The sequence below is a fragment of the Myotis daubentonii genome, chromosome 3, assembly GCF_963259705.1.
Source record: "Myotis daubentonii chromosome 3, mMyoDau2.1, whole genome shotgun sequence".
NCBI lineage: Eukaryota > Metazoa > Chordata > Mammalia > Chiroptera > Vespertilionidae > Myotis > Myotis daubentonii.
In genome coordinates this window covers 195,088,888-195,218,993 of record NC_081842.1, presented here as the reverse complement: position 1 = coordinate 195,218,993, position 130,106 = coordinate 195,088,888, and the positions used below count along the sequence as shown (strand labels likewise).

The 130,106-nt window shown below is 52.6% G+C and overlaps 4 protein-coding genes across 9 annotated transcripts; 1 reads left to right on the top strand and 3 right to left on the bottom strand.

Moving 5' to 3' along the window:
- Positions 1-7,878: 7,878 nt before the first annotated feature.
- On the bottom strand, positions 7,879-30,646 carry RSPO1 (R-spondin 1). The gene is made up of 6 exons (XM_059690140.1): positions 30,339-30,646; positions 25,403-25,746; positions 13,223-13,414; positions 10,870-11,019; positions 10,448-10,636; positions 7,879-9,484 (listed from the first exon to the last, which is right to left on the bottom strand). The coding sequence occupies exons 2-6, from the start codon at positions 25,494-25,496 to the stop codon at positions 9,297-9,299; spliced, it is 813 nt and encodes a 270-aa protein (XP_059546123.1). The 5' UTR covers positions 25,497-25,746; positions 30,339-30,646; the 3' UTR covers positions 7,879-9,296.
- Positions 30,647-69,229: 38,583 nt separating this feature from the next.
- Positions 69,230-75,228, bottom strand: AIRIM (AFG2 interacting ribosome maturation factor). Of its 5 annotated transcripts, none has more exons than XM_059690136.1 (5): positions 75,060-75,210; positions 74,530-74,804; positions 71,836-72,040; positions 69,683-69,801; positions 69,230-69,528 (listed from the first exon to the last, which is right to left on the bottom strand). In XM_059690136.1, the coding sequence occupies exons 2-4, from the start codon at positions 74,802-74,804 to the stop codon at positions 69,703-69,705; spliced, it is 579 nt and encodes a 192-aa protein (XP_059546119.1). In that variant the 5' UTR covers positions 75,060-75,210; the 3' UTR covers positions 69,230-69,528; positions 69,683-69,702. The 5 variants fall into 5 exon arrangements, with proteins under 5 accessions (XP_059546119.1, XP_059546120.1, XP_059546122.1 ...); XM_059690137.1 differs by having other exon boundaries at positions 69,683-69,805; positions 71,861-72,040; positions 75,060-75,209; XM_059690139.1 differs by having other exon boundaries at positions 69,232-69,528; positions 71,861-72,040; positions 75,115-75,228.
- Positions 75,229-75,355: 127 nt separating this feature from the next.
- CDCA8 (cell division cycle associated 8) lies at positions 75,356-88,940 on the top strand. Of its 2 annotated transcripts, XM_059690132.1 has the most exons (11): positions 75,356-75,494; positions 75,658-75,770; positions 75,905-76,033; positions 77,694-77,734; positions 79,791-79,863; positions 81,156-81,244; positions 82,605-82,669; positions 83,811-83,906; positions 85,409-85,535; positions 86,245-86,331; positions 87,627-88,940. In XM_059690132.1, exons 2-11 carry the CDS (start codon positions 75,674-75,676, stop codon positions 87,669-87,671), a joined length of 849 nt encoding a protein of 282 aa, XP_059546115.1. In that variant the 5' UTR covers positions 75,356-75,494; positions 75,658-75,673; the 3' UTR covers positions 87,672-88,940. The 2 variants fall into 2 exon arrangements, with proteins under 2 accessions (XP_059546115.1, XP_059546116.1); XM_059690133.1 differs by lacking the exon at positions 75,356-75,494 and having other exon boundaries at positions 75,518-75,770.
- Positions 88,941-92,537: 3,597 nt separating this feature from the next.
- EPHA10 (EPH receptor A10) lies at positions 92,538-128,410 on the bottom strand. The gene is made up of 17 exons (XM_059690131.1): positions 128,246-128,410; positions 126,055-126,119; positions 124,624-125,302; positions 119,727-119,882; positions 118,923-119,270; positions 109,561-109,694; positions 107,149-107,320; positions 104,321-104,429; positions 97,856-97,914; positions 97,588-97,713; positions 96,521-96,706; positions 96,006-96,067; positions 95,585-95,788; positions 95,171-95,320; positions 94,763-94,956; positions 94,008-94,163; positions 92,538-93,881 (listed from the first exon to the last, which is right to left on the bottom strand). The coding sequence occupies exons 1-17, from the start codon at positions 128,349-128,351 to the stop codon at positions 93,767-93,769; spliced, it is 3,021 nt and encodes a 1,006-aa protein (XP_059546114.1). The 5' UTR covers positions 128,352-128,410; the 3' UTR covers positions 92,538-93,766.
- Positions 128,411-130,106: the final 1,696 nt, after the last annotated feature.

Sequence of the window (130,106 nt, the reverse complement as noted above, 5' to 3'; positions counted from 1 at the left end):
CCTGCACTGGGAATCAAACCGTGACCTCCTAGTTCATAGGTCAACACTCAACCACTGAGCCACACTGGCCAGGCAGTCTGTACGTTTTTAAAATAAGAACATTTTGTGACATGTGAAGATGACATGAAATGCGAACTTCAGGGTTTATAAATAGTTTTATTGGAACACAGCCACGCCATTTGTTTACAGATGGTCTATGGCTGCTTTTGAACTGCAGTGGCAGAGAAAAGTAGCTGCCTGAAATATTTACTACCTGGCTCCTCACAGGAAAAGCTCACCCACAACTCTGGCCTAGGGCTCTGGTGTGTGTTCTGCGCATGGAATAGGTATGTAACTGACTACCAGCTGACCCTCTAGTTGCCATTGTCCTCTGGGAGTGAACATTGCCTGTCCCAATGCGGAAGAACATTTATTTATTTATTTTCTGCTCTGAGGATTCAGATGAGTGGTCCCCTACACATCTGAGTGTAGCTGACACGTTAGTGGACCAGCAGGGGGCACTCTGCCAGGTTTAACATTTCATGGGGAGAAGACAGAGGAAGCCTGTGAGAAGGAGAAAATGGGGTCTGGGAAGAGCAACACTGGCCTGTCAGTCCCTGGCCCAGCCTGGGATTTTTGTGCTTTTTTTTCTGAGCCCAAAGAAGGGGGCTTCAGGCAGAAACCCAAAAAGCTCCTTGGTCCCGAGTCTTTGTGAGACAGGTTTTGGTGACCTTGAGGCAAAGCATGACACAGGTAAGGAAAGAGACTATTGGCTCTGCCCAACTTGGTTCTGGTGCGTTGGAGTGTTCAGGGGCTGCAGCCAGGGTGGGCAGCTTCAGGAGTGTCCTGAGGCCGTCCCCATGGCCTGAAGGCCCAACACTAGCTCACATGCTGACAGCCATGCCGGGGTCTGGAGCAGCTTCATGAGTGAGGATGCTGACGAGGGACTGGAGTGGAGAGGGCCTTGCGGATGCCCATGAAGACCTTATGGCATTATTTGTGAGCACATGTGATCCATCCTCTGGTCCCCCGCACCCCCCTCCGCCCCCCACTTCCAATAAACGAGCGAAACTCTGAACAGACTGGGTATCATGGCACACAGGTAGGGAAAGGACATGCAAAATGTGAGTTTTCACACAGCTAGGCAGTAGCACAGAGAAACTAGCTGAGTTCAAATCCTGGCTCCACCGTTTAGCAGCTGTGAGCTCTTGGTCACATCCCTTTACTTCTTTGTGTCTCAGTGTACTTGTCTGTAAAATGGGCATAATAACAGTATCCACCTCTCAGGGCTGAGTTGAGAAATGAGTGAGGCAATGGCCAGGAAAGGGATTAACAGTCTAAGTGCTATATCAATGTCTGCTATTGTTATTATAAGTCATGTCTCCAACTGCACACAGAGCTTTGTGAGACTTGAGAAAGGACAGGGGATGCAATAATGAATCCCACAGCCCCTGTTCTCAGGAGTTGACATTAGGCTCGGGGCAGAGAGTTAGATGTGATAGAAGTGTGCAGACAGTCCATAGAATCACGGAAGGGGGAGCAACTGCCAGTGAGGGGACCTCCTCACATAATAATTTGATCTAGATATGAAGTATGAGTATTAGGGGGAGGAAACAGCTTGAACAAAGACACTGAATTTGAAAATTCATTTATATTGGGCACCATTGAGTAATTCTGAGAAGTTTAGATGGGAGGGGGTGGGAGTGGTAGGAGATGATTCTGGAAAAGCTAGGCTGTCACAACCCGTTGTGGCCAAATGACAAAAAGATCAAGGTCAAGTTGCTTTTGGTCTAGTGCCCTAATGAACTTTGATGCTGGCCTTGTTTTTCCTCCCAGAAGGAAAAAGGAATAGGCCCTATCAATAACTATGATCTCTAGGAATCATATGAGAATAAACCCATGCCAGTGGGACCTTTCCACTCATGCAACAAACATCTGGCCTAAAATGACAAAAGACAAATGCAGTTGGTCAAGTATACAGGGGAAGTGGAGACTGGGCAAGCCATGGTTATGAAGAGCCTGTGGCTGCACATGAGGAGGAAAGGGAGACGAAGGATGGTGGTGGGAGGAGGCGTAAAGTTCTCAGGAGTTGAGTAGAAATGCCAACGTTAGCCAACATGGAGAGAATCAGAAGGACCAGAAGGGTGAAACAGGTTTAAAAATAAAAAGAGGGAGTCCGGCTGGCATGGCTCAGTGGTTGAGCATCGACCTATGAACCAGGAGGTCATGGCTCAATTCCCAGTCAGGGCACATACCCGGGTTGTGGGCTCGATCCCCAGAATGGGGTGCGTAGGAGGCAGCCGATCAATGATTCTCTATTGATGTTTCTATCTCTCCCTCTCCCTTTCTTTCTGAAATCAATAAAAAAGAATTTTTTTTTTTTAAAAGGGGGAAACAGGAGAAGGGTAAACCATGGGAATGCGAAGAGAGTATGTTTGTGAGAAATTGAGATGCAATGTCTGTGGGCATTTTGTTGGTTTGGGAAAAGGATTGTAAATATGCATGGTAGGCAAATACCTTGTACAAAAAAATACCTTGTGAAAATGAATGGGAGGGCTCGAGAGAAATCAAACACAGTCTATCGGTAATGGTCCTGCCCTTGGGAGAAAGGCCAAGTATATATTCAAGGCAGTTGTTGCCAGTCTCCCAGCCCTGGGGGCAGATCCAAAGTCTGAACCAGATGGGTTATGTGTATCTCAACTGGCACAAGCTGCTGTGGGGCCATCATCCTGCTTTTCTGCCCAAAGTGGGGAGGTGCTGCTCCCCTCCCTCCACACGGTGCTCAGGCCAGTCCCAGAATGGGACTCGTTTTGGGCTTTGATTGCCATTGGTTCCTCAGTCCCACTGTGCATCAGACCAACCGAGTTGAGAGCCATCTGATGCCCTTTAGGATGTGGTTTCCTTTGTGCTCCTGGAAGCAAAAAGCACAGAAGTGAGACTTGGCCTCAAATCAGGAACAATTAACCGTATTCAAATGCAAAGCCCTCAGAGATCGATCGCATTAAAATGCTGGGCTCTGCAATCATAAGCCTGTTCTTCACTTGGCCTTCACATCTGAGTCTTCCCTCTTTGAATCCTCAAAGATGAGACAGTGAAGTTCAACTGCCTAAATGGGCATCCTCACGTGCCCAGGCCTGGGGCCAGCAGAGCCAGAGCTCGAGGATCTACCAACGCAACTGGCCCAGCCTCGCTCCATGTCAATGTCTTGCTCCAGCTCCCAATCCTTGAGTGGACACTTCCCATGGTCCCTGGGATTGTGACACCCTCATTGTCACCAACTCTGCCAAGTGAGTGTTCCAGGGCTGGCCTGGGAAAGCACTTTTCTTTGTTCCTTGAGCTGCTGGCTTGTTTGACAGGCTTTGGACCTGGTCTGGCTGTTCCAGCATCACTTAACCCCCTCCACTGCCCCAAATCCCTGTTCCCCCCTCCTCCCATTCCTCTGCCCTGAAGGCCGCAGGCTTATTCCTTTTGGAGATGAACTCATTGTTGACTTTAACTCACTTCGATGTTTCCCAGGGAAGCATGCTGGCGGGAGGCCCACCGCAGCTCCTTGAAGAAGACAGCCGGTCCAGTGCCAAGACTGGGTGCCAGGGGCCTTGGAACTGCCAAAATGCCTCCCATTTTATGGACAGGCCTGGCTCGACCTGAAGACATTCCAAGTATTTAATCAGCAGCCCATGGTACATATTGGGTTGCAGAAGGAGCCCTCAGAAGCTAGCCCTTCCAGGAGATGAAACTTAGCCAGAGGAAGGAGCTGGCCTTCTCCATGGGGGCTGATGCTCAACAGATGGAAAAAGTGCATCCCAATAACAATAATCAATAACCAAAGGCTGGCAGCTGCTGCGGCAGGCCTGGGGGTCCTTTGGGGGGTTGGCTCTGCCCTTGTTCTCACACCAGACTGAGCCCAGCCAGGAACCCATCTCACTGACCTCCCCTCACCAGGCTCCGGGAGAGCGGACAGGCGAGGGAGGAACCATATTTCACATACTTTCTCTTCTAAAATGTAGCCCTGTTTCGCAATTTCCTACTTAAGTTCTGGAAGGCTCTAGGGTAGGACCCAAGCCACCTTCTCCAGCCATTGACCTGGCTCTCTTCTCCTCCTCACCACCAACCTGGTAGGCTAGTGATAGACAAAGGGGCCCAGGTAGTGGCAGTCCCACCATCCCCTCAGCAGATGCTCATCTCAGGTCTCTGTGAAGCTGAAGGAGCCTCTACAAAACCTTCAGCCAAAACCTGTTGATTCTTTATCCTCCGTTGCCTCTTGGCTCTTTCTCTTGGGAGAGCCAGGAGGTTGACCCAAACAGGTTCACCCAACTCTGGTGTTCAGTCTCAGCAACCCCTGAGGCACCTGATCTTCAGATCTCCACTTCCCTACAATAAGGCTTTTGTTCTCACTCACTTTTCCTGGCCGGACAGTCCTCCCCAGCCCTTTGCAATGAACCCACTCAACCTTGGAAAATGGAACCTGTTCTCTCTGGTTTACTTTTCCTTCTTTACCAGCTTTCAGCAAGGTTTCCACCTGTTGTCTGTTACAGTCTGGTCTGGACCACAGCTGGAAGTGTCAGGGGGAAAAAAAGCCAGCACTTAGGTGACCGGCTCTGGGTCAGGGACCTGATTCGGGTCCTAGGAAGCGGACCCTTTTCCTAAATCCCCTCTTAGTCCTTCTAAACCAGACCAAATGGGGGCTGGGGGAGGAGAGAGAGAAATACTTAAAAAAACAAAACCCAGACAACGCAACGCCATCACCCAAAATATTGAAATGGAAAACAAACCCTTTCTCTGGAGACTTGGTCTGAAACATACCGAGCTGACACTGGGTCAGGTGGCCAAGAAACGTGTTAATCTGGACAAGCCTGGGACCCGCAGCGGGTTCTCAACCTGTGGGTCGCGAACAATGAAAATACATCCCGCATATCAGATATTTACATTACGATTCATAACAGTAGCAACATTACAGTTATGAAGTAGCAACGAAAATAATTTTATGGTTGGGGGTCACCACAACATGAGGACCTGTATTAACGGGTCGCGGCGTGAGGAAGGGTGAGAACCACTGCTGTAGAGGAAAAGGCTCACATTTTCCAAATGAACCTGTGGGCAGATAACAGTCACAAGCAAATCATGCGCTAGTGTTGCCCAACTCTTGGGAGCAGGGTTAGGAATCCTGCCATGACTCCCTCTCTCCAGCATCCCACTCACTCTGAAAATCACGTGTAACTTCTGGTCAATCCTTATGGTCTCTGGCCTCGGGGGGCTGCTTCTAGGGCTATGAGCAGGTAACTGCCCACATCTTGAAACTCACACCCCAACTCCTGCTTGGAAAAAAAGTATGCTTACTCTTGAAAGCGCAGAGTGAGACAGAGAGGAGTAGGTCCAGGTAGGGCTGTTTTCAGGGAGGCATGGGGATCGCACCTGGGGGCACCCAACCTGTCAGTATCAGGAGAATTCCCTCCCACCAGCATTTTTGCAGATGCGGGAGCTCATGATGTCCCCTCCCTTCGCTACCTAGAGTTTCAGGAGCAGCTTCGGGGGGCTCAAGGGGGTGATGCAGAGAAGCCGAATGCCTCAGAGCGTCCCCAAGGTGATGCAGCAGATACATCCCGTGTTGGTAAGATTCTGGATTTTTGTTTTGATGCTGTTTTAGAGGAAAGCTTAGGGTGATGCTTCACCAACGTTTAACATGCACAGGAGCCCGGCTGGCATGGTTCAGTGGTTGAGCATTGACCTACAAACCAAAGGTCACAGTTTGATTCCCTGTCAGGGCACATGCCCCAGTTGCGGGCTTGAGCCCCAGTGGGGGATGTGCAGGAGACAGCCGATCAGTGATTCTCTGTCATCATTGACGTTTCTATTTCTCTCTCCCTCTTTGAAATAAAAAATATATATATCTATATATACATAAAAATGTATATAAATATAATATAAATTATAATATATAATTATATATTTATATATATACTTATATATAAATTAAAATATATATATATATTTTTAAACATGCACAGAAATTATATGGGTAATAATTTGTTACAAGGCAGGTTCAGATTAATTCGGTCTGGAAGGACCCTGAGATTCTACATTTCAAACAAGCCTCCCCAGCCCCCTTCCCCCCACTCCCCCTCCCCCCCTCATGACGTTACTCTGAGTAGCGAGGACCTAAGGATCTGGCAGATTGGGGCAAATCAGAGCCAGAGACAGCCAAGACACACAGGGATTGATGACTGATACCCAGAAGAGAGACAGAGAAACAGAGACAAACAATGGCACATACACGTAGAATCAGAGGCTGAGGCGGGAACAGAGAAAGACAGGGTGATGAAAAGAGAGACGGAGAAGGAGACAGTCAGAGAAACAGAGGGCAAAGGCAGAGAGAACCAGACCAGAGATGGAAGACCGACAGGGCCAGAGAGACCGGCAAAGACAGAGCCAGGGTCAGGGAAGGAAGGCAAGGCGAGGAGCTGGGGGAGAGGCCAGAGCTGGCCATGGGCAGCCCGTGATCACCCAGGCTCCTGACCAGCAGTGAAGGGGCTCACAGGTATGGGAGGGATGACCCCGCGGAGTTTCAGGTGTGCAGACCTGAGATGCCCACCTTCCCAACCTCTCACACCCAGACCATGCTCTCCTGCTCCTGTAGGGCTGTCCCTCCTTCACCTGGAGCCTTCCACTGCTGATTCCCCTTGTCTTTCCTGTGTATTTATTCTCTTAACGGATCCTCCCCAGAAGGTTTTAAACATTTTTAAGTCTTTCCCACCTAAAAAAACAAAAACACAAAACACCAAAGTCTCTCGTGATCTCCTCTCTCTTTGTAGTCCCTGTCTTATTTCTCTCCTTTCCTCAGCTAAACTTCCTGAAGGAATTGTGTGCACTGATTTTGACCTCTTGTGAAGGTACATGTTGTAAGCCCAACGGTCAATTTTCAGTCCTCCTTTACTTGCTATCTTAGCAGCCTTTGGGCCTCCTGATCTGCCCTCCTGCCTGCTGGCTTCCAGGACATGATCGTCCCCTGGTTTCCCTATTGCCTGCTCCTTCTCTGACTTTTTCCCACCAAGTCTCCATGATCTGACCTTCATACTTGAAGACCTGAGCTCTCTCATCACCTGGTCCATTTTTTAGTCAACCTATTCCAAACCCCAAGCAGCTTCTCACCAGGTGTCTTCTACACTACAGCCAACAGGATCTTGGCAACATACAAATCTCGTCATGGCATCGGCCGCAATTTAAAAAACCCCTCAGCAGCTGCCCCTGGCTCTGAGAATAAAGACCCAACTCCGGGTGACCTTTCTCCCCATCCTTCTCCCCCAGCCCCACCCACCCCCGCCCATGACCTTTCTGAGGTGATCTCACTTCCACTTGCCCTCTAGGCCTTCTAGCGATATTGGCCTTCTTTTAGTTCCTTGAACACCAGGCTCCATTTTACTGCAGGACATTTGCATGTGCTGTGCCCTCTTTATAGAACTCTGCTGTCCAAGACAGAAGCCACTAGCTACAGGTGACTGGTGAGCACTTGAAGCATGGCTTGTGCAAATGAAAAACTGAATGAATTAAATTGAAAAAACATTAAATATTGGCAAACAGCTATTCTTGAAACAACCTGAGTATGTGAATTCACTTTTCAATTTTAATTTTTATGAAATTTAAATCTAGGTAAGCTATTTCTGGAGAAAATTCAGTGTAAAAAATCCGTGTCAAAGACTCAGTTTGAAAAAAAAATGTGAAAGATCTCATTAATAGTTTTTTTGTATTGAGTCCATTTTAAAAAGATACTTTGCATATATTTCGTTGAATAAAAGATATAATCAAAATTAATCTCGCCTGTTTCTTCTTACTCCTTAAATGTGGCTACTAGAAAAATGTAAATTACATAATTGATTCATATTATATTTCTATTGGATGGCACTGGTCTAGAATGCCGTGTCTTCTCTTCGTCTTAATGCCTTCTACTTGTCCTGAGCTTGGCTCAAATATCACCTCCTCTGAAAAGCTCCCCTGAGATCAAATCTTCTATATTTATTCACTTTCATAGCTATGTGTATGTGCCCGTGGTTGCCTCCCCTTAACTCCGCCCCATTGTAATGATACATTTATTTGAATAATTACTAGGTTCACCTCTGTCAACCCCACCAACCTCTGAGCTCCATAAGAGCAAGGGCCATGTCTGGTTCCCCTCCTGAAAGCAAGCACTTAGTCCAGAGCCTGGTGCATGAGTGGCCACCAGTGGACACTTCCAAATACCACAAGATGTCTTCTACCCGCTGTTCTTCCTCTGGGTCCACGGTCCCCAGCCGTCTCAGAGAGCCTGAGCACCCCTGGCCTAGGAGTTCCACTATGGCCCCTCGGAATAGAGCTGGCACCTCTCCCAGACAGAAAGTCCTCCTCTATGGCTGACCAGCGTCCTGCATCCTTACAGGTAATTAGAGTTTCTCAAACTTGACTGTGCACGCCAGTCACCTGGAGCCTCGTTAAAATGCACACACTGGCTCATTGGGTCTGGGACGGGACCCGAGATTCTCATCTCTAACAAGCTGCCCAGTGATGCCGTCAATGCTGGTCTCCAGACCACACTCTGGGAACAAGGATAGAAAAGCTGGCTCCGCCGTGAGCATCCCCAAAGTTTTCTTCCTGCTCTGTCCAGGGGGCCAGCAGGGGTCTCTTAAAATTCAGCCCTGACTCTTCCTGCTCCCATACATGCCCCACCAAAACCTGTACCCCGAAAAAGAATGTGGTGCCTGGGGCCACTGTGGTCATTTAGCTTTTGTTTTTAATTGGAAATAAACCTTGAAGCAGTTTTCAGAGTCCGGGCAGCCCTGATGTGGATCGTGGATGGGTAACAATGATCAGGTCACACCGCTGGAAATGCAGAACAGTCCTCACGCTTTGGCTCCTGTCTGCCACACGGGGCTGTGCTCCGGCTCCTCCCGAAGGCTCCCCTCGGCAAAGGCTGTGCCTGGACGCCAGGAAATGTTCTCTCCACCGTGTCCACAGGGAGCATCGTAAACCAAGTGTGTGTTGCCGGGGCCTCTTCCTGGCAGAGATGACCCGTCCACCTCCCTGCCCTGTTCATTTCATGATGTCCAAGGCATAGAAGTGTCTTCCGGTCGCCTCGAGTGTGTGTGTGTGTGTGTGTGTGTGTGTGTGTATGCATGTGTGCACACACACGTTTGCATGTTTGTTGATTCCATGTTTGGACATGGGGGTCGCTGTGTGTGTGTGTGTCCATGTACATGTGCAGAGTGTGTGTCCATGTTGCCCTCCAGGGCTCCAGTTCAGTAAAGCTTCCGTCCCTCTTTCTGCACGGGCCTCGAGGCTGAGGAGGGTCACTAGGTGGGCCCTGCAGATGTGAGTGGCCCAACTGTCCCTTGCTGCTGCTGCTGCTGCTGCTGCTGCTGCTGCTGCTGCTGGCCCTTGCGTCTCCGAGAGCCGGTGCCTGCCTCCTTGCTCTCCTTCCTGCTCGGGTTCCTGTTGGCCTTTTCCCTCCGGCCCTGGCCTCCCTTCCTCCTCTTCTGCCCTGCAACCCAACAGCAGGAAGACTCAACACAGGACATCTTGCCACAGGGAAGCCCCAGGCATGGCCATGGGCCCCAGGAGGGGAGTGGTGAGGAAGCTGGGCAGGGGCGGCGAGGGGGAGGCTGGGATCGCTGCCTTTAGGCAGTCAGGCGCCCTGAAGGCCTCCTCTGACCATCAGCCACTTCAGAGGACCCTGGGACATGGGCACTGAGAGGGGTCCCAAGAGCCTTTTCATCCTCCACCCCTGGGCAAACCGCACACCCTCCTCCTCCTCCTCATGCCTTCCTCAGGCCTGGGGTCCCAATGGGCCAAGAGGTTCAGTGCAGCTTTTAGGACCTGCAGGCTGGCCCCACCTCCTCTGGGGTCAGCCACCACATCATTGCCAACTGCAGGCTCAGTGACCTTGATCAAATCACTACCCCCCTCCACCACCATCCCCAGGCTGGTGTGGCTCAGTGATTGAGGGTCGACCTATGAACCAGGAGGTCAAGGTTCGATTCCCGGCCAGGGCACACGCCCGGGTTGTGGACTCAATCCACAGTGTGGGGCGTGCAGGAGCGGCCGTTCAATGACTCTTATCATTGATGTTTCTGTCTCTCACTCACTCTCCCTTTCTCTCTCTGAAATCAATAAAAACATGTTTAAAAAAATGTTTTGAATCACCACAGCCCCTTCCATGCTCTATCTGACCTCGCAGGGCCCTCCCAGTGCCCACATCTGCTGGCTCAGGAGAAATGGAGACACTGAAAGGATCTCCACACGGAAGTTTCCAGCTCCCACCACACAGAGTTCTGGGTCTCGGCCAGGCCTGGCACCGGTTTGCACGGCATGGGCTCTTGAGTTGGGGCTGCCCATTTGGCCTGGCCTGAGACCCTCTCCTGGGCAACAGGCAGGGAGCAGAGGTGGTCCCATCTCTGCGGTTGGGCCTGGCCCCTAATCCGGGGAGGCGGAGGCTGCAGCTCACCCTCAGGACAGGGCGTCCTCCGCACTGTGCACCTCCGGGTCTCTTTGGTGTCGGAGCAGATGGCATGGTCGCCCCCAGGCGCATGGAGCACCCTTCGCGTCCGCTCCTCAGAGCCCCTCCGGAAACCACAGAGCTTCTTCCTCTTGGCGCACGGCCCCCACGGGGACCACTCGCTCATTTCACATTGTGCTGGCAGGAAGGGAGAGGAGAGAGAGAAGAGGAGGGTCACAGAATACCCCAGGGGAGCTTTCCCACCTGCTCTCTACCTGGGGCTCGGCCCAGAGGGCAGGAGAGTCCTGAGAGAAACCCCAGAGGGCGGTCGTGGGGTGAGCTTTCTCTGGGCAGTGCCCCAGCCACACTCTCCCTGGCCCGCCCTCCTCCGGAGGTCCTGGACCCTCTGCCCGCAGTGCCCACGTGCGTACCAGGACTGCTGCACTCCATGGTGCCGTTGGCAGCTGCGGAGCCCTCGGGGCAGGCCGGGTAGCAGCGGCCCTTGTGCAGGTACAGGCTCTCCTTACACTTGGTGCAGAAGTTGTGGCTGAAACAGGCCTCGCAGTGCTCAATCTTGCATTCTGAGGAGAGGACCAGAGTGGGGGCCTCTGGCTCAGCCTCCCCTCATCCCCATCCCAACACCCACCGTGCCGGCCCACCCACACTGAGAGCAGGACAGGGCGGGGGAGAAAGGGCCAAAGTGGTCACTCCCTGGGCGGGCTGGGACTCACCAGGGTCAGCTAATCCCAACCCAAACTCAATTCCAGGCCCTGGAACCCAAGGTAAGATCCAAGAGAGCCAGTTTCAGAGGAGGGGGGCAGGATCCCCGGGGATTAGTGGGGGTGAGAGAGGAGGATCCCAGCATCTCATGGAACCCCAAAGGGCCACCTTGTCAGAGCTGGACTGAGGGGTACAGTGACCCCTTGACCGTGGCTGTGTGGTCTCCTCTTCCCCCACTGCTGGGCATCCACAGGCCCAAACCCTGGATCTCCTCCTGCCTGGGGCAGAAAGAATGGGTTTGGAGGAGGGAAGCCATCCCAGGGCAAATTCCTCTCCCTCCACAAGGCGAGTTCCAGGAACCGCCTTGGTTGGACTCCTGGGTGCCTCCCCATCCCCTCCTGCCAGCTCTCCCTCCTCTGGGGACGAGGGGGGAGGGTGGGTTCAGGGCTGAAGGAGCAGGCAGGGTCTTTCACAATCTCTCCCTTCCCAGATTGTGGGCAGGGCTAACTTCCTCCCCGTCTCTGGCACCTGGAGCCTGGGCTGCCAGTTTCCCAGGAGCTGGCACAGCCAGGAACTCCCCACCCCAAACACCCTGAGGACCCAGAGGGCAGCCCCAGGGTCCTACCTCCAACCTCACAAGCTCCCCACGCCCACCGCACCCTCCTCTGTGCCTCCTAGCCTCTGTGGCTTTATCTCAGCTTCCCTCCCTCCCTCCGTCTCTCTCGCTCTGATGCCTGGGTTTGGCTGCAGGTGAACAGAGTAAGAACAATAACAGCTACCATGTATTGAATGCCAGACTTGAAGGGCTTTACATATGCCTCCCACAACAACCCAGAGGTAAAAGCGAGTACTCCCATTTAAAATATGAGATCTTGGAGAGGTTACGACACGCCCAAAGTCACACAATGAACCAGTAGCAGAGCTGAGAGGACAACCCCAGCAGGCTGATCTGGGGTCATTCGTGTCCCTTCCAGCCTCGCTGTTATCAGCTATAAAAAGGTAGCGTCACCTAGATCCTGTCTCCCTCCAGGGGGTGTCTCGGACTCAAGTGATATGAGATCCAGAAATGCATCCTAAGCTCCAAGGCACTGAACACACGGGAGGGGCACTGGTTTTGTTCACTGCAGTGTGTTCACGGCGCATCCCCAGCATGTCACAGCCGGGGTGGGTGCAGGGGGGACAGCAGGTGCCTGGGAACTGCGGCTGGTGTGGGAGAAAGTTGAAGAGTGAGGAGACCAGGGGAGGAGGAGGGGGAAGCAGGCTGACCGGGCTTGAATTTCTCTGCAGTCAGTAGAGCCAGTGGCGGTTTTTAAGCAGAAGTGTGATGGAATAGGCTGTGTGTCTCAGAGGCATCTTTCTGGCTGTGGAGGCGGGTGGAAGGGAACCACATGAGAATTGGAGGACAGATCAACAGGCTATTGTAATAGTCCAGGAGAGAGATGACGGGGGCCTGGGTTAGACAACGGCAGTGAGGACAGAAAGGAGATGGAGCCCAGCTCAGCGATTGAGCATCATCCCATGTATCAAGAGGTCTCTGGTTCGATTCCTGGTCAAGGCACATGCCTGGGTTGCGGGCTCAATCCCCAGCAGGGGGCATGCAGGAGGCAGCCAATCGACGTTGATGCACTGATGTTTCTATTTCTCCCTCTCCCATCCTCTCTCTCTAAAATCAACACACACACACACACACACACACACACACACACACACAGATATGGAGCACGCATGATTCAGTTATTGGATGGATCGGGAATAGCCCAATGAGAGGTTGGCTCTCAGGTCTGTGGCTTGGGTGGTGGATTGGGACACAGAGTGGCCTGTGGGACTCCAGGTGGGTGCAGGTGTGTAGGGAGGAGATGCAGTTCTGATACAGATGCACTGAGTTGGAAATGTGGAAGGGATATCGGGGGAGATGTCTGACCAGTAACCAGATACTTGAATCAGAAGCCTCATCTCCCCTCATCTCAGTCCGCCCTCCTCCTCTTGCTGGCCACCAACAGTTCAGAGTACCCTCCCCCAGTGTCCGGCATCTCTGTGCCCTTCTCCAGCCCTGCCCACACTCACTGATGCACTTGTTCATGTCGGGGTTGCGGGCATCGAAGTATCCAGGCGGGCAGGACGGCAAGCAGACGCCCACCTGGCGGATGTCGTTCCTCTCCAGCAGGATGAACAGCTTGGGTGAGCACTTGAGGCAGCCGTTGACCTCAGAGCAGAGCTCACAGCCTTTGGCGCAGGCCTGGCTCCCCTCGGCACTGACTGCAAAGGTGGAACAAGGGTGAGAAGGTGGCTGTAGGCGAGAGCGCAATCCTTCCCAGGCTCCCACGAGGATGGGAAGTGAGTGGACTGGACTTTTCTCCTACAGAAAGAGTGTGTTTCTCAGAAAGCACAGGCCAGGCTGGCAGCTCTCTGCAAGACTGCTTTCTGAACCTCGCCAGGGTCCTCTCTCAAGGGAACAAGCACAGAGTCCTGGAGCAAGAGCTCCCATCCATTCTAAATGCCTCCCTAGCTCCAGGCACAACACAAGCTCACCCACCAGGCTCACTTCACCATCCCCCAGAGAAGCAACTGAAGCTGCACCCTGCCTGGAACTTACCCCTACCCTCTCCAGAGGAAGGAGCCTTCTTATCCTTGAGAAAGTTTTAAGGACAAGAAGGATAATGGGCTAAACTAGCTGAGAAAAACATCACCTGCCCAGAGACAAGACGACAACTAGAATAATCTATGTCTAGAACAGTAGTTTCAACCAGAGGCAATAGTGCTCCCCAGGGGATATTTGGCAATGTCTAGAGACTCCCCCTCTCCCCACGCCCAAAATATGTTTTTATTGATTTTAGGGAGAGAGGAAGGGAGAGGGATAGAGAGATAGAAACATGGACGGGAGCCAAACATCGATCGGCTGCCTCCTGCATGCCCTGTACTGGGGATCGAGCCCACAACCCGGGCATGTGACCTACCAGGAAATCAAACCAGGGGCCTCTTGGTTCATGGGTTGATGCTCAACCTCTGAGCCACACCGGCCGGGCTAGAGACATTTTTTATTGTTTCACTGAAGAGGGGGGTTACTACTGGCCTCTAAGGGAGGCCATAGATGCCAGTAAACAGCCCGCAGTGCACGAGGCAGCCCCCACACAAACTATCTGGCTCCAACTGTCAGTGGTGTTGAGGTTGAGCAATCCTGGCTTAGAACCATCCTTTGAGGTAGTGTGATCTCCAGCCCCGCATACCTTTGATCTTGTTTCCTCATCCACTTGTTCAACCAATGCTTACTGAGCCCCTCCCCGGTGCCAAATGCAGTGTGAGGGCTGGGGATGTGGAGGCAAAGACGCCTAGCCATTGTGCCCTGGTCTTTCAGTGACACAGACAGACCCGCAAACAGGCAAATGCTGTCAGCCACCAGACCAAGCAACAGTGGACCCAAAAGAAGAGCGAGAAGGAGTTGCATAGGGGGTGCCATTTGGGCCAACTCTTGAAGAATGAGTGCATTTGTCTGTTAGGAAGCAGAGGCAAGGGCCTTCTAGGAGCAGGAATACAGAGCTATAAAACAACCCAAGGGGAACAGCAGATAATTTGGGCACAGGAGGGATGGGGAAGGGGAGTGGTGAAAGATAAGGAGTCCTACCTTAAAGGGACTTTTAAATCATGCTAAGGAACTTGCACTTGATCCTGCCCGACAGTGTTTCCCAAAGAGTATTCCTTGGAACATGAGTTCCCTAAATCAGTGGTTCCCAATCTTTTTTGGCCGTGCCCCACCTGAGCATCTCTAAAGTCCTGATGCCCCTCGCCCCGTGACATATCATTCTTATTATTCAAAAGTGAACTCCTAGTCACATGGAGGACGCCTAAAAGGCCATTAACTTCATCTCAACAAGCTTTCAAAGAACATGGCACCCATGAAAAAGAAAAGAATGAAAGGACAGTTGTAGTACTGAGGAAGAAATTGTTAAAAAAAATAATAAATACATGAAGTGATATGAAAAAGTAGCAAATAAAGTTTCAAAACATATAATAGAGAACTGAAATGCATAAATATGTCACAATATATGTTTATATACTTTATATGAGGCCCCTAGAACCATAAGAAATGCAAAAAATTCACTGTTTATAACTCATTTTCGAATTCCCCCCCTTAAAAGTCAAATTGCCCCCCTGTGGGGCATGTGCCCCACGCTGGGAACCACTATCCTAAGTGATCACAGGGGACCACTGCAGCAAGTAAGGCTGAGAACCACTGGGTCCAACACGCTAAACAAGACTCTTTTTCTTTTTTTTAAAATATCACTTCTCTTTATTATTATTTTTTAAATATATTTTGTTGATTTCAGAGAGGAAGGGAAAGGGATTGAGAGATAAAAACATCAATGATGAGAGAGAATCATTGATCAGCTGCCTCCTGCACACCCCCAATTGGGGATTGAACCCGCAACCCAGGCATGTACCCTTGACTGGAATCAAACTTGGGACTGTTCAGTGTGCAGGCCAACGCCCTAGTCCAGCGGTTCTCAACCTGTGGGTTGCGACCCCTTTGGGGGTGAAATAACCCTTTCTCAGGGGTTGCCTAAGACCATCAGAAAACATATATAATTACATATTGTTTTTGTGATTAATCACTATGCTTTAATTATGTTCAATTTGTAACAATGAAAATACATCCTGCATATCAGATATTTACATTACAATTCATGACAGTAGCAAAATTACCTTTATGAAGTAGCAACGAAAATAATTTTATGGTTGGGGGTCACCACAACATGAGGAACTGTATGAAAGGGTCGCTGCATCAGGAAGGTTGAGAACCACTGTTCTAGTCACTGAGCCAAACCAGCTAGGACTAAACAAGTTTCTCTACTGTCGGGCTTCTTGCACCCTCTGTGATGCTCCTGAGCCAAGTGCCATTCCAAGATGAGGACAGAGAGAGCTGCATGTCCCAAACATGTTGGCCACAGAACCCTGTTTTGCAGAGTTTTTCTTGGGACCTTTCTCAGAACTAATTAGACAGCAGCGAGCCATTGGCCAGTTTTCAGCAGGAGCAAGACCTGCTCTGATTGACATGGTGGACAGGTCCTTCGGCAGCCTGGGAGGAGACCAGAGACTGAAGGACCATTTGGAAAGAAGCTGACCAGGTCATCCAGGTGAGACAGATGAGTCTTAAAACAAAGTTTGGTTCAGAAATGCTCAGGGAATACAATCAGTAGGCCCTGGGGACCAATAGGAGGAGGAGGTGGAGTCTAGAATGAGGCCCAGTATTCAGGCCTAAGGTATGGGTGAACGGTGGGCCCAGCCACTAAAAGAGGCTCATAGGAAGAGAAGCAAGTTGAGAAGGAAGGCGAATAGGGATGACTCACTTAGGAGGAGCCAGGCATGGAGAAGCTGTAGATACAGGCTGCAGACCGAGAGCTGGGGAATGAGAACAGAGATGGCAGGAGACTGTGCAGGAGGCAGAACTCAGGCTGCAGAGTGGGCCGGACCTGGAGCCAATCCCCAGCCTGTGACCCAGGGTGAAGCACTGCATCTTGTGCGCCTCCCGTTCCCACCCCTGGAAAAGGAAGCTGTGGCTGCCCACTTGGGAGGGCTGCTGGGAGGGCCCCTGCTCCCTGCCTGATCCTTGATTTCACAACAGGAGAAGGAGTGAGACTTAAGAAGGTGAGCAGAAAGGAAGAGGAGGATAAAAAATACAACAATAACAACAAAATCATCATAATGGCAGCTAGTAAACGTCGAAACGAATTCTGTGGCAGGCGCTGCTCTCAGGCTTGACAAGTATTGACTCATTTAGTCCTTGCAACCCATAAAGTAGGTACTGCTATTTTCTTTTAAATCCTCATTTTTACAGATGAGAAAACGGAGAAGCTAAATTACTTGAACAAGGCTTCACAGAGAGTATGTGTTCCAGGCAGAGGTTGCAGAGTTCATGAGGCCAGCGGTAGGACATTACCAGGGGACGTGGAAACTGAAAGTGTGACTAGGCTGATTTTTAGGTTTTTTCCTATAGAGTCAATGTTATTTCATTAATCGATAGATTTAAAAATGAGCACTGTTCTTGGTTTAGTTATTATGAGAGCAAAAATATCCAAATGTTGTATTGGATTCATGAGAGAACCCTAGGGATTATTTTTCCACTTTGGGCCTTTGTTCAGCTCTATTACAAATTAATTAAATCACTGGAGTTATTATATATCATTTCTATTTCAAATATATTAAATCCTCTGTTGCTCAAGGTTTTTACTTCATTCATTGTTGAAATGAATGTTCCCTCTAGGTTTTTGCTTTGGTTTCAATAACCGAAGCCATTCAGGTGTCCCATTTAAAGCCTCAATAGCTATGTTCGCATATTCACTTATTCTTTTTTTATCACTTTCGTTAGGGACAGATTTGCAAAAGGCCTTCTCAGAATCCTGCTGTCTACCTCCCATTCAACCAACAACAAATCTCTGAGTGCATTTCTCTTCAGATCCATGAAGAATATGGCAAGAAAGAGTGGGGCACACCTGGGCATCTGAAATTAGTTCGGCATGGTTGGAACCTGGAGTGAGTGGTCAGACAGGAAGCTGGAGAGGAAAGCAGGGAGGGGCCAGATGAGGAAGGGTCTTAAATGTGTATAGAGGCGTTCGGACATTATCCTAAAGGCCGTGAGGAATCACTGTGGGCTTTAAAATAGGAGAGATGGTCTGGATTCCATATTAGAAAGATCTCTCTGTAGTGTGAAGAATGGGATTGTAAGGAGGATGTAATTGGAGGCAAAAGGACTCCCAGGTTCAAAGACATGGAGCTGAACCGAGAGGATGGAAGAGAGTAGACACGTGTAAGACATTCAGGTGGTAGAATCAGCAAGACTAGGTGATGTCGGGGAAAACACAAGTCAAGGGTGACTTAGAGGTGTTGGGCTTGAGTCACAGGTTAGCTGTGGGCCCTTCACCCTGCGAGGGACCACAGGAGGAAGAGAGGTTTGGGTTGGGAAATGATGACTAGTTGAGTTTTAGATGTGTTGAAGTTGTGGCCCCTGTGGGACACCCAGAGGAAGGTGTCTATTAGGCAGTTGAACCTGTGGGTCTGGAAGTCAAAAGAAACATTATGGCTGGAGATTGAGACATGAAATCCTTAACATGTACTAGTAAAGCCATAACCGGTTTGGCTCAGTGGATAGAGCGTCGGCCTGCGGACTGAAGGGTCCTGGGTTTGATTCCGGTCAAGGGCATGTGCGTTGGTTGTGGGCATATCCCCAGTAGCGGGTGTGCAGGAGGCAACTGATCAGTGTTTCTCTCTCATCGATGTTTCTAACTCTCTATCCCTCTTCCTTCCTCTCTGTAGAAAAATCAATAAAATATATATTTTTTAAAAAAAGTACTAGTAAATAGTCATTAAAGGCATAGAGGTCCATGAGGTGGCAAGGAGAGTGGGTACAGAGAGTGAGAAGAGGAATAAGACATTTAAGAGAAGGGCAGAAAAATCGGGGTAGCTTAGAGGCCGATAAGGAGCAACCAGACAGGTAGGGGGCGCTCAAAAGCATAGTGGATCATGGAAACCAAGACAAGAGTACACTCAAAAGAGGAGGGAGGCATCGCACACCACATGCTGCGGAAGTGTCCCGTAAAGAACAGCAACAAATAGGTTATTGGTGCCTTGGTGGGGGTGGAGAGCAGAGGGTAGTGGTTGAGGAGGAAAAGGAAAGTGAGGAAGCAGGGCCATCTTATTTTAAGAAGCTGGTTGGGGGGCGATTCGGGATCCACCCTGGGAGCCGTCACCGGGGTTAAAGGCATGGGAGTGAAGGCATCCCGGGTAGAAGCTGTGCAGCTGGAAAAGACAGAAAAAGGCTGAGGCCTGGGCAACACTCATGTTCAGCAGTGGGAGAGGGGCAGAGGAATCATTGGAGAGGTGGGAGGAGACCGGGAGAGAGTGGGGCTGGAAGCCAAGTTGAAAAGGGAGAGATCACAGGGACCAGAGCGGGGAGGAGACCATGGCCGTGAGCTCTGAGGCAAATCTAAGGAGGTGACCTTGCATTAGGAGGTGCCCTTGAGAAGAGCAGTTTTGGTCGAGTGGTAGGGATGAAAGCCAAACCACAGTGGGCTGAAGAGTGAGGGGAAGGGAAGGTGGGGGGGGGGGGGGGAGCAAGGAGAGGGGCAGAGAGAGTCAGAGAACATAAAAAAAGAAAAGGGAGAGACCAGCTGGGAGTGAGACTATGACAGAAGACTCAGAGGCAGGCTAAAGGCCCAAGGATATTGGAGGGTCAAGATACAGAGCTCAGGTGGTAAGACTGGCCTTGAGGCCAGGGCCAGGGCCAGGGGACTAGGGAGCTGAGCTCTATGAGGTTTTGGGGCTCAGCAAAGAGGAGACGGGTTTAGCAATGGGCAGGGGTGAGTTCAATGAGGAAAGGAATGTTTATCAAGGGGGTAGGAACCAAAGGGTGTTCTCAGCTTAGCAAGGCAAATGAATGGGCAAGGAGAGGATGGAGAGCCAGGGGATGCGGGGAGGGAGGGAGGGTTAGGTGTGAGTGACCAAGGAGATGGTGGGTGTTAGGGGTGTTGCATAATGATTCAAAGGAAAAAGCCAAAGTTAATTCATCCCATAGATGTTTGTTTACTGCACACCTACCACATGCCCAGGGCTGCGAGGAGCTGGGAATGTGGAGGTGTAACAACAAAACCCACCCAGGAATGTGGGAAACAGGGCTGGCTATGCGCTGTGGTGAATGGAGGAGCAATAGAAGGCACTCCCTTACCCAGCCGGCTAGGTGAAGAGGGTGTGCCAGGCGGAGGAGCGGCCTGTGCAAAGGCTCTGAGGCGCTGAACGTCCTAGATGTTCAGGGATTTGAAAATAGGGCTTTAGCCCTAGCGGGTTTGGCTCAGTGGATAGAGCGTTGACCTTGGGACTGAAGGGTCCTAGGTTTGATTCCAGTCAAGGGCACATGCCCAGGTTGCAGGCTCCACCCCCAGTAGGGGGTGCGCAGGAAGCAGCCGATCAATGATTCTCTCTCATCATGGATATTTCTATCTCTCTTACCCCTCTCCCTTCCTCTCTGAAATCAATAAAAATATATATATTTTTAAAATGGGGCTTGCCCTAACCGGTTTGGCTCAGTGGATAGAGCATCAGCCTGTGGACTGAAGGGTCCCAGGTTCAATTCCAGTCAAGGGCATGTACCTTGGTTGCGGGCACATCCCCAGTAGGGGGTGTGCAGGAGGCAGCTGATCGATGTTTCTAGCTCTCTATCCCTCTCCTTTCTTCTCTGTACAAAATCAATAAAAATATATATATATATTTTAAAATGGGGCTTTATTCTGCTGGCAGGGAAAGGGACCACAGAAGGGCACGGCCAGATTCAGTTTGCTAGGCTCCCTCCAGCTCCTGTCTATGATGGGGGTTGGTGGGGGGCATGTAGAGGAATCGTCTTGCAGGGCTCTAGCTTGGCCAAGGAGGTTGGGTGGGCTCAGTGCAGGGTGGGGCTCAGAGCGGGGTCGCACCTTCTTCCCTCCGTCACAAACCCTCCTCACACAGCTCTGCCCTCCCCCACCCCCTTCTCACTCTGCTCTCGAGCACTCAGTGAAGCCCCTCTCACTGAGCCAGGAAGGCAAGGAGAAAGTGCCCTCCTCACTTCCTCTGCTGCTTCTCCGCCTCCTTCGTCCTCGTCCAAAACCCTCCAAGTTCATGTCCCTATCATCAGGGTGGCTCAGCGCCCCTGCCTCCTTGAAGAATGGCTTCTGGCCACTGACCTTTTCCCCCAAGGAGCTTGTCTTCTCCCGGTTACTCATCTTCCTAAAACCAAAACTGAGGGTGTTACACCCCTGCCTAAAAGCCCTCAATAGCTCCCTACGCCTGCAGAATTAGGACTCGGCTCCTCCACGTCCCCTAAAAAGCTTTAGCCTCAGAACTAACGTCACCTCCCCCAGGCAGTCTCTCCTGATCTTGCCTCCCTGCAGAGTCTGGATGGAGTATTTCTCGGTGTTCCCGCGGCCCCCATACTTAAAGCCATCGTGGTAGTCATCACCATGTGTCATTAAAATCTTCTAAAATGTCTTTTTTCCCCATTAGCAAGAGCTTTGGAGGGCGGAGACTCTCTCATTTTTGAATGGGAGCCCAGTGAAAGGATGTGGGTCCCCACCAGAATGTAGGGCTGAGGATGTGGTGAGTGAGACCGAGGCTCAGAGAGGCAGGTATATGAACGGAGCTCACTGAGTGTTTGATCGATAGAGTGTGGGGAGAGGGACTGGATAGGAATGGGGGCTCAGGGTGGGTTGGCTGAAGGTGAATGAGGGGTGGAGAGGAACTCACCATGACCCCGAGGAGGGATGCCCTTGGTATTGGGGTGGTATCTAGCCTGGGAGGAACTAGATTCAGTAAGTTGGCAGGGGTTAAGTTGGTAGGGGTGGGGGTGGTGGTGACAAGGAATGGGGCCTCAGTGAGGGGGTGGGCAAAGGCCCTTCTCAGGCTTCACACTCTCCCAGCCGACGCATCTATTCCTGGTGCCCAAGGCCATCCCCGGGTATGCCCCCTGGGAAGATCCAGCATTCTTTAACTCAGCTGGGAGCTTAGTTTAGACCTTCATTTTTTCTCACCTGGGCCCAAAGGCATTTTGAACTAGTCTGTTTACCACCCACCTCAAGCCACCTCCCCTCTGTCGGGTAAGCCGCTGGACCTGCTGTTCCCCTGATTACCCATAGCTCCTCATTACCCACAGCTCAAGGCAGGTCAAGTGCAGACTCCTCAGCCTGTAGAATACAAAGCGCCCCTCCCACCATCTGACCTCTGCCACTTCTGGAGCATCAGCCCCCTAAAACACTCCCTAGGCCCCCGGCAGCTGTCTGTGCTCTGTCCTTAGAGGTGTTGGGCTGTTCGTTTTAGCAGCACAACCCTTCTTTTTAATAGGAAAGACCCTCCATGTATAAAATAGATGTGAGCACAGCTGCCCCAGTTAAAGCCCTAGAGCTCCCCCAGAACCCCTCTTAGAAACCATTTCTCCATCTATGACTCCTAGCTGTACCCCATTTCCTGAGCACACAGCCTCTGCCTTCCCGCAAGTCCACACCTGTGCACACGCTGGCCCCTCTGCCTGGAATGCCCTCACCCTCATCCACTCCCCACCCCTTGCCTAGAGATCATCTACTGGTCTCTAAAAACACAACTCGGAGGTACTGGTTCTGGGCCCTCCCAGCTCTCCGCCTTCATCCTGATGGAGCATGGAGACACGGGATTGAAATTGTCCTCCCCCGCCCCCCCCCCCCCCCGCTTCTCCAGGATTCTTTTCTATGACTAGGGCCACGCTCCATAGGTTGAGTGTTGGAGGAATGGCCCATGGAATGAATGGGCTTCAGTGAGGGAAGAAGGACTAGTGATGGTCAGTGCAAGAGGGGACAAAAGCTCCAGATGGAGGATGGGGCTGTGAGAGAGGACAGACGGGGGGGGGGGCAGCTTCTGGAGGAGTCAGGGAAGGAATGGGGGCTTCACGGGGACGGAACTGAACGAAGGGGCCCAGGAATCCGATAGGAGAAGGTCTCAGTGAGGGAGGGCACTCACTGTGAGGGATGGTGAAGGTGTGAGGGCTCCATGAGGGGCAGGAAATGCAGGTGCGAAGGTGGTCAGGAGAGGGTGGGTGCTAGGGAGGGTGAGTGAACAGGAGGCTTGATATGGGAACGTGTCCTCAGTAAGTAGAAGAGGAAAAGGACGCCCTTTGAGGGTTCATAACTCATAGCTAAAGGACTCTTTGCTTGGCCAGGCGATGTGGCTCAGAATTGAGCATCAACCTATTAGCCAGGAGGTCACAGTTTGATTCCTGGTCAGGGCACATGCCCAGGTTATGGGTTGATCCCCAGTGTGGGGCATGCAGGAGGCAGCCGATCAATGATTCTCTCTCATCATGATGTTTCTATCTCTCTCTCCCTCTCCCTTCCTCTCTGAAATCAATAAAACTATATCTTAAAAAATAAGATTAAAATGAGCTTTAAAAAAAAAAGAATTCTTTGCTTGACTTCTGCCCCTCAGTGCAAGGAGGTCATCACTCCTACCCGAAATCAGCCATTTCTGGGCTCAAAACTTGTGTGTGACTTTGGATCAGAATTATATCGGTGGCTACTCTGGTGGCCCCTCTGGTGGCCCTATCGACATGCAGTCACGGGATGCTGGAAAGAGTCAACAGGTTTGAGACTCATACTCATAGCAAGCCTGCCTCGGCCCTGAAGGCTGCCCAGTGCCCTTCCACATGGTCAGGAGGCCAGAGAACCCAACACAATGGTCTGGCTCCTCCCCCCCACCCCCCACCCCCACTTCCCAGGACACCCTAGGGCAAAATGGTCCACACATTGTCTATGTAACAATCACATGCCTCCTGAAGTCAACAGAGAGCTTGCTATTTCACAAAAGATTTACTACACGTGCACATCATCCCATGTAAGCCTCACTATATTCCTATACAACGACACTTGTAGCTTTATGGTCATTCTTTAAGCAGACCATAGCAACATGCCTAGCAACATGCACACTCATCTCTCTCTGAGCTCATGTCCCTCTTAGACTCTCACTGCACCCCAAGTCTTTCCCCTCACCTTACCCCATCCTCCTATCTCCCGATCAAGGATGTCTGTCACACACCACTTGGTAATAAAAACTGGGTTACTGCTGCCAAGGCTGTGGGATGTGGCTATATCAAAAGCGTCATAATTGCTGTATTCGATTGGTCATGGCTGGGGCTGGGCCCTTTCTGATGGCCAGGCCAGTGCTGCTTTTTATTTAGTACAAAGTTTAGAACAACAAGTCTGACCTCTGGTTTAGGTGGGTGTGTGGCTCTGCACATGTGAGGGACCGTGGGATCCCTAATGCACATCACACGAGTGTGAATGGCTCCACTCATACTCTTTCTCTCATCTTGGAAATAGAGGCGGTATTATAAACCGCTAAACTGCATCTGGTCCGTGGAGTCCAAAATGCTGGCTGCGACAGATGAGAAGGGAGGAAAAAATCAAGGTTTCGATGCTAATTAAACCTAACTGTCTCTAATTGTTTGTTAAGCTAGGGATTTTCAGCTTCACCAGTTCTCTGAGCTTCCGTCCTGGGCTGGGTTCTGCCCTTGGCTGCTCCCATCGACACTCAACCACACTCCTCTGCCTTTCGACCTTTACTGGCAGCCTGGGTCTCTGGGCCTCAAAAGGGAAGCAAGAAGGGACTGGGCCAGGCCTCAGAGGGGCTGCCTGCCCATATGCGTGACATCTCTGATGGGGATGCTGAAAGACAGGCCTTGGGGTGGAGCCTCAGGTCTGTGACACAGGCCTCCACCTCACTTCTGACGCATCTCTCACAGGCAGTGGCCACAACCACCGCAGGTACAGAGCCCCCATCCCTGGAAGCATTAGGCAGAGGCTGGAGGACCTGCTCTTGGGAGCACCTAGAATGGGACTCTGAGGGACTCTGTGAGGGACAGCGAGGGCAGTGTGGACAAGTTCAACTTGAACTCTGTCAAGCTCTGTTTCCAAGAAGCCTGGGCTCACAGGAAGTAGGTGTATCCTTAGGACTGTCATCTCTTCCCCTCTCCTCGCCTCAGTTTCCCCATCTGTACAATGATGTTTATTTTGTTTTGAGAACTCTTTCTTCCAATGATATCTTATGTGGAATCTTACAGGAAGTAGGGAAAAGCAAAGTTGCTCTGGTTGGAAGGGTGGTAGGGCCTGACTCCTGCCCACTTGCCTCCCCATCCCTCCCCGAGGGCAACTCCTAGACTCCCCCTGGGCAGGGTTCAACACCGCAGGTGTGGACAGTCTCATGAGCTCCCAGCTCCACCGTGCTTGCCCCATCATCTGGGCAGGGAAGGCTGTTGCCTACCACCAGGTGGGCAGAACTCCTGGCCCAAAGGGTTTGAGGCCACACTTCAGGCCCCAGTGAAAGAAAGGGCCCTGAGCTGTCAGTGAGGAGGGAATCAGGCACCCTGGAGCAGGGGGACGGGGGATCATCTCCATGGATACCACACAAAGCTGGTGTTATGATGTCAGAGGGCATAATCCACACACTGGATCCTCACAAGAGAGGGGTTAATCTAGAAAGCAGAGTCTACAAAGGGGAAAATCTACAGAGTGCACCATCTCAACAAATTAATCCACAAACTGGATAATCCACAAACGGGATAATCTATCGAGTACTCTACACGAGTACAAATCGGCAATGGTCATCACAGAATAAAGCCACCAAAGGCCCTCTAGTCCCCGAGATAGCCCCCGACCATGCCCCTAGCTCCAAGGCCCTCCCTGGTCCAGCCCCGTCATTACTCACTCCGCCTCTGTCTCTTCCCCTTGGTCCCCCGGCTGCCAGCAGTGAGATGCATCCAGCTGAGAACGAGGGCCACCACACACAGCCCAAGCCGCATAGTCCCTCCCAGCTCCAGGCCCCTGGCAGGAGGGGTGGTCTTTGGGGTGATGGATGGCGCAGGGCTCTTGCTAACGCCTCCGGGGCTGGGTCAGCAGCAGGAGGCCCAGGCCTGGGCCGTGTCCCAATTCCACCATGATTTCCGCTGGGGAGTCCACTTCTCTATCAGCCCCTAAGGAGGTCCAGAGAGCTTTCCTCAAAGGCACTTGGGAGAATTTGTCACTTCAGCAAGGACACCTCCAAAACCCAACCTGTTGGGGGAGGAGAGAGAAGGATTAATTCTGAGGGGCCAGGGCAGACCCCCCCAACTTATGCCTCCTACCATCCCATGGTGTCTCCTGTCAAGGAGACTATGAGAACTCAGAATGTTTGGACATTATAAGTTGCCCACCGGGCACCCCTATAGAAGAAGTCTGCTCCCTTTCCTGTGTTGCAGAATTCCCGGGGATTAGAGCTGGCTACTCAAGCAGCTGGAACACAGTGGACCCTCAAACCAAGCTTGTGGGTCGCTGGGCACCAGCTGGCCCCACCCCTGCCCAGTACTGGCCAGCTCTGATGGAAAGCCTTTAGGTCCACTCTACAGGCCGCATGCTGCAGTAACAGCGTGTCTCTTGAAGATGAGTACTCTGTCCTTCTGTGAGTGACCCCTCAACCTTCTTTTCCTGGTGGTGAGTCACCCCGGTGCCTTTCACCTGTCCTGGAGCTAGAACAGTGGCCCCGACAAGGACAAGCCGGCAGACTCTGCATGGCCCGCTGGGCTTGGCGAGAGGAAAGGAAGTAAGGCTTCCCCCGGCCACAGAAACTCTGACACAGCAGGCCTGGCGGGCCTGGCCTTTGTGAGAGGATAAAAGAGGCAGCTATGCCCGCCCTGGTCAGAGACCCAGAGAATGGGGATAATCCCCCAGCCCAGGAAGAGCCAGGTCTCTGGACTGCCGGCTGGTGATGGGGGCAGGGAGAGCTGGCCCCTCCCCAACAAAATGTGTCTGGGAAGTTGGAGCCCAACCTGGGAGTCAGAGGATGAAACCCCGCTGCACACTCACAGGAACACGTGCTCCCAACACACAGCAGAGGCCAGCCCACGCCTGCCCCCCCCCACACACACACACACAGGGACAGGAGGAAGCAGCGAGCCTTCAGGAAGCTTTGTAGATGCCAGGGAGTATCACCCTCCCATCCACAGGTTAGAGATCTTTGGACACGTCACGGCCTCTCTGAACCTCAGTCTCCTCATCCATAAAATGGGGATAGATAGGCCTATTTCACAGGCTTGCTCTGAGAGTTGGCTGAGTTTGGCCTTACAAGTGAGAAATCTGCATTGCTGGAGTGGAGGTGCCCCTGGCAGTCCCTGTCCCAATCCTCTCCCCCTTGGCCTCTCAGGGAGGCCCCGGGAGAGCCCACCTGCATGGGAGATAAATGATTATCCCACAGGGAGCTTAGCACCTCCCTCCTCAGCCTCTCCCACCAGCTTGGAAGGCCAGACACACTCAAGTGGGTAAGCTGCCTGTGAGAAGTGTTTACACAAGGCTGATGGATCCCACCTGGTGCTAGGGCCAGCCGCCCCCAATGCCTGTCAGCTGCCAGCCCCTACCTGCCCCTCCAGCACTCCCTGCACGACCTGCTAAAGCCTTCCCACCCTCCCCAGCCCCACTACACATTTCCATCCCCTTCAGTTTATCAAACTAAACTGTCTTCAGTGCCAAGTATATGGTCTCAGAGGTTGGCCATAGAGCATGATGGTCAAGGGCATAAACTTCAGAGTCAGACTGCCTGGTTTCAAATGTTGGCTCTCCGACTTATTAGCTGTTACCTTGGGCTAGTTGATTAACTGGCCTGGGCCTCAGTTTCCTTATTTGCAAGAGGATTGTTGTCTGTGTGTGTGCACGCGTTATATATATATATATATATATATATATATATATATATATATATATATATATATATATATATTATTATATATATAATATATATAATATATATAATATATATAATATATTATATATTATTGATTTCAGAGAAGAAGGGAGAGGGAGAGAGAGATAGAAACATCAATGATGAGAGAGAGCAACCTCCTGCCCGACCCCTACTGGGGATCGAGCCGCAACTTGGGCATGTACCCTTGATGGGAATTCAATCCGGGACCCTTCAGTCCTCAGGCTGACACTCTATCCACTGAGCCAAACTGGCTAGGACGGTTGTTGTTTTTTATAGCCTAAATGAGTTAATACATGAAACTGCTTAGAATGGTGGCTGGCACAGAGGGAAGACAATAATATTTGTTGTGTTTTCTATGACCAAGACTTTATTTTGTGCCTACATTCCAATGGTCATCTAAGAAGTAATATAAACAGTTTTGTTTCCCTGTTATGCAGTTTCCATATTTGTATTTCTCTCTCTCATGGATCGCCTTGGCCCCAAAGTGATCACTCAAAGTGATAGCCTATAAATGCAGCATACTTCAAACCGAGGTCTGAGGACCCGGACAGATACAGTGGACAGATCCTGGAGGAGAAGACCACACCAGACACACCTGGTGCTAACCCCTGGGTCTGTGAGCCTTTCTTTGGCCTCCCTGTGAGATCAGGACTCCTAGGGTGCAGAAAAGGCCTCCTGTCAATCTCTGAATGCCCTCTGTCTGCCTTGCACGGGACCTGGCACTTCAGGGTCAGAGCTCAGCAGAGGTTAGCTCCCTCCCTCTCCCTTCCTCTCCTTCCCTCTCCATCCTACCTCCACCTCCAATCTCCCAGGTCTTAGCTTCAGCCCAGTTCTTGCCATGTGCACCCAGTCCTGGCCAGTGAGTATCTTATGGTCTATTTCTACCTGAATCACCACCAAACCAGGATCTCAGCTGGGAAGTAGGGAGGAGGATCCGGATCTGAATTTCTCCGGAGCACGGGACACTGGCCTCTGCCACCCGTCGCTAGACAGGCAGAAATACGACTCAACATTGCCCTGGCTTCTGATTTTTTTTTTGAAGTTGAAAACTCAGGATTTTATGTGAAATCTGATTTCAACAGCTGGGTAGGTCTCAGATTAGGAACCCTGCATCACCCATCCCTACACACTCACACACACACACACACACACACACACACACACACACACGGACAGGCTGAGAGAGGAGAGAGGAGCTGATAACTTTCTTTTAAGCAGCCCGCCCGCCTCATTTCTATTAGTTCCTCTGTCTGATTTCCCTGGCCCCTTGGGCTATATGGCACAAGCAGTTCATTTTATTTGAGGCCCATTCCTCTGCACAGGCAGAGCCAGCAATGGGAACTGCTGGCAGTGATGGAGGTCTCGGTCGTCAGTGGGGGTGAGGAAGGGCATTCTGTCTCCGCCAGGGTGGGAGTGAGGGATCCACATCCATCACCTGCCATGTGCTAGGTCCTCATTTACTCCTCAGGGATTTAAGTAAAACCCTGCCCATTTTACTGGCACCAAGAGGTTAAGGGTCTTGCGGTGACAACCCCCTCAGTGACCAGCCAGTTTGCTCCTCAAGACCGGGGAGCTGCAGGGTGGGCGAGAGGCTGGGGGCTGGGGAAGGGGGGGATGACGCAGCTTGCGGAAGGTGGTGGGAAGGGCTGCAAGCGGAGGCAGACCTGGGGCAGGAGACGGAGGAGAGAGGAGGCACGCTAGTGGTCGGGGAAGAGGAGGCCGAGCTAGGGAGGGGGACACAGCTGGGGGTGGAGCTGAGGGCGGGGACTCGTCCCACCACCCCACCACCGCACCGAGGGCTGAAATACCTTTCACCTTCTTGCCTGCAACACTATCAGGATAAATTAGTATTCCATCGGGGCGGACACAGGCCCAAAATGGAAACCATCCACATCATTTCTCATTAGCCCTCCCCGAGACCCGCTACGGGTGGAGAGTTTTGGCCGCCGAGTGGGCTGGCGGGTGGAGGCCGAAGAATTGCTGGGCAGGGGGAGGAACCAAGGGCGTGCCTGTGGGACCTGTGGGGATGAGGGTGTCCCCCAGAGCTAAGTCAGGCAGGTGCTGTCCCCAGCTCGTCCCCCAAAGGGAGAGCAGCGGGGAAGGCTGCTTCTCATCCCTTCATCTCTCCAAGCGTGTAAATTCCCCCCCACCCTCACCCCCCACCATCCGGGAGAGGCCCGACAGGTGCAGGGGAAGGAGAGGCGGCCCTGCAATCTCCTGACCGCCCCTCAAAATCTCAGGGTACTCTCCCAGTCCCAGAGGCCAGTGTCTTAAGAAAACTCCTGCACCCAACTGCTCGCACCCAGAACCCGCCGTTGCCCTCCTGGGAGCCCGGGGCAAACGCACAATCCACCTCTCCCCAGCCAAGCCACGCCAGGCGCCCCTCAGCGCCCTACCCCGCGGGCCACCGAGCCGCGCCACCCCGCAGTGCAAGGGGGCGGCCACGCATGCCCCTGCCACGTCGGACCCGGGCCGAGCTGCGGGACTGGGGTGGGGTTCACCAAGGGCCGAAGGAGCGGGAGAATCCGAGGTGCCGAGACCAGGAATCAAAGCCTCTGGATGGGGGGTGGTGCGAATAGGGCTGGCGGACGTGGGGCGCTCAGAACTACCCGTGAAGACGACCATCGGGGCTGCGGGGTTGAGGGGAACCCGAGGCAGCAGCCGGGAGGGGGCTGCCCGCTGGCTCGAGGGGTGACATGGGCGGGCGAGGGGCGGCAGGACTTGCAGGAGGGGCTCCAAGTGGTGCCCTCTTCCGCCCTCGCTGGCCAGAGAGCAGCCAGAAGTCCTCTCCCTCTAGCCATCTGCCCCCCAACTCAGCTCGCCTGCGCCCCGACGGGAGAGCCCGTGGCGCCCCAGATCCCGGGGAAGGGGGCGCCAGGAAGGAGCACCGGGCAGCTCAGGGGAGACTCACCTCCGCGCTGCCAGCCCGGCGGGTAGCAGACCCGGGAGGGGCGAGGGCGCGCCCGTTCACCCGCCGCCGCACGACTGTCCTGGGCGCCGGGCTCTCCCGCGCTCCGCCCGCCGGTCCCCAAGTTGCTCAATCTACGAGCCGCTCACGCCCTCCGGGGTCAGCGCCCCACCCGGCGCATCGGTCCTCTGGCGGCTCCGTTCGGCCTCGCTCTCCCCAGTGCCCCGCTCGGCGGTCCACTCCCGGCTCTCCGCCCAGCTCGTACTCTCCGTCGCGCCTCCGCTCGCTGCAGCTCCCAGCCGGGAGAGGGGCCAGTCCTCCGCTCGCACGAGGGAGGGAATCCCCCCCTTTGCCGTCCCACCCCCGAACCGGCCCCCCTTCCCGGGATCCGCAGGAAAAAACGGACTGGAGCGCCAGGCCCGGGAGCTCGTAGCCCCCTCCCGCACGCCCTTGCCCGCAGCTGGGGCGCAGGGCTGGCAGCCGCGCGCGCGCGCTCTGGACCCTGGCACAGACCCTCTGCCCTCGCTCCTCCCTTCACCCCCCGCCCCGCACCCCGGGGATTCCACACTCCAGATCAGGGGCTGCAGTTCCAGGCATCCTGGGGGCAGAACAGGGCCGAGGGGCCTCTGGAATCCTCAGTTTCCCCATCAGGATCCTGGAAAGTGGCAAGGAACCGGCGCAACCGGGCCTGTCGTCTGGGCCACGCCCTCCTCCTCTCAGGGTCAGGTCTTCAAGAGCATCTTCCCACTTCGGAGAAAACACGAGGCTCTGGGATTCCCTAGAACCCCGGGGAAGACCCTTCCTCGGGAAACGGGTGTAGGAGAGTGAGGGAGACTTTGAAGTAAAACCTAGATTCAAGTTCCTGCTCCATCATTTACCAGCTGTGTGGCCATGCTGAAGTTACTCAACCTCTCTGAGCCTCAGGGTTGTCATCTGTTTGGAGGGGTCAATGAAATAAAGGCTTCAGCTGTCTGGTGGATGGTAGGGGCTCCATAAATGTGTGTGAATGAGTCCTGAAGGGATGCAGACACCTGCAGATGGTGTTGAAGTTAAGCCTGAAGAAGGGAGGCAGGTGAGATTCACTCTCAGGGTGGCACCCAGCTGCTCTCCAGCTTCATTTTAGCTAGGGGAGAGGAAAATGGGCTAAAACTGTAGTGAGCAGGAGTGAGTTAGAGCAGAACAGCTATACTGATTGTGGGGGTGGGGGTGGTAATGAAGACAGGCTGTGGAATCTCCTCAGGGGAGGAGGGGGCAACCCTGACGGCTGGGAAGAGAGCACAGAGTCTTTCACAGTGACAGGGGCGTCGGTGGAAGGACCCCTCGCGTGTCCGAACGGCCAGGGAACAAGGAGGGTGGAGGGCCAGAGAAAGTGGAGCAGTTGAGTCCCAAATGCCCGACGTCTGGGCTCAGTTAGCCAGAGCATTGCCAAGTTTGCAGGAGGCAAACAGCCACTTCCGAGTTGGTCCTGGGCCCCCTCCAACCCCCTCTCCAGCCCCTCCCCGCTCCCCTCTGCCCTGAGCCTTCCCTATGTCTCACTGGCCCTTGGCTCCGCTCCTTGCCTAATCAAACAGCCCCAAATGCTGAAAACTCAGTGTTTATTTTATTTTATTTTTTTACACACTTGCATAACTCCCCGACAAGCCACGCCAGGCGTTGGGCTTTTTGTTTGGTTTTATTTTGTTGCATTCAGGGAAAAAAGAGAGAAAGAGAAGAGAAGGAATAACACAAACCACCCAGCCCTAGAAGCCGTCTTAGGCCAGGCAGTGGGCTCGGGTTTCCTGCCTGAGGAAAAGTCTGTGGGAGTTGGGGTGGGGGTGGGGGGCTCACTACTAGGCTCAGGAATGAGTGAGAAAGGGAAGAAAGCCACCTGGATCAGAGAAGATAATGAATTAGAACCATGTGACAACAGTGGGTGAATAATAACGAGCATTTCTTGTGCACCTAATACATGCCAAGCACTGTGCTTGCATATACATATTGTTACCTAATTTTGCAACCATCTTTCTTTCTTTCTTCTTTTTCTCATAAATGTGAATTCTGAGCCTCAGAGAGGTCAAGCCATTTGCTCAGAAACACATGACCTGAAAGTGGCTAGCCCAGTTCCCATCACACTCAGTGACTTGTCATTTCCCTGAGAGGACTATGCTGCCCTGAGTTTGTAAGGCTGTTCATTCTGCCTAGAAATTTTGTTTTCCTCTGACCCTTCTCTCATCCTCCTTCAAAATGCCCCCATGAAGTTTTATCCAGCCGCCTGGCACTTCAGCCTCTGGACCATATGCAGACTGTACAGCACTCATCACTGGCCTGCGATCGTCCCTTCCCCTACACTGTGAGCCCCTTAAAGGCAAGGACGGGATCTGATTTATCCATATGATCCCAGCACCAGGGACATACTTATTTGGTGTCTAGTGAACGGAACCCCAAGGCTGCCTGGTCTGGACCTTCTGTAAATCCTTCAAACTTATTCAGATGATGTTTCAAGTCACTATCACTACTCACCCAGGACAAGGTCCTCATTCTCATTAGAAGACCAGAGGTCAGTGGACCAGACCAGGGCAGTGGCGCCCAGAGATCGTTAAAGTTTGTATACTTACTGTCATCCCTTCCGAGGCAAAAGCTATTCTACCACCAGCACTGTCGTTGTGTCAGTATATGTTCAGCTAAGCAATAGAAGACCAACTCAAATTAGCTTAGATAGCGAGGTGGCTTATTATCTCATGAATTGAGAAGGGCCAAAGTAGGAATGATCCCAAAGTTCCGAAGCCACATCAGATTCTTTCATATATTTATACTAGAGGCCTGATGCACGAATATTCGTGCAAGAATGGGCCTTCCTTCCCCTGGCTGCCAGCACTGCCTTTGCTCCGGCCAGAGCCGCCTTTCTGCCTTCATTCCGCCTTTCTGCCTTCCCATGCTGCCCAGAGGCCTGGAGCAGCTGGGGCGCTATGGAACGCCTGTGTCCTGCCCCTCTCCCAGCCGCCCGGTGCCTGCATATGCAAATTAACCTGCCATCTTTGATGGGTTAATTTGCATACTCACTCCTGATTGGCTGGTGGGCATCGTGAAGGTATGGTCAATTTGCATCTTTATCTTTTATTCATGTGGATATATATATTTTTAAAATATATTTTATTGATTTTTTACAGAGAGGAAGGGAGAGGGATGGAGAGTTAGAAACATCAATGAGAGAGAAACATCGATCAGCTGCCTCCTGCACACCCCCTACTGGGGATGTGCCCACAACCAAGGTACATGCCCTTCACTGGAATCGAACTGGGACCCTTCAGTCCGCAGGCTGAAGCTCTATCCACTGAGCCAAACCGGTTAGGGCTTAAGTATATTTTTATTCTATCATCTCAGTGTATTGGCTACTATCCTCGTGGTCACAAGATGATGCAGAGGGTCCAGGCACTACATTTTTACCAACCAGGTCCAACAACAAGTCCAGCTGTCCCTTTAAAGAGTTCACGGGCACTTTAACATGGTTAAAGTGATAAATTCTGTGTTATGTATATTTTACCATGATTTTAAAAAATTTTAAGGAGCTACCTGGATTGCATACCCACCCATGAAGCAATCACAGACAAGAGGGATGATGCCACCAAGATTAGCTTAGACCAGCCAGGACTCACCTGCATTGTGTAGGGAGAGGTGTTCACAGGCAAAAGAAGGGGAAATAGGCTTTGGGGTAGGCAACCACCAGTGTTTGTGGTCATGACTGTTACTCAAAGAAAAGCTGGCTTATTGTCAATTTCCTGCAGATTTTCCTGCAAACCTTCGTCCCCAGGGCCCTGTTGTTCTCTGAGACCTGGTGGTTGTCTCCCTTATGGAGGCAATACTAGTATAGGAGGGTGGGGAAGTGCATGGACACCAGAACTAGCCCCATCTGAGTTCAAAACCCAACTCTACCATGGACAAGCTCAATGTCCTTGGGGCAAGTCACTTGGCCTCGGCTTCCTCATCTGTAACACAGACATGGTCACAATACCCACCACAGTTCTCACGAGGATAACACAGGCCATGCATTTAAAACGCTTACACAGTCTAAGAATTACCGTAAGTAGTTAGCACATGCTGGCTCTTATAATGTGCTATAACTTGGTCCTTTCATTCATTAAATATTAGTGCTACCGTATCCCAAGGAGCAGGCTGGAAATGGAGGAGACAGAAATGAATATCCCCACGGTCTGCTTTCCTAAGGAGCTCTTGGTCTAGTGCAGCGGTTCTCAACCTGTGGGTCACGACCCCTTTGGTGGTCGAACGACCCTTTCACAGGGGTCGCCTAAGACCATCCTGCATCTCAGATATTTACATTACGACTCATAACAGTAGCAACATGACAGTTATGCAATAGCAACGAAAATAATTTTATGGTTGGGTCACAGCATGAGGAACTGTATTTAAAGGGCCAGAAGGTTGAGAACCACTGGGTGGGAGAAAAGACTTAGGAGACAAGGTAGATGAGGCAGAGAGGGGGCACAAAGGAAGGGGCAATCGCAACTCCTTGAGGGAGTCAGAGAAGCTTCTCCAAGGAGGAGATGCTTGAAAGACGTGGCATTTTCCAGGCATGTGCGATGAAAAGGCATCCCAGGCACAGGGAATGATGTGCAAAAGCCCAGAGGATGCAGCATGGGACCCTTCGAGCTATCAGTAGCTCTGGTGTGTGGGGACTTAAAATGACAGGTGGGAAGAGGGCAGCAGCTGAGATCCTTCCAGAAGGCCTCAGACACCAGGCTAAATAGCAGGGACTTGACCTGGAGGGTCATGGGCAAGCTGCTGGGGGTTATGAGGTGGGTGAGAGGCAGGATTGGAGTTGTGCTTTGGCAGGAGTGCCTGGCAGCTCTGGTGAAGGCTGAATTTGATGGGGAGAGAATGAGGGGGTAGGGAGCCCCAGTGAGAGAGGGTAAGTGGGTCATTTGCAAGAACACTGCTCTGCTCTTCCCCTTTCCTCTCTCGGTCTCCCTTCCAGAGGCCCAGCTGTGTCAGTTGGGCACCCACTGCACCCTAAACACCCTCCCAGCTTCTCCGCCTTGTGTGACCGAAGGAGCCTGAGCTCCTCTAACACATACGTGGGGAGCAGCCCTCACCTGGAAACCACTCATCCTCTCACAGCAGGAGTGAGCACCTTCCCCCTCACCCTCCCTCGGTGGCCCTCCCTTCACCATGCCGCTGCCACCTCCCTCCTCTTCTCACCTTTGGCCTTTAGGACCTGCTAAGTGGCCTTGGGTACCACCTTTGCTCCCACAGGACTTTGACGTCTGTCGCAAGGTCCTCTTCTCCATCGCGGGCTCCAGCATCAGCCTGGAGACCTCATTCTCCATTCAGTGCCACTCCCAACACCACTGATGTTCCCATCCACGCAGCCTCCCAGTCACATGGCCACTCCCTCTTGGCCTCACCCAAAGTGCTCCATCCCTGAGTTCGTAGACTCTAAGACCCACACCCGCCCCCCACCAGACCTCAGACCCCCAGATGCCCACCAGGACTTCCTTTTGCTCCCAGCCTCTTGCTCTCTTCCTCCCAATTCAGATTCTTGACATTTCGATCTCTCGATAATGATTTCCACACTGGCCTTTCCTCAACATCTCCACTACCCTGCCAACCCTCTGCGTCTTCCTGCTGAGCTCTGCAAGAGGATCCTCCAGCTACCTGGGCCGGTGCCACCACGATTCACAGCCAGCCTCCACTGGGCCCTCCGCCACTGGTGTGGATCCCTCAAGCCACCGGGCCCCACCCTCACCAAGACAGCCGAGACAGCCAAGAGTGACTCTGTCAGTTTCCTGCCCCTAAAACCAAACTCGTGATCCCTCCCCAGAACCTCCTTCTCCCCAGATTTCCCCCTTCTTGGTAAACAGCAGTGAACCTGATAAACAGGAAACTGGGTGTTGTTTTTCATTCTTCCCCCTCTCACCTCCCACATCCACTCCATTGGCACATTCTGTTGGACCTACCTCCAGACCATTTCGCAAAGCCATCTACTGCTCACCTCACTGCTCCCGCTTTCAAGCATCTTCGTTGCTTACCTGGGTCATTGGAAGAGTCCCTAACTGGTTCCCCCACTTCTACTGCAGCCCCCACCGACACAGTAGCCTGGGAAAACTTAAAAAATTATAAAGCGGGTCCCATCACTCACTCCCTGCTTAAACCTTCCAGTGATTTTCCATTGCACTTAGATTGAAATCCAAACACCATCCCTTATAAGGTCACATCCCTACGGCTTCATTTATTACCTCCCTCAGCTCCAGTCTTACTGGGCTGCTTTCAATTCTTTGAGAACTCTGAACTCTTTCTCAACTCAGGGCCTTTGCACAGGTCCTCTGCCGGCTCGCTCTTCCCATCGCTCTTCACGGGGGCAGTTTCTTTTCTTCCTTCCAATTTCAGCTTATACATCATTTTGTCAGAAGGGCCTTTCCTGACCTCTTCTTTGCCTAAGTAGTTCCCCATCATTCCCTATCCCAGCTGCCTTTCTGTTTTATTGGGCGTTGTGTTTTGTAATTGCTTACTTGCTACTGGACTCGAGTTCCCAGCGCTTGCGTGTGAGAGTCCTTCCTTTCACCATCCCCACTCTCCCTGCATGATCCATTGCTAAGGTCACCAACAACCTCCTAATCACCATGTTCTGTGACTCCTTTGTCTTTCCTCTTTCTCTCTGCAACTCTTCTTTTAAAAAAAAAATATATATATATATATATGGATTTCAGCGAAGAAGGAAGAGGGAGAGAGAGATAGAAACATCCATGATGTGAGAGAATCATAGATAGGCTGCCTCCTGTACGTCCCCCACTGGGGATCGAGCCCACAACTTGGGCATGTGCCCTTGACTGGAATCGAACCTGGGACCTTTCAGTTCGCAGGCCAACGCTCTATCCACTGAGCCAAACCGGCTAGGGCTATCTCTGCAACTCTTGACAGCCCCTCCTCGGAATGCTTTTCTCCATCATCCTGATTCCCGTTCCTTGTCCCTCTGCCTACCTCTCTTCTTGGCCCTTAACTGTTGGCGAGCTCAAAGTTATTTCTGGCCTTCTGCCCTCTCTTCAACCATGAACTAACATAGATAAAACGTACAAGGTCTACCAGTAAGAAAAGTAAGTGTGATGGTTAATTTTATGTTTCAACTTGGCTAGGCCATGGTGCAGACATTATTCTAGAAGTTTCTGTGCAGGTATTTTTTTTAGATGAGATTACTATTTAAATTGGTGGACTTTAAGTAAAACAGATTACCCTCCATAATGTGGGTGGGCCCTATCCAATCAGTTGAAGGCCTTATTACAACACTGACTGACGTCCTCTGGGGAAAAGGAAATTCTGCCAGCACTTGGCTTTTGGACCCAGATGCAACACCAGCTCTTCCCTAGGTCTCCAGCCTGCTGCCTGCCCTGCAGATTTTGGATTTCCTACGCCTCTACAATCATTTGAGCCGGTTCCTTAAAATACACACACACTATTGGTTCTGTTTCTCTGGAGAATCCTAATACAGTGTCACCTAAATGTTAACTAAAAATCCCCTAAACTCTTTCCCTTCAGGAGATTTTCTCACAGATACAAGCATGTTGGGCCTGACAGTTAGGACACCCAGGTTCTAGTCCCAGACCTGCCACTTGCTGGCTGGATGATCCTATCCAAGGACCTTGATGTTTCTAAACTTGTTTCTCCCCTACTCTTCCCCATGTCAATAAACAGCATCGCTAGCCACCCAAGTGCTCAAGGTAAGACCCAAGAGCTTCTGCTGGGTCGGCATCTTTCCTTTACTTCCTACCTTTGACCTATCAGCCAGTTGTTTCTCTTCTGCCTCCAGACGCAGAAGATGAATGGGGTTCCATGTAACTCCTCTACCATCACGCTGCTCCAAGCATCTTCATCACCTGCCTGGTCTCCTGGCTTCCCTTCTGCACCCACAAAATCACTCTGACTTTAAAAAAATATAAACCATATCATAGCACTTATGTTAGTTTCCTGTTGCTGCTGTGACAAATTACCACAAACTCAGTGGCTTAAAATAACACAAATTTATCACCTTCCAATTCTAGAGGTCAAAAGTCTACAATGGGCCCTAGCCTGTTTTGCTCAGTGGATAGAGCATCAGCTTGCAGACTGAAGGGTCCCGTGTTCGATTCCAGCCAAGGGCACAGGCCCTGGTTGCGGGCTCAATACCCAGTGGGGGGCGTGCAGGAGGCAGCTGATCAATGATTCTCTCTCATCATTGATGTTTCCATCTCTCTCTCCCTATCCCTTCCTCTCTGAAATCAATATCTATCTATCTATCTATCTATCTATCTATCTATCTATCTATCATCTATCTATCTATCTATATCTGTATCTATATATATATATATATATATAGTCTACAATGGGTTATTAGGGCTGCTTCCTTCTGGAGGCTCTGGGGAAGACCTGTTTCTTTGCCTTTTCCACGTTCTAGATGTCACCCACATTCCTTGGCTGATGGCCCCATCCTTGCATCACTTGACTTTTGCTTCTATCATCATATCCCCTCCTCTTACCCTGATCCACCTGCTTCCCTTTGTTAAGGACCCTTGTGATTATATCAGGCCTACCTGGATGATCCAGGGTCCTACCTCCAGCTCAAGATCCTTAACTTAATCACACCTGAAAAATCCCTTTTGCCATATTTACAAGGTCTGGGGATTCAGATATAGATATCCTTGGGAGACTGTTTAGCAAAACACTCTTAAATCCTTCCACTGCACCTAGAACTAAAGGCAAACATTTCTCCTGATTCACAGAACCCTTGATGGCCTGCTCCTGCTTGTCTGCTCTGTCCGTGGTGGTCCCCTCACTGTGCCCTGAGTGCACCAAACCCAATCCTGCCGGGAAACCTTTCCCTTGTTTTTCCTTCTATTTTTAATTTTTATTTATTAAAATGATTGGGGTGACATTGGTCAGCATGAACATGTAGGTTTCGGGTGTGGGTTTCAATGTTACAAGATCTGTCTATTGCACCGTGTCCACCACCCAAAGTCAAATCTTCTCCTGTCGCCTTATCTTAGGGCCCACTTCTCCCCCCACCCCCTTCCCTCCCTTGTCCTTCTGTCTCGTGGCTGCCCCTTCTTGCCATTTAGGTCTCAGCTCAAATGTCTTTCTCTGAAGGGGTGACATTAAAGTAACTCTAATGGGCCATTTGCATGATTTTTTCATAGCACTTTATCTCCGCCTGATGTTTTCTTGTTTATTATTTATCTGTTCGTTGTCCATGCCCCCCCCCTCCCTTTAGAATACAGGCATCTTCAAAGCTGGGACCTTGTCTCTCCGTGTCCCCAGGACTGGAACTCAGCTAGTAGCAGTGCTGGATGCGTCAGTGAGCCTCCGTTTCCTCATTTTTCCAATGGGTATAATACCTTCTTGTCTTATCAGGTTACTTTAAGGAGTAAATGAGATAATAAAAATAATAGCCTTTTTTTTTTTTTTGCAGCCAATAATTCAAGCACTTCACTGGGGATTTGACACTTAGGTAGAATGTTCATGGGTTTTTTTAAAAATATGTTTTTATTGGAGAGAGAGAGGGAGAGAGAGGAGAGGAAGGGAGAGGCAGACACACACACACACACACACACACACACACACACACACACACATATATATATATATATATATATATATATATATATAGAGAGAGAGAGAGAGAGAGAGAGAGAGAGAGAGAGAGAGAGATTGATGTGAGAGAAAAACATCTGTCATTGCCTCCTGCAAGCGCCCTGACTGAGGACTGAGCCTGCAACCTGGGCAGGTGCCCTGACCGGATTCAAACTGGCGACCTTTCTGTGCACAGGACGATGCTCAACCAACTGAGCCACACCAGCCAGGGCCACATCTTAAGTCACGGTCTTTGGTGGCCAAAGAAACCCAGCTGAAGGAAAAGGAGGTTTATTGGAACGCTACGACCCATAATCCGGTAAGGATCCAGGAAAGGGATCAAAGTGTAGGAGAGATGGGCTGCTCCCTGGAACCCGGAGGGTGAGCTGTCATTCTCCATCCCTCCCTGATCCCCCCGTCTGTGTCTGCACCTGTGCCTTCTCTCCGACCAGCTCCTTCTTTTTCCGCAAGGCCTCTGGTGGCCCAACGCCGCCTCAGCTCTGACCGTTCATTGTGACTGCCCAGCAGCTACTTCCGCATTTTTAAATTAGACATAATGTTATTGCACATGTAATAGACTACATTACAGTGTAAACATAACTATCATAGGCACCAGGAAATCAAGCATTCTGTGTGACCTGCTGCATTGAGATGTTCCCTTGTTGCAGAGGTCTGGAGCCAACCCACAGCATCTCTGAGGTACGCCTGTACCTGCTGCTTCTCCTAGTGTCGCCACAAGGAACACTGTCCTTGTACAGACAAGGACACGGGGCTCGGCCACGTAGGCAGCCCGCCTGGGGTGTCACAGCCACTAATGACACTCTCTGCGTCGGGATTCCCATCTGTGCCAGCCACCACCTGCCTCCACCGTGCCAGTCAGCGCCGTAGACTCGGCTGCGTTGCGCATTGCTGGTGTGAGCGCCTTTAAGCCTCTGCAGCTCTATTGCCAACCTGCTTTCCAGCCCCAGGCCGGTGCCTGAGAAACACGGAACTGATGAATGAAAAAGTGGCAATGTTTGAGGTCGTCTTTTCATGATGATGCTACCGACACCGGGTAGTCCCTTCTGAGAAAAATAACTTTGCCATTGAATGATAGGCAGAAATGTTACCATCGCTTTAATTTGCATCTCTTTGATCATTGGTAAAATGGAATATAATTTACTAAACACATAATTTGTCTCCGGTGACTTTTTATATCCCTGTCATTTGCCCATTAATCTACTGGGGTCTTTGCGGGGCTTTCCCCCTTAAGTTGTGTGACATTGTTATGTGGCAAGAGTTGTAATTATTTGCTTGTCATACTCATCTCGGCTCCGTCCCCCGCCTGTTGTTGCCCATGCCCTCATGTGTGCAGCAGGCTCCTGAGCGTGCACCCATTCTCCTGGCCAGACCCTGAGGCTCAGAAGCCAGGCAGCTGACCTCAGACTCCTCCTGGACCTCTCAGATCTTCGGCAGGGGCCTGAGCACAAAGCAGATTTCGAATAAATCAGTCGTTCTTCAGGTCGCACGCCATTTAGTGTGCCTGGTGGACACTTCCCCTGCTGGTGACCAAAAGCTCCCCCACAGGGAAGGGATTCGCATTTCCAGTGTTCTGATGCGGAAACTGATGGGGCAGGTGAAGGAGTCAGGCAGGAAGTCCTAGGTCCTAGGATGAGCCTGAATCTGTTCATTGTGACGTGTGTGTCTGTGGATCATCCAGGCCTGCTCAGGAGTGAAGTGGACAGAGTGATGGCTTTACAGCCAAACAGGCCAGATCTGCTCTTTACTTGGCTGTGTGACCTTGAGCAAGTCACTTAACCTTCCTGGGCCTCGGATGAAGATAATATAACATGGAGATGATAATTATACCGGCTTCATAGAGTTATGAGAAAATGTCAGGTACAATTCATTTAGTTGACATATATTTATTGAGTGTCTACCAGGCACTGTGCTAGGCCCTGGAGTTACAACAGTGAACAAAACAGAAAAATCTCTGCCCTCATGGAGTTACATTCTGGTACGCACATACTAACATGTGTATTGCCCTGATGCAATGCCTGGCACACTGTAGGTGCTCAATAAATGTCATCTTTATCCTCTCCTCCCACCTGACATTACTTCCTGGGTGAGGATCAAGGCAAGAGCCCCTCTCCTCACCCCCTTTCCTCCCTCCACAGCTCTTGACCCCAGCCCACAGACCTGCAGTCGCAACCCCATTCTTCAAGGGTAGGAATGGGGTGGGCACACGGCCGCACACCGCACAGAGGTGCAAGAGTTAAGAGCACAGCACTAGCAAGCGCTGCCCGTGGCCTTCGGATAGGGACGGGAAGAGGGCTTGTGGCCTAAATGCCGTCCTTTGGCTGGGAGGAGCGATCCCCATCAGAGGGCACTGGGCAGCTCCAAGCACCATCAGTGCCACCTGCCACCAAGCAGCACCCCGACTTTCCCACGGGCCTGTGGTCTGTAGGCTGTAGATTTGACAGGAAAACTGGGAGTGCCAGGGAAGGCTCCCTCCTCACCCAGGAGGGATCCAAATAGGAGAATTTATCTAGGAGGGGACTCCCAAGGGTGCAGCCTGCCCCGGAGGGGGGACAAGTCACCTGGCTGCAGCAGAGTCAACAAGCGGTCCCCGAGCACCAGGCCCTTAGCGGCCACCTCTGCGTGGGTTCTCACCACAACGCCTGTATCTCCCATTTTGCAGGGAAGCAAACCAAAGCTCCGAGAGGTTAAATGCTTTGCCCCAAATCACACAGCCAGTCAACAGTGAGAGCTCGGGTCTGTTCTGACTCTAGGAACAGAGGAGAGAAGGAGGAGGAGGCCGCAGTTGGCCTGAGAGCCCAGAGCTCGAGCAGAGAAGGGAGGGGAGCTGGGAACTGGGTTCCCCATGACAGCGCGGCTCTGACTGAGGCCCCCCAACACACACATGTGCTGAGCTGGCTGCCAGGGAAGGGGTGCCCCAGCTGCCCTGGGATCATGAGATCTAACAAGGACGATCCTTCCTCCCACCTGCTGTGGGGTCTGAGTTGGGGGAGTAGTGCTGTGACCCACAGACACATGGTCATAGATACAGGCACTGGAGGGCCAGCTGGGGGAAGCAGAGGTGGCGTGCTGGGCCCTGACACCCTTCTCCGGGCTCCCTGTTCTCAGAGCTCCTCAGCCCACAGCAGCCCCTCACCATGCCTTCTGCTGGGGGTGGGGAGCCTCGTGGAGGGCTCGGTTAAGCCTGCCTGGAGCACCCCTAAACAGGAGTGGTCCTGGGTTGGTCTGACAACGCCATGATGGAAGCCACCTGTGGTTGGTGGGAACTGGGAGAGACGAGAGGACAGAGAAAGGGCTCTTGTTTCCAAGGTCATGGCCTAGAGCTGGGGCTGGGGGAAAAGTGCCAACCCATGGACTCTAGGGCAGAGGAGTCATCACCCTGACCCTGCTGATTCGCCCACCCCCACCCAGAGCCTCCCGTCACTCAGAGCTGCTCAAGAGTTCCGGGAGAGGTGGGGTGACGGGGTGGCACTGCCAGGCATGAGGAGAGGTGTTTATCATCCCCTGCCCTACCCACCCCGGGCCGGAGAAGCTGGGGGAGGTTGACTTCCTCCATGGCCACCCCAGCAAGTCCAGCCCTTGCCCCAGGAGCCCCCACTAACCTGCCCCCTCCCCAGTCCGCTTCAGCCCCTCCCCCTGGATATCACAGTGTGTGGAGCTGGGTGCGAATGTGTGAATGAGCTGAGAGAAGGGTAGTGCGCGTAGGGGTGGGCCCTGTGGCGGTGTGCATGTGTTAGGAAGCGGGGATGTGGGAGGTTTCTGAGTGCGTGTGCCTTTGCTTTGCGTGTGTCGGACTGGGTTGCTGAGCACACGTGCATGTGCAGCTGTGCACATCTGTAAGGGGGGTGTCACGGAACCTCAAGTTCCCCAGGGACCCAGAGATCTTTCGGTCCCATCCTGTGCCCACGCATTTAGTGCAGGAGCAAATATGGATGTGGGTGTGCATGTGACTAGGGGCAGGGGGAGAGTGACAGTCACTGGCAGGTGCTGGGCCCGGTGCACCAGCCACCAGGCACCAGGCCAGGTGCTTACACACGAGATCTTAACCAGCACAACAGCCCCACGAGGTAAAGAAGTGGATACGCAAGGAACCGAGGCTCAGAGAACCAGACCAAGGTCACAGGACTCGGAGGGTCAGTGTCTAGACCGGAACCCAGCCTCCAGGCCCCTCTCTGACTCTGAGGCTCGCCTGTGGCCGGTACATTGTTCAGATAGTGGAGGACCTGGAGGAGGGAGTGTGAGTCCCCACAAGGGAGCAGAGAAGGAGGCGTGTAGGCATGGCGCTGTGCACGCTGGGTTGCGTGTGTCAGCTAGGTGCATAGACATACCCCCGAGATATTGCGGGCCGGTTCCTGGCCACCACAATAAAGCAAGTAAGTATAGCAATAAAACGAGTGTGCCTTCAATAGGTAAAAAACGCAACATCTGTGAAACATGATAAAGCAATATGCAATAAAACAAGGTGTGCCTGTGTTAGGGTCTGAGCATTTGTGGAAGCCAAGGCAAGCTTGGGAGTGTGCACACCCATGTGTGATCTGAGTGTGGGTAAAGATAAGGAGCGAATTGTGAGGGTCTGTTGGGGGGCATGCTGGAGAGGGAGGGCAAGCAGTAGAGAGAGGGAGAGGGGGGAGAGAGAGAGAGAGAGAGAGAGAGAGAGAGAGAGAGAGAGGAGACAGGGATGTGCGAGTCCATGTATTGGACTGATGGTGTGCGAAATGCATTGAGTTGTCCTTTCTTCTTTCTTTTCTGACTTCAACCAGGAACAGATGTCTGAGCAGGCTAACGAATTGGAAACATCTGAAACAACTGTGCGAGCTAAAGTATAATAAATAGACCTTTCATCACATTCCCTGGAAGGGGGTCGCTGGGGACAGGCCAGGGAGTATTGAGAGGGGCTGGGGGTTGAGTGGCCCGAGGACAGGAGGGTGGGAGGACAGACAGACTGGCCCCTCACCTGGGAAAGACAGATGGCCCTGGGAGGGTGGGCAGCCAGACCTGCCCTCAGCCCCTCCCAGCATCCACAGGCCTCAGTTTTCCTATCTGTGCAGTGGGCTTGGTGTTCATCCCGGGGCCTGAGACCTGGCGCCCTAAGGAAGAAGCATTTTTATCTTGGAAACAGGCTGACAGTTAGCCAGACATGGAGCTGAGGGCCACAGGCCAGGCCTGAGAAACCCCCAGACACAGCAATCCTTGCCTGGTCCCCGCACCCCCACAATCACACATGAGTCCTCCTCCCAGATGTCAATTTTCCAAAGGAAGAGACACTATCCTTCCTGTCCCCAGATGTGCTGGTTTGAAGGGTCTGGTGGAGGCAGGCAGGGGCCTAGAGAGGGGTGTTGGACATGGGTGTGCTGGCAGGCCTCACCCCCACCCCACATCAGGGCCTCAGCCCAGGCCCACAGCTCTGCAGCTGCAGACACTGAGAACTGCCCGGGGAGTGGGGGCAGAGGCCTCGCTCTGACAGAAGCCAGATGCAGCGCCCGGGATTCCAGGGAGGGAGAGGTGGGCAGAGGTGGGCCTAGGGAGCCAGGGTCTCCAGGCCAGGCCACGGAGACGCGGGTGTGGGAGGCCGACCACAGGCTCAGGATGGACAGGGTCCCCCAGAAACACGGGCTCCCGGGGGCTGCATCTCACAGGAGAGGGCCTCGGCGGTGCCCCAGCCTGCCAGGTCACCACGGGCGTTGCTCAGGAGTGCTCCACAGCAGCAGCGAAGAAGCAGCCCTCTGTCCTCCACGTCAGAGGAAGGAGGAGGTAGCGGGTCCTGACTCCACCACGGACCCACGAGCTGTGTGGCTGCCGCCTCAGCGTCTCTGAAATGGAAGTACTTTGCCCAGCTCACAAGGTTGCCACAAAGATTCGGAGGGATGAAACGTGAGCGTCCACTGCAGGGGGAGAGAGAGAGAGAGAGAGAGAGAGAGAGAGAGAGAGAGAGAGCGCAACACTGCATTCAAGGCCTATGACCGAGGGTTCATTCCGGGCCAGACTCTGAGCTGTAACAACGACCTGGACAGCCTGCCCCCGGGGGCTTCTGCACATGCTGTTCCCTCTGCCTACAACACCCTTGTCCTGCTCAGGAAGTGTGATCTGAATGTGGGTGGGGTAAGAGACCAAGTCTCTCCCTGAATGTCCCGGCCTCAGGAGGCCCCTCCTGTCCCCTGCCCCCTGCCCAGGTGAGAACCCCTGCCTGGCCTTTCCCCTAAAGTCCCGCTTCCCCCACAGGATTGCGATTACGTGATCCTCTCCCCCGGCCCCTAAGACTTGGAGCGCCATGGTGTCCACCTTACTCACTGCGGTGTCCCCAGCGCCCATCAGTGCCCGGCCTGTGGCTCTACACTTTTTAAAAAAATATACATTTTATTGATTTTTTACAGAGAGGAAGGGAGAGGGATAGAGAGTTAGAAACATCGATGAGAGAGAAACATCGATCAGCTGCCTCCTGCGCACTCCCCACTGGGGATGTGCCCGCAACCAAGGTACATGCCCTTGGCCAGAATCGAACCTGGGACCCTTGAGTCCACAGGCAGACGCTCTATCCACTGAGCCAAACCGGTTAGGTAGGCTCTACACTTTTTAAAGCTAACATTTACGTGGCACTTACTCTGTGCCAGGTGACGCTCTGTGACCTTCACATATAACTCCTGGGATCTTACAGTCCTGGAGGGAGGTGCTATTATTCTCCATCTCCTAGAGAAGATAATTAATGGCCCCAGGGTATGCATCTAGCAACGAATGAATGAATGAATGAATGAATGAATGAATGAATGACATAAAATAAGGTCACCATCTAGGGAGGGAGGAGAGAATTAGTTACAATACAGAGGGACCAGTTGCAGCCCAGGAGCCGTGCATGAATGCAGCCCCGGTGACCTGGAGCTCAGGCCTCAGGCCCCAACAGAGGCAAGTCTTGTTCTAGCTCGTTCTCAGGGTGCTCATTCTGGCCTTCTGGCTGTGGACAGGGTGGGGCCTCTCCTCCTTCACACGACCCTTTCCTCTCCCTTCCCCCAAAGCCCAAGACGCTACTCCTCCCCTCCATTCTGCGCAGACGCAGACGAGGGGCCAGACCAGCATCCTGCTCAGGCTTCCTGACCTGTCCCGCCGTGGGCCTCCCCCATGCATCTCCCTATCTGCTGAGGGCATCCCAGGGGCAGAGGCTGGGCCTCTTGCTCCTCCTTTTGTTTAAGGAAACAAGTAAAAGGAACGTCCTCAGCGTGCACAGGACAAAGTGTCTTCCCTAACCCAGACCAACGCTCCTCTTTGTCAGGCCCTGTGAGCCCTCCTCCCGGCCCACCCCTCCCCAGGGCCCCTTCCCTTTGGGAGGCAGCCTAGGGCTCCTGCACTGAGGTTTTGAGTGACGGAGGTGGTTCCCAAAGGCCCAGACCCACAAGGCCCATCTGCCTTTGGTCGGACGTGTTGGGAACTCCTTGACTTGGAGCCAGGGCTTACTGCGGGGCTCTCCTGGGCGATCCTGCAGCCGAGGGGGAGGGCCTGCAGGAGGGGGCTGGGCTAGGTGCCCTCGCAAGGTCCCTTGGGCGCGGGGACCCTAGGGTTCCTGCCCTGAGAATGGGGACATGCCCGAGTGTGTCTGCACAGACCCAGCGTGAGCACCTGAGTGAGCCTATTGACGTGTGCGTGCCCGAGTGTGGGCCCCGGAAGTGGTTTCAGTGTGAGTGACTAAGGGCCTACACAGGTGTCTGTCCACGTGTGTGAGTCCATGCGGTGTGTGTGGGACTGGAAGGACAGACATCTGTGTGTCTGGGCACAGGGCGTCTGTGAGTGCATGAGTGCGTGCGCGTGAGTGAGGGTCCCACGTGGGTGTCCGTGTGCCTATGGGCTGTGACACAGTGGGCAGCGGCAGGGAGCTTGACATTCACACCCTGCCCTGTCCGGGGTGGCCCCGCCTCGCCCCAGGCCTGGCTCAGACTCTCAGAGGATCCTGGAACTTCTGAGAAGGCAGCATCCCAGCCCCTCACAGTCACCCAGACAGGCCCGCTGGTGAGCCAGAAACCGGCGTCTCAGGGGCTCCCAGGGGCCTAACTCAGTTACATGCTCATTACACAGCTTCTCCACTGTGAGCGCAAGTTGTGGCCAGGCGGGTGCCGCCACCCTGGCTCTGCTGCCCCCAGGCCTCCTGCTGGGCATGGGGACAGGCTGAGGGAGGGAGCCTGGTCCCGGAAAACTGAGCTGAGGGGCCCTAGCCCTGTCTCCAGAGGGCTGGATGCTTCTTCCATCCCCGGAGGGACCGAAGGACACAGATGAAGGCAGTGTGGCCAGGTCTCAGCCCTCCCGCCCCCGCCTCCCGCCCCCCCCCCCCCGCCCCTGCTCTAACGGGCTCCTCCCTGGAGCCTGCTCCCTGCCCCTCTGGGCTGGCACTCGGAGAGGACAGGGCACAGCTAGGGGTCACCCCTTCACACGAGATGCGCAGTTACTCACACCCCCAAACCTTCACAATTAGACCTGCGGTTTTGCAGAACCCGGTGCCAGCCTAATGTGAAGCACATTGCCTCCCAGAGCAGCTCAGCACCCTGCCACCCTAGGGAGGGCCTCCGAGGAGGGGCCGTGGAGGGAAGAGGCCAGCCAGGCCCACGCCTCCCCCCTCGCGTCCCTCTTCCCTTGCCGCAGTGTCCCTGGGCCTGTGCCTTCCCTCCTGGGGGGTCATTTGGGAGCCAGATGTGGAGCTCCAGCCTCTGCGAGGCGGAGAGCAGAGGGAGGGGGAGGACGGCCTTAGGAATCAGATAGCTGCAGACACTGGCACTGTGTGATCTCTGGCAAATTTCCGAACCCCTCTGAGCCTCCACGCCAACATCCCCATATCCAAGGGTTGCCTGAGAATTCTAGTGGATCGTTGATGCAACACCTGTGAAGCAGCACCTGCCACAGTAGGTGTGACTCACCTGGAGACGCCAGAGGGGGTGGGGAGGGTAGCTAAGTGCAGCAGCAGGCCCTGTGTGGAGGTGGGTGCTGGCTGGGTAGTGAGGGCACAGGCCTGTGTGAATTCCAGCTCTGAGGGCAGAGGGCAGGTCCTGGCCCCTCTGCAGGGCTGTGGCCAGCTCCCCAGGCTCAGCCCCAGCAGCACACTTACTGGGAGTGACCACAGACAAACCAGTCCCCTCTCCAGGCCGTGGTTTTCTCCTCCATAAAGCAGAGAGGAAATAACCCTGCCACCCAGAGTGGTGGGGGGAGAAGTAAAGTACTGTGCCTGGCCCTGGGTCAGCCTGCAAAGGCCTTCCTTTCTCTCCTTCCTCTATTTAAAATAGTCTGACATTGCCCGGCCGGCGTGGCTCAGTGGTTGAGTGTTGACCTATGAACCAGGAGGTCACGGTTCGATTCCCAGTCAGGACACATGCCAGGGTTGTCGGCTCCATCCCCAGTGTGGTGCATGCAGGAGGGAGCCGATCAATGCTTCTCTCTCATCATTGATGTTTCTATCTCTCCCTCCGAAATCAATAAAGACATATTTTAAGCCCTAGCCGGTTTGGCTCAGTGGATAGAGCGTCGACCTGCAGACTAAAGGGTCCCAGGTTCAATTCCGGTCAAGGGCACATGCCTGGGTTGTGGGCTTGATCCCCAGTGGGGAGAGTGCAGAAGGCAGCAAATCAATGATTCTCTCGCATCATTGATGTTTCTATCTCTTTCTCCCTCTTCCTTCCTCTCTGAAATAAATAAAAAATATATTTAAAAATATATATATATAATTGTCTGACATTTACTGATCTCATCACCTTATGTACAGTATCTTATTTAACCCTTAAAATATCCTATGGACACTCAAGTGTCCATTAACTGACTGGTGACAGAGAGACCACATGTGACCCACCCCGGCAATGGAACCCTACTGAGCGATAAAAAGGAGTGAGGTACTGCTGCAGGGGTCAGTCTCAAAATGTGACGCTAAAGGAGAGAAGTCAGGCACTAAAGATCACACGTGGCATTGTTCCGCTCACAGGAAATGTCCAGAAAAGGGCAGATCCACAGAGAATAGATGAGTAGCCACTTGGGGTTCGGGGTGGGAATGGGGAGCCCCCGGGCACCAGGGGCACTTGGGGGAGATAAAAAGCTTCTAAAATTGTTCTGTGATGATGGCCGCACGGCTCTACACCTACTAAAGATCATTGAATTGTACACTTAACGTGGGTGGTGGTACCAGTGAATGTTATACTTCAAGAAAGCTATTTAAAAAGCAACCTAGGAGATAAACATTATTAGCCCTTTTGCCCTTAAAGAAATTCATAGTAAATTTCTGGAATTCCATGCCAGGTTTGTTTGCTTCCAAAGCCCATTATTCAAATCCTTAATCTGGAAGATAAAAGAAAAAAAATGAAAAACATGTTTGTTTTCCACTCAATAGCCAAGAATCAGTTCACAGAAGTGAAGGGGGGGGGGGGACCAGGAAGAGGGGCTGGAGCCCAGACACAGTCATTCCCCAGAGAAGGTGCCGGGACCCTCACAGCCCGCCCCTGCCCCCCCCCCCCTGACGGCCCCACGGAGCTCGCTGCCATGGTCCTGCCTGCCCCCCCCCCACACACACACATCATGTGTTCCTCATGGCCGTGCTGTGAGCTTCTAACTTCAGCGCCACCTCAGCATCATACATGCTTCATGGCGAGATCACCAAGTAAGAATTCCTGCTTCCATTTTGCAGGTGAGGAAACTGAGGCCGCAGCAGAGGAAGGAGCTGGCCCCAGGCCACCCTGCTCCCCAGCAGGTGTGACTGTGGGCAGAGCCCAGCAGCTCCGGCCGGCTTCCTTCCATCCGTGTCCCTCAGCCCCTCTGCGTCGCCAGCCCTCCTCCTCTGTCTCTGTCCTCCTTTGTCTCTCTTTGCTGGCCTCCGTCTCTGCGCGAGTCTCTCTGTCTCTGGCTCATTTATTTTTTAATAACCACAATAATGAGAAAAGCTCCTTTCGGACCCTCCTGGGAAGGGAGACAAAAGGAGGGGAGCCCAGGGAAGAGGGGGAGGGATCACCTCCCCTCGCGCTCCTGAGAAATTTAATAAAGGGCCTGAGAAAGCGCTGGGCTCCACTGCTGGCCGGTGCCCTGGGAAAGGGGGCGCCCCCTCCCCCACCGCGGGCGGCGCGCCGCACGGGCCTGAGGTCAGGGGAGGGAATGTCTCTGTGCCGGGCCCCCTTCTGCAGCTCCCAGGCTTTATCTCTCCCCTCCCTGCTGGTGGGAGCAGTTTCCCCGGCTAATCCGCCCCTGAATATGGTCCACACCAGACTCCCTCCCCTTGACCCAGACCGGCCGCTTTCCCAGGAGAGCTGCTCAGAGGGAGCGTCACTCAGGAATTGTTGCCTCTGCACTCACAGGTCAGGCCAGCCAGCACCCCGCCGATGACGTCCAGGCCAGCTCCCCGCGAGGCTGAGCCCAGCCCCCCACCCGTGTGTGGCAAGAGGAACTGGGCCTGCCCACCCCCATCCTGGTCTGCAAGGACCCTGATGCCCAAGTACTCAGCTGGCCTGAGACCCTCCCCAAACGCCCCCCGTCCCTGCCCAGAAAGAGAGCTCAGGATCCCCGAGGGAGAAGGCTCAGCCCTCCCCTTTGCTCCCTCGAGGACCTGCATTGGCCAAGACAGAGGGAGCAGCTGCGGCCCAGCCTCACCTCACCCTCCGAGGGGGGCTCGGAGAGGCACTTAGCAGGTCCCAGGCGGAAGTCTCCTCATGAGACTCTTGGGGGAACCACGGGAGCAGAGCTGCAGCGAGGACAGCAAGGTGGGTCAGACGAGGCCAACTCCTCAGAACACGGAAGCCAAGTCCGGGGGTGCAGGTGGGCACGTCCCGCTCCCCACCAGGAATGTGCTTTGGGCGCTGAGGCTGCCCGGCATGGTCACCCTGCTGCGCCCAGGTGTCTGGACAGATTTCCCACGTGCAGAAACCACACTCTGGCTGAGCGGACAGCATCTCCCACCTGGCCAGGACCTGGAAGGAGGGGCTGGGGAGTCGGCCCCGGCCTGGAGCTGGGCATGCATTCGCCCACTCATCTGCTAGGCTGTACCAGGCTGGGTCTGGTTTCCAGAGACAGAGGGAGAGGAATACCAACAGCTCCTTCTCAGAGGGCTGGCAAAGTACCAGGTACTGTGTCAATGCATTACCCACTAGACCCTCGCTGCAGGGCAATGTGCTACCTCCACTTTAAAGACGGGGAAGGTGGAGGTACAGAGAAGTTGGGTCCCTTGTGTAATGTTGCGCTGCCAATCAAGGTCACCATTCGAACTCGGTGTTGAACGTCACACTCCCTGGCCCAGGTAACGCTGCTCATCCAGGGGTGACGAGACACCCTTCCTGTCTGAGAAGCTCACGGACAAGAAGTGAAGCAGGGCTGGGGTGGCGGGAGGGGCTGGGAGCCCAAGGGTGGGAGTCGAGAGGCAGAGGGTTGCAGAGATGCCTGAGCTGGGGCTCAGTCCCACTGCATCAGAAGCAGGAAGGCAGAACAGTGGCCTCACAGGCACTGCCAACAGATGCCGGCTGCCCTCAGGCTCTGCCCAGACGAACAGAGCTGCCTGGTGCCCAGTGGCAGCCAGATACAGCCCACACTCCAGCACACCTGGGCCGAAGAGCTGGCCTTGCCTTTCCCTGGGCCCCCGTGCCTGAGGCCATGGGCAGCAGAAGGGAGAAGGGTCCAAGGGATGGAATGGGAAGACAAGCACATCCCCAGCTCCCAGCTGATTCTGTCTGGGCCGGGGCCTGCACCGGGCTTTGTGGCTGTTAGATAGGCCCCTGGGCAGCTCCCTGCCCCGCCTTGAGAAGCTGACCATCTGGCATCCCTGAACCTTCTCAGGGAGCTGTGGTTATGGGAACTAGAGTGAGGGGGCACCAAGGGAAGGCAGGCAGGACAACTCCAGAGTCTGAGTTTCCAAAGGCCCCTCTTCAGGGCAGGTCAGTGTGGTGAGGAGAGGCCTGGCTGCTTCCTTTTCTCAATCTCAGGAGCAAAGCCCAGAAAAGCACATCTTTCCCAAGTACCCACTCCCATTGGCAAAGCACTTGTGCCCCTGAAGACGCTTCCTACTTCTCTAAGATGACTTTGATCCTCCTGTCCTCAAAATAGGAATTATAATTTCCATTTTAATTATACCTGAGGCCCAGAGAGGCAAAGAGCTTTGCCTGAGGACACACAGCACATAAGGAGCAGCGTGCAGAAGCTGCATCTCCCAGCTCCCTTATCAGGCCCCTGGTATCTGCTGGAGCTGGCAGAGCTTGGAGGGAGCTGAGCTGGGTCTGAACCGCATCTCCCCAGTGGGCAGCGGCAGGTGGATGGGCACGCCCCCCCCTGCCCCCAGGAGTTTAGCACCAGCTCCCATAGTGTCTGGTGGGCAAGTGGAGGCTCTTCAGGACACGTGTTTCCACTTTCACTGGAGTTGAGAACTAATAGCAGAAAACCTGTGAAGCTGCTAATGGGATAATGGAGAAAGTATTTATTTATTTTTCGAAGGCGGCCTATGAGGATCTGGGGCAGGCTCAGTGTGAGGCCACGGAGGCGGGAGGTCAGCCTGCTGTTAACAGGGATTAAGCAGACACGGTGGAATGAGGGGGTTTCCGGAGCAGGGGCTGGAGGCAGGGGCTGGCCTGGTGCTCTCCTGGAGAGGGCAGGGCTGGGCCTGCGGACTCAGTCACTTCCCTCGCCACGTGCATGCTTTAGGCTTTCCTCCACACCCGCTTCCTGCCATCCCCAACCCAAGGTGCAGGCCCCAAGAGGCCATCAAATCGTCTCCTGCCTCCAGGCAGTGTCCCCAGCAGCCTCCTAAGGAGGCCCAGGTACCTGTCTCCCTCCACGGGCAGCTTCAGGGGGGCGGTGGTTCCTATCGCTCATTCCGCTGGAGCAAGACCACCCCGGGAAGCTAGCTCTATTTGAGAAACGTCTTCATGAGAAGGCTCAAGGGGCCCAGCCTCCCCCTTCCCTACTACTGAACGTGAGGTTGTTGACCTCTTTCCAGCCCATAGCCCTGCACTTGGACCTCCCAGTCCAAACTGACTTAGGAGCCCTCAGAGGTCATGTGGTCCCATGGCTTTCCGCCTTGGATTGGGGGGAGGTGCTCAAGGCTGAGCAGGTGGGACCCCAGACCTCCCGGACTCCAACCAGAGCAGCTCCGTTTTTGCTGTGTATATGGACCTTCCACTTCAGATTTCTCCCCCCAAAACACTAACGTGCCCACTCGTGTAAAAAACAAAAAGCATTAAAAAACTCCTTGCCCTTCCCCACGCTGTGCAGATGAAGTAACTCAGGGCTCAGAGAGAAGAGACTTGCCCAAGGCCACACAAAGCTGCAACTTGACTGCACGTCCCCTGCCTCCTGGAGCCGAGCTGGCCCCCGGTCGGCCACCCTCTGCTGCAGGAAACCACGTGACTGCAGGAAACCAGAGAGACTGGAGCAGCTCCTTAGGGCTGAGGGGTGGGAAGGACGGTGCCAGCTGGAGGTCCCCGGGGTCTTAGGAAGTTGCTGTTTTCCTTCTCCAGGCTGAGCAGAGGCGACAGTGAATCCCGGTGGGGAGGGCAGAGAGGACAGCAGCGGCTCATCTGCAGCCGGGCTGGGGGCCCTGCCTTTGGGCCTGGCCCGGACTGTAGCCCGAGCCCTCCCTTCTGGCATAGTACCCCAGCCAGAGGCCCTCCCTGCCTGGTGGTGGGTAGCCCTGACCCAGGTCCAGGGTCCTCTGTCCAGGCCAGGCTGAGGTTCTCCTTTCAACCCCAGCCCAGCCCCGGAAGGCTGAGGTCCTGGAAAGTCCCACCCAACTCTGTTTCCTCCACCTCTGCCTGGCATGCACTCCAGGACTCCTGATGCCCCACACTGGGCACCGGCTGGCACCCACCACTCCCGGGGAGGCCTGGCTGCCCATGGCTTGAGAGCTCAGCCCTCCTCTATGCCAGTGCCCTTCCACCACGAAAGCTCTTAGGTTCTGGTCAGACGCAGGCCCACTTCCCAAGCCCTGCTCACCACAACTACATTCTGTTTCCTTGCGAACATGTGCTTGACATTTGCCAGTTCCATTTCCAACCTGCTCCCCACCCCCCATCCCCACTCGCTTTCCTCGTCTGGCCCCTTGTGCGGCCTTTTCCTTGGGGAAGCAAGGACAGGCATTCAGGGAGGCCACCCATCCATCCGCCTCCATGCTGCCTGGCTCTGGGACAGCAAGCCGAAGTTATTCCTGGAGATTTAGGCAGACGTTGGGAAGAACTTCCTGACCAACAGGAATGGGAGCCAGAGGAACACAGTGAAATCATTGGCCGTGGAGACAGTCCGTGGCAGCTGGGCTGGAGTGGAGGCCTGAGCTTAGGTTACTCTTAGGGACGCCAGTCCTACACCTTGGCCACAGGCCCCAAGTCCACGCTTAAACCCTTTGTTTGACAAGTATTTGTTGAGCATCTACTCCATGCCAGGCATCTACCAGGCTCCGGAGAAGAGCAGAGAACATGGTGCCTGCCCATTCTACGTCAGGGACAGGGAACCGAACAACTTCGAGCTATGCATTGTTAGTGACAGACAAAGAATCAGGGGGTAAGGGCAGGGCACCGGACCCAGGCTGGAGGAAATGGGGAAGGACTTCCTGGAGGAAGAGACCGGCTCAGGTGAGACTAGAAAAGGAGGGAAGACAGGAAACAGAAGATCTAGAAAGATGTCACCAGGACCCGTGCCCCATTGAGACACACGCAGTGGATCACCTGGGAAGGGGGGGCGGGGGTTCAAGGAGCCTTTTTCTTTCATTGGTGATTTTCAAAAAATGGATAGCCCAGTGAAGAGAACATTAAAATCACCAGATCGTATGAATGACTGAAACCTGGGTAGACGTCCCTATCGACTGTATTTTAGCCCAATGCTTGGCACACAGTAGGACCTCAGTAACCATTTGTTAGATGAATAAGACATTTGGTCAGTCGGGAACTCAGCCCACCCACTGGCCCTTCTTCAGAACTGCAACATCTCAGCTTAGAACGTCACGACGGAGAGAATTAACTGCCGAAGGATCCCAGGTAATGTACCGACCAGTCTTTCTCCTATTACTGTGTCCGCTGAAGAAGAAAGAGCCATGGCAGCCAACGTGCACTGCGTTTACCACGCTGCAGGCGTGGTTCTAATCACTTTACACGTGTTGCCTCATTCAGTCCTCACAACTGACTTAGGAGATTGACTTTACCACGGTCTCGTTTTACAGACGAGGAAATGGAAGCGCAGAGAAGTTATGTATCTCACCCAAGGTCACACAGCTAGTACCCAGATGGAATAGATGGAGCCTTTCATTCTTAGGATAATTAAGAGAAGTAGGCGTCATCTCCTTTTACAAACGAGGAAACCGAAGCTCAGACTGCTAAGGAACTTGCCCGGCCTGGGCACTGCTCCTCTGGAACTTGGCTCCCAATATCAAAGTTCCCTAGGACCTTTCCCAAGCTGGGGTGCAAACAGCTGCCCCTGGCGAGCTCTGGGAAGGAAGCAGCTCCAGGCGGAGAGCTGGCCTGGTGACTTGCCAGCAGAATTTATGTCCTGTCCGGGGTGGACAGTTTGGCTGCTGTATGAAAGGCTGAGCAGAGCTCAAAGATGGAACTTATTCCCATTAAACGATTGCAAATGTCAGGCAGCACGGCCTGGTTGCTCCTTGCGCACGCACCCAGGTGGCTGGAGGCCCGGCCGCCCGTAACTGAGCATGCCCGCTGACCTCATGGTTACTCCTAATGCAATTAGAGCCCTCGAGGAGGCCGAGGAGACCCTGGTTCCATCACAGCCCCAGCAACGTGCTCTCCAGGGGGCCCAGCCCCTCCCGCCTGAGATGGTGCTGGGACAGAGGGTGTTGTTCTAATTAATTGAATGAGATCCATTCCAATGCAGATGGATGCAGAAATTACCTGCAGATGTGACTACGCACAGCCCTTTTAACTGTCCAGGCTGTCACGCAGGCGCGGGGAGCCAGGGCCTCTTGCAGCAGGATTCATTTCATGCAGCCCCCTGCCTCGGGGCAGGGCAGACTTGTGCCAGCCTGAACCGAGGAGTGATGGCTACCTCTCTTGGGCCTCCTGGCCATCTGTGCCTCTTGGGCCTGGGGTGTCCCGAGGTCCTGCTGGCAAAACGGGGCTCTCCAGGGGTCCTGGCTCATGACCTCATGGAGGGCTTCTGCAGGGGCCCTGGATGCCAGGTGCCAGCAGTCCTCCGCGCACACCCTGAGGGCTGGAGTCCTCCTCCACGTGCGCCGCAAAGCCCCCCTCCTTGGGCCTTGACCCACTACACAGTTTTGGATTGTATAAAACCGGATACACTTTTTCTAATAAAGACAGCTATAGCCGTGGTTCCCACACTGACGACACAAGATGCACGAGAACATTGATGGATTCATTCACTCATTTCAGCGCCCACAGGCTCCAAACTCGGTTCCTTGCTGGGCCACAAAGAGGATCAGATCCGGCCCCTGGCCTGGAGGAACTCGCAGTCTCGGGGGAGGAAATGGAAGTATTACCACAAAGTGGGATGGGCTGTCCTACTGGAGCCCATGGCACTGGGGGACTCAGATGCGGGAGGTGACAGCCTGAGTGGTCAAGGCAGACTTCACCGAGCGGTTGATTTTTCAACTGAGCCATGAAAGGACAAAGGGAGAAGGTGAAGAGTTGGGGTCTCTACCTGGACACACTGGGAATCTTTGAAAGTCTTCAGGAGTAAGAGGACAACATGGTTAGATTTACATTTTTGATCAATCCTCTTGGTACAGAAGGAGCTGGAGGGAAGAGCCAGGGCAGAGGCCAACGCTAGTCTGGACAGCGAAAAGGACGGATTCGTGAGAGGTGTGGCCAGTGTCACCATCTTGAGGACTGATATGCTGGAGCAGGGATGGGGGGGCAGACTGAGGCAGAAAAGAGGGAGGAGTCAAGGCTGCAGAGCCTGGGTGGATGGTGGGAGGGAGGGAGCCATGGGAGGGGTCCTCAGGATGGCTGTCCAGCGGGCGGGATTCAGGGAACCAGGACTTCCACGTTATGATCCTGGCTGCCTTCAGGTTTTGTGAGAACTTGTATTTTCCCACATCAGTCGCAATGTTAATCCCCATCCCTCTTCCACCACTCCCTGGTCCCTCCCGAGCAAACCACCTTGCCTCCCACCTGCCATCCAGATGGCACCCCTCTGCTTGTAACCCTCCCCTCAACATCCCTGTACCTTTCTGTCCTTCCCTCTCCTGGCCTAAGCAGCTTCTCACCTGTGCTCTGGGACCTGCTGCCGCCGACCGTCCCCACTCAGCCTACGCAAAAGGTTCCGACTCCTCCATCCTAAAAACCCCTCTGCACTGCCTTCCAGCTATTTCCTTCCTTTCCCTCTTTGTTGTTGTTAATCCTCACTCTAGGATATTTTGTTTACGCCATTGATTTAAATATATATATATATATATATATATATATATATATATATATATATTTCAGAGAGGAAAGGAGAGGGAGAAAGAGAGAGAAACATCAATGAGAGAGAGTCATTGATCTGCTGCCTCCTGCATGCCCCACACTGGGGAATGAGCCCGCAACCCAGGCATGGGCCCTGACCAGGAATCGAACTGTGATCTATTGGTTCATAGGTCAACGCTCAACCACTGAGCCATGCCAGCTGGGCTACCCCATTGATTTTTAGAGAGTGGAAAGGAGGGGGAGAGACAGAGAGAGAAACATTGATATAAGAGAGACACATCGATCAGTTGCCTTCCACACGCATCCTGACCTGGGCTGGGGATCGAACCTGCAACCGAGGTACAAAGTACATGCTCTTGACCAGAATCAAACTCGCGACCCATTATTCCCAGGGCCAATGCTCTAACCCAGCCGTGGGCAAACTACGGCCCGAGGGCCGGATCCGGCCCATTTGAAATGAATAAAACTATTGAAAAAAAAGACCATACCCTTTTATGTAATGATGTTTACTTTGAATTTATATTAGTTCACACATGTTTTTGTTCCGGCCCTCCAGTCCAGTTTAAGAACCCATTGTGGCCCTCGAGTCAAAAAATTTGCCCACCCTTGCTGTAACCACTGAACAACTGGCCAGGGCTCTTCCTTTTCCTCTTGAAATTCTGTCTGCACACATCACTTCCACATCTTCATCTTTTTCACCCTTCATCCCAATGCAAACCAGTGCCCTCCCCCACCCCCCACCCCCCACCCCCCTGGGCAAGAAACTCTTCTTACAGAGGTCATGGCCTGTATGGCTCGTCTGCACACACATCACCCCAGAACATCCTCCCTGCCTGGGCCGTATCCTTCCTTGACTCCCGGCCCCCAGGACCCTCTGCACCTCCTGACCCTCTATGACAGGGATGGGCAAACTTTTTGACTCGAGGGCCACAATGGGTTCTTAAACTGGACCGGAGGGCCGGAACAAAAGCATGGATGGAGTGTTTGTGTGAACTAATATAAATTCAAAGTAAACATCATTACATAAAAGGGTACGGTCTTTTTTTTCAATAGTTTTATTCATTTCAAATGGGCTGGATCCGGCCCGCGGGCCGTAGTTTGCCCACGGCTGCTCTATGACATCAGCTTGGGCCATGGTGTGCAGGTTGGGTTCCCCAGCGACGTTCCTCAGATGCCCTTTCTCCTCTGTGCAGCTTCTCTCAAAGCTCTGATGGTCGCTGTGGCCCTGCCATCCAAACCCGTCTATTCCAGAAGCCAGCGGGATGCCCACCCCTGACACTTCCCACATTGTCTGCTGCCACCCACCCTAAAACTCATCCAACTCCTGTGTCCCCCACTTTGGTGAATGGCCAGCAGCTGGAGCCCTCCTCCCTGTCTTCGATTGATCACCTGTCCTGTTGACTCTACCTTCCAAATATCCCCAGAACAGACTTCTATCCATCTCCCCTGCTGCTGTCCTGGTTTGGTCTTTAAAAAAAAAAAAAAAAAGTTCTTATTGATTTTGAGAGAGGGATAGAGAGATAGAAACCTCGATGAGAGGGAAACATCGATCACCTGCCTCCTGCACACCCCCCACTAGAGATCGAGCCCAGAACCAGGGCCTATGCCTTGACTGGGAATCAAAATGGTGACCTCTTAGTTCTTGTGTCGACGCTAAACCACTGAGCCACACCGGCTGGGCTCCGTCTTTCATCTCACACCTGGAAAGCCTGGGGTCCTCCTGCCTGAGTGCTCCCTGCAGGTCCCGGCGTGCCTGGTCTCTGCCCTCCCTGACACCTCCTCTGCCACGTGCCTGGTCTCTGCCCTCCCCGACACCTCCTCTGCCATGGATCCCTCTCTCTCTCCACTCCAGTCCCCTGGCCTCTGCTCCTTTCTGAGCACACCAAGCTGGTCCCCCCGCGCCCCCCTCGAGAAGGCTCTTCCACTAGATCAGCAGTTTCCCACTCTTTGGTCCCACGACTCCATTTCACTCTTTAAAATTGAGGACCCCTAAGGATGTGTGTTCATGTGGGTTGTATCTATCAACATTTGCCAAAATAGAAAGTAAACCCGAGAATGTTAAAACAGTAGCTACACAAGCACATGCCCGTTAGCTGTCAGAGTGCTGACGTCGTCACACCTCCCAGGACACCTCCAAACGCCCTGTGCATGCGGGAGAATGAGAGGAGAAGCAGATAGCATCTTAGGTCCCTGGAAAGGTCTGGCGCCCCCAGACCACACTAGACCACACTTTGAGAACTGCTGTGCCAACAGATATATGTTTCTCTCTTTCACTTCATTTAAGTCTCAGCACAAATGTCACCACCTCAAGCCTCCTCTGCCCCTCATCCCCTCCCCGGGTCATCCTATGCCGATACTGTGTCTCTCCCCACTAGGATGCGAGCCCCATGTGTTGAGATCCAGAAGCCCCGTCTACCTCGGAGCCCAGCATGACACACAGTAGACACTCAAGAAAAGACTCTTAAACAAACGAGTTGTATAAAGCGTTTTTCTCAGCCTTTACTGCACAGTAAAGCCACTGGGGAGAGACTGTGCTTTTAAAATTCCTGCATCCCAGCCAATTAAATCAGACTCTAGGGTGGACACAGGCACCATGCTTTATAAAGCTCCCCGAGACACGCCAACTGCAGCCAAGAAGAACCAGAGGTTTAAACTCCTAAATCCTCGCTGATGAAGAGACTCTTCACTCCTCACTGGGCGGGAGTTTCGAGGGTGTAAATGGGCCGGGCCGCCGCCCAGGGACAGCGGTGGGGAAGCTATGAGGCTGCAGTCCTTGGTGGGTGGGAGGTGCCCTCCTCCCTCCTCACGTGGGGCCTTGGATCCCAGCGATGGCCCTGCAGCCTGCACAGGGGATGCTGGTCACTCACACGTCTGCACAGCTGGCTGCACGGCGGCTCTTCTGCCCAGGAATTCTGGGGCGTGGGCGACTCGCTGAGAATGATGATTTCAGTAGACAGAGAGAGAAATGAGACAGGTCCCCAGACTGCCCCGGGCAAGCCGGAGGCTCATATCCCTGGCCTGGCCTCTGAAGTGTAGCCAAGTGTCGCAGGAAATGACACACCTTAGCACCTACCTGAGCAATGCTTCCCTCACTGCGTGGCCACCGGAACCTCTGCCCACTTCAGGGAACCACGGCTCCCCCATGAAGTCAGTCCCCACCAACCCAAAGACGCTCTCGAGGCCAGGGCTGCCAGTGGGAGAAAGTGCACCAGCACTGTGCCCGGGGTCTACACACAGGGGCGCTCTCACCCCAGAGGCTGTCACAAGGAGATGATGGTCTTCATTGCACAGAGGAGGAAATGGGACTCCGAGGGTTTAGGTGACTGGACTGAGGACACCCAGCCAGCCCTGTCTCAAACGACTGTGCAGTAGATTGGAGCTAGATAGAGTCATCAACCATTTAAATCTCAGACCAGCTACGTGATCTTCCCGAATCACTGTCATTATCTGTAAAACTCGGGAAATAGTACCTGCCTCGCAGGGTTGTTGTAATGGACAGAAAAGCACTACACAGCCCTGGCCAGTGTGGCTCAGTGGGTTGGGCATCATCTCATGCTCCAGAAGGTTGGTGGCTCCATCCCTGATAGGGGGCGTGCAGAAAACAGCCAATTGCTATTTCACCGTCAGGCACAAGCCCCTCTACTGGGCACTTGACCTCCTTGGACGCCGGGCACTGGAAGAAGACATGAGAAGTCGTCAACATATAGGAGAGACTTTATTGCAGACTGAGGAGCTGTTGCTACTATAGGAGCTCTTAGACAATCAGTTCTTCAAAGTAGCCCTAAAAGCAGCCACGCACCAGCTGGTCAGTAACACACCTTTATGCCAACTTAGACACAAGAGGCTTCTTGCTAAACAGTGATGTCAATAGGTGGGTTATAGACAGGTGCGCCTGCCCAGTGCATACAGTTGTGTCATTGCCTTGCACATGCGTGTGGCTAATTGGCCTTGAACATCTGGCGTACTCTGATTAGGGTTCCCATACACTCTTACACCAATGTTTCTCTCACTTCCTCTCTCTCTAAAAAAAAAGACCAAAAAAAAAAATTAAAAATCTTTTTTAAAAAAAGACTAGACATGGGCATGAAGCAGAGAAACTGCTCAATAAATAGTAATTATAGCATTATTCATAGTGGCTCCCAAATTGTTCTTTCCATTGCATCCTGCTGAGTCTCAGAGGAAATTTACTTAAATTTGTATGACAGGGCTTAAGGTTCTTTCACGTATTTTAAGCCACTTTAACTGGCAGTGGCCTTATGAAGTTGAAACTGTTGTCTATCACCCTACTTTGTGTTTGCTTATTCAGCGAAGACCCTGGGGCCCAGACAGGTCAAGCCACCTGCTCAGATGCCACAGGGGTGAGTGGTAGATGTCCCGACTCCCTGTCCAGAACCTTCTCCGCCATGCAGCGGCCACGGAGACCTGTGGTTGACCCCGGCCCCAGGCAGAGGTTATAAACTGGGTTCTCTGGGAAAGAGGCAGGGAAGCCTGAGGTCGGAGGGGGTACAAATAGGAGGGTGGAGCTGTGCCCTTGATGTGGTTGCTGGGCCCAGTTGGGGCTGTCTGTCGCCACTGGCCCAGGGTTTGGCTGGGACAGCAACCACCATTTCCGCTGGTGTGGCAATGCCGGGTGGATCTGAGAGCCCGGGCCAGGCGGGGCTGGGGGAGGGAGGGATGCTCTGCGTAGTCTGGCCTGTGGCTCTTTGTCATTGGGGTGGGGTCCACTCCTGTCCTGTTTCCCTTCCATCACCCGGCCCAGCTCCTAGACCCCGGCCCCTCCACAGGAGCAGGCGCTTCCTCCTGGTGGAGTGCGTTAGCCAGAAGTCTCTTCGGAAAGGTGATAGGAGCGAGGAGTTGGTATTGGAAGGGGCTCTTCAGGGCAGTTAGACGTTGTCACATGACAGAGATTGGTAGAAGTTGGCTGTAACCAGAAGACTGGGTAACAGGAGCCTTTGGGAGTAGGGCAAGGCCAGATTCCTCATTAAAAAACAAGTAAGCCATGGCTGGTGTGGTTCAGTGGGTTGAGCGTCATCCCATGTACCCAAAGGTTGCCGATTGGATTCCCAGTCAGGGCACATGCCCAGGTTGCGGGCTCCATCCCCAGTAGGGGTGTGCAGGAGGCAGCTGATCGATGTTTCTCTCTGGCATTCTCCCCCTCTCCCTTCCTCTTTGTCCAAAATCAATAAAAACTTTTTAAAACAACAACGAAGTAACCTGCTTTGTGCAGCCTAAACTTGGCCTTGGGAGGAGAGAGGATCTGTCTACAGCTTTGGGGAAGCTACTTGCAGTAGGACCAGAGACATAACTCGCAGGGCCCTATGCAAATGAAGACCCAGCCTCTTGTTAAAAAACTACGAAGAGTTTCAAGAGGGTGACAGCGGAGCCTTAGGCCAAGCTGGGGACCCTTGTAAGCGAAGGTCGCACGCCCATGAAGCCGCCCTGAAGTGGGGTCCAGGGAAAGTGAGCAAAGGATGAGGCCACATGAAGGGCAGCCACAGGGGTCTCCTTCTGACCTAGAGGTCTCCTGACCAAAACAGAACCTGTCAACACACAGGTGACTAAGCCAGCATTTCCTAAACGGATAGCCGCTCCACTGAGGTGTCTGCAGCTTTCCCAAGTCACCAGAACACCCCAGGCCAACCAGCATCCTGAGTGTCCAGGTCTTCCTTATTTGGAGGAGGGAGGCCATTTAAACTTCATCTCCAGCTTGGGGGAGCTCGAAATGCTGGCGAAAGGTGTCCCGCTCGGAGACCACGTGGGGAAAGGGCCTCTGGGGCCGTTTCTTTAACTTACAGACCAGACAACCTAGGACAGGGCCCTTCAGCAAGTACTAAAGGTGATGTCCCAGAAAAGAATCAAAGTATTAAGAACAGGCTGGGCTGGCACTGTCCTTCAGGGCCCCCCCCCCCCCGCCCCCCCGGGTTCGTGTGGCTGGGAAGCCTTATGTCTCCCTTGCACAGGAAGGATCCAAACCAGCTTTCAGGGCGACATAAGCCAGGGGTAATTTTTAGCACAGACGTAACTTTCTAGTTCCTTTTTCCTGCCCCTCATTTCTCAGTTGCCTTTAAAGAGGCCGCAGAGAGTTGAAAAACAAATCCAAGTTTAAAGAGACAAGTGCAAAAATGCAAACTGGGCAAGGGGACAGATCCGCCAGCTGGACAAAATGTGCCTGGAAAACAGCATCCTCTGCTTGGCAGGTGCCGGGGATTTATGGTTGCGTTTTGCAGACGTTTCATCACGTTATGAGCCAGCTCAGGAGACCCTCATAAAACTCTTCTATGAAAGAACGAACCAGCTGATAAAAGTCAGCTGCTGCCTATAAACGCCCTGTGGGGACTGCAATTGAGCGGAGGATTTATTAGTCTGGGCCCTCTGTGCAAACTGAGTTCTGCTGCGCACGTCTGAACCCGGAGAGCAGAGCCGAGCGCGGAGGGTGGCTCCCGGCTCACAGGATGGCCCTCCGGCTGACCGGCTGACGCCCTCCCCCGTCACTTTCCTCTGGTACAGACCAGGGGAAGCATTCTCACTGAAATCAAGTTGCTGGGGGCCTGCTTACATTTCCCTTTCTTGCCTCCCACAAAAACCCACAGCAAGGATCAGTCACTCTCCAGCCACTGCATTCCCTGCACACCATGGGCTTACGGATCTGTCTGGCCCACTCAGCTGTGTGCCTCTCTTACTTAACTTTGTGTCGCTGGTAATCGGCTCGGTGCTGGGCACACGAGAGGCCTGAGTGAGTAAATGCAGATGTGGCCGGCTGCAAGGCGCCGTATACATACGTTGTTCCTGCCCCACTCCAAACGCATGGAGGTGGGGGTGTGGACAGCTCATGTGCCTTTTGGACTTGAGGACGAGCTGGGTGTTAAGAAGCAACAGGGAAGAAGCGGGCAATGAGGAAGTTATCGAAGCTGGTTTCTTCCCAGAGAAGGGCAATGCTTGTGGCTACTCTGCCAGTCCCCCTCTCTCTGAGCTGCTTCTTTTTCTCAGGAGTAAGGTTATTTCTTGAAGAAAATGAGGCGGACTTGATAAGAAGGCTGACACACCTAGACCCTCCCTACATGTACTGGGTTGACTCTCCGGGGCTCAGAAAAGACGACTTTCCTTTGCACTCTGTAGAAACCAAGAAGGAGACTTCCAGGAATGACGGGAGGGAGAGTGCCTGGAAGCGGCAGCCTCCCCTTCCTCCCCCCTCCCCCCACACCACTGGCTCTCTCCTCCCAGCCCCTGGCATAAAGAGCAAAAGTGTAAGGCTCTGGCAGGCAGCCCCAGGATTCACTCCAGCCCTCCCGGCCGGGGGACCAGAAGGGAGGGTAACTGGCAAGGCTGCAGCTGCCCAGCGCCTTGGATGCCCTGTGCCACTGGCACGCCAGACGGGGCAGCGCTGCACTTACCTCTGCTGTTTGGAGGAACCATGTCTCATGCAGGGCTGGGTGTTCAGGAAACCCAACTCTTGTCCCCGCTGAGGAGGTGTCAGGGATGCTTTTGCCTCTGTGGCAAGGAGGAAACAGTGGTACAAGGGAAAGACCCCTCACCAGAACCAACAAAACCCTGGTGCAAATTCTGGCAAGTCACTGACAAGCCACACGCACTCGGAAAACACCGTCTCGCAAGCATACCGGTTCCACAGCAGAGCTATGCACTTGGTACGTGACCAATAAATCTCAAGTGAATTTCAACCCCTTAAATGTTTATAAATTTACCAAAAGCCCTCACATACCTCCTCTCACTTAAACGTACAACCCTGTGAGGACGTATATCATCATCTCCATTATACAGATGAAGAAACCGAAACCTGGAGGGGAAATGACTCACCCCAGGTCACTTGCGCTGAGACTTGAACCCAGGTCTGGGTCACTTGCAATGCAGCAAGCCTTCCCCGAGCTGATTATCAAAGCACCCTCACCCCTGAGCCTGCCCTCCATGGGAAGAAGGAATTAACACCTAATGCTTGCATAAGTCGCAGATGGTTCCTAGCCCCTATCATCCAGATTAAAATCAACCATGATACAATCACTATAAAGCCTGGACTCTGCTTGGGCGGGGAGAAGTCCTCCTCTGAGCTAGGATCCCACTGACTTTGAAAAACCCCTACTCTGCCTGAGAGAACAGTCTTGAGGTTGATGTCTAAATGGGGATGGGGTAGAGACAGGAAGGAAAGAAACCTGAATTCATGTCATCCCAACAGACTGTCTCACTGACAGGGAATGCGTTCTGAACTCAGAGCCTATTTTCCCAACTGAGGGAAACAGCAAAGAACTCACATTTGCTATCTCAACCCAAAGCCAGCAGCACGGCTGGAGGAGTGTTAGGACTCCCACTATGATGATTCTCCCTACATCAGTGTTTCTAAATGTAATAGGATTCCAGTAAAAATACCAACAGAATTCTTTTTTATTGGGGCTGAGTGGGTGGGATGGGACCAGCTAATTGAAAAAAAGCATCCCGAGCAGGGGTGGGAGTGGAGGGAGGGTTGCTGATACCTAACCGATACTGAGACTACAGACAGCCTACTCGTCCACGAGGCAGGGGCTAGTGAAATAAATTATGGTAAGCCCACACAACAGAAAACTCTGCAACTGCTTTAGAAAAAACAAGGCACAAAACTGGATCTATATTTTACTATTTGTGTAAAATTATGGAGAAGACACATAGACATATTTGCTTGTTGTATTTGTTAACTATTGCTGTGGAACCCAAAACATGACTTGAGACCTTTATTATCTGTTTCCAGGTCAAGCGTCTGGGCACAGCTTAGCGGCTTGCCTCTGGCGTAGCTCCTCATGAGGCTGTGTCAAGCAGTTAGCAGGGGCTGTGGTCTCACCTGAAGGAGAGGATCTGCTTCCAAGTTCCCTCCGGTGGTTGCTGGCAGGCTGCAGTCTCTCACCCGGGCTCTCCACAGGTTGCCCCCAGCATCGCAGCTGACTTCCCCCAGGATGAGTGATCCAAGAGAGTGGGAGACATCACCCAAGACGGAAGGTGCAGTCTTTTTCATAATTTAGTTTCAGAAGTGGCATCCCACCATGTCTGCAGTATTCTATTCCCTAGAAGCAACCTGTAAGTCCAGCCCAAACTGACGGGGAAGAGATGTACACGGGCGTGAGATTGTTCCGGGCTGTCTTAGAGGTTGCCCACCACTGCACTCATATAAGCAGAGTATTTTTGGAAGGATATGCCAGAATCATTAAACACTGACTGCCTTGAGGAAAGGGGCTGAGTAACTGGGGGAGAACTTTTCAATCACCATGTATTTTGTACAAAGCAACAAGCACACCACCTGGCACACAGGACTCGGCTTAGCCCGTCCCTGTACATGGAATGCCTTCAGTCCCTCCTAGCCCCAGGTAAGATGAGCCTCAAGCCCAAATGAGGTGTCACTGTGAAGTCTTCTCACCAGTGAGTTCTCGCCTCTCTTCTCTGCTTTTACTTCCGACACAACACTTTTATTATTGTATTACAAGTTAAATCTCTTCCACTCAGTCTTGTCCCTGGATCATCAGCATCAACATTACCTGGAACCTCATTAGAAATCCAGAATCTAGAACCTCACCCCTGAACTACAGAATCAAAATCTAAATGTTAACAAGATACCAGGGACTTATATGCACATTAAAGCTTGAGAAACACTGATTTGGATTGTTCCCTGGTTGAGCTGTAAACCTTCCTCGTGCTTTTTCATCTGTCACTAAACACATCATAAGACCTGATCACTGACTCTGGGCTGGGGTTCCCCCACCCCTGCAGCTATTCCAAGATCAGAGGAATGTGGCAAGTCAGTTGCCAGCATTGGTCATAAAACCCATCATTTTAGGAGTCCCACTATCCCCAGTTACAGGCAATCTTCGGGTTACATCGGACTCCACGTACGTCGTTTCGTGGTTATGTCGCCATCTCCCATTTATTTATTAAAAAAAAAAAAAAAGTTCCGCCCTGACCGGTTTGGCTCAGTGGATAGAGCGTCGGCCTGGGGACTCAAGGGTTCGATTCCAGTCAAGGGCATGTACCTTGGTTGCGGGCACATCCCCAGTAGGGGGCGTGCAGGAGGAAGCTGATCGACGTTTCTCTCATCGATGTTTCTAACTCTCTATCCCTCTCACTTCCTCTCTGTAAAAAATCAATAAAATATATATTTTTTTAAAAAGTTCCATCATTTCGACGTATGTACATATGTGCTTTATGCTTTTTTATTATTTATTTACAAGTAAAGGTCAGGAATTGTTATCTTTTAAATTTTTTTTACTGTTTCACTTCATTACTGCTGTGTATGTGCTCCATGTGAGTGACATAGGTGCTTATGTAGGTGGGTTCCGACGGCGACAAAATCGCGTTACATCGCGCCATAGGAGATATAACCCAAGGACCTACTGTACTTACTCTCACATGGTAAGCAACAGACAGCATTCAGAATCATTTATGCTGCACCACCTCCCCCTGGTGGTAGGCTCTGGGAACTGAAACTGGCTTGATAAGGAGCTACTAGTATATTGCTCTTGGAAAACAATTACTGTTTTCTATCAACATCACCCTTATTTCTTTAAATCATCAAAGTCACTTTCTCATTCTTCAAAGAATCAGGTACGGACACAAATACACCAAACCAGGACTTGGTGCCAACCAGGCTCAGAGCTTTGGATGATGCCGATGGCGGTGCCACTCTCTATCTGTCCTTCCTTACTGCTCCTGTGGTTGCTGCTTCTGTCCTGGGTGTCTTCAGTGCCTCTGCTGCATCTCTCTGCCTCCACCCACTCCCCTGAGCCTTAGGAAAGAGCGAGGTGTGGTCCAGGTACCCTCAGCCGTGACCTGGCAGGGAGAAGCCCCAACAATTCTCCCAAGAGCCAGTCCTTAGGCTGTAGGCCATTTTTCAAATTAAGTCCGGCCACAATATCAATATTTCTTTTATTTTTTTTAATTTTTTTTAATTTTATTTTATTGATTTTTCAGAGAGGAAGGGAGAGCAATAGAGAGTTAGAAACATCGATCAGCTGCCTCCTGCACACCGCCTACTGAGGATGTGCCCACAACCAAGGTACATGCCCTTGACCGGAATCGAACCTGGGACCCTTCAGTCCGCAAACCGACGCTCTATCCACTGAGCCAAACCGGTCAGGGCAATACCAATATTTCTTAAGAAATAGCAGAGTGCGGCACTCCTGGTCTTCAACTGTGTCCCTCTGATCTCCAGATAAGCACATGGCTTCCTTACTCTTCCAGGGAGAAGGAAACATTCAGTAGGATGTCTGGAATAGGAAGAGAGAACCGTGACATACCACCTCTCCAGGTGGACAGAAGAGACAGGGGCACTGAGAGGGCATCTCTACGATCCCCCCAAGGAAGCGAGACACGGGGACAAACGGAGGAGAGGGAGACATGAAGGAATAAGCCAACCAGTACCTGGTACCAAGTCTTGGTGTTCATCTTCTGAAATCCGGTCCCAGGCTGTGGGCAAAGCTTGGATTCCTGCCAAGTCTCCCCAATCGATTGAGGACAGGAGGTACTTTCTCTTCAGGTACCTTCCTGGAAGTTAAGGATCGCTCAAAAAGAAAAGGAAATATATTGAAGGAGGAAAATACCCTGGAGAGAGCTAGGGAGCGCATAGAAGTGACAGTGCAGCTATCATGAAATTTCCCACTTGTAGGACTGGCCCACGCTACCAAGCTTCACAGGGCACCTCTTTACTCACGTGGCTCTGCGCTCAGGGACAGAGGAGTGGAACACTGCCCTGCAGTCCAGGACCTCGCCACGGTGTGGAAACACCAGAGACTGAGGAGAAAGAATCTAAGTGACATATGAGGTAAAAGTCAGAGGAGGTGCCGAGGATGAATCATCCAGTTTAGAGGGCACCAGGAAGATTCCAGCTGGCAGGAAAAGCAGACACAAAGGCACGATAGTGGGGTCGTCTGGGATGGACTCAGGGACAAGTACACCTTCCAGTGTGGCTGGCATGGAACCTTGTGTCCAGTAGGAGAAAAGGTGGTTGAGCCAGAACACAAAGAGCATTGCAGCCCAGCGTGGGGATTCTGCATTTTGCCCGCCTCCCAACAGAAGCTACTAAAAACTCCTATACAAGCAACAGGATCGGAACTCGACCTCCTGAAGAAATGTGGGGTGAGGTCACTCATTGGGGATGGCTTACAGGGAAAGAAGCTAGAGACAGAAACAAGAGGCTGCATGTGATTAAAAGTCCAAGTGAGAGGTAAGAAACCATGGAAGAGGCAATGCGGATAGAGAAACAATATATAAAACACACCAGGGAAACAGATGAAAAGGATTTCACAGGTGGCTGTGTAAACATGCTCAGAGCAGTACCTGGCACATAGTAAGTGCTCAGTAATGTTAGCTGCAGCTCCTACTGCCCATGCTGCTGCTGCTGCAATTAAAAAAGAAAACAGAGGGAAAGGGGGAAGAGACTGCTTAAGTCTTCAGAGTGGGTGATCATACACGGTTGAGTCTACAACTACAGGAAAAGGAAATAGAATGTGAGGGCTAGATAGAAGAGTTCAATTCTAAACCTGAGTGTGCAGGTCCATAAGCAATGCAGTTGGAGGCATCTAAAGAAAGCTTGGATTTGGGAGTTACTCAAATGAAGGTAGACACTGAAGCCAGTGGATCAGGCGAGAATCGAGAGAAAAAGGCCATCCAACTAAATGATCTTTCCGCGTCTACACTTGCCCCACACCGTCCCACGTCTTCCTCAGAACAAAGCCAGGGTGGTTTTGTTAAAAACAGGTTTGCTTATGTAAAAACCTTCGCATAGCTTTCCATCTCATTCAAAGCGAAAGCCAAGATCCTGTCAGAGACCTCAAGGCCCTGCAAGATCCAGCCCCGCTCCTGCTGGGCTTCCCCTCTTTACTCTGCTCTGACCACACTGGCTTCCTTGCCATTTCCTGAACATTCAGGCACTCTCTCACTTCAGGGCCTTTGCACTGATGGCTTCTCTCAGATGTCACTTTCTCAGTGAGGCCTGCCCTGCCCACCCTATTTAAAATCACAACCTCACCCTCACCCCTCACTTTCTCTGCTTTATTTCTCTCTGTAGCACTTATCACCATCTGACATTCTATATGTTTTTCTTTTTTAACGTCCAGAAACTAGAAAAATGCCTGGCATGTAGTCGCTACTCAATAAATGAGTTGAAATAATTGTAGGAAGAACCCAAGTTCAGGAACCAAAGAGAACTGACCCATACTATACAATGTTATAATGCTGTGATAAATGAAATCAAAAGACTTCCTGGGCCCTAGCTGGTTTGGCTCAGTGGATAGAGCATCAGCCTGCGGACCGAAGAGTCCCGGGTTCAATTCCGGTCAAAGGCACGTACCTCTGTTGCAGGCTCCTCCCCAGCCCAGGCCCTGGTTGGGGCTTATGCAGGAGGCAACCAACCGATGTGTTTCTCTCACATCGATATTTCTCTGTCTTTCCCTGTCTCTAAAAATCAATGGGGGAAAATAAACAAACAAACAAATAAATAAAAAGCAATGAAAAATTAACCTCGGGTAAGGATTAAAAAGAAAGAAAGAAAGACTTCCTGCAACAGCCCTGGATACTATTTGAAATGTGTGCAAAGGATACGAACTTTGATAATGTCTCTCAATATCTTGCAGCCATTCCAACATGTCAGCCACAGAGGGGCTCACCGCCGAAGCCTGCAGGACAGCGTCAATGCCGATTGCGTCTGCATGCTGCTCATAGATCTGCAGCACTTGTCCCACGTGGCTGCTGACAGTGTCACGCACCTTGAGGAGGGCAGCTCTGGGGGAAAGGGTCTAGTATTAGGCAATATCATGAAAAAGGCAGAAGACAGAGTCCCTCGCCGTTGGCACAGACATTTTGGACCACATGATTCTTTGTGGTGGAGCTGCCCTGTGCCCTGTAGGATGTTTAGCATCATCCCTGGCCTCTACCCACTGGACGGCAGGACCAAACCATGCTCCCACGCTCTCCAAGCTGTGACAATCAATAATGTCTCCAGGTATTGCCAAATGACACCCACTTGTGAAGGAGATTGGTGATGGTGCCTTGGAGGTAGGGGTGGCTCAAGAATTAAGAATTTACTTAAAGACAGAGAAGATACATAAGTTGCATGGCTCTCAACGAGAGTAATGACCAAGTCTGAGGCTGCCATAAAGCTGTAAAGTAAAGCAACTGCTCACACTTGAATGTGAAAAGGGAGTAAGAGGCAACTGAAGCAACAAGCCAGTACTATCCATATGTCACCCAGCCCCATCCTAGTAAATTCTTGAATGGTGGAAGTTTAGGCTTGCAGTGCACACAGACTAATGTGGACTTAGGAAAGTTTCTTTTTCTCTCTCATATAAAGCTAGTCTGTTTTGCTCACTGCGCATTCTAAGTACCTAGAACACTGAGACTGGCCATAGAACAAGCACTTGTTGAAGAATAAAAAGGGTTATTGTGAAGATTAAATGCAATAATGCACATAAAATGCTGAGAGAAGTTCCCGGCTTGTGGTAAACATTATTATTACTCCATTGGCGACTCCAAGGGGCCCAGCCACCAAGGCAATGTTTACAACTTCCCAAGGGGCAAGGCGGTCCTTAGCTGGGAGTTGTGGCTTTCAAAAATGTTTGACCATGACCCGTAATTTTAATGTATACTTAAAACAACAGCCTGATATCCACATGCACATATGCAAACAATTGAAATAAAAATTCATTCTCTTAGAATAGACCATGACGTAATATTTAACTGGCTACCTCTTCTACTCAACTAAGGAATTAAACCCGGTTCATTGTTGTACCGGATTTAATTTACATTTATTAAGCACCAGTGGGATGCCAAGAACTTTGTGAATTAATAAATGTATTTTGTACAAATGAATACAAAGAAGGTGCCCATTTTCGACAGTTTCATATTACTCTATGGCAGCGGTTCTCAACCTGTGGGTCGGGACCCCTTTGGGGGTCGAACGACCCTTTCACAGGGGTCGCCTAAGACCACCGGAAAACACATATATAATTACATATTGTTTTTGTGATTAATCACTATGCTTTAATTATGTTCAATTTGTAACAATGAAATTGGGGGTCACCACAACATGAGGAACTGTATTAAAGGGTCACGGCATTAGGAAGGTTGAGAACCACTGGTCAATGGCATATACTCCATACACTACTAGACCCATCTTCTGTTCTGGTCAAGGAAAGGCCACATGCGCCCTGCCCTGTCTTTTCTCTACCCCCATAACCTGTAACTAAGGTGGCGTCTAACTGTTAGAGGTGGGCAAACTACGCCCCGGATCCAGCCCGTTTGGCTGTTCTATCCGGCCCGCAGAGGCGAAACAGCAGAGGGTTCTCTTGCTCTCCCCTCCGCTCCTTCACCAGCAGCAGTGTTAACATGGCAACGTCGGGGAAACGCGGCCGCAGCTCCTCCTTCTGAGTCCAGTTTAAGAACCCATTGTGGCCCTCGAGTCAAAAAGTTTGCCCACCCCTGGAACATCAGGAATAATAAGGGCTGACAGTTGGTGCAGAGACACCAATGTGCAGCAGAACAAAGTGGGGGTTCAGGCACACTTGGGTGAGAACCCCAGCTTTGCTATTTACCAGCTGTGAGACCAGAGGCCATTCTGTTTGAGCCTCAGTTTCCTCATCTGCAAAACGGGATTAAACGAGGTTAAGGCACAGAGGTGCTGAGATTTTATGCAGTCATGTCTGTAACACCCTCAGCTCTGACACCCTCCCAGCTCACAACATAGAACTGCCCCTTAAGCAATATGGGCTTTCACCGTGCAGGTCTACTTATATGGGGATGTGGTTTTCAATTGGCCAGCCCAGCTCCCCCCTGCGCTGTTCGAGGGCTAACTCTGCAGCGGGAACCCATGGATGGGGAAGGCCAACGGTAGTTCTACGGAGGTTTCCCATGGCGCTGGCGGTCACCCCTAACCCCAAGCGTTGTTCTGGCGTCCACCGCAGTCCCTCGTTGCTTTTTACCAAAGAAAACTACAGAAGGGAGCTAAGAAGCGTTCTCCGCTGCTTCTCTATTTTACTTTTCAAACTTCTCCTAAGTCCACCGCGGCCACACCTGGCCGCTGACCAGGGAAATAAATGCCAGAAGATGGTTTTCTGACCGAGGGCCCCCGCAGCAGAGGCCAAGCAGGCAAGGCGGCGGCACCTCCGAGGCCAGGCTCTCGGTAAGGAAGGAGCGCCTTCCCGGCGGAGCCCGGCGACTATGGCACCCCCGGTCCCCGCATCCCCCCGCCACGAGCGCGGAGCCTCCTCCCTTACAGCCGCTCTCCGAGCTGGTCCAGGACCGCGTCCCCGGCCTCCAGCTGCTTGCGCCTCAGCCGCTCCTGCAAACCCGGGAAGGCCCGCAGCGCCGGCACGTCCTCAAAGCGCAGGTTCTGCGCCGCCCGCAGCTGCTCCGCCAGGTTGCCGAGGGAGGCCAGGAGCGGCGGGCAGTCGCTCAGGCTGCTCCGCCACAGGCGCTGCTGCTCCTCCACCACAGGAAAGCACTTCTTCAGGGCCGCCTGCACCGCCAGCAGAGGCCCGTCTGGAGGCATCTGTTGCGGCGGGAAAAAACAGCGTTCCGGTCCCAAGTCGGTAGGGGAAGTACCAGCTCAGGGGTGGGAGTATTTCCGTCCTCAGGTGAGTTTCCGGTAGGGCTGTCTACGCCCCCCCCCGCCCCCCGCTCCACCCCCGCCGACAGGCGCTCCTGGCGCGAGGCGCTGGCTTACCTTCAGAGGGGCTCTCGGGGGGCGGGTCGCCGGTCTCCCTACTTGGGAAGGGTTTCCCGACTGTCCCTAGGAGGATCTTACCGGGCTGCAGACTGCGGATGCCCGGGGCCCAAGCCCGGCCGCCCCAGCGCCAGACCTGTTGTGCTTCCGGAATCTTGTCTCCTGCCCTTCGGTCGGTCGGTGGCTTCAGCGGCCGTCCAACTCTGAGGACCCGCCGGAGCCGCTGGCCTACGCCCGCAGTTCCTCTGAGCCGGGTGCGCTAAGCAGTTCAGTCGCGAAAATATGTCGTAATGCCGCAATGCTTTCTGGGGACTGTAGTCCTACGCGTAAGCCGGCGGCCGACACGGAGCTTCTTTGTGATTGGGTGTCGTGGACCCGCCTTCTAAGACGGCGACTTCTCATTCGTCAGCCTGTGGCAGTTTGAATTTCGTGACGGCGGTCGCAGGTCTCGGTAGCCCCAGAGCCTCTCCCCTGCTGCTTGAGCGGCGAGGTTTCCCCTTGTTTTGGGATCCGCAGGTACGTTCCTCCCGACTGCTTTACGCTCAGGCCCCGAAGGTCAGCCCCCTCCACGAACCCTTTGGGACGCGCGTCCCCCCTCTCCCGCGCCTTAGCGTTCCCCCACTTTCCCTCCCAGCCTCCGCCTCTAACCCCTTGGGGCTCGGTTCCCCGATCCCCGCAGCCGCCACTGAGGCGCCATGGCCCCGGCTAGGAAGGGCAGCCGTCGGGTGACCAAGACCAACTTGTTACGGGACCGGAAGCTCGCCTCCTTTCTTAAGGACTTCGACCGGGAAGGTAAGGGCCGAGCCCGGGTCGTCGCGGCTACGGGGCGATCGCGGGGTGCTGGCGGATGGGCCGCGGGCAGCACGGGTTCCAGGCTCCCTTCACCCACCGGGGACCCCGGTTCTGTCGACTTTGCTCAATCGCAGTGCAAATACGATCCAAGCAAATTCTGTCCGACGGGCTGAACATCCTCAAGGAGATGGATAACTTGTACAACATCGAGATCCTGCGGCTCCCCAAGGCGCTGCGCGAGATGAACTGCCTCGACTACTTTGGTAAGCGCCGCGGAGTGTCCCCGGCTCCGCCCTGGAGCCCGCTGCACACCCACCAACCTTCCCTCAGTTAGGTCCCCCGAGATCGCGGCAGGAAGTAGGTGTGCCCCGCCCGTGGCTCCGAGGTTCAAGTGTCAGCCTGGTGAGACCAATCCGTGTCTCTCTCTTACATCAGTGTTTCTTTCTCTCTCCCCCGCCTCCTTCCCTTCCTTCCACTCTCTCTAAAAATCAATGGAAAAAATATCCTGGGGTGAGGATTTAAAAAAAAAAAAAAAAGCCGCAGATTTAATGCTTCCTCTCACTCCCCATCTCATTTCTCTGCTTTTTTTGTTGTTGTTTTAATCTCTTTAGCACTGACCATCATCTACCCCTGCAGGTAGTCAAATGTTTTCTCTAAAAGACCATATAATATCTTAAGGCCTTCTGGGCCAGAGGGTTATTATTTATTTTTTAAATATATTTTATTGATTTTTTACATAGAGGGAGGGAGAGGAATAGAGAGTTAGGAACATCGATCAACTGCCTCCTGCACACCCCCTACTGGGGATGTGCCCGCAACCAAGGTACATGCCCTTGACCAGAATCGAACCTGGGACCTTTCAGTCCGCAGGCCGATGCTCTATCCACTGAGCCAAACCGGTTAGGGCCAGAGGGTTATTATTAATTACCCAGTATGTAGCCTCCTCCTGAGATAGAAATGCATGGTTTCCTTGGATAGTAGACATTTAATGATCCTTTTGGCTCGCCCTTTTATTTATTAATCCATTTGTTTGCACATTTCTACAAATATTCATTGAACATGTATCAGTCCCAATGAAGCGATGTCGAATTAAAGCTATGTTTTTCAAGGACTCGCTGTCTTAACTAATTTTATTCTCATAAAAGATGTGTTATTAAAATTACCCCTATTTTATAGATGACGAGATTAAAGCACAGAAAGATTGGTTGCTTTGCTCAAGATCTCATGAGCTGGTTAGTGGCAGAGTTTATTTGAATGTGGGCGTATTCTGGTCCCAAAGCCTAAATTCTTAACAGTCATACAGGATACCTACCGTGAGAGTTTCTAGCAGGAAGACCTAACCTGACTTTTTATTCTGCATCTAACCTTGCACAGACCTCTTCATTCAACACATTAACTACATACCTACTGTGTGGCACATTTTGCCAGAAACTATGGATATTATCTGTGTCCTCAAGGAATTCAGTTCAAGACCCAGGGGGTGGAGAGAAAAGACTTGAACTGCTTTGAGTGGTTGTTGGGTAGGGTGAGGATGAACAACTAACACAGCACTTCGCAGCCATCTGCTGTCATAGACAAATAAGCAGAGTTTTGGGTTTGAGCTCAGTTTCCGAGGATGAGTTAGAAATTTGTTGGGTGCAGAGGAATATTTTGGGCACAGGAAATAATGATTACCAGGGCACTGAGTCTCAGAAAACAGTGGCACATTTGGGAACTCACAGGAACTTTTTATAGTTTGGTAGAACATAGACGAGGTCATGAGGGGGACAAGTCAAGCTTGGAGAAAGATTAGACTAGATTATGAAGGTCCTCGAGTTATTGGAGCAAGGGCTTACTCTGGTCCCATTTTAGAAAGATAAGTCAGCATGGGAAGATGATTTGTGATTAAACTGATAGTAACTGAACAAAATGTTCTTTTTCAAGCCCTTGGAGGAAACAAGCAGGCCCTGGAGGAGGCAGCAACGGTAAGTGACTTGACCTGTTGTGGAACTGTAAGTTTGGTCTGTTCACAAATCCAACCAATGGAAGCTTACTATGGAAGAGGTTCCATAAGGGCCTTTATCTGTACATATGTACCTATGAGAAAGTTTAATTTATAAGTTAGGCACAGTAAGAGGTTAATAATAAAATAGAACAATTATAAAAATATACTTTGATAATTATGTGAATGTGGTCTCTCTCAAAATAGCTTATGGTACTATACCACCTTTTCACTTAATGGAGCCCTTTCCAGTTCTTTTTGGCATATCCAGAATTGCCCACATCACTACTCTTATGCTTGGGGCCGATGGGTACTGAAGGACTTATGGGTAGGTAGCATATACACAACATGGAAACGCTGGATAAAGGGATGATTCATGGCCTAGGACACAGCTGGACGATGTAAGATTTCATCACCTACTCAGAACAGCATGCAATTCAGAACTTGTGGGTTATTTCTGGAATTTTTCATTTAATATTTTGCAGGTTGACTGCAAGGTAACTGAAATTGCAGAAAGTGAAACCGTGCAATCCTTCGAGTGAAAGGATTATGTGCTATGGTTTATACAGTGGAAGGAGTCAAAGCAGATGAGCAAAGGGAAAGATGCATGGGGTAAAGTCCAGAGGAAACCAGGTCCAAGCTCCCAAGAGTCCTCTCCCAGTGGAGACACACAGGACACGCTTAATTCAGCACCTTACCTAGCAGAAAAGCCCCTTAGCGACTTAATGGGCAGGGTTTTATTAGGGGCGGTCACATCTTCTGCCTAGCAATACCAAAATTCCAGACTTGCAGAAGGAAAGCAGGTATTCAGCATAAACCATGTTGTTTGCATAAATCTTAGGCACAGGGAGCCTCTCTTATCAGGGAATAGTGGGAACCCTGAAGTCCAAGTTCTAGTGCCATCCACTGGCCAACCATGTGAACATGGATATCAGTCTTAGGCTTGTTAACTCTTCTCTATGTTAGCTAATGACATGCCACCGATGATACCTTCATAACATGCCAGCTGGCTATGGAGATGGCAGAAAGTTGGCCAGCACTTTCCATTCCATCAACCATCAGACATCACTAATCTACTACAGCACTGTTTCTTGCTAAGCCTGGACAGCCTCAGAATTCTTCTCTGAGTGCTCCATGAAGTCCCTACCAACCCAGAGATGAAACCTTGTCACTGTGAGATGGCAACTATTCTGATAGTGACACATGTCCTACAAGGAAAAGCCTAGGAATCATGCCTGCTCTTGACTAGTCTCATAGGTAGTCACCAGTGGGAAGAAGTTTAATTAAAAGGGCGACTGGAAGCCTTTTTGAAGAGCCCAAGATCACAGTGGAAAACCTAGACTTAAAAGAGGAAAATGAGAAGTCTGACACAGCACCAGGTGTTATAGAATGTGGATCATTTTGAACTCGTATTGGTGGCTGATGGAATGTAAACAAGTATAACCACTTTGGAAAATGATTTGGCATAATGTCAAGGCTGAACATTTGTGTACCCTATAGCTCTGTAATGCCCTATCCCCGAGTATATAGCCAAGAGCAAACTTGGACATACATGTATGACAGTTCAAAGTAGCAGTGTTCATGATAGCAAAAGACTGTGGGCAAGAGATTAGACAAATCCACTATGATAGAGTCACAGTGGGATATATAAAAAGAGATTAACTACAAATAATGGTCAGAAACAAAACTAAATGATATTTAAGCACAGATACATTTGTGAAAATACATATATACACACACGCTCTTTCAAGCAAATGGAATGGTTGTGGTTATATCTGGAGAAAGACGGAAGACTGGTCACCTTTGGAGGAAAGACAAGGAAATGGAACAGCGAAGAATAGATAACTAGCAGCAAGTTATTGTTGATGTTTTGGGTCCTGGGTGGTATGGTGGGCTTAGGGGAGTCTGTTGTGTTATAATTAACATGATCTTCCGGATGTATTAAGTGACATGCTTTAAAAAAATTGTTTGCGTTTAAAAATATTGTTCCTCATATTTGATGGACTATGCCTAATGTTTCCTGGCTGTTTTTATCACAGGCTGACCTGGATATCACAGAAATAAACAAGCTAACAGCAAAAGCTATTCAGACACCCCTGAAATCTACCAGAAGTGAGTACTTTTCAAAATCCCTTGTTGAACTGGGTGGCTGGCTGGCTGCATCGGGAGGCCTCGCTGAGGGAGCCTCTTCCCTCTCAGGTCTGATCCTCAGTCTTGTGAATAAAAAAAAAAAGTGATTTTGGAGCTGCATTCAGTTAATTATATGCAAGAATGATACTAACCAAACTCTCCAGACTGATGTATGAGTGACGTGAAAGGATAAAAACAAAAGTTGTGCTGGAAACCAAACACGCTGTCTGCTTGCTTCCCCTGAGTTGGAGAGGCTAGCCAGCTTTACAGACGTGTTACGGGGCGGGCCACACCAGCTGCAGCTCTCCCTGGTCAGAGGGTTGAGAGAGAACTGCAAAAGGACTAACTTCTCAGCACGTTAGTTTCATGTTACTAGATTCAGTGACCCACACGTGTAAATGGCTCTCACAAATACGCCCCACACTGGAAACACTGACCAAATAAAAATAACAAAAACCTTGTTCTTACGGAGCACACATTCCAGGTCTCGGGATAGCCCTATAAAGCGACCACTCCCTTTTATAGATGAGGAAGCCGAGGCGCTACCATGAAGCCATGTGACCAAGTTAATGGTGGGGCCAGGCCTCAAGCTCACGTCTGTCCGATTACACAGGCTACACTTTTTTTTTTTTTTTTAATCCTCACCCAAGGATATCTTTCCATTGATTTTTAGAGTGGAAGAGAGGGAAAAACAGGGAAATATTGATGTGAGAGAAACACATTGATTGGTTGCCTCCTGCAACTGAGATACGTGCCCTTAACCGGAATTGAACCCAGGACCCTTTGGGTCCACAGGCCAGCACTCTATCCACTAAGCCAAACCAGCTAGGGTGCTTTTTTTTTTTTTTTTAATATGTTTTTATTGATTTGCAAGAGAGAGGAAGGGAGATGGAGAGATAGAAACATCATAGATTACCTGCCTCCTGCATGTCCCTTACTGGGGATAGAGCGCCCAACCCAGGCCTGTGCTCTGACAGGGAATCAAACCGTGACCTCTTGGTTCCTGGGTCGATGCTCAACCACTGAGCCACACCTGCTGGGCAGTTTACACTCTTAATTAGAATGCTGGGCAGACCATCCAGGGCATCGTATGGGGTTTCTGAACCACTCCAGTTAGTTTCCTTTGTCTACTAGTAAACCGTCTTTTTTAAAAAATTATCTTTATATTGGGTCTATTTGCTTACAGCCTAAGATTGCTTATTTTTTTCCTATAAGAAATGTGAATGTATGAAAGTTTATTCTCATGAGAAATATTGTTAAACTGTTTCTTGTAGCACGAAAGGTAATGAATGAAATGAAAGTGGAAGAAGAAGATGATGATGAAGAAGAAGAAAATAAAAATAAGAAACTTAAAACTGCCAAAGTAAGTAGGTACTCAGAATTTTGTATTTCCCCATCTGTGGGCTGACAGGTGGGGAAATACAAAAATACTTAAAATACAGTGTTGCCTCACAGAGTTCACAGTTCAGTAGAGAAGATCCCAGTTAAGTAGCTGATAACAAACACAATCATAGAGGTATGTACAGAGTGTGTAAGCATAGAGAGGATGCTTTTAAGGCTTACCTATTCTCTCAGGACACAAGCAGGCCTCTAAGGTGAGTGGGATTTCATTAGCTGGAAAAGAAAGGGGAGGGACTTCCCAGAGGAGGTCTGAGAGTGCCCATGTAAGGAGCAGGAAGCAGTTTGAAATGGCTGGGACTTAAGTGGTGAAGGCAGTTTGGGTAGAGTAGGGGCCAGGAATGAATGGCCTTGTGCGCCAGGTTTGGAAGTTCAGCTTCACCTGGTAGGAACTGGTGAGTGACATCACCAGACCTGAATATCAGAGTAGTATTCAGGATAAATGAGAGAGGGCAAAACAGGGGAGAAGGAAGTCAGTAGGGAGGCTATTGTACCTCTTGAATGAGCCTCTGACCCTATCAAAAGAGCTGGTGTTGAGATAAGATTTAAAAGGGAGAGTGGGCAAGTTTGGTGGAGGGAGGAACGGAAACCAGAGGTGACAAATGGTTTCTAGCTTAGGCAGCTGCCGTCTGGTAGCATGTGGGACACAGGAGGAAGAGTGGTGCTGGGTTTGGGGAACAGTTCACATGTTGTTTGACATGCTGAGCATGTAACACTTTTCCGGGACATGTAGCCTAGACAGCAGTTTCAGCCTGGAGCTCAGGGAGGAGGAGGAGACTGAGAGTCACACTGGCTTCCAGGTCTTCAGGTGGTCGTCCCAGTGTGGGAGTCGGTGCTGTGCAGGGAGAGCGAGGAGGAGGTGAGAGAGAGAAACTTGTGAGACACACTGCAGGGGGATGGCACAGAAGCAGGGAGGGGAGGGAGGAGGGATCATCAGAAGATAGGGACTGGTTCTTGTCAGGTATCTCCAAGGACACAGGAGGCGTGAGGACTGCTGCCGTTCCCTGTATTGGGCACCTGGGATGCACCTTTTCAGTGGCACTTTATCTGGGTGGGGAGCCGGTGGAGGGCGGGGCGTGGAGTGCGTGACCAGCCAGCCTGCAATCAGTTCAAAAGACATTTAACCTTAATTTTGGCAAAATCCTCTCTTTTGGAAACCAAGCCAGGTCTGAGGCCTTAGTTGATCAGTTATGTTCTGAGTTACGTACATCTGTGAGGTAGATCTTCATATGGTCAATATTAGGTTTCTTTTCCAGAGCTGGTTCCCCTGCCCCTTTGCAGGAAAGGCTGTTTGTAACCTCATTTTCATTTGATTGTGACTTCAGGTCAAAAGGTGCCCTCCATCCAGGAAAAGAATGCAGTCCATACAAGGAAAAGGCAAAAGCAAAAGGTAATGGGTTTTCCCAGTTCATCTGTGTGGTGCTGGTTTTATTGGAGAGCCACATTCATTATGGCAGAACTAGGGGCCAGAGGGCTTTTGTGGCTCATGTTCTTGTAGAGCTTAAAGTCATCAAATCCTTGAGTATCTGAACTGAGGGGCTTCTAGAAATGATCTGAACCAGTACCTCCTCCAGTTCTGCCCACATTCTCTATGCTGCCCACAGTTTTCAGTGCAAACAGGGAGAATGAGGCCCAGTAACGTGGTAAGCCTTGCAGATTATTGTGTTTAGTTGCCTGACAGTCTGTGCAGTTACACCACAGTCGGTCACAAAGCAGCTGTCACTTACCAGTGGGTAGTTTCTTCAAATGTCCTCCTGGCCCTGCTAAGCAAAGAATCACCATGGGGCCCAGCCACTGTGGCTCAGTGGTTGAGTGTCGATCTATGAACCAGGAGGTCACGCTGCGATTCCCAGTCAGGGCACATGCCAAGGTTGTGGGCTCGATCCCCAGTGTGGGGCGAGCAGGGGGGCAGTCGACCAGTGATTCTCTCTCATCATTGATGTTTTTATCTCTCTCTCCCTTTCCCTTCCTCTCTGAAATAGATTAAAAAAAAATTTTTTTTTAAAAAAAGAAGAATCACCATGGGCCTAACCTGATTCTGCTGGACCCACTAATCCATTTGGGAGTGGGGGCTGCATCTTACACAAGCTGGGGAAAGTAGTGATGGGGGTGCCTGAGGGAGTCGACTCCTCGCAGTCCTTCCTGAGCAGTGGTAACTCTTGGCAAGAGGACCAGAACCCAGCTGGGGGGTAGGGGGGGGGGGGGAGCTACAGCTGTTGAGGGGCTGTCTACTTCCTCTTATTCGTTAGCTTGATTGAGGAGTTAGATTCTAGAGGTTGACTGCTTGGGTCCAAAGTTGTGGCTCTCCTAATTGGCTGTGTGATCTTGGACAAGTTATTTAAAAATAAGTTTCTGTATCTCTAAATGAGGATAATAGTGGTGCTTCTCATAGGGTTGTTGGGAGAATTACACGAGTTTATGTAGGCGTTCAGGACAGTATCTGACGAAGTCAGTGCTCCAAGTGTTACCTGCCCTTGCTGCTGCTGTCATTGGACCTGAGTTGTGCACCTAATTGCCTTTCTTACCTGTAGGTCAAGCACTTATAGCACTGTTACCCCAGCTGTGGGCCGAATGGAGCTGTCCCTGGTAAAACCAACTCCAGGCCTGACGCCCAGATTTGACTCAAGGTGAGTACTGAGAGCCGGGCTTGGATTTGGGTGGGAGTCAGTATTTAATGTCAGAAAAGAACATTGTTTAAGAAAATAACTCCTGACTCCTTGGCCTGAGCCCTCAGAAGAGGGTGATCAGCTGAGCTTCCTGGTGGTGTTTGCCTCTCCCTTGAGTGCAGGTTCATCTGTTTCAGCAACAAAATGATTCTTCTCTTTATCTGATGAGATCTCTGTCTCTGATGATAGGAGGCTCTAGTGAATTTGGTCTCTTCTGAGTCTAATCAAAAGGTTTTGGGGTTTTTTAATGGGCAGGCATTCTCCTATACCCTTGGGAGAAATTGACATCCTCTTTTAGGAGACCAGTATAAACAAGAATGTTCTTGCAGCATAATTTATCCCTTCCCTAGGGCTGGTTAACTAAACAGAAAATGCGATATAGGCATTTAAAAAGAAGTAGATCTGTATGTTCTGATGTGTGCGTGTGGGGCGGGGAGGGGGCGGGGGCAGGTGCAGCTTCAGGATTAGGAGCATCTCCAAGCAGTTGGAACACAGTGTGTCCTAGATCAGTGGGCACCAACCTTTTGGACCTTGCGGACCACTGGTTGGCGACCGCAGTCCTAGATGGCCCATCTGCTTTTACATACATAGAAAGTGTCTGGAAGGGTGCATAGGAACTGAGAGTGGTTATCCCTGGGGTGGGGGAGGAGGAACTTACCTTCGCTGTTAATTCCCATCTTCTTTAGCTTTGTTTTTCACATGAGCATATAGCAAAGGACACTTGAGGGAAAATAAGAGCCACATTGTAACTGTCTTGAGAAAGTTGGAATTTGGGAATTAATATAATGATGTAATTTCTGAATCCTCCTCCTTGGACCCTGGAAAATTCCTCTTGATAGAAACACTTAGCTACTCTTGGAAGTACATTAACCATAGTTTATTTCTGGATGGATGGATGGATGACTGGCATTTATATGGAGCTCTGGACTTAAAATTGACATGGATAAGAATTGACTTGCTAGATGTATGTTTGATAATTACAATCTCCCTTCTCCAGCTGTGTTTACTCATTACCGCTTAGAAAGATTCCCCCCCTAAATTGAGAACTCGTCTTCTTAGAAAGGTGTGATTTGAAAAGTGCAGATGGAGGCCAGGTGGGCTTTGTTTTTTATTTTTATTTTTTATTTAATCCTCACCCGAGAGTATTTTTCTGTTGATTTTCAGAGAGTGGAAGAGAGAGGGAAAGGCAGAGAGAAATACGTATCAATGTGATCGAAACACATTAATTGGTTGCCTCCTGCATGTGGCCCGTCTGGGCCTGGGCCTGGGCCAGGGAGGAGCCTGCAACCGAGATTCGCGCCCTTGACCGGAATCGAACCCGGGACCCTTCCATCCACAGGCTGACGCTCTATCCACTGAGCCAAACAGGCTAGGGAAAGGCCAGGTGGGCTTTGGAAGGGCTCAGCGCCTGGTGTCATGCAGTCTGCCAAGCCGTCTTTACAGAGATTTCTCCCACTTTCTAGGGTCTTCAAGACGCCAGGCCTGCGAACTCCAGCAGCCAGAGAGCGGATCTACAATGTCTCAGTGAACGGCAGCCCTCTGGCCGACAGCAAAGAGATTTTCCTCACTGTGCCAGTGGGAGGCGGAGAGGTAAGTGTTTCAGTCAGGGATGCCTGTCCACCGTGTGTGTCTTAGTCAGCATTTCTTTCCCTGGTCTGTCACCCACTTCCCTCCCCCAAAGTCCTTTTAGTTGCATTGATCCTGATCTCCACACTTGTGTAAGACTCAGAACCCAGTTTCCTCTCCCAGAATAGGGGCCCAGACTGGGAAGATCCTTGCCCAGCTCTGGGTTTTATTGTTCATCCGCTAATATTTGGGCACCCGTCTGTAGCAGACCCAAGATGTAGAAGACATTCCTGCCCTGGAAAAGCAGTTCAGTAGTCGCACAAGTTAACAGTTAACGACACTGTCATCATGCAGTGCGTGCAGTAATGTAGATACAGTGCGTCGTCTGGGAAGGGGAGCACGAGCTGTCTCTTCCACTTTGTGTAACTCCCAGGGGCTCTGAAGCAGGCTGAGCCCAGTTTCTTCGGCCTGAGTAGAGCAGGTTGTTGACCTCACCTCCTGGAAGGAAGGGTGTTTTATTTCAGGTGTGGTCTGCAGGGCATTTCTAAGCTGATGAGGATGCCCTGGTACCTGGGTGATCCGGCAGCTGGCCCAGTGATGAGCACTGAGGTCACTGCCTACCTTGCCTCATCCCCCCACCAAGGGCAGGACACGAAGGGGGCACACTGGGCTGCTGGATGGAGGCTCCCGCCCTGAAGGACATGCAGTGTAACCCACTCTCCCCTCCACACAGAGCATGCGATTACTGGCCAGTGACTTGAAGAGGGTCGATATTGCACAACTGGATCCAGAGGCCTTGGGGAACATTAAGCAGCTGTCCGTAAGTCTCACACTCGTCTCCACACCTGAACTGCCTCCAGTAGCTTTCTTGGTTAGCTTTCCTTGGATTGTCTTTCAGGTCCAGGCTAGCTCTTTGTACTTACAGCCTTCTTTCCCCCAATGGGTTTTGACTGATGTCATGCTTACCTGGTAGCACCTCTGTCCCTAAATTGATGTTGCATTTAGATCCATCCAGAGTGCCTGCCACAGAAGTTCCTTAACAGAATCAAAATTCTGCCTCATTCAGGCAGTTGGTGCCTATATGTTAGGGCACAGTTGACCTCCAGAACTCAGACTTACTCACGGCAGTTCAGGAATGGGGGTGGGGGTGGGGGAGAGGGAGTCTTATTACAGAGAATCCACAGAATCAAAGAAAGCGCGGAGCAGCCAGGCCTCGGAGTGATGGGACCATCAGCAAGAGGAGGTTACGGAGCTCCACGCTGGTGCACCAGCTCCCTCGGCTCCTCTTGTCTCTGGGGCCCCGCACACGTCCTCCTTCCTCACCACCCCCACAGCAGATGACCTCCTCCACAAGCTCTTGGTTCTGTCCTCCCTCCGTGTTGGTTTGTAGGCGATCTTGGGTAGCCACACTTTCAACTCTATTGCTTCATTTCCCAACACCTGTCCTCGTAAATGCTCAAGAGGAAGAAGTTAATTGGCTCAGCTTTGGTCACATGGGCCTCCCTGGTCCAGTCAGCTTGGTCTTGGCTAGTGGGTGGGAGCACTTAGTGCAAACATGGCTGCCATAGCCCCACCTTCCTGGGGCGCCAAGGAAGGGGACAAGGTGAGCTGCTTTCCCAAACGTCCTATTGCACATAGGCCCAGTGCTGAGATCACACAGCCAGCCGCCCAGATCTGGTGACATTCATCATCTGGCTGGACCCACAGCAGTACTCCTCCCAAATTATACTTTCTCTGTCTCATGTGAGATGTTATTTTGCTCCTTTGTGCAGATGAGAAACGTAGACTCAGGAAGGTGAATTCGTTTGTGAAACAGAATGGAGGGCTGAGATTCCCTCAGACCTGCCTCAGACACATGCAGTGCTACCTGAGTAGAATCAATGGTTCTCAACCTTCCTAGGGCCACAACCCTTTAATACAGTTCCTCATGTTGTGGTGACCCCCAACCATAAAATTATTTTCGTTGCTACTTCATAACTGTAATTTTGCTATTGTTATGAATTGTAATGTAAATATCTGATATGCAGCTGCAGGTTGAGAACCGTTGCAAGTGATCCCTGGACAAGCATGCCCAGTGCCATCCTCTCTAAACGACCTGTCTCCTTTTCTTTATAGAGCCGTCTTGCCCAAATCTGCAGCAGCATACGGACTCACAAATGAGGCTACTGTTCCAGGAAGCCAAACTTGACAGGATGGATCTTCAGTGGGCATTTCTGGGACCTTCTTCCCTTCAAGCTTATTGTCTATTTGAGTGTGATGTTCTAGAGCAGGAAGTGGTGTTCTCTTGGAGAATTCGGGACGTGGGGAGACACGGTTCCCTCATCTGTTAGACAAGTTTTACTATTCACACCTTCCAAAGACACTGCCCGCTGTATCCATGCAATCAAAACTTCCTGTCCTTCTCCCTGCTGAGTTCTTCCTGCTCTCAGAGCTGCCGCTTTCTGCCTCCTGGGACTCAGCGTCCTCTTTGCCCTGCCCTAACTCCAGTGGAGGTGGCATGGAAGGACCTCACTCATGTTCTTGGGCAGACTGTCTACTCATCCTCACCTGAGAACCCTGTGCGTCTGGTGTTTCCACTCTGTGTGCTTGAGGCTGGGAGTTTGGGCTCAGAGGATGGAGCTCTGGGCCATGAGAGGGCAGATCCAGAGCGCTGGGAGGAACTGTACAAATGGGGCCAGGACAGCGAGTCAGGACCTGTCCCAGCAGTGACCACAGCAGAACACACCGCCCCTCCCAGGCCCATGCCCTCCTCCTGTGGAATCTCACCTGCTGTGCCAGTGGTTTTCAGGCTGACTTATGGAATGGTGTTTTGTATTTATCTCGACCGAAGACCAAAAATTGGTGTGAAGGCACTTTCCATGTCTTCCTCCTCTACCTCTCCAGCTAGTGGGGATTTGGGTAAGGGAATCAGAGGGCTGAGATTAGTCTGGGATTTTATGTGACTGACACAGAGGAACTCTCTAAGCTCTCCGTGGCCCTGTGGTCCCTGCCAGGTCTGTAGACTGCAGAGAGCGCTTCTCTTACTGGCTTCATTGAGGGAGCAGGTGTAACTGGCCTGGTCACCTCATTCCACATGTTTGGCCTGTGCCCTGGGCTGGACTAGTTCCTTAGCACTGAAATCCCTGTGTGCCAGCCAGTGCCTCTGCCCCAAAGAATCATGGGATGTGGTCCAAGAATATGGGAACAGTTCCCACCCCAGGCTTGGGGGCCACTGTTTTCTCATGTGTGTCTCTTTGCTGTACTTTGTATTTTGCGACATGACCATCCTAGTAACCCAGTCCTGTCTAAGTTGTATTTGAGTTGTTTTATGCTCCCTTTCCTGGGACTTTTTGTACATATTGTTTTCCTGAGTCACGGTATCTCTAATCTGACTTCTAAGAGCTCCTGAAAGGTACCTGTTTTCAATAAACTGTGTGTTTGTTATTAATATCACCTGCCTGTCATTTCCAAGCTGTGCTCCCCGGACTGGAGGCAGTTTGGAGCTGCGCCTCTCAGGTGGGGCCTTTGAACAGCTACTTAGAAGGTGAAAACCTTTACTCCGGGCAGAATCTCTGGTACCTGAAGAGGAGCCCTCACCCCCAGATCGAGGACATGGGGAACCTACCCCAAGATGTTTTTCTCCAACACGTTCACTCCATGAGCTAGAAATGTACACTGGGGAGGATAAAATCTATCGCTTGTTTGCCTATGTAGTCTCGTTGTCCAGGACAAAGAAGGGTGTGCATAGGTAATCAGTTAAGTGGGCCCCTCACTTCCCAGAGTTTCTTACATTGAAAATGATCAACATGGGTCATTGCTGAGCTCAGTCATCTGACATGGATAGTTTATGGTGAAGGACCTTTGTCAGTGACAGCATATGGAATAATGGTTACTTCTTCCAAGTAATCCTGTCCCCAGAAATTCCTACCTTTCCCATCATTCTCTGGTACAGTGTTAGGAAGAGTTCGACATCGAGGAAACACAGGATCCAACATGCTTGACCCAGAGCCAGGCTCACCCAATTTCACTTCATGTGCACCACTGTCCAAATGAACCCAATTGTGGCAAGTGTGTAGTATGTAGCAGTGCCTAATAAATGCATCACATGATGCAATCTGAGCAGTCCATTCCACATAAAGGGCTGACTTGGAATGTAATGCGTTTTTCATCCCAGGATTTAAAGCGTGGCCTGAATTATCAAAGGGCTGGAATGTTGCAAAGAAAATTTAAATCTTACTAGCAGGCCTGACCGATGTGGCCCAGTGGATGAGTGTCAATCTATGAATCAGGAGGTCACGGTTCGGTTTCCAGTTGGTTGGGGCACATGCCCAGGTTGCAGACTTGATCCCCAGTGAAGGGCATGCAGGAGGCAGCCAATCAGTGATTCTCTTTCATCATTGATATTTCTATCTCTCCCTCTCTCCTCTGAAATTAAAAATATATATATATATTTAATTTTTTATATATCTGAGCCAAAAAGCAAAAACAGCCCATAGACACGTTCACTGTTTTTTTAAATTATAACAATTTAAAAATTGTCAAAGTTCACAAAAATGATTGCTAGCTCCAAAAAATAAGATCTGGCAACACGGGCCACAGTCGACCGGGGTCCTCGCAGTTGGGTAGCAGCTTTCTCTGGCCCTTAGCCCTCTTCCCACTGAAAGCTTTCCCACTCTGACTTCCCGTTGTTACTACCTTGTACCTCTGGGCAATTGACTTTGTGCCCTAAGCAGAGCTGCTTTGGGTTGAAGGGAAGATGGGGCCTGGAGTCCCCTTCACTGGGGCCCCTGAGGCCGTTTCATAGAACTCTAGAATTTCAATCAAGTTTCATTCTTTGCCCTGCAAGCACCCTGATCTTTCCAAAGACCTCCTTGGGGCTTCCTATTGAAAGAATTCCAAACGTCATACCTCACGAAGAGTAAGGTTAAATTATTCATAGAGCGAGCTTGAGGTGTGTGATAAGACATCACCCAAGCATCATTTATTCACAGCATCAGACATAGCTTTTAGCTCCCAGGATCTACTATCCCCAGCTCTGCCAAAGAGAATGGCTTCACATGCCAACAGAGCTTATCGCGCGGTGCCCTACACCCCTGAAAAGCAAAGCACTGGCATGTCTCAGTGTCCACATGCGCACAAGCCCTGATCGATGTTCCCTCCTCCAATGCTACACGAGCTGTTGGCCCATCCCTAAAGTTCAGCGTGACACACACATGCTGAAGATTAATAGCAGACAATTCAGAAATGGAAGGAGAGACGATGAGAGGTCAATCAGAACTGGGGCTACATTGAGCTCCCACTTAATGGGAGTCTGGAATCCAGTTTGCTCTGGCTAAGGTGCCTTCTCGTTGCCCTTCACAGGATTAGGCATTTTCCCGGTCCCCTTTGGAGTCCCCCTGCCTCACCCGACCTGTAGAACAAGCCTCCTTTCCCCCACTCCCTCCCCACCAGCTGTAACCCACACTTCCTGCCTCCTACACGTGGCTATCGTCTTTCCGGAGTTGGTATTAGCATCCATGCATTGGTGTTTTCTGATCCTCATGGTGGATATGATGGAAGACATAACAAACCCATGGCACCAAGACACCAGGAAGAGCCCAGCATCCCATCAGCAAGTGGCAGTGCCCACAGCACATGCTCCGTCACATTATGCTAAGAGCCCTGGGGATGGCCACCATGACAGTCTCCAAGGAGACACCCTTCAAATCTGATGCAGAGACCATGCTGGCAAACCTACTGGGGCCCTGTTCACAGCGTCTTGTCTTCTCCTAAGAGTGTCCCCCGCTAGACAGGGGTCTTTCATGAAAGGGACAATCTAATTTGTTTCTATGCAGAGAGATTTCAGACACACACTGTGGAGAACCCCCAAGGGTGGGGCGGGGGAGGCTCTCAAACTACTTAATGGTGAGACAATTGTCACTGAAAGAGACACCATATCACAGACAAGTTTTTATTACTTTGTCCTCCATATAGAACCCCAAATTATAAAAACATCTCTAGCACTAATCAAAGGAACCACCGGCCCCTTCCCTCCCTGGGTGGGCTCAGATGGGGATACTGGGGGGTTGCAGGTCACCTCCTTTGTCGGGTGAGTGAGTTCCATATAAAAATAGATCTATAGGGGGGTTCCGTAAGAGCCATCAGCTTGCATCACACCAGCACCCGTTCAGGGCTGAGGCCTGGGAACCCTCAGGATTCTGGGACCTCACTCCAGAGGAGGGAGATCTACCCTGGACACCGAAGTCCTGCCCACAGGGGCCACTCTGCAGAACCGCTGCTGGGGGGAGGGGCCTTAGACCTCGACTGATGGAGCCGGAGCTGGAGATGAGGCTCCCTCCACACAAGACTGGACGCTGGTCCCCACACCATGTCTTCTCCAAGCTTCCCGGGGGCAGGGGCTGGGGGTGCCGAGCCTGAAGGGCACCTGGCACGGGACCCTCCAGCCCTGTCAAAGGTGGAAGCAATATCTTGGTCTCCCCTAGTACCCCCCAGAGTCTCTGAGCTGGGGCCGGTGCCCAGTAAACAGAAAGTAGGTTGGGGGGACGGGGGGACCTAAGGAGAAAAGAGCTGGCAGGGCCAGGCCAAAGGCACTGCTGTGAGGCACCATCCCCACCACGGGGTGCTCCCCAAAGGTGCACTGTGTCTTCCAGCCCCCAGGCTCCTTCTCAGCCCCCCCTTCTGCTTGGGCTCCTCTTTTCCTAGGGCCTCCATCTAGGCCGGCTGGAAGCTTCACCCCCTAAGGAAGGACCCTTCCCACCTTTAAAGCCCCTGAACTTCCAAGTCAGCCTTTCAGCCAAGAAGCCCTCCAGACATCCCACCACACACACAATCAAGAGTCCAGCTGCCCCTCCAGCCCACCAGCCAGCCCAAAGTCTCCCCTGGGGCCCCGGGGCACGTGGGCAGGCACCCTTGGGGTGCTTCTTGGTGCCTGAGCTCATCTCCCCACCTGGCCTAAGCCTTCCAAGGGCCGGCTCTGTGTCTCATTCACCCCTTTGCTCCTTCCCATCCCACCCCATCCCATCCCACCCCACCCCACACACAGCCAAACCCAGAGAGGCCTGTCAGGAGTCACCTGGAAAGACAGCCCCCGTGGCCCTATCCAGCCCCAGCCGCCTTCCTGACGCACGGCGACAGCCTGACCTCATGGTCACCTCCACTTTTAGGGAGCCCCTCTGGACAAGGAACTCTGGAGTCAGCCTAGTGCACCCGCTTTGGTCAGAGGCCTGCAGAAGCCCCAGGGAGGAGGCGCTCTGTGGGGCTGGGCGGTGGCCAGGGGATGGAGCGCCCCATGGGGGCTCACCTCGGCCACCTCTGGCTGCCACAGGACAGGGGGTGGTGTCACAGGGCAGGACCAAGGCCTCTCTCCAGAGCCAGCCTCACCCCTGCACAGGGCCCTGTGCCACCTGGTTGTAACCCAGGCCTGGCCCTGACTCCTCCCTGGGCCTCAGTTTTCCCCATCTGAACAGTGAGGGTTGGCCCAGCCTGTCAGAGAGAGAAGGTCCATCTCTGAGGGTCTCTTCTTCACCATCCCCAAGGCTGGACACAAAGCCCGGGGTCCCCCTGGAGAGAACACATCTCCCCGCCTGCTCATCCCCGGGGCCCCGGCCACTGAGTTTATAAAAGGAATGCAAAGTGCACAGAGAGGCTCGGGGGGCTCAGGGGAGCACCAGGACCTCGAGTGGCCCAGCCAGGACCCTTCCCTCCCGCTGAACTGTCAGCCCAAAGCAAGGGAAGCAGAAACCCGCTCCAGAGTCTAGGGCCTCGAGGTCCAGCCCCTGAGCTCAGCACCTCCTCTGCTGCCTGCGCCGCGGGACCAACGTCCAGCCAGGGCTGACCCAGGGCGCAAGGAGCTGAGGACCCTGCCCTCCAGGGCCCATCAGGACGGGCTTCCAGGCAGCTCGGTCACTCAGGCCTAAAGAGAGCCCAGCAGGGACCCGGGCTGCCTGCTGGCCAATGGGTCTGTGGGATAAGGGGCAGGTCCCAGCTCCCCATGGATGTGGCAGACAGGAGGGCATGAGCCCGGTGATTTGAAACTCTGCCTTCCCTCCCTGCCCAGCCCCACCTCAGTCTCTGAAACCCGGCACTTCCTCCCTCTTCTCTCGAGGGTCTTCTCCAGGGACCTGACCCTTTTCCCAGGGAGACTGCGTCAGCCCAGGTGCTCAGGCTGAGGAAATGGGAAGAGTGCTCACTTCTGCATGGTGGAGCGCAGCTTGCCAGGGTGCTGTCAAGGCGGGTCTGCAGCCCACTGGGGTCCCGGCCTGAAGAGTGGGGGCTGCTCACACCTGCACCCCCCGGCCCTGCAGTTGGAGCACTCGTGCCCGCAGGGCGCTGACCCCACTGAGGAGGGCCTCCCGATGGTCCGCCGACGAGATGCCCAAGCTCACCAGGTCTCTGCAAAGAAGAACGAAGAGGAGTGGGTCAGACCCGGCCGCGCAAGCCCCGCCCTCTGTCTGGACAGGGACCACCCACTGGGCCTCCCGTAGAGGCGGGGCAGGGCCCTGGGTTCCCCCCACTCACTGCGCAGTCATGGCGGCCACGGCCTCCAGGCTCCCATAGCCAGCTGCCGTGAAGCTGTCCTTGTAGCGGCCGAGGTCCAGGGCCTCCAGCCAGGCGCCCACGGAGCCAAAGGAGGGGAAGGTGGAGAAGGCACGGTCCGCCAGGGGAGTGGGTGGCCTGGGGGCAGAGGGAGGTGGCCAATCAACAGCAGGATCTGGTGCCCAGCCTGCTCACTGTCCTGCAGACAGGCCAGCTGTGCAAGGACAGATGGGGAGGCCTGGGCCCAGGGCACACCTGGCTCACACCGCATGCCACGCATTCTCAGAGCAGGTGAGTGTTCGACACACTCAGGCGGGTGGGAGTGGGTTGCACCTGAGCCAGCCAAAGGTCCTAGGAGTATCTAGAACAGTCTGGGGGTAGGACACACCTAGGACAGTTTTAGAGGCAACTCACATTTGGGACAACTCATCCTAATTTCACTTATTTACTGGAATTACAAGTCAGTTAGGACTGTTACCACAAATATTATCCAATGGTCACTGTCCCTGGGATATGTGAGCACAGCCCAGGACAAGCAGAAGTGACTAAGGTGGATGAAGGCTGCATGTGCCTCAGGCAGCGGAAGATCAGATCTATCTGGGACAGCGGGTGAGCAGGCCTACCTAACAGGTGGGTAGGAGAGATGGGGCTGTTGGACAAGGGGCACATGGGAGGCCATTCATGGTCAGGTGAGAGGTCGCTGAATCTGCTATGGTCGGGGACAGATGGGGATGTACCTGGGACAGGGCGCCGTAGCACACTTTGGGGGATCTGGGTCCTGCACCATCTTGCTCAGGATGCTGTGGATCTGGGAGAACCGGGGCCGCTCACCCGGGTCCTTCTGCCAGCAGTCCAGCATTAGCCGGTGCAGGGGGGAAGGGCAGTTCCTGGGGGGCGGCAGCCGGAAGCCATCCTCCACGGCCTTGATTACCTGGGCCGTGGGGTGGGGGTGCAGAGGGAGGCTTTAGATCCCCCCAGCACACACACACACACACACACACACACACACACACACACCACCCCACAGGAAGACTGGGGTGCCCAGGCAGGACTAGAAGCAAAGAAACAGTGAAGAGGAACCAGGGAACTGAGGTCAGAGGGCAAGAGGATCAGAAGGCAGGGAGCTGGAGCCACAGGTCACTCACGTCCTGGCTGGACATGTCCCAGTAGGGCCGCTCCCCAAACGCCATCACCTCCCACATGACAACACCGAAGCTCCAAACGTCGCTGGCAGAGCTGAAGTGGCCGAACTGCAGCGTCTCGGGGGCGGCCCACAGCGCCGGGCTCCGGCCACTCTGCGGGCGGGCGGGCAGGTCAGGGGCAGGGAGGGACACCCAGGTTCCCCACACCACAGGGTCCCAGATCCAGCCCCACTGGCCATCCTCCCAGCTGCACATCTGGGGAGAGCACACAAGCTGACACAAGGCAATGTCCACGCTGGCATTTACCCAGGACCAACTGCTGAGGGGCGGGGAGGGGGGGAAGTGGGGAGAGGGGGACTCTGGGGCAGTTTGATGGAAACAGGGGAGCAGGCTTGCCTCGGGGAAACAGTTCCTCACCATGGTGGTGTAGACAGCCTCTGCTCGGTCCCGAGGTCCCCGCCCAAAGCCGGAAATCTTGCAGATAAGGCCACTGCTAACGAGCACGCGGCGGGCGGCCAGGCCCCGGTGAACGTAGCCCATCTCCGACAGATACTTCATGGCTGACGCCAGCCCAGGCAGCAGCCCCAGCAGCTGCCCAGCCACCATCTGGCCCTCGTGCCGCTGAGGGAGGAAGGAGATGGAGGCGGGCTGCACACTCAGCTCCCCCGGTGCTGTGCGACCCCAGGAAAGTCACGTAGCCCTCTCTGTGCTTCAGCTTGCCCTGTCATCCACCAGGTCAGCCTGGCCAGTGGGTACCTTTTCAGGGAATGATGCCACTCCAAGTCCCAACAAAGAAGATAACGTGGTCATTTCTACCCCCAGGGCCCACAGCACTCACCCTGAGGAAGCCGTCCAGGGCCCCGAGGCTCATGTACTCAGTGACGATCATCAGGGTGCTTCCTGCGCCCAGGGACGTGGACACACACAGGCTCAGATGGCTGCTCCCTCTGGACACATGCTCCCCTATGTGGGCCCCGACCTGGGCCAAGATGCCCGGAACCAGGGCCACACTCCCCTAATCTTGTGCCCCCCCTTCAGGACCCAGGGTCCCCTATGCTGAACAAGAGGAGGTGTCCATAGAGGGACAAAGGCCCAGGTCAAGAGCTACACGTTTGCTGAGAAAAATCACCCAAGGTCCAAGCAGCCCATCCCACAGAGCGTCACCACAAGTCAGAAAGGTCATTCAGGGACAGCGGGGCCACCCTGAGTCGGGGAAGAAAAGCTGAGCCCTTTCCCCCATGCTGGGCATTTCAGGGGCTCCCTCTCAGCGTAGGGAAGGGCCCTGGGGCACAGGAGCACCCCCCTCCCGCGCTGTCATCCCCACCTCCATACTTGTGGAGCACCGGGCCTTACCTCGGGTGACAACCCCCTCCAGCCGCACGACATTGCTGTGGTCAAACTGCCCCAGGGTGAGGGCCTCGGCCAGGAAACTGAGCCTCTGGGAGTCGGAGCAGCCTTCCCTCAGTGTGTGCACAGCCACCGGGAGCCCCTGGCGGCCAGGGAGCTGCAGGCGGCCACAGCACAACTCCCCAAACCGCCCTGTGGGGAAACAGCACCTCAGACGCCCGCGGGAGGCCGCTCCCCTGGCCAACCCGGGCAGGGGGAGCGAGGAGAGAGCGACTTCTGGGTCATGGGCTGCTTCCTGTCTGGGACTCGGAGCTCTCGGGTTCAAACCATGCTACACTGAGTGCCAGCAAAGTGACTTGGTTCCCCATCTCCCTCCCTCTCCTGCCTGGTGTTCGTGTGAAAGGGGACTCCCCGCTGCCTTGCCTCAAAGAGAGGGCTTGGCATATGCCCGCACGGCAAAGGCTCCTCCAGCCCAGCCCAGTGTGACTCAGGGTGACGATGGCGCCCATTCTGCCACACACCGCTTTCCGGCTTCTGCCCAGTGAGTCTGGAACCGTGTCAGGGCTTAGCTTCTGGCTCCTGCCTTCCCGAGCACAGGGCAAGGGTTTGTAGGCAGGAAGAAAGAGAGTCAGGAGACTGACCATTAGGGGACGAGCACCTACCACGAGCCAGGCCTTGGACTGAGCCTGTGAAGTCCCCATATCAGTTCTGTCTGAGGCAGCTATCATGCCCATTTGACATGGCATGATAACAGGCTCAGAGCAGAAGAAGGGTGTGCCCCTGATCACACAGCTGGTTAGTGACAGAGCTGGGACTAAAGCTCAGGAATGTCTGGTCCCCAAGCTTGCAAAGGCCCATGAAGGCCTGGGACTGAAGGTCTGCCCGTCTGCCCGTCTGCCCGTCTGCCCGTCTGCCCGTGGCAGTCTGAATAGGCCAGCTCTGACAGGGCCTTGGGGTGGAGGCAGGCTTACAGAATCGAAGTGGGTGGAGCGGTGGTGGGACTTCTAGAGGGGGCGGGGCTCGGGCAGAGGCGGTGCCCCCCAAGGACAAGGCTTCCTGGGTGCCCAGCTTGCCTGCTCCGAGGCTCTTCTCCACTGTGACACTTTTCGCATCCAGCTCCTTGGCAAACAGGTGAACAGCCTGCAGTGGGTCCCCACAGCTCTGGGGGTCCATGAACGTGTGGCGAGTCGGCACTTTGACTGGGAACGCAGACAAAGAGAGAGGGTCCTGGGAGAGGGGCTTCCGCGGCTGGAGGGTGGGGTGTGCCGTGGATGCAGGAAGAGGGATGAGGAGTGAGGTAGGGGCACCCGCCCCACCCAGTGCCAGGCCCAGACAACTCACAGTGGAAATACAGCTCCTCATCGTGGGCATCCTGACCTCCTTTGCCATAGCTGCAGGGCCTGGGGGCGCAGAGTCATTCCTTGAGCCAGGCTGCCCAGCCCTCCCCATTTCACCAGTGGGGGGGGGGGGGGGACCTCTTTGTCCCTTCAAAAGGACAAGGTCTGTGCCCCAGGGGAGGGATCTTCTTATTCAGCTGGTTTGAAAGCTCCTCCCCACGGCGCTCACGTAACCCTAGCGCCAGACCTAACTCCTCACCCCCATCAGCATTCCTAGTTATTTCCACTTTGAGTCACAGGGCATATTCTTGCCACTCCAGAGTTGCCCAAATCTATACCCCTGACTTTTCGTTCAAGCTGCCCCCTGGCTACAGGGGAACAGAACAAACAGGCCTTGCACTTGGGGGCAGCTTCCGGTGTAGCCAGGAAAACCAACACTGTGAGTTCACCACAGGCCCCTCGCAGGGCCCAGCAAAGGGGAGGGCTGTGCGCTGCCAGCACAGAATGGCTGGAAACACCCCTTCCGGGCCATCAGGACGGCTGCCTGCGACAGGCCGCTGTGGGTCAGAGGACTACATCACAACCAACACAGGCTGGCATTTGGGGCCCCCTGAGGCTGGGCCATGCTGGCCCAGATATAGACTCTGACTTTTATTCCAGATTGGAGGAGAGCCCCTCGGGAACTCTGAGCAGGGGAGTGCTGAGATGCCATTTGCATTTTAGAGAGATCATCCTAGCTGCTGCTGCTGCTGTCCCTGCTGGCAATGGCGGTGGCTCAGACTATGGGGTGAGGAAAGTGGGAGGACTCAGAGACATGTGGGTGACAGGGAGGCAGAGGGGGAGGAAGAAGGCTTGCCCAGCAGAGTTCATGGTGCTGCCATTTGCCAGGAAGGGGGGATGAAAAGTTCCTGTCTAGACATTTGAGTTTGCAGGGCCTCTGGGATGAGCAGGGAGGATCAGTGGGAGGGAGTCAGTATGTGTGTCTGTCTGGAGTTTGGAACACAAATTCAGGAGCTGTGAGAAGCGGGACTAGGAACAAGTCAGAGGACCCCCTATGTTCCGAGATTGGGTAAGGGAGGAGGAAGCCAAGGAGATCACTACAGAACCGCCAGAGAAGTGGGAGGGAAACGGGTGGTGATGTCACAGGAACCAAGGAAAGAAGAGCAGCAGGGAGAGAGGTCAGCCACGGGCGGGCTGGAGGAAGAGGGATCAGGGGGGGCTGGAGAGAGGTGGTCATGGCTCCATACCAGCGGGGAAGGGGAGAAAGGCTGTCTGTCACATCGGAGGAAGTGGTCACGGGGCGGTTAACAGCGTGGGCTCTGGAACCTCACTGCAGGGACTGGCTTCCCAGCTCCTCTACTCAGCAGATGAGGGGCTGAGTGGCTCGGTTTTCTCTTTAATAAAATCAGGAAATAATCAACCAAAGACCTTGTATGCATATATGCATAACCCATGGACACAGACAATAGGTTGGTGAAGGTCTGGGGTGGGGGGTGGGAGTGGGCTGGAGTGGGCCAATGGAGAGGAAAGGGGACATATGTAATACTTTCAACAAGATTTAAAAAAAAAAAAAAAAAAAAGGACGGCCTTATAGCACTGTTTCAGTGAATGCCAGCTGTCATGTGGGGGAGAGAGGGACATTATAAACAGTACGGGTTCCTGAGATGTCAAGGGAGAGGGCTCAGGTCCCAGGTAGGAAGACTGACCCTGGCTAGGAGGATGGCACCTCCTCTACAGCAAGGAGGGAGAGGAGGCTATGAGAGAGGCAGGTGTGTCGACCTGGTGGTGAGCAGATGAGGGGCTAACGATACAGTTGAAGAGACGGGGCAGCAGGGGTGGCTGAGGGAGCAAACTGCAGGGACAGGGAGCCTGAAGGACCAAAGTAGAAATGGACCAGTATCCCGGGTGATGTCCGGGTCCTTGTCAGGATAAGGTGGAGGTGGAGGTGTGGAGGTGTGGAGGTGTGGAGGTGTGGAGGTGTGGAGAGGTGAAGAGGTGGAGAGGTGGAGAGGTGGAGAGGTGGAGAGGTGGAGAGGTGGAGAGGTGGAGAGGTGGAGGTGGAGGTGGAGAGGTGGAGAGGTGGAGAGGTGGAGAGGTGGAGGTGGAGGTGGAGAGGTGGAGAGGTGGAGAGGTGGAGAGGTGGAGAGGTGGAGGTGGAGGTGGAGAGGTGGAGAGGTGGAGAGGTGGAGAGGTGGAGAGGTGGAGGTGGAGGTGGAGAGGTGGAGAGGTGGAGAGGTGGAGAGGTGGAGAGGTGGAGAGGTGGAGGTGGAGGTGGAGAGGTGGAGAGGTGGAGAGGTGGAGAGGTGGAGAGGTGGAGAGGTGGAGAGGTGGAGAGGTGGAGGTGGAGGTGGAGGTGGAGAGGTGGAGAGGTGGAGAGGTGGAGAGGTGGAGAGGTGGAGAGGTGGAGGTGGAGGTGGAGAGGTGGAGAGGTGGAGAGGTGGAGAGGTGGAGAGGTGGAGAGGTGGAGGTGGAGGTGGAGAGGTGGAGAGGTGGAGAGGTGGAGAGGTGGAGAGGTGGAGAGGTGGAGGTGGAGGTGGAGAGGTGGAGAGGTGGAGAGGTGGAGAGGTGGAGAGGTGGAGAGGTGGAGAGGTGGAGAGGTGGAGAGGTGGAGGTGGAGAGGTGGAGAGGTGGAGAGGTGGAGAGGTGGAGGTGGAGGTGGAGAGGTGGAGAGGTGGAGAGGTGGAGAGGTGGAGAGGTGGAGAGGTGGAGAGGTGGAGAGGTGGAGGTGGAGAGGTGGAGAGGTGGAGGTGGAGAGGTGGAGAGGTGGAGAGGTGGAGAGGTGGAGAGGTGGAGAGGTGGAGAGGTGGAGGTGGAGGTGGAGAGGTGGAGAGGTGGAGAGGTGGAGAGGTGGAGGTGGAGGTGGAGAGGTGTAGAGGTGGAGAGGTGGAGAGGTGGAGAGGTGGAGAGGTGGAGAGGTGGAGAGGTGGAGAGGTGGAGAGGTGGAGAGGTGGAGAGGTGGAGAGGTGGAGGTGGAGAGGTGGAGAGGTGGAGGTGGAGGTGGAGGTGGAGAGGTGGAGAGGTGGAGAGGTGGAGAGGTGGAGAGGTGGAGGTGGAGGTGGAGAGGTGGAGAGGTGGAGAGGTGGAGGTGGAGAGGTGGAGAGGTGGAGGTGGAGGTGGAGGTGGAGAGGTGGAGAGGTGGAGAGGTGGAGAGGTGGAGAGGTGGAGAGGTGGAGAGGTGGAGAGGTGGAGAGGTGGAGAGGTGGAGGTGGAGAGGTGGAGAGGTGGAGGTGGAGGTGGAGAGGTGGAGAGGTGGAGAGGTGGAGAGGTGGAGAGGTGGAGAGGTGGAGAGGTGGAGAGGTGGAGAGGTGGAGAGGTGGAGAGGTGGAGAGGTGGAGAGGTGGAGAGGTGGAGGTGGAGAGGTGGAGAGGTGGAGGTGGAGGTGGAGGTGGAGAGGTGGAGAGGTGGAGAGGTGGAGAGGTGGAGAGGTGGAGGTGGAGGTGGAGAGGTGGAGAGGTGGAGAGGTGGAGGTGGAGAGGTGGAGAGGTGGAGGTGGAGGTGGAGGTGGAGAGGTGGAGAGGTGGAGAGGTGGAGAGGTGGAGAGGTGGAGAGGTGGAGAGGTGGAGAGGTGGAGAGGTGGAGAGGTGGAGAGGTGGAGGTGGAGAGGTGGAGGTGGAGAGGTGGAGAGGTGGAGGTGGAGGTGGAGAGGTGGAGAGGTGGAGAGGTGGAGAGGTGGAGAGGTGGAGAGGTGGAGGTGGAGGTGGAGAGGTGGAGAGGTGGAGAGGTGGAGAGGTGGAGAGGTGGAGAGGTGGAGGTGGAGGTGGAGAGGTGGAGAGGTGGAGAGGTGGAGAGGTGGAGGTGGAGGTGGAGAGGTGGAGAGGTGGAGAGGTGGAGAGGTGGAGAGGTGGAGAGGTGGAGAGGTGGAGGTGGAGGTGGAGGTGGAGAGGTGGAGAGGTGGAGAGGTGGAGAGGTGGAGAGGTGGAGAGGTGGAGGTGGAGGTGGAGAGGTGGAGAGGTGGAGAGGTGGAGAGGTGGAGAGGTGGAGAGGTGGAGAGGTGGAGGTGGAGGTGGAGAGGTGGAGAGGTGGAGAGGTGGAGAGGTGGAGAGGTGGAGAGGTGGAGAGGTGGAGAGGTGGAGGTGGAGAGGTGGAGAGGTGGAGAGGTGGAGAGGTGGAGAGGTGGAGAGGTGGAGAGGTGGAGAGGTGGAGGTGGAGGTGGAGAGGTGGAGAGGTGGAGAGGTGGAGAGGTGGAGGTGGAGGTGGAGAGGTGGAGAGGTGGAGAGGTGGAGAGGTGGAGAGGTGGAGAGGTGGAGAGGTGGAGGTGGAGAGGTGGAGAGGTGGAGGTGGAGAGGTGGAGAGGTGGAGAGGTGGAGAGGTGGAGAGGTGGAGAGGTGGAGAGGTGGAGAGGTGGAGGTGGAGGTGGAGAGGTGGAGAGGTGGAGAGGTGGAGAGGTGGAGGTGGAGGTGGAGAGGTGGAGAGGTGGAGAGGTGGAGAGGTGGAGAGGTGGAGAGGTGGAGAGGTGGAGAGGTGGAGAGGTGGAGAGGTGGAGAGGTGGAGAGGTGGAGGTGGAGAGGTGGAGAGGTGGAGGTGGAGGTGGAGGTGGAGAGGTGGAGAGGTGGAGAGGTGGAGAGGTGGAGAGGTGGAGAGGTGGAGAGGTGGAGGTGGAGGTGGAGAGGTGGAGAGGTGGAGAGGTGGAGGTGGAGAGGTGGAGAGGTGGAGGTGGAGGTGGAGGTGGAGAGGTGGAGAGGTGGAGAGGTGGAGAGGTGGAGAGGTGGAGAGGTGGAGAGGTGGAGAGGTGGAGAGGTGGAGAGGTGGAGGTGGAGAGGTGGAGAGGTGGAGGTGGAGGTGGAGAGGTGGAGAGGTGGAGAGGTGGAGAGGTGGAGGTGGAGGTGGAGAGGTGGAGAGGTGGAGAGGTGGAGAGGTGGAGGTGGAGAGGTGGAGAGGTGGAGGTGGAGGTGGAGGTGGAGAGGTGGAGAGGTGGAGAGGTGGAGAGGTGGAGAGGTGGAGAGGTGGGAGGTGGAGAGGTGGAGGTGGAGGTGGAGGTGGAACAGAAGAGAAGGTCCTTGGGAACGAGGAAGTCAAAGAACAGAGAGGCGGGGGGCTGGGACTGGCCATGCAATGGCTACGCAAGTCACTCAGCAAGGTGACAGGACTTCCATGAGTGAGGGGACATCCAGGAGAGGGGGTCGAGGTGAAGGGAAGGGCAAGGTGAGTGGGTGGTGGAGTGGCAGAGGAAATGAGAAGCTTCCACTGGAAGACACCCTGTAGCGACAAGTGGGATGAGCCAGCATAGAGCGAGGAGGGGAAGAGGAGGTGAGACCACTGCACAGGGCAAGGACGACAGAGGTCTGGAGTGTGCCCCGTGCCCATCGGCACTAGACCGGCTGGTTCTCCCCACTCCACTGTCATTTGATTTTGAGCAGGTTTTGAAACCCACCCCTGGCTTGCTCTGCCTGCTCAGTGCATCTGTCTCTGAGCCCTCCTGGGCAGCAGCTCCGGCCTGCAGAGTCCTCCCAGGAAGGTGCTCCTCGTTCACCTCTCTCCCCCTTCCTTTCTGCCTCCCTGAGCCCCTAAACTCACAGGCAGGACACAATGCTTTTCCAATAGGTCCAACATATGAACTTTGAGGCTCTGTGAGGAAGGCGCTCGCTACTCCAGTCCTACCTTCCTGACCCCCTGCCCAGGCAGAGCTGGCTCCTACCCCTGCAGGACAAGGTCCTCTCCCCCTTAGTCACTTCCTGTCATACCCAGTGAATGCTCACTGTCCCTCCAGCGCAAGCAGTTAGTTCCAGGATGCTGAGATGTGTGCAGATGTGGCTCTCTGGCCAGCCCATGTCTCTCCTCTGCTCCCCCAACTGCAGCCCTTTGCATGCAGACTTTCCAACCCCTCTAGCGTGCTGAGCTCAGCTCCTCCCCTCCCCACCCCACCTGGACCTGCCTGAGGAGCATGTGCCATGAGGTTTCGGCTGCAAGCAAAAGGAATGGAATCTTCTCTGAGCTACATTCAAGAGCCATCTTCCCCTCCTCCCGGCCCCCTTCTCTGCCCTCTCTCCTGCAAGCTTCCTTCTGCTGGGGGTTGGGGGTTTCTGGTTTATCAGTTCCCCTCCCTGCCCTCCCCCCTCCCACACACACACACACAACACAACTTATGCCTCTCTTCCCTCTGCTTGTGTTCAAGGGCCTCAGGACCCCTTGGGGCAGCAGCTGGGGGCCTCTGAGCGCCCGGGAGGATCCTAATCACACTGGCGCAGCCACAGCTTGATTCCATCCTCAGTGATGCCTTCTGACATTTAATGAGTTAAGGAGCTAAATCCCCTTCATCCCAGAGCGGGGAGCTAGCTGCAGTGTCGGCTGCTGGCTGCCGCAGGAGCAGTGGGTGGGGGCGGGGCCAGGACTAGACTGGCCATGCCTGTATCTGTACAGCAATGTGCTTGCATGTGCAAATCCGCATGTGCGCACATGCTGGTACAGACACAGGTGCCTGTGAGCACTGGGTCACAACCCACCCGAGGTCAGTCAGGCTCGGACCACCTACCTCCTCCAAATGGCCAGCACGCTCATCACAGAGCCCAGGACAAGGAGGGCTGAGATGGTCACCACGGTGACGACAACTGCGGGGCTCCGGTCCCTGGAGCCGGAGGCAGCTGGGAGAAGAGCATGAGGTTGAGGCAGGCAGAGCACCGGGCTCCTGGGTAAGTGTCCCTGCCCCACAGAAGGGTTTCCGCAGCACTTTGCCTCCCACAGCAGAGGGACCAAGGCAGTCCGGCCAAGCACAATGGCGCCTGGAGCTTCCGGTTCTCCCAGGGCTGGGCACCGCCACAGAAGCCCAGCTCTGAGAGAGAGCCGCAGGAGTCCAGACAGGCAGTCCTGGGACTCCCTTTTTGCCTTTCAGATGGGCCATGGAAGATTTCAGGTAGCTCTGCAGGGGGAATGGCCTCTTGCCTGAGCTCCCCAACCCCAAGCGAGACCATTCACCACCAATAATAATAAAAGTAAACGTTTAGCGCACACTTAAGCCATTCAGGACACTATGCCATGTGCCTGGACTGAATGATCCTGTTTCATCATCACCACCAGCCAGTACGGTGCCACTCTCCATTTTACAGCTGAGGAAATTGACATTGAGGCAAGTTGTATAACGTGTTCAAGGTCACAGAGCTAATAAATAATGATCCTAAGATTTGAACTTGATTTCAAACCTCTGCTTTGAGTTATTTCACCAAGGGAGAGGCCTAGAGGAGCTCAGGCTCTCAGCCCTATCCACCCATCCACCCATCCATCCACCCATCCATCCAACAGTACGAGGCTGGCGCTGGGGAGAAAGCGATGAATGAGCCAGCGTCCCTGCCCGGGAGGGGTGTACAGACCAGTGGGAAAGATAGAAACAAAAACATAACTGTAGAATAAAATAAGAAACAGAGAAAGCTGAGCAGAGCTGAACAGAGGAACAATCATTTCTTCCCAAAGGCTTTGAAGGATATGGCAAAAGTAATGGGTATCATTTCCAAGATTAGGTTACGGGAGACTGTGCCTTCTGTCTCGCTCATTCACAGTCTCTAAAAGAATCTAGCTGCTGTGTTGTGAGTAGCCCTACGGAGAAGCCTGTGAGCCAAGGAACGGCATGCCTCCGCCAAGGAGCCAGCAAGAACCCAAGAAGGGAGACAGACTCTCCCACAGTTAAGCCTTCAGATGACACCTTGTGAGAGACCCTGAGTCAAGTGGCACCCAGTTAAGCTGCACCCATACCCCTGACACACAAAAAACCATGAGATAACAACTTTTTGTTATTTTCAGCTGCTAAGTTTTAGGGGCGATTTGTTACGCAGCAATGGGGCCCTGAAGCATGGTCTTTCATCATGATCCTGATCTGGGGTTATGGCTCACTGGAAAAAATGTTATGCAGACTGGGAGGCCCAAGCCCCCATAGCCAGGGCCACAGCAAAGGATGTTGGGGAGCTGAGCAGTATCCACTAACCAAAAAGCACCAGATGAATGGAAGTCACCAGCCCCTTCCGCTAAGTCCATGCGCCTTTGTTCAGATGGCTTCGTCTATCCAAAGTGCCTTTCCTGCCCATCTCCACACAGTCATGTTCCCCAGCCTTCGAGACATGGCTCTAATCTCCGTTTGCCAGCACCTGGCCAAGGCCTGGCACAGACAGGCATTCGAGCAAGAAGTGCTGTCTCCCTTCCCAGAACTCAAACTCCCTCAACATTTTATCTCCACCTCCCTTTGGGCTCAGAGCGCTTCCTATCTTGGATTAGACGCATGTAGCAGGTTGGGAAGAATGATTATCTTGACAGCTGGTGCCAGAATGCCTCTTAGGGGGAACTGCCTTTGTCCAGGAAAATACTTTCATGAGCTGCTTGGGATAGATAGAGGTGAGACCCCGAGGACTGGGTTAGCAGCAAGAGAAACAACAAAAGAGGAAGCTAAATGCTCTTCATGCATCCTGAAAGGGAGTGTGGGGGTGCGGGGACGAGGAACCAGGGGAGGGCGGTGAGGGCGGTGGTAGAACAATGCCGTGGAGAAGCGGAGCTGTTTTAGAATCAGCACATCTAATGTTCAGCTTTTGTTTTGTTTTGGTAACAGCTCTATTGAGAAATTATTCACCACGGAGAATGCGCAACTCTCTTTGGGTTGCACTGATTGCTGCGGTGCAACCCCTTCACGGCCCCCATCCCCCAGTAAAGTCTGTTTCAATATTTTAAGGCCTAGTGGGGAAGGTGACAGTGACCCACGTTTGGGTCCACATCACAGCAGAGAAAGAAGCAGAATGGGAACAGGAATTTAGCCGTCAGCCCAGCTGGCATGGCTCAGTGGTTGAGTGTCGACCTATGAACAGTAGGTCATGGTTTGATTCCCAGTTAGGGCACATGCCTGGGCTGTGGGCTCAATCCTCAGTGTGGGAGAGCAGGAGGCAGCCGATCAATGATTCTTTCTCATCATTGATGTTTCTATTTCTCTCCTTCTCCCTTCCTCTCTGAAATCAATTTAAAAAAATGAATTTAGCTGTCAGAGCGAGAGGTGACCATCAGACTGAAACTCCTCCCAAGGAAATAGCAAGAATCTTGGGGAGGGCACAGGATGCTCCCACAAGACATGGGATAGGGCCTGAGAGGCAGGGAGCCCAGCCGAGACCTGGGGTGTAGGTGTGCGTGACTTCCTTCCCTGTGAGCTCCTCCAGCCCAGGCAACCCGTCTAATTCACATCCTGAACAGGTATCAGGCGGGTTCCAAATTCATTAGTTAATTAGGTTGCAATTAAACTGTACTGCAGGCTCCCTTCATTGCACAGATAACCGCCCCCTCCAATTTGTCTCCCTACCCCCTCCCCGCCCGGGTCCCCTGGCGCAGCTCACTTACCCTCCCCTGGGGTCTGTACTTCAATGCTGGGGCTGAAGCTCTGCGTCTCCCAGGAGGGCCCCGGGGAAGCCGCCCGGATCTGAAAGATGTAGCGAGTGGCTGGCTTCAGGTTGGTGACGGTGACCGCAGGCGCCCCTGTCTTCACTGTGGAGTAAGTCTGCTCGTTCTGACCCTGGGGAGGGACCAAGAAGTGAGGCCTAGACCAGGGGCCAGACCCAGGCTCCTGGCAGAATGATGGGGGGCAGGAGGAGGGGGGCAGGAGAGCACCCTTCGGAGGAAGAACCTGACTGCAGTCGTCTCCGGGGGGTTCCACAGGTTTCTCCCAAACATATGCAACCCCTTCCTCCACAAGTTCCCACCCACTCGCTAAGAGAAACTTTAGGGAAGGGGCTAGGATGACGGGCACCAGGCCTGGCAGTCCAGGGGGGAGCTGGGCCTGCTGCCTCTGAGGAAAGAACAAGAAAATGAGCCTGACACCTGCCCGGTCCCTGTCGGCTCACAAAGCCTTTTCCCCTTGTCATTGGGTTTTCACAACTGCCCTGCAGGGCACAGGACAGGAGGTGTCATCTTTTTGAGATAAGGACATTGAGCTCAGAGGGTAGAGGGGCTCCCCCCACCTTCCTGTTCAACATACCACTCCCCCAGCTCACAGCTCCCAATAGACTTCCTGGATTCTAAACCTATTATGTGATTCAGCAAAGAATTCCTCCAGCGACTGAGGAGCCAGTGAAGCTCTGACACAGGCAGTGCGGAAGCTGAAAGCAAGGCTTCACAGTAATGAAGATATCTGCACCAAGGTGGGAAACGGTTTAACAGGAGATTACGTGTCAGATTTACAGACAATACAGCCATAGGGAAAAGAGATAGTGGATCGGGAGGTAAGTCCATTTGTCAAATCATGGCGGGACTGCACCCATGGACTGACAACAGACACAAGAGGTGAGCAAAAAATCAGCAAGAGTATCTATCCTATCAGAATCAAAAGGGTATAGGAGTTTCCAATAAGAAGCGCCATATATATATATATATATATATATATATATATATATATATATATATATATATATATATATTTTCAGCTCAGGTTTCAATGCCAAATGAATTACAGAAAAGACTCTGGTTTGGCTGTCAGAACTGTAGATGAAGGGCTCTAGATCTATACACAGATCATATCCTGTTGCTGTCCAGTGGCAGTCTCCTTAGCATGGCTGCGATGGAAAATCTTATGTGTCTTCTTTATACTATCCGTGCCTCCTTCTCTTATCGAATCATGTAAGTTACATAAGGCTATTTTAATGTTCTGTATTTTCTAAATCACTACAGTAAATATATATTTAAAATTAAATGCATTAAAATTTCAGTTGAAATTTTATAAAGCTGGGACAGTAGGCTGTCCACACCTAGTGCATGTGTGTGTGTGTGTGTGTGTGTGTGTAGGGGGGTTGACACGCTGAAAACTTAACTTTGATTTTGCTTTTCACTGCTGTCGCATGAACTTCTCCTGTCTGTGGGTGCCTCACTAGGAAGAGTGGAAGAACTCCCTCCTGTCCATCACCTCCTCTTCCTCTCCCGACCCTTGACCCTCACAAAAGTAAACAGGCCTCTGTGTACTACCATCTTACTAAGGTAATGGCAGGACACAGGTTTCAAGTGGTAAAAGCCAAGTTCAACAGGAATATGCTCATCTCAGGCTGGCATAATGCCCCGAAGGCAGCAGGAGCTCAGAGTGACCCCCTGGGGCTTGCAATGGTTGGTAACTAATTGTGATGGTGTTTACAGCACAGATTGCTTAGCACGGAGGGAGTGAAGCTGGGATCTACTTAAGCAAAGCTGCATGGACCAGCAGGACCACTGTATATTTTTATTATTATTTGTAAATGTTGTTACATATCCTTTATGTCAGTACAATTATAATAATAATCCATCCATTCCCTGTCCTGGAGAGCTGATTGTTAAACACTTACCAGCACATTGCCGAGCCCTAGCAGGCCACCTGGCCTAGCCATGTGCTGAGACAGTTATGCATTTTTGTAAAATTTGAAACAATATAATATTTCTGCGTTAATTTTGTTTTAAGGATTGTAAATTGTATGTCTACGATTCGGGTACATAAAATCTGGATCAGCCCGCAGAGAAAGCTCTTTGGCAACTGTAAACACCAGGAAAAGTGGTGAAGATGGAGATGATGGCTAGTGATGAAGGGAGACTTGATGGAAAGAGGAAGAGCAGGGCAGTCCACAGTGAGCAGGGGCCAGGAAGAAACTCCAGCCTGCAAGGCCACTCAGGAGGCCAGCGGATACGTTTAGAAAAAAGGACTTTTGCTGGGAAAAGATTGTGAAGAGGAAAACGATGGGCAGAGGACAGACTGCAACTGGGAATGCAGCGCCAGGTGCCTCCCAGACCCTGACCCACCTTCTCGTAGTAGCGGATCTCGTATTCCGTGCCATTGGCCCCAGCGGCTCCAGCAGGGATGGGCTCCCGCCATGACAGGGACACGCTCTGGGGTTCCACTCGGTCCCTGCGAATCTCATCCTCCTCCCAGGGCCCTGAAAGAAAGTAATGTGGGTTTTTCGACCCCACCTGACTGCAGGGCAGGGTCAGGGGCCTGTGAGTTCTGGGGGCAGGGCGGGGGAAGGCTGAGGGGCGTGGCCTAATGGCTGTGGGTGAGGGCAATGGGTGCCAGTGGGGCAGAGGCTGAGTGGTAGAGTCTATGAAGCCAGAGGCAAGCGAGACCCCAGTCACTCCACACACTGCTCTCTACTTCCGCGGCTCCTGTGGGGAAAAGTGCCAGTCCTCCTGCTGCTTGCCCATCCCCTGTACCCAGCTCCCCTCCTGGTCGTAGGTTCTCATCCCCCAGGCTCTTCCTAATTTTTCCGTGGTTTAGAGACATTAGAGAGTGTAAGCACCAGGAAGACCAGCTACTTAACTATTCTAATGACCTGGTGAACAGGTATACTCAACACACTCAAAATAAAAGGAAACTACTTCAACACAGTAAAAACCAACATGAAAAGACCACAGCCGGCATATTACTCAACAGTGAAAGGTTGAAGGCTTTCCCTCTAAAATCAGGGACAAGACAGGGACAAGAGTGATTCCACTCTTGCCACTTTGATTCAACATAGTATTGGAAGTCATGGCCAGAGCAATTAGGCAAGAAAAAGAAAAGAAATCCAGATTGGAAAGGAAGAAGTAAAATTATCTCTGTCTGCAGGTGATATGATCTTATATAAAGAAAACCCTAATAATTTCACACACACACACACACACACAAAACACCTGTTAGAACTAATTAACAAATACAGCAAAGTTGCAGGATACAAAATCAACACACAAAAATCAGTTGCACTATATACACTAACAGTGGACAGTCTAAAAAAATTAAGAAAATAACGTCATTTACAATAACATTAAAAAGAATAAAATACTCAAGAATAAACTTAGTGTCGCTGGACAGGAAAGAAAAGAAGAAGAACAGGTACTAATGCCTCCCCCAAAGCAGAAACCACCAGGTCACTGGGGAAAGATCCTGACTTGACTTCAGAGTGTGGAGCCGAGGGGCCTCCAAGAGCAGACGCTGGGAAGGCAGCTGGGTAAGTGGGTCCAGGGCTCCCGAAAGGTGTCTGCGAGGAAGATGGAGACCCCAGAGCCATCGGAACGTGATTGGGTGAAACTGCCCAGAAAGAGAGGAGGAAAGGCTTTTAGGAAATGAGCCAAAGACACAACATGTCAGAGGCTGGCAAAGAGGGGACTGAACTGGAGGAGCCAGAGAGGCAGGAGGGAAACAAAGAGCCAACGAGGTGGCAGACGCCCTGGAAGGACATTTAAGAAGCTTCTCTCCTGACACCTCGGCCCATTAGCTCCGTGTCCACCAGTCGGAGCCCGCCGTGTCCATGTTCATACGTAGAATGGAAACGGTGATGACACTGCGCAGGCTGCTGGGAGGATTTTATGAAGCAATGAATACGAAGAGCATGAGCACGGCGCCGACACAAGTTTGCTAACAAGAGCGGCCCGTGGTCAGCAGGGTCACATGCTGAGAGGAGACGGGGTAAGACGATGAGCCCCAGTGCCCTTTGGCTTTAACAATGTGGAGGTTCCCAGTGGCTTCAAGGGGTTCAAGGGAAGTTGGTGTCAGGTGGTGGAGGGCCCAGGAAGTGGAGGCAGGGCATATGTAGCTCACCCTTTGAAAAGTGTGTTCGCATGGCTTCTAGTTTTAAATGGTATCCATCTAGCAGCCCTACCTCCAGTTTTTCCCAAATTTCAGTTGAAGCCCTGGCTGGTTCAGTTCCGTGGTGAGGCATCGGCCTGGGGACCTACGGGGTTGCAGGTTCAGTTACCAGCCAAGGGCAGCACCTGGGTTGCAGGTTCAATCCCTGGCCCTGGTCAGGGCACATGCCAGAGGCAACCAATCGATGTGTCTCTCTCACATCAATGTTTCTCCCCCTCCTCCCTCCCTTTCACTCCCTCTAAAAAAATAAAAAGCCAATGGAAAAAATATCCTAGGATGAGGATTTAAAAAAAATTTTTTCCCCCGTTAAAACAGGGCTACGGAAAGAGTCAAAAACCCAGAACAGCACCATAGCTACTCTTGACAGCTGATGGCCGGAGGGGGGTGGGGAAGGGGACGTGGGGTGGCACATTTCCACCTGTGATACAGCCAGTGGAACGAGACTGAAAAGTGCAATTGTAGTGAACCCCAGGCTAAGCTGCCACAGAGAGACATCGCCTCTCATCCTAAAAATAATCTGAAAGGTCCTGTGTCCTTCCTCACAATGTCTGCCCCTTAAAAAATAGCAAGGTCTTTGTCAACTGGACAATCACAACCATCACTGACTACACAGCCGCTTTCCGGAAAAGTGCTCTTCCTTATCCCAGGGAGCGCCCTCAGCCTGAATCCAGTTGGAGACAGCAGCTCCCGAGCGATGAAATGTCCTAGGAGGTGGCGCGGTCCCTTGCAGATACAGACGGACGGCACAGAAAGGGGCTCGGAATGACATATTTTTTAAACTACATATGTTGAAAGCATCAGATGGACAGGATATGGAGGTAAGAGAAGGTTCCGTTTCAGCCCCATGGAGACACATTACATGAGAGCCTGATAAATCCTGAGAATGGAGCTAAAAGCTGAGCCCAGGCACCTGCTCTCCCGCTGAAGATGTGTGATGAGATTCATCTGCATCAGGTGGGGCCAAGAGTGCAGCAGACACTGTCGGAAACCTGTTCCACAGCCACGTCCCCCTTCCCTGAGGGCTGAGCGCAACTTCTGACTCGGGAGCTATTGTCTCCCCCAGACGATGCAGGTTAATTCGGATTGTTCTAACACACCTGTGTGCACTCATTCCCTTGCCAGTGATTGCTTTAGGGTTGGGCTTGCAATCCGGTTCTGGCCAACAAAAGGAGCAATCAGCTAAGAGGAGGAGGGCTTCTGGAAAAGCTTTCTTGTTCTTAAAAAGATGCCTACAAGGAGGAAGCAGTTCATTTTCTGCTCTGGGTGGTAAGGATATGATTTTTGGGGCCAACTTACCACCATGACGGGGCCAGCCTATGTGATAAAGATGTCAGAATGGAAAGATGGGAAGAGCCGGGCCCTTGAGGACACTGCTGAGCTGCTGAATTACCCAGGCTTTAACGCTACTCTTTTTAGGTAAACTCAGAAATCATTCTAATCAAATGTCATGGATTGAGATTTATTGTACTTGCAGCTGAAAGTCTCACAATCAAAGGACAATGCACACATCTTGGGTTTTGTTGTTTTTTCAAACATCAGCTTTTTTATTGTTCAAGAACAAGCAGACAGAAAACACCAAGAAATTGGGCATATGAAAATACTTCTGAATAAGCAAACAGAAATATTATTCTGAAGACTCAGGAGGGGCAGGTCTTTAAGAGTGATTTAGCATGACAGAGGAACAAGTAAGGAGATTCTTTGGCCTCTTCAAGAAGGTGAAAGAGAACACAGACTCCACAAAATAGAAGCAGAAGGCCGTGAGGAGAAAACAGTGGAGAAGAAAAGAAGCGAGACAAGATAAAAGTGGTGATATTGAGAAAGGTTTGTGGAGAAACTAAAAGCACTTTAGCAAAAAAAAAAAAAAAAAAAAAAAAAAGGTAAAAAATAAAAATAATGCATTAGCAAAATTAAAATATTTAAAATACAATTCATTACAAATACTGTATAAGGGATTTTAACAAAATCACAAGCAGAATGGGAAAACCTAAACCTCTTAATCTTTGGAACACCAAGTACACAATTAGAAGAAAATAAACTTGGAAAAAAAAAGCAGATAGATAGAGAGAAACACTACAGAACAAAAATACTACACATTTTGCTCACCAAAAATCTACTAGTACTGTTCAATGAATTCAGCAAAGTAGTCTGATACAAAAAAAATTCAGAGATCAGTTCCATTTTTATACACCAATAATGAACTATCAGAAAGAGAAACAAAGAAAACAATCCTATTTCCAATTGCTTTAAGAAATAAAATAGCCCTGACCCGTGTGGCTCAGTTGGTTGAGCATCATCCCACGCATTGAGTGGTTGCCAATTCCATTCCTGTCAGGACACATGCCCTCTTGCAGGCTGGATCCCCAGTAGGGGGTATGCAGAAGGAGCTGATTTATGGTTCTCTCTCATTAATGTTTCTCTCTATATATTTCTCTCTCTTTCTCTTCCCCCTTCCTCTCTCTCTCTCAAATCAATAAAAACATACTTTAAAAAAATACCTAGGAATAAATTTAACCAAGGAGGTAAAAGATCTATATTCAGAAAATTATAAGACCTTGAAGAAAGAAATTTAAAAAGATACAAATAAATGGAAGCATATATCATGTTCATGGATAGGAAGAATTAATATCATTAAAATGTACAAATATTCAAAACAATCTATAGATTCAACACAATCCCTATCAAAACACCAAAAATGGCATCTTTCACAAAACTAGAACAAATAATCCAAAAGTTTATAAGGAATCACAAGAGACTCTGAATAGCCACAACAAAATTTATAAAGAACTGGAAAAGGTTTCTTGTTCTTCAAAAGATGCCTACAGGGAAGAAGCAGTTCATTTTCTGCTCTGGATGGTAAGGATGTGATTTCTGGGGCCGACTTACCACCATGAAGGGGCCAGCCTATGTGATAAGGATGTCAGAATGGAAAGATGGAAAGAGCCTGGCCCTTGAGGACACTGCTGAGCTGCTGAATTACCCAGGCTTTATATCCAGTAGAGTATCCTATATAATAAAAGGCTAATATGCAAATTGTCCCCTTAATTTTCTCAACACGCGCCCCCCCCCCCAAACAATTCAGTCAAAAAATGGGCAGCCCCAGCAGGTTTGGCTCAGTGGACAGAGTGTTGGCCTGTGGACTGAAGGGTCCCAGGTTCCATTCCGTCAAGGGCACATGCTCAGGTTGCGGGCTCGATCCCCAGTAGGGGGCGTGCAGGAGGCAGCCAATCGGTGATTCTTTCTCATCATTGATGTTTCTCTCTCTCCCTCTCCCTTCCTCTCTGAAATCAAAAAAAATATATTTAAAAAAGAAGCAACCAATGAATGCATAAATAAGTGGAACAACAAACTGATATTTCTCTCTCCCTTCCTTTATCTTGTGGACAAAAGGGGCCGCGCTGACCTGACAAGCTCAGGGAAGGCCTGCGTGGCAGCCTAGCAGACTCAGAGACCAAAAATAACCACAAAGGATGGTCTGAAATGAAACTTTAACTAAAGCAGTTATGGTGGGCAGTTATGTTCTAAGCCAGTATCTTCACTGACAAGATCAACTTTGATCCTTACTGAGCCCATTTGCCTTTTTGCCTCTAAGATAACATACCCTTGAAATGTCTGGGTAACTTGTAACTTCCCTTTTTCTGGAGCCCCTGGGGCACAACCAAATGTTCTGGGCGCCAGGACAGATACTACAAATTCCTTCATTATCATGTTAATTGATCCTGCACCCACCTAAGTATGTGTCCATCATTTTACTTTTTATCCTATCACAGAGGTTTCCCCACTTCACTTAATCCCACCTCCTTAAATCTGTCACCAATGAATTTCATGTATAAATACGGATGTAACCCTGCCATTCTCCGGAGCACTATCTCAATTCGTTGAGGTTCTGCTTCCCGGCATATGTCGACAGTTTGGCTCAAATAAACTCACAAAAATTCTTTACAGGTTTCAATGGTTTTTTTTACGTTAACAATCTCTATAAAATCAATTTAAAAATTTTTAATTAAAAAAAATGGGCAGAGGACATAAACAGATACTTCTCCAAAGTGGATATACAGATGGCCTATAGACATACGCAAAGATGCTAAATATCACTAATCATCTGAAAAATGCATATTAAAACCACAATAACATACCACCTCACACCTGTCAGATGTCTATCACCAATAAACCAACAAACAAATGTTGGCGTGCAGTGTTAGTGGGAATGCAGATTGGTTCAGCCACTATGGAAAACAATATGGAGGTTCCTCAAAAAATTAACAACAGAACTGCCTTATGACCCAGCAATTCCACTTCTCAGTCTATATCCGAAAAAATCCAAAACACTAATTTGAAAAGATACATGTCCATTACAGCATTATTTCCAATAGCCAAGATATGGAAGCAATCTAAGTGACCATTAAAAGACAAGTGGATAAAAGAGCTGTGGTACATATATACAATGGAATATTACTTGGCCATAAAAAATGAAATCTTACCATTTTTGGCAGCATTGATGGACCTAGACCATATTATACTAAGTGAAATAAGTTAGAAAGAGAAAGACAAATACCGTATGATTTCACTTACATGCAAAATCTAAAGATCAAAATAAATGAACAAACAAAACAGAAACAGACTCATAAAGAGAACAAACTGATGGTTGCCAAAGGGAAGATTCCTGGTCCGGGCACAGACCCAAGCTGCAGGTTTGATCCCCTGGTCAGGCACATACAGAAGGCAGCCAATCAATGTTTGTCTTCTCTCTCTCTCTCTCTCTCTCTCTCTCTCTCTCTCTCTCTCTCAAAAAAAGAAAAATACAAATTGGTAGTAACAAAATAGTCATGGGGATGTAAAGTACAGCATAGAGAATATAGTCAATAATATTGTAATAGTATGTATGGTGCCAGGTGGGTACTTTAAAGATTGAGACTATCATCAAACTTCCCTGGCCCCCTCCCAAAGAAGGTGCCTGTCCCAGAGAGTTACCCCGGCAGTTTTGCATGCCTTCAAAGAATGTATAATTGTGCTATTTAAATTGTCCCAGAGGAGGAAAACAAGGAGAGGTTCTTCCTGATGCCTTTCCCAAAGCCAGAATTACCATAATGCCAACACTTGGCAAAGAATGCAATAAAAAACACTACACAAATCTCTCTTATAAATGTAGATGGAGAAAAATATTAACATTCAAGCAAATTAATTCAGAAAAATATTAAAAGAATAATGCACTCATATCCAGTAGGGTATCCTATATAATAAAAGGCTAATATGCAAACTGTCCTTTCAACCAACAGTTCGACTGGGAGTTCGACCAGGGAGCCAGGCCCACCAGCCAACTGCCTGCCCCACACTGATCACCTCCCCCACAACCTCAATCGGGGTGGGACAGCCAGATCCCACCCATGCACAAATTCGTGCACTGAGCCTCTAGTCATATAAGAATGCAGAGAGTTCACATAGAGAAATCCATTAAGAGAATTCATCCTACCAATAGGTCAAAAGAGAAGAGAACATGTGGTCATCCTGAAAGATGCTTAAGAGGCATTTTATAAAATTAGCATCCATTCCTTATTTTTACAGAAAGTTCACTAAAAGGTAGAAGCATTATATAGCCAAGGGGCTTCGGTGGTAGAGAGACCTGAATTCAAAGACTGGTGTCTACTTACCAGCTGATTGACTTTGGACAATTCACTTCGCTTCTCAGACCTCAATTTCATTTGAAAGATGATTATCGCATTTAAATGAATTAATGTAGAAAATCATATTGCACAGTGCCAAACATAAAGCAGCATTCAATCAGTGGAAGTTTTGTATTTTTGTTAACAAATAAAAATAAAGAGTATTTCCTTAACATAATTTCTAAATCCATCTCTATCAAGAAAACAGGACTGTTAATATGAAATACCAGATAAAAGCTTGTGTTGCATATAGTATTATACAAAAAGGATTTTCTAGTAGATAGTTCTATATATGGGTATAGAGATAAAGACAGAAAAAAAAAGGCAGAAAAAAATGTGGAAGCATATAGTATTCCAAGATATTAATAGTTGCTTATCTCTGGGTAATAAAATTATGGGTGCTTTTTTCCTTACTGAATTTTTAAAATGTAAATTCAATAGCAAATGTTAAATCACAACAGAGACCATAAGAAACCAGAACTGTTGCTCCAGAAAACCAGACAAATTGGCCAATCTTTTCCCAAAAGGCAAAGGAAATGGATTAAGAGCTAAAAATGATAACAGAAGTGACAAGATTTGAGGATCAGAAAATGGATGTACAACCCAAGGCTTAGAAAGATTCTTAAGAGAGATACTGGAGCTACCAGACGTCCTAATCAAAGCAGTAAGTGAAAATATTTTTTCCAGGAATAAAAAAAGGTGTGCAAATCAAAAGCTTTACTCTGTTCCAGCCAAACTCAATGAAAAGAGAGGGCTACTGGTTACACTTTATTTTCATCAGTAGGTTAAAGAATTATACACACGTGTGTGTGTGTGTGTGTGTGTGTGTGTGTGTGTGGTCACACTCTTCTACACTATTTGCTGATGTTTATCAGTGATTTCCAAGTGGTTTCAAACACTTACAAAGGAATGAAAAATCCTGGCCTCAGACTTTCTGCAATATAACTACCAGAAGACAGGAAAGTCGAGTCACAAACTGATCATATCTTCTCAGATATGGAAAGGCAGAAACTAAACCACTCACTTATCCTTTTTTTTTTTTTTTAGTTTTTATTTATTGATTTCAGAGAGAAAGGGAAAGGGAGAAAGTGATAGAAACATCAACGATGAGAACCATTGATCGGGTGCCTCCTGCACGCCCCCTACTGGGGATCCATGTGCCCTGACCCCAATCAAACCGTGACCTCTTGGTTCATAGGTGGATGCTCAACCACTGAGCCTCACCGGCTGGGCCACTTATCCTTCTTGCAAAGGGTACTTGAAGGCGAACCCCAGCTGAATGAGAGACCAATCAAAAGCAATTTCAAGAATGAAGACGGTGTGGTATAAAAGGGTTCCAGGTCCTTATTTCCTCATCTCAGTTCCATCGCCCCTGCAGCCTGACCCTAGTGCGTCCCAGCTATGCTCCAGGACAGGAAAGAGGTTGACCAAGGCAACACAATTCTCGCAGAGGCTGAGGGGTGGAGGGTCCCTCTAAGACAGAAGAGGAGGCATGATTCTGCTTCCTACTGACTTTTTTAAAGGGAAGACAAAAGACTGAGGGACTTTCCACCTGTTTCCCTGGGGAAGCAAAGGCAAGGCAACTCACGGTTGGGTGTAGGGCAGTCAGCAGCGCCCACTGGCTCCCACGGACTCTTACACACTCACATCCTCGTGGGCTCAGGGCAAGGAGTCACCTGCACCTCACTCCCTCCGCGGGGCCTCCGGGAAGGGGCTGGCCTGGGTGGGGATGACCGCGGTCGGGGGTCGGGGGGCGCCCGTGGCGGCGGCGCGGGCATCGATGGCGGTCTCTCGGAGCGGCTGCGGGTGTGGGGGGGATCCCGCGGGGCGGGCGAAGGCGGCCCGGGGAGGGCGCGGGTGCGGACGGGGGCGCGGGGTGGCCTTACCCCCGGGCCCGGTGGAGACCGTGACCTGCGCGTAGGTGGCTCCCGCGGCGGCCGCCGGGCCCGAGACGCCGTTGAGCGCCGCCACGCGCACGGTGTAGCGCGCGCCGGGCCGCAGGTGGAGCAGCGTGGCCGCGCGCTCGCGGAGCCCGGCCTGGCGCGGCACGAAGGCCACGCGCGGCTCGCACGGCTCGCAGGCGCCCGGGCCCTCGCGGCCGCAGCGCAGGCACAGCAGCGAGTACGTGACGTCCGAGCGGCCGCCCGAGTCGGCCGGCGGCAGCCAGCGCAGCCTCAGCGCCAGCGGCGAGCGGCTCAGGCTGTACTGCAGGTCCCGCGGCGCCGACGGCGGCCCTGGCGGCAAGGGGAGGGGGCGCGGTCAGCGCGAGGCTGGGGAGGGGGCGCAGTCAGCTCGAGGCTGGGGAGGGGGCGCGGTCAGCGCGAGGCTGGGGAGGGGGCGCGAGGCTGGGGGTTTGGGGGCCGAGAAGGAAGTGAGTGGGCCTCCTGGCTGCAGAGGGAGGAGAGGGAGGGGCGGATGGGGGCGGTCCACTCAGACCTCTGCCTAGAAGCCCAACCTCATCCCTCGGTTGGGATTCTCCCCGTTTTTCTGGTTTTTCCAACCCAGAGCCCGGGCCCCCATTCCCACCCAGGCTCCCCGCTCCCCCAGGTCGCTCCCCTCTAGCTTGCCTTTACCCTCCCCAGTGCGGAGCCCCCAGCCCTCCCTCACCAACACTTTGATCCGACTTTATAGATGCCCTCCCCCCCCCTCCCCCGCACCCTCCGCGCGCAGTGGGTTCCGAGGGGACTCACGGGTGCAGGAGGCCCAGGGCGGGTCGGTGGGCGAGCGCGCATAGCTGTCCTGGCACACGCAGAACGTGGAGGCGGTTTCCAGGGCCCGGCTGTGCTCTGGGCAGGGCGAGCAGAGGGGCCGCCGGGAGGAGGCCTTGTAGAAGCCTGGGGGACAGGCTGCAAGCACAAGCCATGTGAGGATGGGGGTCCTCCACAGCTTCTTTCCTGCCTGCCCTCAGTAGGGTGGGGCTGATCTCCTCTAACTGCGGTGGGGACAGTGGGAGGAAGGGCCTCGGCTACTCCAGCACTGCCCTGTGGGTGGTAGACCCAACAACCCCGTACTACCTAACTCTTAGAGTTTACCGTGTGCTGGAACACTGTGCTACTGCTGGTAATCCTTTTCATCCTCACAACTATCTGTGAGGTATGTGCTGGGTCCCCATTTTAAGAATGAGGACACTAAGGCCCAGAGAGGTTAAGTAACTTGCCCAATGTCCCACAGGTAGTACGTGGTGGGATTCCAGCCAGAGTCCCAATGCCCATTGGCAAACAACGAGGCAAACTTTCCAGTCCTGATGGGAGGACAGAAGAGAGGTACTTCCACAGTTACCAAGGGACAGACACCCACACACTCCCAGCTACAGAGACAAACACTGACACACACACGTTGTCAAAGCTTATCCTCCCACCACTGTTGGGGGTTAATGCGTCATAAGTCCTCAACTCACACACTTGGTTCCAGTTTGAAAGCGGGGCCAGCCAGCTGGAGGGCAGGGGAGTAGAGAGAGAAGATGGACAGTGCTACCGGTTCTAGTCTTGACCTCTTCTCAGTTACTTTGCTTCTCTCGCCTCACCCAGAACACAGGTTAAGAGCACAGGCTTTTAAAACGGAGCAACCTGGATTTGCAGCTCAGTGGCACCACTCGTTTGCTGTGTGGTCTCGGGCAGCTCGGTTGACCTCTCTGAGCCTTGTGTAGAATACCTCCACAAGGTTTTTGGAGGATTAGCCGAAATAAAGCATGTCAACTGCTTAGCCAAGTAGAGACAACATTTACACAATAATGGTAGTAATTACTGTTCTTCCATCACCAGCCTGAAATGGAAACTGCTATACACCCACTGCTGTATCTCCCCAGCTGGGCCAGGGAAGGAGGCAGTGGCTCCAGGCCCCTCCTCTCAGAGCCTGGGGGTTCTCCCTTGCTCCTGAGCTCCAGCAGGATTTCCCTGTCCCTCCCCCAAAACTTAGCTGGCTATGGAAGGCTGGCTGCTCCCCAGCACCAAGAGGACGTAGTATCAGGAAGGGATGAAGACTGGCCCCTGGGAAGGACGGTCAGCCCGCTTGGGAGAAGAGGGGAAGAGCTGAGGGTGTCCATCATCTGGAAGGCTTAGGCTTGGCAGGGTCCATCTTCAGTAGCCCAGGAGCCTTTGGACCGCTCTGCCTCAGAACCAAGCATGGAACCCACTAACTTTGTGGTCTGTAGTGTCGTGAGCAGCAGTGACCCCAGCTGGGACTCAGAAGCTCTGGGTTCCCACTGTCAGCTCTGCCACTTCCTTTGCCTCTCTGGTCTCAAGAAACCCTCGGTCAAATGAAAGTAACCACCATGGCCTGCTCCCCTCTGCTGTAAATAAGAGAGGGGATCTGCTTGCAGGGCCTCGCAGCTGTCCGGAGAGAATGCTAGGCGCTCCCTTGCTCTGTGTGCATGTGAGCTCCGTGTCTCGGAGATGGGTGGGCCCATCAGAGACAGCATTGGTGATCTCTGCTTTGAGAGGCTTTGTTTAGAAGAGGTTTGTGATGAGGGGCAGACTCCAGAAGGGACTCCTGACTGCTGGCCCCTCCCTCTCTTCCTCAAGGTCACAGTGGGAATTTCAGAGGTCATCTAGCTCAGCTGGCCCAGTCCTCCAGCAGCTTTCCTAGCAGTAGCCGTAGCCTTTGCTCATATACTTTGTAATGGGGAGCCCACCCCGTTCTGAGGCTGCAAGCAACCCTGGCAGTTACAAAGCCCTGCCTTATACTGAGCCCCAGTCAGCCTCCCTGCCTGTAATCCCCCTAGTGCCACCGCGTCACAGGGTCTCGGTGTGCCCTGCGGGCCTTGAAGGACATCTGCTAGGGTTCCTCTGCCCCAAGGGAGTCCTACAGAGATTTGGAGGCACAGGTCAGACACCCTGATTCTCTCCCCAAGTCTTTCAGTAGTTTCTCTAATGGCTGGGAGAGGGGGAACACGAGTCCAGATCACCAAAGAGAGAAACAAAGGCACATGGAAGGCCTTCACTTTCTAAGTACAATTCTGACCATTTCACTTCCCCTCCAACAGCTCTGCACTGCCCTCACACCACCCATGCCACCATCAGCTCTTCCCTTCACAACTCTGGGTCTTGTCCTATAATGTCTCACACCCTTTCCTGGCAAACTCCCATGCCTCTCCAAACCCGTTTAAAATAATACCTCCCTGTGGGGCTTTCCTTGGCATCCTCCCCAGCTCCCTGCTCCCCAAGGCAGAGCTGTTGCCATTACAAGTGACCTTTGGTCTCAGCCTAAGGAGAGGGAACTCAGCACAGCTCTGGGGTGGGATTGGGTTTCTGAGTGTGTTGGGTGTATGTGTGATCCAAACCTCCCCCTCCAGCCCCAATCCATTCATTCCATTTTTTTTTTAAGCATCTACTATGAGCCAGGTGCTGTTCTAGGCTCTGGAGATGCAACAGGGAAACCAGGATGCTACTTTCCACTGGTACAGATGCCCTCCTCCCACCTTATAGAAAGAAGAGAGGCCATCAGTTGGTAATTCCCTCAGTATCTGGCCATCAAAACCACCTCTGTCCACACCCTCTCCTTCCTTCCTTCCTTCCAAGCCTAGTGGCTCCTTCACTCTGGACCCCACCCCTTCATCTCCTCCCAGACTATATCCCATCAGTTACCAAACCTCCAAACTCTTACACTCTCCTCTACTGGCTCTTCCCAGGGACAGAACATAGGGGTGGAGCAAAAAAAGCGATCCATTTAGAGTACAGGCAGTAAGGCACGGTCTATATAGTGTTTAAAAACAATAAAACTAACTGAAACATGGTCTGCTTTTATTAGCAACATGTATCAGCCATTCTAACCCACATCAGTAATAAAATATGTTTCCCCCTGAGGCAGACCGCTCCTACCACCCCCTCCTTGGTACCCACTGGTTCCTTCCTTTATCATATAAGCAAAGCTCTCCTCTACAGTAAAAACCCACTGTCACCCACAGTGTCCTCAAGATACCACGCCCCCTCCTCCCCTTTCAAACGCAGCCTCCCTCCTCTGCTTCCTTCATCCTTCAACCTCCTGCAGCTGGTCGCCCTCTCCATCACTCAGCTGAGACTGCTCTCACCAAGCAGACGTTGTCCAGCCCTCACCTTCCCTGACTGCTCCCCAGCACTGTAGGCCATTCCCTCCCAGACACCTCCATCTCCCTTGGCTGCCAGGAATTCACATTCTCCAACCTCTGACCACTGCCTTCCTTGTGGGCTCCATTTCTTCTACTTCCTCTTAAATATTGCTGTTCTGTGAGACTTTATCATCGGCCTTTTGCTTCTTACCCCACACATTCTCCTTGATCTGTCCCAACCACACCCACAAGTTCAGGTAGCATCTACCTCCCTGTTGCTGAGCTCCAGACCCACTTTCTAGCTACCCCCACCCACTCGAATGCACCATGGACAATGGATTCAACATGTCCACCCACGTCCTGCCTTCTCTACCCCAGTGAATGACCCTCTGCCCATTCACTTCTCCAGAAGCATCTGAGTCAAAAAGGACTCCTTTCTCCTCCTGTGTCACATGGCCCCCAAGGGTTGTGGATGCTGTTTCACTGTCACAACCATCCTCATCTCTCAGTGACCCCTGCTACTGCCTTAGTTCAGATCTTGTGCTCCTTCTCCTGGAGTATGGTATCATTGTCCTTCCTCGTCTCCTGGCCTCTAATTCTTCATTCTCTAATCCTTTCGTTTTAATTGCCACTTGAGTGATCTTTTGAAAATACAAATCTGAACATGTCAGATTCCTGCTTCAAATATTCCCCAATGGTCTAACGCAGTGGTCGGCAAACTGCGGCTCGGCAAACCGCGGCTCGCGAGCCACATGCGGCTCTTTGGCCCCTTGAGTGTGGCTCTTTCACAAAATACCGGCTCTTCCACAAAATACCGACTTCTGCGCATGGGCCACAAAGTTTCAATCGCACTGATGCGCAAAGCCCAGACGTGGTATTTTGTGGAAGAGCCACACTCAAGGGGCCAAAGAGCTGCATGTGGCTCGCGAGCCGCAGTTTGCCGACCACTGGCCCTAGCCCCATTCTCTCCTGCCTCCATGCTTCTACACGCAGTCTCTTAACTCTGAATGCTCTTGGCTGCCTCCGACTTGCATATTGTCAGTGATAGGCAGCCCATTCTCTGTCATGTAACCAGTGCCCCTAGCCAATAGCTATTAGGGTCGGGCTGCTGTGGAGTTCTTCCTCATGCATAGGGGGCACCGCGGTGTAAAAGACACAGCCTGAGAGTTAGGCAAACCTGGGTTCAAATCCTAGTTCCCCATCTCCTGACTTTACAAGTGTGTTAGTCTCTCTGAGCCTCTGTTTCCTCATTTGCAAAACAGAGATAACGATGACTTACTTTATTGCCATGAGTACGTGGGGAGGCCTTGCAAGGCATTGATCATAGTGTCTGAAATACGGGCCCCTAATGTCCCTTTATTTGGAGTCCAATTCACCTCCTAGTAACTTCACTCATTGGTCCTAGCTGGACCCATCGGAAGCTCCACGAAAGCTCAGGACTTCCGGGCTCCCCGGCCCAGGGCTTCTCCACCCCCGTTCTGCTTCTTTCGTCAGGGGCACCCTCGCTCCCAACTGCCACCCGCGCGCTGCCCCCCCTACGCCACACCCCCTAGTGCGCTGGATACCTTCACAGACGTCACCGCGCTCCTGGAATCCGGCGCTGCAGCTGCAGCGGCCCACGGGCACCAGCCACTCGCCATCGGCGCCGCAGTGCATGCGCGGGGGGCTGCCGGGCTCCCCTTCCGAGTGCGCCACGCACGTCCCGGTGACCTCCACCAGCGTGGAGAAGGCGCTCTCGGCCGCGGTGGCCGGGAACGCCGCCAGGCCCCGCACCGTGGCGCGGCACTGCTTGTAGTAGACGCGCACGGAGACCAGCGCCACGCATGCGCCCACGTCCTGGAAGGCCAGGTGGAAACCCCGCCGGCTGAGCCGCCCCAGCTCGCGCACCTCGGTGTTCAGCTTCATCTTGCGCTCGCCGAGGTCGCCCTGGGTGAAGCTCTCGTCGGCGGCGATCGTGTCGATCTTGCGGGGCCGGCTGCTGCCTGGCCGGGGACGCCCGCGGCCCAGGTCGGCCTCGGTTTCCAGGTAGTAGACGTTGAACGTCTCCTTGCAGGTGCCCGCGGCGCCGGGGATGCTGCTGCAGTCGCGCAGCGTGAACTGCAGCTCCACGAAGATGCGCTGCCCGCGGCCGCGGCCGATCCAGCCGGTCTGCAGCCAGTTGTCCTGGTTGGGCTCCAGCACGTTGCACACCTGGTACGTGCGGATGGGACGGTCGTGCTCGTCCACACCGCTGATCTCCTCCCACTGAGGAGGAGGAAGAACAAAGATGTGGGCAGCTCAGAGCCAGGGCGCCCCCTCGTAGGCAGAGGCCCGGCGGTGACGGAGCCTGAAACCCCCCTGCCCCACCTACCCCCGCTGGCCCCCACCACTCTCTGTACACACCCCCTGAAGTTACAAGATGCAAAGCCAGGTGAAACGGTGGAGACAACTGAGTCCAATTTTAAGTTTTATAGATGGGGCGGCTGAAGCTCCCGGTGACAGGGACTTGGAGTTAGGAGCAGAGGGAGAAATGGTGCCTGGAGTCTCCTGGCTCTCCACCCAAGGCCCTTTCCATGACACCAACCTGCTGTCACATGGCCACATCTCCCCGCTCCGACCCTCTTTCCAAGCCTTTTTTAGAATTCCAAGTCTTGTTTATTCTATCAATCCATCCATCAACAACACTGCTGGTAGTATCTACCGTGTGTCAGGCACTGTCTAGCACTGGCTCCGTCCAGAGGCCACATTTCTGTTCCTAGACAGACAGTTCTCGCCTCACTTATGTGTTTTTTTGTGTGTGTTTTTTTGTTTTGTTTTGTGTTGTTTTTTTTGGTTTTTTTACTGTCTGACTGAAGACTCAACGTTTTCTAATAGGCCATTCTGGCTTGAAGCCAGGGCTGCTGCAGACCACATGTTCCAAGGAGCATTTTGATGTGATGTAACCATGGGGAGCTAAAGGGACTGAGTCCTGGACCACAGGATCCCAGTGCTGGGGGGGGGGGGAGGTTTACACTTACCCCATTGCTCGGCAGTGCAGTCCAGCCCAGTTCAACCTGGGAGGCTTTGGAATCCAGGAGGATGACTAGGGAGAGGGGAGAACAGAGATGTCAGAAAGCCAGAAGGTCAGGAGAGTGGACTTTTGGTGAGGTCACTGTAAATTTGCTAACTGAAGGATGGAGAATGTGACAAAGAACACAGACAAGTGTTTTCCACTTCATACATCCCCAGGAGGCTCAAGTCCAGAAAGGGGTAGCTATATGATTAGGGAAGGAGCCTGTACTCATTTCCTGTGGCTGCTGGAACAAGCTACCACAATTTGGCAGCTTACAACAGCAGACGTTTATTCTCTTACAGCTCTGGAGGTCAGGAGTTGGAAATCAGTTTCACGGATCTACAGTCAGGGTGTCAGCAGGATGGGTTCCTTCTGGAGGTTCAGAGGGGAGAACCCATTTTCTTGACTTCTTCAGCTTCTAGAGGCCACCTCGATTCCTTGGCTTGTGGCCCCCTCCTCCATTTTCAAAGTGCATCACTCCAGTCTCTGTTTCTGTCGTCATATTGCCTTCTCCTCTGGCTCTGACTCCTCCTGCATCCCATTTATAAGGATCATTGCAATTATATTGGGCCCATCCAAATAACCCAGGATAATCTCTCCATCTCAACTTCCTTAATCACATCTGAAAAGCCGTTTACCATTTAGGATAGCCTTCAAAGGTGTGGGGATCAGGATGTAGGCCTGTTGGGAGGAGTCATTATTCAGCCTGCCACAGAGCCTATGACAAGTTCTCTAAGGTTGCCTATAAAATTGGGGGGGGGGGTGTTGTCAGTGACACCCCCCAGCCTTCCCAGGTTTTCTGAATTTTAACTAAGCAGCAAGAAGAGGGGGAGAGGAGTGTATCAGAAGACACCTGTGTACAGCCCAGGGTTCATGTAGACTCAGGGGCTCTTCTGAGGTGTGGAGACACCAGGGAGGAAAACGTGAGCCTTTTTACTTTGACTTTTAGGGCCTCTGGGGGTAACAAATGAAAATCTCTCATTTCCCCAGCCATCCCCTTTCCCAGGGGCTGTCACCTCCACTGCCTTTGAAAGAATGGCAGTGGTCTTTTTATATATAAAACCATGATCCCTCCTGCACCAGAGAGGCTTGGAGTCATTTCCCCGCCCCCAGCAGGCACTGGCCCAGAAGTCTGAATCCTGCTCTCAGTATGGGTCCCAGAAAAGCCCAGGTCTGGACAGCATAGCAGCAGCTCAGAGACAGGAGCCCAGACCACAGACAAATCTTGTAAGATTACTCGTCTGGAGCTTACGCAAGGGATGGGGCTCCAAAGCGGGAGCCTCTACAAGGTTTGGCCCCGAAGGCATCAGCGGCAGTGGGCAGCATCGCCGACAGCGGATTTCGATATAACTGACAGCACATAGGAAATTTCATATTGGGAAGCCTCAGAAATCCAGCTCCCCAACCAACCTCGCCGTCAAAGCCTCAAATCCCAACTCCTCAGGATCATGCACCTGGATATGACGCCTCTGGATTCAACTGAGCATACAGCTCCCCCAAATTCAGAATCAGAGGCAAGGCTCGGGCTCTGGTACCGTGGGCAGCCCCAAACCCCCCGCAACGAGGACCGCTCGGCGTAGTCTACGCTCCAGATTCAGCACTGCGGACAGCTCCACGATCCAGCTCCCACCCCCTAACACACACACACACACACACACACACACACACACACACCACCACCACCACCACCACCACCACCACCACCACCAGCGTCCCACCTCCAGGTGGCTGCACAGTGGTCCCCTAGCCCCCGCTGTTCGGGCTGCATCCCGTCTCCCCATACTCCTATCTCACCTCGGCACCCCCCTTCTCTTCTGCTCTCTTCTTCTCCCTGCCCCCACACCTCCCACCTCCAATTGCTCAGCCGGGCTGTCTCACGGCCCCTGGACCACCGCCTCTGGCTCCCACGGTTCCTGCTGTCTTTCTTCCCCAGCCTCCCAGGTCTGCAGACCCCGAGCTCCTCGATGCCCCTCTCTTCTCTATTGCTTAGCCACCTTTTTCTCTGTCTCTCCAGTTCTTTGCTTCCCGCGCCCGCTTGCTTCAAACCCCAATACAGACTCCAGCCTCTCCATAGGACTCCCTCGCCAGCACTCCCGCTTTTCAGCCCCTTATCTTTTGGCACCCCGGGCTCCAAGAACAGCCGCCAGTCTCCTCACCTTCCTCGGCGGTCCCGGGCCTCCCTGGTCCCAAAAGCAACGCGAGAGAAAGTGGCATCAGGCAAATGAACTGGCGCAGCGGATGTGGGCCAGCGCCGGTCTCCATGGTCCGCAGACCGAGCTGTCAGTGCGGCGGCGGCTCGAGCCGCGCCAGCCCCAGCACCGCTGAGCAGTGCCCCCAGACCCCGGCGCCAGCTGGGGGCGGGACCTCACCGGTTACCGTCATCCATGGGGACCAATCACTGGGCACCGCCGCTGGAGTTCCACCAATCACCGCCAGCAGAGGGTAGAGGGGCGGAGTTTCATAGGCCAGGGGCGGAACTGCGAACTAGATAGGGGAAACGAAGGGGTCCCTCCAGTCTTCAAACTGTGGGGGTGGGGTAGTGCTGAGCGCTGGCTGGGCTCCTGGGGAGGGGGAGGAACTGGCGTCCGTAGTCCAGAGGGCTAAACCTTAGCCCCTCGTTACTGAGAAGTAAATAATGTGGGCGTGGCTTACAAAGGGGGCGAAACTCGGGGAGACGGCGACACTTGCAGCCTCTGAGCTAGCCTGGAAGGTCCCTCGTTCCCAGGACCTGCAGGGGTTTGGATGTTCTGACCCCAAGCCCTGGGAGCTCCTCTTTCTCCCAGGCCTTGGCTTCTTCCAGTGTCTGCGGTTCCAGGTGTCTCCCGGCTCTGGATCCGGCTCCCTTAGCTCCCCGCCCTCGTCACACACACACACACACACACACACACACACACACTCCCCGGCGGCCGGGGGAAGGGGCCGACCCCGCCCCCGGGAGCTGCTTGAGAAGAGAGCGAAGTGGGAAAGAGTCCCACCCTACCAGCCACACTTCTGAAGCTGGGAGACCATGTGGCTGCCGGGATGGGGCGGTGGTGGATTTTGCATCAACGATCCATTTCACGGGTTCTTGCTCTCGCTGCCAGGACACAGGCAGCACCCGCCACAGCCCACCGTGTCCCCAGTCGGCTCCGAGCCTGGAGTTACCCCTTGGCTAACCCCTCTCCGCCCACCCCAGGGGATTGGCGAGGCGCGCTGCGGCCGGGGCTGCCAGGCACCTGCTGGCGAGGCGGAGCAGTCCGCGGCGAGTTCAGCCAGCACCGAAGAAGCCGCGAGGAAACACGACCTCCATCTAGTGAAGGTCATTTATGTGCCCGCGGAGGGTTTAAGGCGCCGGTGTGGGAAGGCTTGGGCCCTCGTCTAGGACGAGGGAGGCGGCTCTTGAGCGCCACCATCTGGGCTGAGCTTGAACGGAGAAAGCTCCACCCACCCTGTGGCTGTTCAGAGCTTTTATTGGGGTCCCCAACCCCTGTCCCTCTGGAAGCTGAAGAAGCCTGGAGAACGGATGTGAGCCTTGTGTCTACGAGACCTGTTGGCTTGCGTGTCTCTGCATTCTGTATGTGTGTGTTCCTCACCCCCCCACCACCCCCCTACCCACCACCAACAACAACACTGACTGGGTCCCACGCTCGGTGCTGAGATACCCCGGCCCATCGCCCTGTTCCTGCCACCATCCATACTTCCTCAAGCAGAAGTGTAAATACATTTTTTGGCATTGTAGACCACTAGCCACGTACAAGCTGCTTCCATGTGTCATTTCTGTGTGTGTGTGTGTGTGTGTGTGTGTGTGTGTGTGTGTGGCACGTTTACAAGCACACTTGCTCGCTCACAGACATACTCGCTGGCTGGGCCGTAGCCACGGCAGGGGCTGGAGGATTTGGGAGGATCGGGCTCCTTTGCCTGCAGACAGGAAGGCCATCAGGAAGGGCTCGGGCTGGGACACCCTGGAGACGGAGCCCGCCGGGGGAGCAGAAGGCGGTGGGCGCTCTGGCCCGTCCTCAGATGCTGACAGGGGCCTCT

What these genes read in the sequence shown, in the direction of transcription:
- RSPO1 (XM_059690140.1), bottom strand. Translation starts at nt 25,496, where the DNA reads ATGCGGCTTGGGCTGTGTGTGGTGGCCCTCGTTCTCAGCTGGATGCAT. An exon ending in GGGGAAGAGACAGAGGCGGA is followed by an intron (nt 13,415 to 25,402) that starts GTGAGTAATGAC and finishes CCACCTTTGCAG; the next exon opens with TCAGTGCCGAGGGGAGCCAG. An exon ending in CGACATGAACAAGTGCATCA is followed by an intron (nt 11,020 to 13,222) that starts GTGAGTGTGGGC and finishes TCCTCTCCTCAG; the next exon opens with AATGCAAGATTGAGCACTGC.
- AIRIM (XM_059690139.1), bottom strand. Translation starts at nt 74,804, where the DNA reads ATGCCTCCAGACGGGCCTCTGCTGGCGGTGCAGGCGGCCCTGAAGAAG. An exon ending in GACCAGCTCGGAGAGCGGCT is followed by an intron (nt 72,041 to 74,529) that starts GTAAGGGAGGAG and finishes CCTTTCCCCCAG; the next exon opens with AGCTGCCCTCCTCAAGGTGC. An exon ending in ACACCAAGACTTGGTACCAG is followed by an intron (nt 69,529 to 69,682) that starts GTACTGGTTGGC and finishes TTCCTATTCCAG; the next exon opens with ACATCCTACTGAATGTTTCC.
- CDCA8 (XM_059690132.1), top strand. Translation starts at nt 75,674, where the DNA reads ATGGCCCCGGCTAGGAAGGGCAGCCGTCGGGTGACCAAGACCAACTTG. An exon ending in AGAAACTTAAAACTGCCAAA is followed by an intron (nt 81,245 to 82,604) that starts GTAAGTAGGTAC and finishes TTGTGACTTCAG; the next exon opens with GTCAAAAGGTGCCCTCCATC. An exon ending in GGAAAAGGCAAAAGCAAAAG is followed by an intron (nt 82,670 to 83,810) that starts GTAATGGGTTTT and finishes TCTTACCTGTAG; the next exon opens with GTCAAGCACTTATAGCACTG.
- EPHA10 (XM_059690131.1), bottom strand. Translation starts at nt 128,351, where the DNA reads ATGGAGACCGGCGCTGGCCCACATCCGCTGCGCCAGTTCATTTGCCTG. An exon ending in CCCTGGACGGCTTCCTCAGG is followed by an intron (nt 95,789 to 96,005) that starts GTGAGTGCTGTG and finishes TTCCTCCCTCAG; the next exon opens with CGGCACGAGGGCCAGATGGT. An exon ending in GGGACATGTCCAGCCAGGAC is followed by an intron (nt 94,957 to 95,170) that starts GTGAGTGACCTG and finishes CCCACGGCCCAG; the next exon opens with GTAATCAAGGCCGTGGAGGA.